This window comes from Podarcis melisellensis (assembly GCF_964234715.1).
Source record: "Podarcis melisellensis genome assembly, chromosome: 9".
NCBI classification, from domain to species: Eukaryota; Metazoa; Chordata; class Lepidosauria; order Squamata; family Lacertidae; genus Podarcis; species Podarcis melisellensis.
The window spans coordinates 77,866,560-77,968,116 of NC_138541.1; the positions used below are offsets into that span (position 1 = coordinate 77,866,560).

The 101,557-nt window shown below is 44.7% G+C and overlaps 1 protein-coding gene across 5 annotated transcripts; it reads right to left on the minus strand.

Moving 5' to 3' along the window:
• Positions 1 to 27,286: 27,286 nt before the first annotated feature.
• On the minus strand, positions 27,287 to 99,039 carry PEAK1 (pseudopodium enriched atypical kinase 1). Of its 5 annotated transcripts, none has more exons than XM_081925532.1 (6): positions 98,923 to 99,039; positions 55,415 to 58,636; positions 38,755 to 38,951; positions 37,243 to 37,991; positions 36,300 to 36,389; positions 27,287 to 28,873 (listed from the first exon to the last, which is right to left on the minus strand). In XM_081925532.1, exons 2-6 carry the CDS (start codon positions 58,525 to 58,527, stop codon positions 27,743 to 27,745), a joined length of 5,280 nt encoding a protein of 1,759 aa, XP_081781658.1. In that variant the 5' UTR covers positions 58,528 to 58,636; positions 98,923 to 99,039; the 3' UTR covers positions 27,287 to 27,742. The 5 variants fall into 5 exon arrangements, with proteins under 5 accessions (XP_081781658.1, XP_081781657.1, XP_081781659.1 ...); XM_081925531.1 differs by lacking the exon at positions 98,923 to 99,039 and adding an exon at positions 77,596 to 77,667; XM_081925533.1 differs by lacking the exons at positions 36,300 to 36,389; positions 98,923 to 99,039 and adding an exon at positions 77,596 to 77,665.
• Between the last annotated feature and the right edge of the window lie 2,518 nt (positions 99,040 to 101,557).

Consider the following 101,557-nt stretch of genomic DNA (forward strand, 5'->3'; position numbering starts at 1 on the left):
CCCTAGGTGTACAGAAGAACAAAAAAGCTTTAGGCAAGATGCTGAGGCCACAGGAGCTGCAGGGGAGAAAATGGTATTTCTGTGCAATGGAGTATCCTGGAAAAGGGTATGACTGGCTGGCTGCCCTATACAGGAGTGGTCCATACTGCAACATTTTGATGTAGGTAGGCACCACTTGTATTTCCTGAACACACGTCTACCAATTTGTGCCTAAAGCAAGGGTGAAATCGTAATGTCTGCAACTAATGCATGTAGTTTGTGATGAGCCTTTTTGCTCATTGTCTAGCAAGGGTTAGCAAACATTTTCAGCAGGTGGCCGGTCCACTGTCCATCAGACCTTGTGGGGGTCTGGACTATATTTTTTTTGGGGGGGGGAATGAACAAATTCCTATGCCCCACATATAACCCAGAAATGATTTTACCGTAAATAAAAGCACACATTCTACTCATAAAAACACACTAATTCCCGGACCATCCGCGGGCTGGATTTAGAAGGCGATTGCGCCGGATCCGGCCCCCGGGCCTTAGTTTGCCAACCCATGGTCTAGCATCTCTGAGCCCCAAGAGTATCCCCAACCCGCTTTTGGATTAGCTGACCTGGTGGGGTTTACCATCTTAGAACTTCTTATCCCATCGTCTCACTTCCCATTAATCTAAACTAGCCCCAAATGAACAGGGCTAGAAATACCTAAAAATTCCCCCATCTCAATCAAGTTTGCTGTTTCTGGTTAGCTATGTCCCAGATTATCTTGGGCAGACTAAATATAGGCACAGTCAGGAACTGATTTGGTCTTCTGCTGCTCTGCCTCATTTTTCTTGGCTTAAAGGTAAAGGTACCCCTGCCCGTACGGGCCAGTCTTGCCAGACTCTGGGGTTGTGCGCCCATCTCACTCAAGAGGCCAGGGGCCAGCGCTGTCCGAAGACACTTCCGGGTCACGTGGCCAGCGTGACATTGCTGCTCTGGCGAGCCAGAGCTGCACACGGAAACGCCGTTTACCTTCCCGCTAGAAAGCGGTCCCTATTTATCTACTTGCACCCGAGGGTGCTTTCGAACTGCTAGGTTGGCAGGCGCTGGGACCGAGCAGCGGGAGCGCACCCCGCCGCGGGGATTCGAACCGCGACCTTTCAATCGGCAAGCCCTAGGCGCTGAGGCTTTTACCCACAGCGCCACCCGCGTCCCTTTTTTTCTTGGCTTAGAAGGGTTCAAACTCGTACTGTGGTTCACCACAAAAACAAGGTCAATTAAAAAGGGGAACAGCAGGATGATAAATAGTGCTTGTGAAGTTCATTTTAAAAAGGAAGTTGTTCAAGTTTCTCCGGCCCATAAAGGAACTAACTCCAGTTTTTCTTTTTTACAAAACTAGCTAGTTCAGCTGGGGTTCATCCTTAGCCATCCCTCCCCCTCTCCCCCCGGGTTCAGAATGTTATAAGCTGTTGTGCCAAAGTACAGGATCCAAGTGTTATTCAGGGCCACACAAGTAATGCAGTGTAAGATGTCTGACAGAGAGTGACAATTTCCCCATAATTGTATTCTACTAAAAAAAAGTTTTGCCCTCCTTAATTTGTGCTAGCCCCACAGCTGTTAAAGGTGTAAGGCATCACATCCTTTCTCGTACCTGTTTTCACTGCAAGCTGCTTCTGTTGGAAGAGAGTCAGTCTCTTCAGCAAGGAAGATAAAGGAAATGCCTCAGATTCCCTCCGATTGCTTAGCAATAGTGATTAAATGACTGAGCAGCCTCAGCAACAGCGGTGTCTCTGTATCTGCTTAATAAGACTTGGAATGCTGTCTTCATATTTTGCTTTCTAATTTTCTTTATAGGTGTCCAACTGACATTAAAAAAGAAAGAAGATGAAACACGAAAGTGCAGGAATGAACGTGAAGATGAATTCATTCAAAGTTCTACCCCAAAATGAACTTAATTCACCTTCAGTTTGCCTGGCAACTCTGGGAACTACTCTCAGAAGTAGTTCAAGAGTTTTGAACTGGTTCAGTTAGGTGCCACAATGGAGCAGGCTCTCTGATTCTTGGGGATCGCAATGTGTCCATTCTGTTATAAGCTGATGACCTAGTTTTGTTTTCTGTGAACAAAATTGGACTTTGCGGGTCCCAATAATATCAGTAGCCTGCTCCTGAGTAACTTGGAGCAGAGTTTTCAGGGAGGAGGTCCCTGTTTTGTGGAACAGCAGTATTCTTGTTGAGATACGGTGGTCAGGCACTCTTTGTGCTTACTGGAAACTGGACCATGACGCCAGCCAAGAACAAGTGTCAGGGGTTCAGGAGGAGAGACACAGGAGGGGGAGCAAATGGAGAGCGAGGAGGAGGAATCCGAGGGGGGTGTAGGCAGTGACAGTGGCCAGAGTCATTCCACAAGCCTCTCCAGCGAATCGGAGGACTCGCAGAAGGGAGCGCCGATGGCCAGGGCAAGGGGGGTTCCAGGGGGAAAAACCCAGGAAGAAGGGGCCAGCGGGGACTCCCTGAGCAGCAGTTGGAAATCAGGACCAGCTTCCCCACCAGAGCGCAGGAATCGGGACCAGTGGTCTCACCACCAGCGAGAGGAGATGAGTCAGGCTTGGCCACGCCCACATCGGGCAGCGAGGAAACGGTCAGGGGGAAGGTTACCGGCTGGGCGCGCGCGCCAAGTTCAAATGTACAGGCGAGCGGCACAGCAGGGAGCCCGGATAGGGAGCCAGGTCCTAAAGCCCGCCGAAAGGAGGGACAAGACTCAGAGGGGTCAGCGTCAGAAGAGTCCAGAAAGGAGGAAACCACAGGGGGCAGAAGGACCCAGAGGAGGAAAGAACAGCGGAGGAGGTGGAGGCCAGGATCTTAAACTGGTGCGGAAGGAGTAGTGAGTCAGAGGGGACTTAGCCGCTCTAGGGACAAGACGTAGGGCTGCGCGCCCTGGGGTTTGAAATGGAAACTAAACTTCAATAAAGACTTTTGTACATTACATCAACCGGGCGTTGGTCCTCTGTGAGCTGGGACCTAGAGGCAGTCCTGACAACAAGCATCCATTAACACAGCCTGCTATTCTATTTCATCCCCTCAAATCAAGGACAACAATTCAGGGCTTCACTACCTTGAGATGCTGGCTTTTCTGCACTTACGTTGAGCCCTTGTTGAACTTAGGTTTCAACACATGCCCTCAGCATACTTGGTTGGAATAGCACACATGGAATGGCATTTTTGGATGTAATCAGGTTGCAGGTGCACTGCTTGTAGATTTGCCCTTTACATATGGTGTCCAGAGAAATTTTTAAATCCTCTATTGGTTCTCAAATTGATCCTCCCAGGAAGTGATAGTTGAATTCTTAGCCAGTAAATACACATCTGGTAGCCATATTTGCTCTGGCACCTAAGAAGCTTCATTCCAGTTATGTTAATGCTTTGTAATTTTCAATTTTTATGCTGTAAATGTGTGATTTTAGAGGAATGTTTTGCTTTTGATCCTCTTTGTTCATTGTGAAGGCCTTTGGTGATATACAATAAATTGAAATGAATGATATTGTTACCTGTGAAATATTGCTCTACACAGCTTTCTGTGAAATATATAATGTGTTTTTGGATGCTTTCAGAAATGCTTCCTTGTTGGGAAATAATCGCTTGACTATTTTAGGATGCAATGGTTTGTAAACAGATAAAGAACGATGCTAGGAAAGTTACACAACAGAGGCTTGTGTGGCTGTTTCTTGCCTGTGGATTTGAAGACTGATTCATTGAATAGCTGCCTCGTGACCTACTTTTCTAAGAGAGCCTGCAAATACTGAGCCTAGGAATGGCGACTCTGGTGCCTGCCAGGAACATTATTCATAGGATCAAAATGGAATTTTGGACTGGTGACTCAGGGCTTCAGTAGGAAGCATGGGAGCCAACTGCTAGGGGCTGAGGTCCCTCCCCCCATAATATATTGGAGGGGGCCAGCATCCCACCCCCACGTTGATGGGCATTGCCATTAAAATGGTGTAGGTGGGTGCTGTCATGTGATCAATTATGTAGGCTGGAACTCACCTGCCCCCTCCATTTTAGTCAAGGTGGAACCCCTGGTTGGAAGGGGTTACAGCCGAGGTTTGCTACTATTTGTGTAACTGGAGAAGTACATTTCTTTTGAGAGTTCCTCATCTTGTTTTATATTGTGTCTGGTTAGTGAGCCAGGATTTGGGGATAGCCCATTCACTTACAGCCCTGGGATGTTGGGCTCTCATGAGCGTGGCCAGTGGTCAGGGATGGCATGTGAGAATGCATTTCCTTAATGTGTCTGATGCTAAATGAATCTTCGCTCCAGTGAAGAACAAACTATGCTTTTCTCCCCTAAAAAAAGCTATTGGTTTGGTCATGCACTGTCTTAATCAATTGATTGAAAGTTAATCAAAGGAGAACTGACATTTTAAAAATCAGATGGCAGTCCTAGTAATAAGTAAAACGTGGGTAGCTCATTTGGGAACAAACGTGAAGTAAATAGCAGTAATTTCTTAAATTTCTCTCTCTGATCTCCTGCATCACCAGTGATTTTTGACCAGATGTAATTTACATTCATTTCCAGCTTTCTGATTTTATTTATTTAAAGTATTTTTACCCTAATCTTCAGCCAAAAAAAGAGGCTCCCAGAGCAGCTTACAAAGATCAGTAAAAAGGTAGGCCCTGTCTCAGGCTTACAATCCAGAAGACACCCCAGAAAAGAAATCCGGAAGGGGATAAAAGCAAACTCAAGCATCCGTTGTAAATGGTCTTTCTGTCACACTACAAAACTGCACAAGTTCTACAGCGCTTTGCTTCCTTGGAAATAAAAAATGTGTAGCAGCCGTATTTGTATCCAAAGGTCAAAAGTGCCCATTTAATTGGGCAACTTTGCAACAGGACTTCCAAGCCCAGACTCACATTCCAAATTCGTAAATTCAGGATTCAGGCATTACTTTCAAGTAAACGGCATTCCACAAATTTGATGCTAGCTGCAGGCTATGAGAAAACAAGGACCATCGGCTGGGTGAGGACTGCAGGGCCTGCTCCCTTCCAGGGCCTTTTCCAACTGGCCCAGGGGGCAAGGCCCAAGCCCTCTCTCCCAGCTATAAAGGGACTCCTGCTGCTGGGAAGCCTCGGACCATCGGCTGGGTGAGGATTGCAGGGCCTGCAATTGCTTCCCTGTTCCAAGTGGTTAATGTGTTTAAAATGTCCTCAAGCAGTCGGTGGCAATTTAAATTTGTATTTCTCTTTTTCCTTTTTTCCTCTGTTGGGGGTGGGTGGGTGGGATGGATATTTGGTTGGGGATTAATTTTAGTATAATTGTTCTGTTTTTGTTTTCTGTTGTTTTATTGGTTCTGTATAGTTTGTATTTTGTTTTTAAGGGGCGGGATCAGGGCTGCCTGGGAGTGGGGCCCCAGCCAACACGATGGCTGGGACAAGTTCCACAGGGGCGGAAGCACTGGGACATCCGATCTCGGTGATCATGGGCAGGAGGCGGAGTTACGCTAAGACCAGACCGTGTCATTACCGAGGAGGCAGGTTTAGTCGTTGTTTGAAGACTATCCCTGCCTCCGGGTCTGGCCTTGACCGGATGGATACTGGAATCAACAGGGGAAACCCACATGACCTGAAGGTGTTGCTGTGTAATGCCAGGTCAATGATGAATAAAACCACTGCCATCCACGACCTGATTGTGGATGGAGGATTTGACCTGGCATGTGTGACAGAGACCTGGTTGGAGGAAGCAGATGGGCCTGTCCTTGCTGCCGTTTGCCCACCGGGTTTCTCTTACGCACAGCAACCCAGGTCATGTGGGCGGGGAGGGGGGGTTGCAGTGATTTTTAGGAAGTCATTAGTTTGCATCAGGCGTCCTACTGGGAAGACCCAGTTTTCTGAGTGCATGTTCTGGAAGTTGGGCAATAGGGGCAGTACAGGATTCCTTTTGGTGTACCGACCTCCCCGCTGCACCAAGGATTCCCTGTCCGAGCTGCTTCAGGTCGTGGCGGATGTTCTCCTGGAGACACCTAGCTTGGTTGTCCTAGGGGATTTTAACATCCATGCCGACACGACCTTACAAGGGGCCGTTCGGGACTTCGTGGAAAGCATGGCCTCCATGGGGCTGTCCCTGAATAAGTTGGGCCCAACTCATAGTCATGGACATGCCTTAGACCTGGTATTCACCTCTAGTGACGTGGGTGATCTGACACTAAGTAAAAGTGAAACCAAAGAAGTGCCATGGTCAGATCACTTCCTGGTGCAACTGGACTTCTCCGCGACCCTTCCCCTCTGCAGGGAGGTAGGACCAATTCGGATGGTCCGCCCCCGCCACCTAATGGATCCAAATGGTTTCCAGAGAGTGGTAAGGGATGCTTTATCCCATGTTGATGGCCTTTCAGCTGATTCCCTGGTGGCCCGCTGGAATGCGGAGTTAACCAGGGCTATTGACTGTCTGGCTCCGAAGCGCCCTCTCCGATTGCATGGAGCCCGGACAGCCCCGTGGTTTTCTTCGGAGCTGAGGGCGATGAAACAATCGCTGAGACGGCTAGAGCGTCGGTGGCAGAAAACTCACTCCGAATCTGACCGGACACAGGTTAGAGCTCAACGTCGAGCCTACCAAGTGGCGATAGCGACGGCGAAGAAGACTTTCTTCACCGCCTCTATTGCATCTGCAGAAAATAGTAGCAGGAGACTCTTTCAGGTGGTCTGCAATTTAACGGAACCACCTTTACCACCGGGGCCTTGTAAAGACCCCAGGATCTCCTGCAACGATTTTGCAAAGTTTTTTGCAGATAAAATCACTCATATTCGGAAGGAGCTAGACACCACCGTGGGAGCAGGGCTGGGGCGGGAGAGTGCTAGAGCCCTGTCTGGTCAAGTTGCATGGAATCAGTTTCAATCCGTTACCCCCGAGGATGTGGACAGGCTGCTTGGACGCGTGAAACCAACCACCTGTCTCCTTGATCCTTGCCCATCCTGGCTAATAAAAGCAAGCCGGGAAGGACTGGGCGATGGGCTCTGCGGGGTGGTGAATGCTTCCCTCTGTGAGGGAACATTCCCAGATCCGCTGAAAGAGGCGGTGATTAAACCGCTTCTTAAAAAACCATCTTTAGACCCAGCCAGTATGGCCAACTATCGCCCAGTCTCAAATCTTCCATTCTTGGGCAAGGTGATTGAGCGTGTGGTTGCTGAACAACTCCAGGCACGCCTGGAGGATGCGGACCATTTGGATCCCTTCCAATCGGGGTTCAGGCCTCATCATGGGACTGAAACTGCCTTGGTCGCACTGGTTGATGATCTCCGGCGAGCTAGGGACAAAGGTGAGAGTTGTTTCCTAGTTCTGCTGGATCTCTCAGCGGCCTTTGATACAATCGACCATAACATCCTTCTGGACCGTCTAGAGGGGCTGGGAGCTGGGGGCACTGTTATACAGTGGTTTCGCTCCTTCCTCCTGGGCCGTGTTCAGAAAGTGGTGGTGGGGGATGAGTGTTCAGACCCTTGGGCCCTCACTTGTGGGGTACCTCAGGATTCCGTCCTCTCCCCCATGCTTTTTAACATCTATATGAAGCCGCTGGGAGAGATCATCAGGGGGTTTGGACTGGGTGTCCATCAATATGCAGATGATACCCAGCTCTACCTCTCATTCAAATCAGAACCAGTGAAGGCGGTGAAGGTCCTGTGTGAGTGCCTGGAGGCGGTTGGAGGTTGGATGGCGGCTAATGGATTGAAGCTGAATCCTGACAAGACAGAAGTACTGTTTTTGGGGGACAGGGGGCGGGCTGGTGTGGAGGACTCCCTGGTCCTGAATAGGGTAACTGTGCCCCTGAAGGACCAGGTGCGTAGCCTGGGAGTCATTTTGGACTCACAGCTGTCCATGGAGGCGCAGGTCAATTCTGTATCCAGGGCAGCTGTCTACCAACTCCACCTGGTACGCAGGCTGAGACCCTACCTCCCCGCGGACTGTCTCGCCAGAGTGGTGCAGGCTCTAGTTATCTCCCGCTTGGACTACTGCAATGCGCTCTACGTGGGGCTACCTTTGAAGGTGACTCGGAAACTACAGCTAATCCAGAATGCGGCAGCTAGACTGGTGACTGGGGGCGGCCGCCGAGACCACATAACACCGGTCTTGAAAGACCTACATTGGCTCCCAGTATGTTTCCGAGCACAATTCAAAGTGTTGGTGTTGACCTTTAAAGCCCTAAACGGCCTCGGCCCAGTATACCTGAAGGATCGTCTCCACCCCCATTGTTCTGCCCGGACGCTGAGGTCCAGTGCCGAGGGCCTTCTGGCAGTTCCCTCATTGCGAGAAGCAAAGTTACAGGGAACCAGGCAGAGGGCCTTTTCGGTAGTGGCGCCCGCCCTGTGGAACGCCCTCCCATCAGATGTCAAAACGATAAACAACTACTTGACATTCAGAAGACATCTTAAGGCAGCCCTGTTCAGGGAAGTTTTTAATGTATGATATTTTAGTGTTTTCTGGTTTCTATGGAAGCCGCCCAGAGTGGCTGGGGAAACCCAGCCAGATGGGCGGGGTACAAATAATAAATTATTATTATTATTATTATTATTATTATTATTATTATCTGTATGTTGTGATGCACAGATCCAGACACAACAGGACAAAAAGGAGCATCGTACTCCTGGAATCTGTTTCTGAGTCATTTTCAGTGAGAGACACTGACTAAATACTTCTTGACACCTGGTGACCCAGGTGATCCCCTGGTGCACTGGAGGTCTGTTCTTAACCTGAAACTGTTCTTAACCTGAAGCACCACTTTAGCTAATGGGGCCTCCCGCTGCTGCCACGCCATGATTTCTGTTCTCATCCTGAAGCAAAGTTCTTAACCCGAGGTACTATTTCTGGGTTAGCGGAGTCTGTAACCTGCAGCGTATGTAACCTGAAGTGTATGTAACCCGAGGTACCACTGTACTACCAGAAAAATGCCCATGAACTCTCCCCTTCTTATCTCTGTACATTAATTTTGCACCACCCTGTGCCCCACAGTCCCCAGGATGCACATAAAATAAGTACATCCTTGTGTTGCCCCAAAGCACCACACGTCACATGCTCCCCAGGGAAAGCCCCCCCCCTTGTTTGCCTGGTTCTAATGGAGGCATGTTCCCCAATCTTCCTTCATCCTTCATGCTAGCATGTTAAAACAAGGAAAACGTATTTCCCTATGAAACAGTGTATAAAATTGTTTATAAATGTATATAATTCTTGCTTTTGAAACTTTTGGTTGTTATAAGAATTTTAAGGTCATACACATAAAAAATATGTTCATAACTGTATATATAAACCACATGTCTGAAACCCCTCAGATTAGGTCCTGAACAAATTGACCTCAAAAATTTCTCTGCAAGGTCAAAGTGGAAACCTCCCCATTGTCTCTTTCCTCACAAATCCTCTCTTAAGGGCACATTCGAGATATGAAGAGGGTGTAAGCCTGTGACCTGTGACCTAGATTCAGGAATTAAGTAGTTATAATAACCAAAGAGCAGCCAAAACCCAGATAATGCAATCAGGTAACTTGCCAGACAGGAGATAAATAACGCATTCAGATTTCTGTTGTAGACCGCCTTTTCTGTGATGTATGTATGATGTTTCTGGTGGTGGTTTTGGACTCCAGGGCGGGCAATGTAAAATGTCTATATAAGGGCTTGCATGCATGGATCGGGGTCCTCCTCGTCTCTCCTGCATGTGAAGGGGGCACCCTGTTGCAACGGTTAATAAAGATCAGGCTTACTAGCTGCTTTGCTTCTCAATATTCTCTGGTTGGTCTCTGTTATTTTCTCCTACCAATAGAGAACCTACAAAAGGACTCTATATGGGCTCTTGGGTACCCCTTAAGGGAAAAGGAGCAGTTTTTTTATCTTATATCATTGGTCATGTGTGCCTCTTTGTGCTGTTCACCCCCCCACAATCCCCCTTTCCTGAGATCATGGAGGCTGCTTCCTGACAGAGTTTCCCCAGGTGTGTCGCCTGAAAGGATCTCCAGGTTCTTCCAGATGTTCTGATTCCCATATCAATGAATTCTTAGGAGAACCTATTCCCAGCTCTGCCTAACCTCTGTCTGGAACTATGTAAATTTTACTAACCCTGAGGAATGTGACACCTTGACCTGCACCTGAGCCACTATACTCCCACCTTATGTGTGATGTATTTCTGACGCTCTACCTTGTGCCACTGACGTTTGCAAAGGGGATGTCCACGCCAAAATGCTAACCTTTAAAAGATGTGACCAAATTTGTTCTTGGTGCCTGCCTCCTTTCATATGGTTACCAGATTTTTTCCAATGAATCCAGGTACACTTTGAAGCTGAGTAGCAACGGGGAGTCAGTAGTGGGGATGGTGAGGCAAAAGGCCCTGTCCTCTCAGACATAAGTGGTACCATAGCTCAGCAGTACAGCACATACTTTCATGCAGAAAGTCCCAAGTTCAATCTTAGATCCTCTACTTAAATTAAAAATATCTCAGATAGCCCAAGCTGTGCTTGTTATTTTTGGTAAATATTTTTTATTAATTTTCAATTATTAAAATCTAATAATAGCCACATTTTATCAATATCAAATTACCATTCCCATCCAAATATAGATAAATTATACAGCCAATTATAAATTTTGAGTGACTTCCTGTGTGCTGGGTTTTGGGATGCAAAGTTCTTATTTCCTCCTGCTTCCAAAATCTTAGTTAATCCAGTTGCATTAAGTCCTGATCTTAGTCCTTTATCCATAGCTACAGAGTTCTTGACTTCCATTCGTGTTGAGATATTTAATAAAAAAAAATTTTCCCCGCCAGGAGAGTTCTGTATCCTGTAAATTCTCTGTGTGAGATGTTTATTTTCCCATTTGCTTCTTCATTCTTCTAATCATGTCCTGCAGCAGCATCTCTTCTTCCACTTTTCCAATCTTTCTCTTCTTCTGCTGAAATTCAAGCGGCATCATTACGCCATCTTTGTTGTTTGTGTCTGAGTAAGGGAGTAATCTGGTTTCCCGCCATAGCTCTGGGCGAAATTCCAGTTCTCCTTCCAATTCTTAGATCTCTTAACAATCTGGCGCCGCGCCAGGTCCGAATTGCCGTCCAGTGGAAGTTAGATGCTTTAAATCATTTCAGTGTTCTCACACAGTTCTATTTTTATATTAATAAAGTAAAGGTACCCCTGCCCGTACGGGCCAGTCTTGACAGACTCTGGGGCTGTGCGCCCATCTCACTCAAGAGGCCAGGGGCCAGCGCTGTCTGGAGACACTTCCGGGTCACGTGGCCAGCGTGACAAAGCTGCATCTGGCGAGCCAGCACCAGCGCAGCACACGGAAACGCCGTTTACCTTCCCGCTATAAAGCGGTACCTATTTATCTACTTGCACTTAAGGATGCTTTCGAACTGCTAGGTGGGCAGGAGCTGGGACTGAAAGACAGGAGCTCACCCCACCGCGGGGATTCGAACCGCCGACCTTTCGATCGGCAAGCCCTAGGCACTGAGGCTTTTACCCACAGCGCCACCCGCGTCCCGTATTTTATATATTAATTTATATTAATACATAAATATAATTCCGTTCTCTTTTTTCTCTTCTTGCTTTTTATCAATTTGTTATCGTTTAGGGGAGGTTTGCCAAATCATTTATGTAGCAAATATAGTATATATAAAAAAGGGTAAAAACTCCCCTCCTCCCTCATGTACCGTATTTTTCAGTGAAGGAAATCTTTCCAGTTCAAAATGTTGCAATCCAGTAATGGGATTCACTTGCCAGGTTATAATCTTGTCCCCTTCATTCTGCACCTGTCTGTAAATTAGAGCCAATTTCATCCTAATAAACAGAAGCACCTCTGCTCTTCACGGCTGCGTTGGGGGGGGGGGTTACCGATATGCGAAGCGCTTTTACACTCAGCTTCTACTGCCTCTCGGGTTCCATACCAGAGCGAGAGCCACTTATCAAGACAATCTACGAGTGAAGCTCACCCCCCCCCCAGGCCCTGGGGGAGCTTGCAAGGACAATTACTCCCAAATCATCCTTGCTTTCTTCCGCAAATGATCTCCACTAGCATGGGAGCTACATCCATTAAGGAAGTAAGCACCAGAAGTGCCCAAGCTGTGTTTTTAGCAGTGTTCCCCAGTGTGGGGCTGGGAGGAAAAGTGAGAAAATGAATAGAAACACGTTGCTCTGTGGAAGCTTTTGGGTCCCATTTTGTGGGTGGCAACTTGCAGCAGCCTGGCTGGGTCTGCCCTCTGGCACCAGGCCCACCTTTGTGGCAGCCATCCTCAGGAACACCCAGCACAATCCAAATTCAGTCCCGTAGAGCTACTGTGAGCACGTGTCTCTGGAAGTTCACATGCGCACACACTTAACACTGCCTCAAACAGGTGACTGGGGAGAATTAGCTGGAAGTTGATCTGCTGGCACACCAGGAGGGGACACAACAGAAACCTTGAGGATCACAAACTATTATATCTGGGGCTGAATGTGTTGTTGTTGTGGTTGTTTTAAACTCTGGAAAAATCCACTGCCACACCTCTAATAATGGATTGATGCAAGAAAATTTGGCTCAGTATGATAATGGCCAAGATGGTTAAACTATTAAACTGACTCCCCCAAGAGGGAGGGGTGGCCACCAACCTGGATAACTTTAAAAGAGAATTACACAAATTCATGGGGGCGGAAGAGGCTATCGGTGGCTACTAGCCATGAGGACTGACGTGGGTGGTGCTGTGGTCTAAACCACTGAGCCTCTTGGGCTTGCCAATCAGAAGGTCGGCGGTTCGAATCCCCACAATGGAGTGAGCTCCCATTGCTCTGTTCCAGCTCCTGCCAATCCAGCAGTTCGAAAGCACACCAGCACGAGTAGATAAATAGGTACCACTGCGGTGGGAAAGTAAACAGCGTTTCCATGTGCTCTGGCTTCCATCACAGTGTTCTGTTGCACCAGAAGCGGTTTAGTCCTGGAAAGCTGTCTGTGGACAAACACCTGCTCCCTCGGCCTGAAAAGTGAGATGAGCACTGCAACCCCATCGTTGCCTTTGACTGGACTTAACTGTCCAGGGGTTCTTTACCTTTACCTTGCCTCCACAGTTGGAAGCAGCAATGCTTTGGGATACCAGTTGCAGGAGGGAAGAGTGTTGCTTTTGTACTCAGATCCAGGCTCTGGATCCAAAATGGACAAAAGAGCACAGTGGCTTCTTTTATGATACATTGGGGAATAGTTGTTGGGTGCTGGAACAATAACCTTTTCACAGGGGACACTGCCCAGATATTATGCCCAAACAGGAAATATCTCGCAGTGTTGGGGTGTTGTGGTCATATCTGCCAGCAGCCCTGACTCCTCTGAACTTGATGTTTCCACTCCCAGCAAGGAGATTGAAAGGGGGTTATTTTATTATTTTGTATTTATTAATTTTGTATACCACCCTTCATCCAAAGATCTCAGGGCAGTTCATAGCATATCTACTTTGTGCTTGTTTGACGGTCTCTGCGCAATTGGTGACCCTGACAAAGCAACACTACAGACCTGTGATTCTAAGGCAATTGGTGCTGCCAAGATGCCAGGAACTGATGAGGCTTACACCAGGCGCCATGTTCCAGTTGCGCCTTCCAGTTGAGGAGCAACGGAGCTCTGGCATGACCCTGTCTCTTTGGCTTGCTCTTTGATCCTGCCTCCCAGTTTGTCTGTGGTCCTGGATTGATCTTTATTACGGCCATTGGCCCGTTACACGACAGTTTCCCATACCAACATATTATACTTAAACCTCCAAATTTAAAATCGCCATGTCTGTGGTCCTGATTTGCTTCTCAGTCCTCTTTTGGCAGCTTTGCTCCACGACTCCTGGCTTCCCAGTTCACATCAGACCACTGCCCCAAATCTCACCCAGACACAATGCAACAACAGTCTCCCTCCTGGGATGAATAGCAGCTTGGAGGATGGGGAGGGGGGAAGAGTGGGGTTCTGACAGGACTCAGCTCCTATTGTGAAAGGAAAATGCTCAAGTGAAATGCACGGATGCCTTCAATGCCCACATCTGTCTTGGCCCGAAGGTGCAGACAGGAAAGAAATAAAATGCCGAGGGGGTGGGGGTGGGGGCTCAACTTCTCTCTGCCCTTGCCTAGGATCAGGTTGAAAAAACTGACCCACAATTTCCCTCTCCCTGTTGCCACTCTGATTTGCCCAATAATGGATTTTGCTTTTGCTTTCCCAAAGTCATCTGAGCAGAGGAGGATTTGTGTTCTAGGACGATACAATTTCCCCTCGCCTGCTTTGTTCTTGCAGCATCCATCAGATCAGAAATAAATGAATGAAGACTGTTCCCCCTGCTGGGAGAATTCTCTCTTGCTGGAGAGGGGATGAGGCATCAAGTTAGAGCAGCAAAGGAGAAAATCAGGTCACACTGTGCTGCAGTGCCAAGATTTCCCTCTTGCTTTGCTTACTGCTTTTTAAGGGCACTTGACTGAATTTGAAATGTCCCAAAGGGAATAATCCACTCCCTGCACTTTGCTGAATTATTCTTCAAGCACAAAGCAATATTTTTAAATGCAATTTTTATGCATGTTGGGAAGCAGCCAGATAGCTATAAGGAAAGAAGGGAGGGTGCGAGGAACCAATCTGCCTTGTTATGTAATTAACATCTATCACAAAGAGGAAACACACAAAACAGCCAAACAGGCCAGCCTGCCAAGCGCTCAAACAACCCAAACCCCTTAAATTTGGGCCTGCAAATTAATGAGGGTTTTTGCTTTTAAAGGAGCAGGTTCTATCCTACATGGTTAAAACAAAACGAATGAAACCAAATCAGAATTTCCAAGTGAATGAGAAAGGGCTCGTCTCCAGCCATGCTAGCTAAATATCACCTCCCTGTCCAAAGGCAGTGTATCTCTGAATGCCAGTTGCTAGAGGGGCCAAATTATTTATTTATTGTATTTATAAATTGCCCTGTACCCAGAGGTCTCAGTAATGGTTCCGGAAACAGGATGGTGGAGCTCAGCTGATCTGACGTGGCTAATGGCCAGGAAAAAATGGGAAGTGTAGTCCAGCCATGTCTAACTCCAAAATTTGGGACCCTCTGCAAACCTGTGTCAAAGTTTTGCAGGTTTTTTGCAGCAGTTTTGCAGCAACACCCCCCCCCCGTGTTTTGCAGTGCCCCACAAACCGAGTAACTGATACATCAACTCTGGATTAGTACTTAACATTAACTACAAACCCAAACATTTAGTATCCCCTCTAAACCGATGCCAAATTGTTGCAGTCATTTTGCAGCATTTGGCAGTGAAAACCCCACATTTTGAAGCACCCTACCAACTGAGCAATCCTACTCAAACCTGAGGTGATAGCTATCACCCCCAAAATCCAACGTTGTCTGCTTCACTCCAAACCAGTGCCAAAGTGTCGCAACAGTTTAGCAGCATTTTGCAGGGCCCCACCAACTGGGCAACTGCTGCCCAAACTGGGTTCATAGTTATCACCCCCAAACCCAAAGTTTTGCAGTGAAAATACTAACGTAGGTTTGAGTAGCAATTGCTCAGTTGCTGGGACATTGCAAAATGTGGGTTTTTTATTTTTGCTGCAAAACACTGCTAAATTGTTGCCACACTTTGGCACTGGTTTGGAGTGAAGCAGACAACGTTGGGTTCATAGTTAATTTAACTTCCATGGAGCATAATGTGGGCTGCAGCTGGACTTGGTGGACCCTTAGTCTGATCTCAGAGGGCTTGTCTTTCAGCTGCTCTTTGGGTGGGTTTTACAAAGTGGAGCCTGGCATGTTGCAACACGCAGCCTTCTGTGCACCATGCTCTTATCATCATTACAAGACCCCTGCTCAGTCGTCTTTTATCACAATGGCACGTGATTTGGCACTTGTTTTATCCATCTTTTAGGGACTTTCCATTTCACATGCAGAAGAATGATTTCATGCAACAATTTGATCTCCAATTTATTTCAATCCAAGCCTCAGGAATCAAATGATTCATAGTGAAAAGGAATCATATGGTGGCCAGACTTAATTTTCTGACTTATTTGAGCAGGTATTATTGGATAATCTGATTACAGGCAACAGGAAGTTGACATTTAATTAAGGGGCATAGCCTTATTCAAAGGATGTGGGGAGGGGGAACACTCTGAGCTTAGCAAAGGTGCAAAGCATCCCAGGAAGAGCCTGGGGCTTGTGGTGCCATCAGGACAGGACTTTGGGGCAGAGACCCCGGGCCCCACCCAGCAGAGTGAGCCTGAAGGTCTGCTTGTCACATTTCAAAATTTCTAATGATGGGGTCTTCAGCCCCTCTGGGGCCTGGAGGCAGATTTGGGAATCTAATAAACTGCCGTGGGTGCTACAAAACAAGCATTTCAAAGAAGAAAATGCACACCCTCCAAAGCAACAGGCAAACCAGCTATTCCCTCATACAAAAAAGCAGGCAGTGCCCCCACTGCACCCCCTCAATTATTATTATGTTAAATCAACTGGGAGGGGCAGAAGGCCTTGGCTGGTGCCCAAAGTGCTGCCTGAGGGCACCCTGCCCACAGACACTGTCTTGGGAACCCCAGAGGGAAATATTGACAGCTGATGGTTGGGGCAGGCTGATTTATTTTAGTTGCATTCACCCCCCACTTTTGTCTCCAGAGAGCTCAAGGAGGCACCCATGGTTCTCTCCCTCCTCATTTAACCCCAACAACCCTGTGAGGTAGGTGAGGCTGAGGGGCAGTGGCTGGCCCAAGCTCACCCAAAGAGCTTCAAGGCTGAGTGGGGATTTGAACCCTGGTCTGACACTCTAACCACTACACCCCACTGGCTCTGCCAGGGACATGCTGGTGAAACAGAACCCCGCAGGGAGCAGGATTGGCTCCTCACTCGTCTGCTGGATATGCTGGCAGCTGGGCCCTGGGATTTCTGCAAGAGACACAGATGCTCTGCTGACCTCCTGCCTGACTTGAAGGATGCTAGCTGAGAAGAACAGAGGAACTACACTTTGCCATTACAAAAAATGGAAAGGGCTCTGCACCTCCCCTGGACTCCGTAATATCCTGCCTCTGATCCATCCAAATGATGACCTGTCGTGTTGCTGGTCTGCCCCTCCCAGGACGACTTCAAGTCTGAGATGATTCCAACTCTACAATTCTGTGATTCTATGAACGGTGGAAGAAAAAAATAGCAGACAAAATCCCTCTACTGCTTGAGGAAAAGAACAAGCTGAAAGCCTTGGTGCTTAGAGATTCTCCTACCATGAAGCAGTGCATTCATTTTGTTAGAACTAATAAGGTCAGGCTCCCATTGTTATTTATCCTCATGCAAAGATCCTGTCTTTTCTTAAAGTGTCCTCTAGATGGCAAGCTAATGATGCATTTGGAATGGAAGGTATTTATTTTTTTGGAAAAAAATACCCACAATGGGTACAATACAAAACAGTTGGAGCCTGCAATCAGCTTAAGCCTGTCTATGTTTGTGTTGGATTGTGGCCACGAGGACCTTCATCCTCTATGATGTGGAGAAAATGGATAGCATGTTCTCTCCCCCTCTCTCTTAATGCTAGAATTTGGGGCCACACATTCAAGTATCTGGTCAGCTGCAAGAGAGGATGCTGGACTCAATGGGCCACTTGCCTGATCAAGCCAGGCTCTTCTTGAGCTCCTTTCCAGAAAGGCAGGATAGAACTGTCATAACCTAAGCGGGAAATGTATATCTCAATTGCTGTGGACCACATTTCCTAAACAAAGCCTCTCTGTGTGGTGGCAGTATACCACTCCAAGCTGGTTCTTGAGGCCAGCAGCATGGAAGGGGGGCTGTCTTCGTCTTGCCTGTGGCTGGCTCCCTACCAGAAAGAGGCTGCTGGACTACATGGACCTTTGTTCTCATCCAGCAAGGCTGCTCTTCAGGCCAGATGCACACAGATGCCTGGAATGCTGTCAGTTCCTAGAGAAATAGCACACCAGACCGCATCACAGAGCAAATAAGTGTTGGTAGTCCATTTTTGGTCCTGTCATTAGTCAAAAACATATGTTGCCTTCATTGAGAACTGACACGCCTCTTGCTCTATGAGTGGGGTTTTCCTCCCCTTGTGTGTGTAATTGAGTAAGCATCACTTCTAAAGAACCAGACCACCGTGGATCAAAAGTGGGCACAACCTATTTATGTCAGGAGGAAAAGAGATGTTGTTCTGTCTCGGGAACAGGAGATCCTGCACCCTTTCTTTTGATCTGCTTGGCTAGTTTCTCATTCAGCCCCTCTCATCACTTTTCAGTGCTGTTTTATAGTTTAGAGGCGCCAGCGACATCATCCGGAAGCAAAGGACTCAAATTTGGTGCGTTAGAATTTGGATGAGGACATGCATCTTCCACAACTCGTGTTCTAAAGCAAAATAGCATTTGGGCTTCTGCCAGCTAAGCTATCAGGTGGCTGTTGCAACATCTTGTGGTACTGAGTTCCACATGCATGCGTGCATGTAGAATGCGTGCTCCGTAATCCTGGGAGACTCTCGGAGCAACTGACAAAAAATATTCTCATAAGAAGGGGGGCGGGGCGCGCTTCTCTTGCACTTGATCCAAAAGCTGCAGTGAGTACAGAATGCTGTAGCACACTTGCATAGAACACCTGTGCCCAGAGTACCAGTAGCTGGCAGCCACAGGAGGAGGAGCGTGCTCCTGAGCTCAAACCCTGCTTACAGGTTTCCCAACGATGTTTGAAATGCATGTGCAGGCTCCAGGGAAGGCATGTCTAATGTTGGGAGGGGTGTGTGCCCTTTTTCAATACAGGAGCAGAAAATACCTGAACAGAGCTAAACCTGCTTCTCCCTCTATGAAACTGGTGCCTCTCCTGTGAGTAACAAAGCTCGAGCGTTTGCCTGTTATTTCTCCTGCATGGAATGCTCTGGGCATCACTGCCAGGCTGCATGATCCCACGCAGCAGCCCCCTGCATGGTGCCTAATAGTTTATTTTCTTAGTGTCATAGAATGATATAATTGTAGATTTGAAAGGGACTCCAAGGGTTATCTAGTCCATCCCCGCAATGCAGGAATCTCAACTAAAACATTCATTTCCCCCAGGATGACAAGGAACCATTAATGAGTACTCTTCGATCAGTCAACCAGCTACAAAGCCGCTTAACAGCAACCTTGTTCAACCCCAATTTCATCAAGTTACCTCATTTCCTATTTTATCTATGTTAACTGCCTTGAGTCCTAGAATGGGAAAATGGTGGGATATTAATAAATTTATAAGTAAGTAAGTAAGTAAGTAATAATAATAATAATGCTTTTGTATGGTAGAAGTCATGAAGTGAGACTTGCACTATCCCCCTGGACAGCAGCCAAGGAATGCTGGACTCCTTCCCTACCCAAAGTGCCTCCACTAGCAAGTATTTCTCTTGGCTGCAGAAGGGGAAAGGGGAGGCTGCCTCTTCACCCCCCCCCCCACTCTCCTGGGACCAAGGACAAGTTGGCTCCTCTCCTCCCAGCGTCAATGAAAGTCCGTGAAGTGTTGCACAATAATTTTTCCCGTCTGCCCATTACTTTCCCCTTGTTTTGTGTCTTTCAGACTGCATGCTATCACTTAAAGTGTTTTCATACTTAACAAGGGTGCATAAAGGTCTCTGCTTTCCATTCATGGAGTCCTTTTTACAGGTCAGTTCCATCTGGTGTGAGATCTTCCGCAGGGGAGGCACCACAGATGTTGGCATCCAGAATGCAGTAGGGACATTGGCCTTAAAAGCTGCTATCCATTTCTGCCAGGTATCCTCAAGAAAGATCCTTCCTTCCTTGCTTGCTACCTTCCTTCCCCTAAGCTGCACCTGTTTGCATCTGTCACAAAAGAGCCACACTCAGGCCACTTTATTGTCAGCGACACTCCCAGTAGGGGAAGAAGTGAAGGCAAGGGCACACCTGGATTCTCAGTGTAATAAAACTAGTTTATTTACACAGTAACATGTATGCCACAGCGTATACAGCAAAGTACCACAGCAAACCAGAGTGTTATTGCCCTCTGATCACAAAGGTAGCCTAGGAGTTATATCTATAAAAATGTGTAAATATAGATATGAAACAACGGATACAGCAATTCTGTGAACTCCAAACACAGATTGCCCAGGAGAATGGAGTCTTTCAACAGAGAAGATTATTTCCCACCTGGAGGCATTTGCAAAGAAATACCACTGCCTTTGTGTAGAACTTTTTATTTTTTTTAAATTAGCTTTTTAATAAAAACATAGGGATTGTTCTTTAATATTTTACATGCTCTGCATAATTCAATTTAAAAGAAAATATCCCTCAGGGCAAAAGCTATAAACTTTCTAAGCCTGAGCAAGTTCAGGTTAACTACTTGTATCCTGAAAATGGTATTTTGAAGGGAAAAAAAGAATTTTTAAAATTCAAGCACATTGTGTGCATATAAGCTATGTATATAATATATAGACAGGGCACAGAAAAACAAAAGGGCAAAGTGGGTTGTTCTTGTAGTTAGTAAAATTCATTTATAAAAATATGGATAGATGCATTTCTTCCTTGTTAAAAAATATTTCAATCTTTTCTGAATTAAAGGGATAATCAAGGAGTTGGAAGCAAGGTATTGGTGGGAGTAAAGGGAAGCACTTCCATACAAGTGAGCGGGCAATTTTGTGAACTACCATCTGTTTCCCCCTCCCTTCTAGGCTCAATTGTCTGCTTTGCAGCCAAGAGCTTTCCCACAAGAAATAGGAAGGTGTAGCAACTTCTGTGGAGGTTTTCTCGGGTGTTGAGTGCTTTCAATTGATCTCCCAAGTATAAAGGCTGCAGTTAAGGGGAGCCAAACCCACTGAAACCAAGAGTTAGGTGCCGTTAACTCAGTGCAGGGCTGGCACTGTGCATCTAGGCCCTTTCTATTTTGTTGGCTGTCATTTTCAAATTACGCATTCCTCTCATCAGAATTCCAAAAACAGCTGGAAAGGGCTACTTTAGCAGTTGCAGCAATTTTACAGAGTGAATATTCTTCAATATGCCCTTTGTAAAATTGATTTGGATTGGATGAATAGGTTTCAAAATGCTTGTCATGATGCTGGACCCAGGGCTGCATGTCTAAGCTTGTGAATGGCAACAAAACCCCACAGTGCAATTCTGCAGGGTCCTTCCTAGAGAGAGCCAGGGAGACTTTGCCTCCGCTGCAGTATTGTCACCAACTACCTGAGTATTCCCTGGGGTTTGTGAAGGATGCTCCTGTTTAAGTCCTAATACTATGAAGCAGCAAGAGTCAGTAAAACTTCAGGAGCTGTATTTATTTGTGAACAAAAGATGAGCAGTTCAGTGCAGCACCAAAGACTTGCCACACAGGTAAGACTAAGGTTCCAAGTACTTCCAAGCTATGGAGGGATCCCACACCAACCAGCGCAGGGAGGTCTGTTACAAACCAAGCATGGAGGTCACACACAAGTGCAACTCTTTCCTTCCTGCCCCGATTAAATGACAACCATTCATTTATATGGAAGGCGGCGAAAGGCGTACTTGGGGACTGTGGCCTGAGTCACACCTGACGGTAAGCCAGAGAATGACTTGCAAACATGTGGCTCCTAGAGCGACACTTGCACCCACTTGTTTCCCCCCTGGGGTCTTGAGTTCAATGAAAATTTGGCTTAGTGCATTTTCCAAACTTGGAATCATGTGTTATCATCCTTCGCCACAAACTGTCACCACAGGGCAAACCTTGGCTACAGAGTGTGGTTTTAAGGCGAGACCTTAACCATCATCCTGGGCTTGGACAGCAGTCTAAACCAAACCTAGTTGGTAATGGAACAGGGGCCAGACTGGATCAAAGCTACAGTGGTGCCTCGTAAGACGAAATTAATTCGTTCCGCAAGTCTTTTCGTCTTGCGAGTTTTTCGTCTTGCGAAGCACGGTTTCCCATAGGAATGCATTAAAAATCAATTAATGCGTTCCTATGGAAACCGCCTTCAGACCAGGTCCGGGGACAGTCTGTCCCCCACCTCTTCTGAAGGCCGGCGGGGGGGGGGCGAAAGTCTTTGCTCCCCCCCCCGCCTGCCTTCCCGGGAGAGCGGGAAGGCAGCGCTGCGTTTTCCGTTCTCCCGGGAAGGCAGGCAGGGGGGAGCAAAGACTTTTGCCCCCCGCCAGCCTTCAGAAGAGGTCCTGGACCTCTTATGAAGGCTGGCGGGGGGCAAAAGTCTTTGCTCCCCCCCTGCCTGCCTTCAAAAGCCATCCGGGATAGCGGGAAGCGCTTCCCTGCTATCCCGGACCGCTTTTAAAATGCTGGCGGTGGGGAGCAAAGCCTTTCGGCCCCCGCCGGCCTTCCTGGACCTCTTCTGAAGGCCGGGGGGGGGGAAGGCTTTGCTCCCCACCGCTAGCATTTAAAAGAGGTCCCCGGAGATTTCCCTATGGGCTTTCTTCTTGCGAAGCAAGCCCATAGGGAAATTCGTTTTGCGAAGCGCCTCCAAAACGGAAAACCCTTTCGTCTAGCAGGTTTTTCGTCTTGCGAGGCGTTCGTCTTGCGGGGCACCACTGTACATCGGAAGGCTGCCTGGTGTTCCTTCATCCATCTTATATGTTACCTCAGTTCTCTCTCCATGAAGAATCTCATTTATGGGGTACTTCCGATTCCTACTTTGGTGGTTTAGGATTCAATTAATGTACAAAACAGGAGAATACATACAGTGGTGCCCCGCAAGACGAACGCCTCACAAGACGAAAAACCCGCTAGACGAAAGGGTTTTCCGTTTTGGAGGCGCTTCGCAAAACGAATTCCCCTATGGGGTTGCTTTGCAAGACGAAAAAAATCTTGCATCCCCCCGCGGGTTTTTTTTCGCTTTTTTCGCCCTTTTCTTAAGCCGCTAAGCCGCTTATCAGCTGTTCCGCTGATAAGCCGCTTAACAGCTGATCGCTGGAAGCCGCTTGACAGCTGTAGTGCTAATCCGCTAAGCTGTCAATGGGCTTGCTTCGCAAGACGAAAAAACCGCTATACGAAGAGCCTCACGGAACGGATTAATTTCGTCTTGCGAGGCACCACTTTATTCACAAAACAGGAACATTGAGCCATTATCAGTGGAATGTGGGCACTCCCTCCCATTAGAGGTACATTGATCTCCCTCTCTGATGGCTTTCTGACACCTGCTAAAGGCACCTGTTTTGTCTGGCTTTTGAGGACCAAATAGGTGGTTAGTCAGTTCCTGTTCACTTCTGCATTGAATAGACTTTGTAATTCAATTATTAACTAAATTTCTATACTGCCCTTCACACAAGGATTACAGGTAAAAAACAAAACAATACCAGCTCCAGTTTAATTAAATAATAATTAATAATTTTATTGTTGGGTTTATGTTTAATTTACTGAAAATTTTGGTTGAAGGGTAGTATAAAATACAAGAACATAAAATGGTAACAACAAGTGAAAAGTTTGAGGATGCTTTGATGGGTTCTAGATGTTCCCTAATAAAAACCTGTCCCAAAGGCAGAATTCCTCTTAACTTTATTGGATAGTTGACCAGATCCTATTTGAATAGTTGTAAAACAGAGTTCAAAAGGGAACAATGTATCACGGTGCTTCCTGGCTTGAATTTGCAGAAAGGAGAGAGGGAGTAAGTTGTAAACTTAGGTACTGTCCCATTTAGCTCCTGTTATACCAGTTCCCTTAGCAACATTTCTGTTTCTTTTCTAGCCAAATTCAACATGCAGGATGGTCCTGTAAGAAGTCTGCCACTTTCCCCTTTCTCGTTTTCCATGTGCTCCGAGTTCCACACTAACGGACAGGTTGGGTATAGTCTTCCTTGATATTACTAACTTATATTAGATTTTGTAACAAGAGTTGCAGGTGGTTTATGTGTACAATTTTGTTGCTGGAGTCTGAAAAAGATTGTCAGAGCAACAGGTTTTCCAATTCTACATTGTCTAAGCAGCTATTTCAAAAGGTTCTTTTTAAAATACCCTATACAAGTTGCAGATTTGAATAATATGTTTGACTTTTAGTTTGGTTTTTCAATAGTATCAAACGAGTCTGAATCCAAGCCACCAGATAGAGTTCCCTTCTGGTTGAATTGCCAACTAAGCTTTCTTAGACTCCACCCCCTTCAAAATATGGGCAATATGGTTTTTTTAAGCTGGTAGGTAGCAGTGGGCGATTCCCACTGCAAAATTCTCTCCCTGTTAGCTTTAATTCTGTGACAAGGCACTGTTGTTAGTGTAATTAATCATTGACTCAGGTTGCCATCCCAGAAGAGATTAATGACACCAAAAGCTCTGAGAAGTACACATTCAAATTCTTTTAACCCACAATTAATTTCCCAGAACTTTTTTGTGGTTAGGTTTATTGTGCTAAAATAAGCCTGAGTGTCAGCTTTCTAAATGTATATATATTTACAATAAGTAAATATATACATTTATGGTCAATATGGCTATTTTGAGAATCACAATCCTATGAATTGTGGTGAGCTCAACTAAAAAGGCTCTAAAATGCAAACCCTACAAATATGTGTCTGTGTATTTAAGGTTTCATTCTTGATGCTTGCAGAAGCGAATTGTGAGGGCAACAAGGGCTTTTGTTTAAATGCTGTGCTGTAACAATATTTTGTTCTAGTGTCTTGGTTTGAAATCTGCTTGGTTTGGGCCCAACTCTTAAATGGCAAACCCTCAACAAATCAATGAGACTTCAATAGGATGCTTGCAAAGGTAGCTCCAGGCACTACCAAGAATGGAAATGCTTGCCTGGTTGTACCTCCCTCTCCCTCATGCACCCTCTCTTACACAGAATTCCTATTACCATCCTTCATTACCAAATTTACTCAGTGCTACAAAATAAAGAGACGGCAGTGAGTGTATACCCCATGCTCACCTAGAGTACACAATGCTAATACTGGTTGAAATCTGCTATCAAAATGCAAAATGAAATCACAAAGCTACTAAAAGACAAGATACAAAATTTTGGGATCTGCTGCATAAAACACACAAGGTCATGTAACATTCAATAGTCTACTCTGCACATCCACATGAAACTGACACAAAGCACGTATCTCTCTGCACAAAAGTAGAGCAGTGGTCTAAAGGAATGTGCCCTGCTGAATGGTCAGTAGTCCATGTTCCACTAGGATGAGCATGCTGGTTAAGTGAGAACTTATGTGCACACAGATATCAGCTAGAAGCATATATAAAACTTGGGAAGGAGGTGTTCTCTACCTTTCCAGCACATAGCTGTGAGCAACGTGGACTCATACAGGCAAGAATTGTGTCAAGCAATCACACAATTACCTGTGTGATATAGGGCTGCATGGGATATTTGTGCAAGACTCTCCAAAGAATCTGGCCAGAGGTCTGTACCAAATGCCCCATTCAGGGGGCTTCATGGAGCAAAACCACCTCTTACATTCTGGGCTGCATTACATTACATTTGGCTCTTTGGCCTTCCAGGTGTCCTTTTGACTGTGCCTCCATGATCTGTGCTCATGATGAAATTGTGGTGGTTATGCAAAACCCCACTTTCAATACTGTTTGCAAACATTTTGTGGTCAGCACTGCTTCATTTCCAATCAGTGCATAGCCCGCAACCTCTTGCTGAAATCCTGTAACCTTTTACACCATGGATGTTCATGTTTATTTTTTGTCTGGCTTTTGTTGTGCTATCGTACAAGAGTGCCCTTCCAGGTGGCAATCATGCAATAACAGGGAATCATTGCAGAACAGCCATTAAAGTGGAATGAGGTGTGGACAGTGCAGAATAACTCTACCACTAATGCACTATTATTGTGTCAGTGACATGCTGCAGAATACACTCGCCATTCCCCTCACACCACCCAGTCTGGAGGGGCCTTTTGTGTGCCAGGACAGCTGCCTGCCTACAAATTTTGCACTTTTATTTTAAAGCAATACAGGACACATTCACACACTTCTTAGCTTTGTCTGGTCTTTTTCTGATAATCAATAAGTACTGAAGCAAGAAGATTCAAAGCATTTAAAGAGGCCACCACATATTTTATGCTGGGGTCAGATTTTCATGAACTACAGGGTTGGCATCAGTGAGGAATCCACACCCTGCTCCAAGACCACAGAGCTGACTTTGCTGACATAATTTCTGCAGGTCTGCTTTTCAGTTTCTGGTCCAAACATGCAAGAACTGTTCAAAGTGGCTATTTGTCTCTAAGGCTGAAGTAAACAGGTTAGTCACAGTTTAACAATAAAGAAAGGAAACATCAATCTGGAGAAAGATGACACATAAGTTTGTGCATCTATGTGCCATGAAAAGGAAAGGGGGAAGATCTAACATATGGTTAAGCAACGTAAACACTAACACAGCTTTCTCATATAATACATCAAAAAATTGCACATATATCCATAGGAGGAGGAGCAGCAGCAGCAGCAGCATGGGCTCAACACAAGAGCTGTCCACATTTCAAAAACCACCCCAACTGTGGGAATTAAATACTGGGCTGCAGTTCCATCAGTTCAGAGCTACTCAAACAAGTCCAACCAATACTGAGCAGAGAGATCAGGCGCAGCAGGACTGTACTGTAATGGATCCACAGGAAAAGGCCAGTGTGTCAGGGAAGGAGCGCAAACATTTTTACAGGCCACTGGACTTCGTAGGCAGCAATTCCCTCTGAGCCAATGATGCTTAAACAGCTAAAATGTCCAAAAACTAGATAATGACAGCAATTGGATAGCCAGCTTCTACATAAACTAAAACTGCTAAACGTAACTGTTTTGTGATAGCTGCACAACATCTTTTGCCCCCAAGAGAACCACACCTGTAGAAAACTCATCTCTATTTACATAGCTTATTTGATGAGCTCTGAGCAACTTTAATACCCTGCTTCCTTGTTGCTTTACAAAGAAGACATGGAAGCCTGGCATTTTTACCCTTGGTTTTGGGGTAAAACACCAGCCAGATAGCAGAAGGGGAAAAGCTGCTCCTATTTGCTTCAAACCATCCCTTTGCTCTTGGCATTGCTCTGCTAACATTATAATTAACAGGCCATCAATAATCTCTAGCAGAACTACTGTGTCAAATGTGCTGGCAAAAAGAGAAAAACACATCTGCTGCTGCTATTGGAAATATTCTAGATTGATACATCAGAGTTAAGAAGACAAAGGCACGAAAAAGCAACACACAAGAAGGGTAAACTTGCGCCTGGAACTCTGTGGGGTGAGGGGAAGCAGTGCAGGCAAGAAATCTGAATGGGAAAATGACCTGTAAGGAGAAGGGATGAGCCCATCTTTCCTGCCACACTTCTACTCAAAATCACTAGGTTGTGTTTTTGTTTTTTAAAAACACACCGCAAATATTGGGGCTTTCCATGTAATGTGTCCTTTGACCCCAGCAAGGATAAAAGAAACAAGGAAACTTGTTCAGTCTGCACCCTGTGGTCCAGGGTTGTCTCATGGGGAAGGAACAATCAAATAAAAGACTGCACCTGCAGGAAGTATGACTGATATGGCCAAGTCACCCCTGAGATGGGGCCAGAATGACAAAGGCATGGAGCAGAGGCCATGTCTTTGTGAAGAGTGGTGTGCATTCTGGTGACTCATTCACAGCTGACTCAATTCTGCTTGCAGTTATCACTGGATGTTGCCATTTGCAGCACTCACTCCACACTCTTACACCTCCAAACAGCAATGTAATAAATAGTGGTTTCCTTAATAAATTTACACACCTCCTTGTCCAAACAAACCACCAGCTAAACTAGGCTTCAGGCCTCTCCCTGGCACCTACGACAGGAAACAGAGCTTCCTGGCAAGATCAGTTTGCTCACTATTGGTGACCTTGAGTTCTAGGTTATAATTTTAAAACTTGCACACATAGATGAGGCTGGGGATGAAGAGAGGATTGTGGTGCATCCAAGTGAAAGCAGCGGCTACAAACTAATGTTGCTGCATGATTTTCACTATGCGGCTGAGGGAGTCTGTAGTGGCAAAAGCCAGATACTGGCAACAAAGCCAGTCTTCAAGGCTGACTTTGCATTCCCTGTCCAAAGACTTCTCTGCAAACTTGATCATCATCAGCGTCCGTTTGATGTCCAGCCAGTTTTGGAGCACAGTATCTCTTTGTGCTGGTCTGGAAGAGGCATTGAGAGTCTGAAACAAATCATCCCGGGGCCCCCACAGCAAACACTGAAGGACTCCCTTGGCCTCAGATATAAGGATTCTCTCCGATGGATTAGGGTTTAGCAGGCAGTTAGCAAGCTGCTGAAGCCCCAGGGAATAAAGGGAACGACAAGGGATACTGGGCAGGTCAGCACAAGTATACTCTTTTTCCTTCAGCTCTGGATTTTCATCAAAGGGATTGCGCAGGTGTAACATTTCATAGATGAGGATGCCGGTTTGGAACTCATCACATTTCTTATACTGTGTTGCTGTGATGATCTCTGGGGCAAGGCGGGACTGGTCTCTTAGGACTTCAGGGTCCACCAGATGGCTCTTTTGTTTTGCTTGAGAGAAATTGCTCACTATAAGCCTGGCAGGGCAAGCAGCACTGGGAGAGGGCTCCACGCTCTCATTGTTCAGAAGGCTTCCCCCTGCCCTATAGTCCACCAGCAAAAGGTTCTCCAAACGCAGATCACAATGAGTGATGTGATACGGTTTCAGGTGTTCTAGACCAGAACACAACTGTAAGAGGAGGAGGCATACCTGCCTTTCATACAAGTCTGGGCTGCTGGCATGGCAGTCTGAAGACTCCAGCACAAAATCTGCCACAGTTAGGTAGGGAACTTCTCGAGTGATGACTACAACTCTGCTGCGCTGCTTGCTTGTGGCTCCTGGCAGATTTGAGCTGTCTTTCTGTGAAACGTCCACGGTGTTCTTCTGCTTGTCATCCTCCTGCTCTTCCTCATCCTCTTCTGGTGAATGGAGATCTTCCCATGGAAGCAGACGAACAGGCACATCAGCTAGGAAATGGCCACAGTCCTGCTGGATGTTGAAGTGGATGGCCAAGCTCTGGCGGATGGCCAGGCTGTGGTAATACTGTTGCGATTCTTTAGCTTTGCTCTTGCAGATCTGAAGGGATGAAAGAAAAATAGATCACTTATCACCCTTGACCACACCCTCCCATTCCAGATACAGAGCAAGGGTTAGAGCATGCCTGGAATACCTCACATTCTGATGGCAGAAAACTCATTTGGTAATCTGGAATGTTACTATTCCCCTTACAATGAAATTTTATGAGTTTTATATTTGCTTGTTGTCATTCACAGGGACTCTAGGACTGGCCTGACCACTCAAAATGAAGGGTTTTAGAATTGTTTTTAGAAAGTTTTGCATTATATTGCTGAAATGTGTTTATGTAGTTCAATCCCTTTTCTGTAGTGTGATGTGCCCAGCCTAAAAATGACTGAAAACAATTTAGTCAGCACAAAGTCATCATGCAAAGATGAAAAATTATAATTAGTTCAGTGGAACAACTGATGTATTATTAGTATACAAGTGTTTGAAAACCAAAATTGGATGCCAAAAGCAAAGCCTTTTCTCTCAAATGCTGCTTATGGTTTCAGCTGATTTTCAGATGGAAATATAAGCAGACTGTAAACAGATCTAGTCTATTAGCGACTATTCTTCAGAGTAAGAAATGTGGTGACAGCAGAACTACTATATTATTTGCATATGTGGGACTTCCCTTGGAAGTTAGTACAGAATGCTGCAGCACGATTGCTGGAGGGACTGAGGCCTTGTCTGCATATCACACCTGTGCTCAGAGATTAGCTCCACACAGGTAACTTCTGAACCGTGAAGAAGACCCTGTTAGAATCCCATCAATGTTTATAACCTTTTCCCTGTTCCCCATAAAAACATACAAAGAAATCAAATTATCTATAACAAGATGGAAGACAGACTGAATCTGAATCCAAATTCCCATTTCAAGTCTGCATTCAAGACGGAGTCTGGTTCTGCTTTCAATCTAAGAAGCAAGATTTAAGAAATAGTGTGCTTTCAGTGCAAAATAAAATAGATGGGGTGCAGCCGAGGACATGCATTATTACAGACTCCACCCATGCTTTGCTCCAGATGGAAGAGAAGCACCGCTCGCCTACTTTTCCAGGACGCTATCTCTGACTGAACGGAATTACAGCCAGCTCGACAAGGAGGCACTGGCACTTGTGGCTGGAGTGAAGAGGTTCCATGAATACCTCTACGGCAGGACTTTCGACCTCATCACCGACTACAAGCTGCTCCTGGGCCTCCTCACCATGCATGCTGCGATGGACTGTTTTCCTGGCTGCCTACCACTACCAGCTCGTCCATCGCCCAGGGAAATCGATGGGCCATACCAACGCCCTCAGCCGTTGCCCTCTTCCAGCGTTTGTGGAAGACCCAGCTCCTGCTTCATCGCTCCTCCTGATTGAGGATTGAGGATCTTCTGGCAGCATCTGTATCAGCTGCCACTGTGGCCTCCGCATCTGCCCAGGATCGCACCATCAGCCATGTGCTCAACTGGGTGTGGAGGGGGTGGCCACAAGGGCCTTTTGCATCGGAGTTCCAGCCCTTCACAACCAGACAACACGAACTCTCAGCTCATCGCAGCTGTCTGCTGTGGGGAGACCACGTCGTGATTCCCCAAAGACTCCGTCAACGTGTCCTTGAGGCTCTGCACGTTGGCCACCTGGGAATCGTCAAAATGAAGGTGTTGGCTCAGTGTTACGTCTGGTGGCCTAACATGGATGATTCCATCACTGCCTGGGTTTCCGCCTGTCAAGCATGCCAAGAATTGAGGCCTGCGCCATCGGCAGCTAAGGGACACACCTGGGAGACGCCCAAGACACCCTGGTCGAGGGTGCACATCGATCTGGCCGGCCCCTTTCATGGCCGGACCTTTATGGTAGTGGTGGACACCAATTCCAAATGGCTGGAGGTGGCCCTGATGCCCTCCACCACTACTGAGGCCGTCATCCGGGTGCTGCGAGGCCTCTTTGCAACGCATGGGTGTCCTGAACTGTGGTCCTTGTCTCTGACAACGGACCACAGTTCATGTCAGGCACTTTTGAGCGGTACCTTTTGGGACTGGGCATCCGCCATGCCCTAAAGGCACCATTTCATCCATCCAGCAACGGGCAAGCAGAGAGAATGGTGCACTCAGCAAAAGAGGCACTTGGTGCACCTGGACCAGGGAGACTGGCACGAGCGGGTCGCCGAATACTTGTTTGTACAACACATCACCCCTCATGCGGCCACAGGGCGGAGTCCTGCCAAACTGCTTATGGGCTGCCGCCTCAGGTCCCCAATCGACCGGCTGCACCCAGACTTTGCCGTGGCCGAACCCCCAGGCTATGCCAACGCGCCAGGAAACCATGTCTTTGCCCGGACCTTTGTGGGGGACATTCCTTGGGTGCCAGCCACAGTAGTGGGAGTCACTGGACCTCGCTCGTACCAGGTGGCACTCACAAGACGGACACTTGTGTCACCGGCACATAGACCAGCTTAGGAGCAGGGTTGGGGACTTGGACACTACCGTGGTGCCCCCAACTGTGCTCGTGGCTCCGGAACAGACACTTACAGATGGCGAGGCTCCACCTACACCTCTCTCGCAAACTGCGGGCATGGAGCCGAACCAAGCCACTTCAGAGGGTCTGCTGAACTTCCCACAGACTCAGACCACTGCCGTGCCTGACATTCCACCAACTCCACTTGCGGAGGTTCCACCCACAGCAGCGGATCCAGGGGACTTGGTTTCAACGCCACCTAGGGTCGCACCACAGCCTCAGCAAGAATTGTGTGGCCCCCCCGGACTTGGCTACCAGTCCCCGGAGGTCTGGCAGAGTTTCCAAGTGCCCAACTTATTTAAGGGACTATGTTGTTGGACATGTATCACTGTTGGTCTAAGTATGTGAAATGTAACAGATACGGTTTTGTGCCTAATTGAACCATTACGTGTAGTGCTGTATATAAAGAAACCATTACGATTGTAACTAATGCCTTATCTCGCTGGGGAGGGGTGTTATGTACTGAAGTTCTCACCCTGGGCCAGCAGGGGGATACTGTAGATAGTTATGCAAATGAAGGATTGAAAGTGATGTTCAGTGATTGGATAGTTTTAGAAAGTTGCTACAGTTACGTTGTTCTGGAGCTCTATATAAGCAGGCTGACTGAGCTCTTCAGTTCAGTTCTGTTCCAGCTTACAAATAAAGAGCGGCTTTGGAAGAATCGCTGTGTCGTCTGATATGTTCACCCACAACTTAACACTTCTCAACCAGAGAAAGAGGAGCTTTGCACTGAAGAGGCAAAAATGGAATGCTCCATTAAAATAAAAAAGATTCTAGTCCTCATGGTTCTGAACAGAGGGCTGATTTCAATAGGAAGCTATCTTATGCAGACCAGTATAAGATAAAAACATGCAAATAAAATAAAGCACATAAAACTTGAAGAGGAAAGGGATAAAAGCTAACAGTAAAAGTGATTATAACTCACATCAACCTAAAACAAAAACAAAAGACAAGCAGTTAAAAGTGACCATAAGGGAGGGAATGTGAAGCAGCACAGGTCTTGCATCATGGGCCTCCAGTTTAGGCCTGGTTTGTGCCACAAACCATCCTTTGATGGATGTCCATCATGGCAGCGCAAAATCTCGCAACTGCATATGTGACATTTGGCTTTGGGATGTCTTCTGTTGAGTCTTTCTAGCTCAGTATTATCTAGACTAACTGGAAGTGGCTCTCTAGGGTTTCAGGAAAGGGGCAATTCCCAGCCCTACATGGAGATGGAACCTGGAACCTTCCGCATGCCAAGCTGGTGTTCCACCACTGAGTTATGACCCTTGTCAAAATAGTTATTGGAAGGAGAGAAAACACCCAATACTACAGCAGCAGTAAAGGATGTCTGTTTATCTGATATTTTGATCATTTTAATGGATTGTATCCAGTGTTACTCAAACTCACAGTAGACTATTGAAATGAACAGGGTGGTAGCCAAGTAAGTTCCACTCAAAGTAAGCCATGCATCCATTCATTTCAATGGGTCTGCCCCAAGCATGGCTCAACTTGGATGCAAATTCATGGTTCAGCTCTGAGTAACAACTTAGTTGGATTCAGCCCATTATATTTACTGTTTTTATTGCTTTTAAAAATTGAACATGCACACTGCTTAGAAATTTATTATTATTATTATTATTATTATTATTATTATTATTATTATTAAGTATGTCAATCTTGTTGAATAAAAATAAGTAAATATTAGCTCCTGCTCCAAAGCAAATACACAATTGAGCTCAAAGGACACAAAAAGTCAAATATTTGCAGGTTCAGAGCAGTGAGATTTTGATACTGCAACCTGCTTTTTATTTTAATGGGACGGACACCCATGAGAGGTGGTGGACTCTCCTTCCTTGGAGGTTTTTGGCAGAGTTTGGCTGGCCATCTGTCATGGATGCTTTAGCTGAGATTCCTGCATTGGAAGGGGTTGGATTAGATGACTCCCAGGGTCCCTTCCAACTCCAAGATTCTATGATTCAACGATATGCAGTTTGGCTCCTTCTTGAGCCAAGGCAAACTATCCGGGTAAAATCTCTCATTCAGAAGTTAACTGTCTATATAATCCTTCAAAGCGCAGGTGCAGAAGTGGTCAAATTGGTTGCCTATATTCTCTCTGTATCTGAAAATAGGGCACCATTAATTGAAACAGCTACTGTTTAGTTATTCTTACATCCATAGGGAATTTCTGTCATCATAATTGATAAACTGAGGTTCAGAACGGGTTGTCAGAGGATGGACTGTCTGGGCAATAAAGGAAACATCTTACAGCACCCCTATCTTTTGTATTCCAACTCCCCCTCATCATTATAGGATGCAGATTATCATGATGGGGTGAGCACAGGTCTGTGTTATGTATAACACAGCAGTGTAGGTTTTTAATAACAACAAATTTTATTATGCAAGTCAGAAGCTTTATGAGAAAAGGATGCTGACTTTGAGAGTACAGTGGTACCTCTGGTTATGAACTTAATTCGTTCTGGAGGTCCGTTCTTATCCTGAAGCTGTTCTTAACATGAGGCGCCATTAGTGAAAGTGCGTCTTCAGCTGCATGCGTGCCTCTGGCGCGTAATTTCTGCTTGCATCCCAAAGCAAAGTTCGCATGCAGGAGCAACTGCTTCCAGGTTAGCACAGCTTGTAACCTGACACTTGCGCAACCAGAGGTGTTTGTATCCAGAGGTACCACTGTAGTACAGTGGAACCTCGGGTTGCAAACATGATCCGTGCAGGAGGCACGTTTGCAACCCACAGCGCCGTGTCTGCACACACGCAGGTCGCGATTTGGTGCTTCTGCACATGCACAAAGCGTGATTTAGCGCTTCTGCACATGTGCAAGCACCGAACCTGGAAGTAACCCATTCCGATGCTTCCGGGTTTAGCACGGTGCACAACCCGAAAACGCGTAACCTGAAGCGTCTGTAACATGAGGTACCACTGTATTTTAAAGTTTCACATTGTCTTACAGAGTATTACAGTAATTCCTGTGTTTTTGTTGCTGAAAGGAGCTAGGATGTGAGCAATTATAGTTAATCTATACCACCCTACAACTTGACCTACTTAGCAAAAAGAGGGTAAGATGCTGTGGAGCTTTATTTCTGCCATACCTGAGAAAAGCTTTGTTATTGTACTTAATCAGAATAAAAGGCACACTCACGAACAAGTCTGGGTGTATTTTGACAGGACATCAATGTGTAATATTTAGGCATGGTTTTAAAACTAATCCATGGTTCATTTTATTTCTACAAAATAATCATGGTAAGTTAAATAAAAATCACACTATCAGTTTCTCAAGGAAATCAATTAAATTTGTTCTTATCAAGATGAAATGAGAACCATGCCTCCAATTAGTTGAGCTGGGCTCCATGCCATAGAAATAACTCAATACGGCTGCACCTGCTGAATGTGTGGCCTATAGGGCATAATTTCTTTATCTTAATGGGATCCTTTGTACATGTTTTGCCACTTGTGAATATTTTTAAATCTAGTAGACAGCCCTGTGTTATGGGTTCACAGCAAGATTGGGTAATTTTTGACCTCAGTGAATTGGACAATTTAAATATCTGTTTTCAATACAAGTACATTGAATGTGATTTTATATTACAGTTGTATGTAACAGAACCTACAGAATAAAATTAACACTTGAGCTAAACTAAAGGTCTGTGCTAAACAGATTTTATTCCCTTTATAAAGTTTATGACAAACCCAATTAACATCTTGTAAAACAGCACTTGGCATGGAACCAAGTATTATGGAACATTTATATGGTATAGTCCTTTCTGTATGACTGGCAACTGCTGAACCTTACAGGGTGGTGGTTGGCTTGAACAGAGACTTGGGCTCAACTACACGTCTGCTTGTCCCATGCTTTTAGGCGTGCGTGCGAGAGGTTCATCTTTGGTCCCAGGAAAACCTGCTGTGTACTGCTGAATTGGAACAAAGGTAAATCGGGTTTTCTGTGGATTGGTGCTTGTTCTGAATCAACAGTAAACTACAGATTTTCCTGGGGAAAGCGGTGATACAAAAGAAAAACCTCTTGAGCCCATGCCTAGAAATCACGGGACAAATGGAAGTGTGGATGAGCCCACAGATAAGAAACTGTATTGGGTCATATGACCTTGCATCTCCCTTGGCACCAAGTCATCTTAGGCTGCTGCCCAGTTCAGAGCATTTTGGTGCACTAGTCTTTGGTATACTGATATCTTACCCCCACCTCACCCCTGGAACACTGGCAAACATTTGGTAGATGACTTCAAGAGATCTAGCTCACACTGTAATCTGGAGACAAACTCCACAGCCAATGCCTTGTTTCTAAACTTCTGTTTCTGGCAAAGGCTGTTGAGCAGGAGTACAATTTCTCAATTTAGTTTGGTTTTGAATTCCTGTCAGTCTAGATTTTAGCTTGGGCATAGTACTGAAACCATGGTTGCAGCTTTGTTTGACAGTTATCTTTCAAAGAACAAAGGGTGCCTTTGAAAAGCACTGTCAAAGTCACCTCCATTGGTGAGATCTGCATAATTATTTTGGACAATACTCTTCAACATGTCAGATCCAATTCCCAGCTTCAACATCTGTAATTCTGCAATGCTTTCTCTTTCTCTCATCCCTCCCCTTCCTGCTGGTCGCCACATCCTGCAGACCCTCTGCAACCAAAACTGCTAATGTGAAAGTACTCAGCTGCAGTCATGTTGGGTACTCTCTCCCACAGTGCACTGTTCCAGAATGTGTATCTGATTAGAGTCTTGCACATGTTTTGTACTGAAAACCGTCCCCACCTGGCTGCTTTTCATTCCTGAAAGTGTTGTTTACTGCAAACAGTAGTATCAGGGGAAACAAAAACCAAGCAGGCAGTGATTTTCAGCAGAAAACCTGTGCAGGATCCCAACTGAGAGCACATTTCAGACTGGGACCCTGCAGCTAACTTTTCTTCAAATTAAAAGTGACCAGGAGAAGCACAATTGTTTAAATACCTGACTAATATCAAATGCAATTTGGTCCTTAGGTGGTGAAATCATAGTTCTGTAAGTCCTTGCCATAAAAAGTCTGCATCCAATTGCATTCTGTAATGTATTTTTAAAAATGTTATATTTTTCTGTAAAATTATGTATTGTATTATCCTAATTTCTACATTGTAAACCACTTTAACTTTAATAAAATAATGTACACTTTTGAATATAAATAGAAACAAAATAATTTAAGTTGCTCCTCTGTATAAATAATGGAAAAGTGTAGCTCCTCATATACAGTAACTCATTATAACAGCAGTATGCTAAATAGGCAAGAATAGTTTTTTTGTTTTAAAAGTCAGAAGGGTAAAAAAACAAACAAAGGGAGGCCAAAAAATTCACTTTAAAGAAAGAAGGAATTTGGGGCACTAACATCCTCAGGTTTTGTTTACTCAATGCATTTCTGAAGGGTCACTGGAGGGCACTTTCCCAGGACCATCCTGGAAACATATGGAATGGAATGTATGAGAAAGGGCTTAAAGAATGATCCTAAAAATTGCTGCTCTAGCAAATAAAAGTTTATAACAGGATATACAAGCATGTAAACCCAAATATGGCCCTAAGCTAATAATAAAATCCTGTTATTCTGCTGCAATTATTTATTTATTGGATTTATATACAACACTCCATCCAGAGATCTCAGGGTGGTTCACAAGATAAAAATACAATGATTTAGGATCAGGATGAAATTACTGTTTTAAGGTTGTAGGTATTGTTGTTTATTGTTTTAACTGTACTGCATTTTTATATGATGCCATAAATGTAATATTTCATTAATTAAAAATTCACTAGCTCTCACAAAAGAACATGTTTCTTTGTAACCACTAAGCACAAAGTCAATAGTAATGAAGTGCAATGGACACTAAGTACAGTTCTGGAATATGATTAGTGGAGCGACTCTTCTTACCTTGACTGCATAGTTGTTGAGTGGATCTTTTGCATAAGAAGCTGGGTAGTAGACAGCATCACCAGCCTCACAGCATGGCTTGTCACTGGTTAATCTGAAGTCTGACCAGCTGTCTAGCCCAAATCGAAGCTGATCTTTCTGCCCAGACATGAAAAGGTCTTCACATTTGGCAGACAGTTTTTTCAGGGAATCAGTGTGAAGGCTTCTAATTCTGCTCACCACCTCCCCTCGGTTTTCGATTCCTCTATAAAGTGTTTGTCTCTGTGGTTTCTGGACAGTCTTGCCATGTTTGCTGTGGGTAGCAGGTCTACCTGACAGAAACTCCATACTACTGGAACACCTGTCTTTCACACCAATAGCAGTTAGATTGGAAAAACCATTGGCTGCTGATGAGATTGCCAGTCCCTTTTCTGGAGGCCTGTCCAAGGAATCTCCAGACTCATGGTCCATTGCCTTGAATTCGGAGCTGACAGAAGAGCAGGCGCTGTTTGCTTCCCAGTTGGTGTCAATGTCATAAGTTGGATTGGCCATCACACACAGGACACTTTCAAGGGCCTGATTCTGGTGTTCATTTGGAAGTGGTTCCGTGTGAGCTCTTATAATGGTTTTCTTCGGCAATGGAGGTGGTGTGGGATGTAAGGTAGCTGTCATGTCAGGGTCAGATATTCCCCCAAAAGCAATGGCATCGTCCAAAGCCCCCTTTGGTTGCCGCGGTTGCTTTGGAGGTATCATAGCTGCTCTGGATTGCCCTATGTGACAATAGAAAACAGTCATTGTATCTTTTTTACTTAGAAAGATACATATGCACAAGACATTTTCATTGAGAGAGTGAAGAGGAGCATGAGTATCTCAGTTTAAGGCTGGACAGGAAGTAATTCTTTAGTGGGAAGACTGAAACTTCAGAACCTAAACCAGTATCACTATAACAGAGAATATACAGAGAGACTGCAATTATTTGTTAGGTGTTAGTCATTGCCTTGAAGACGTAAATAAAAATCTGTATTTATAAAAACATAGTTGGAATACAGTATATACAAGGCAAATGTTATCTTCAGTTAGAACTATGTTCAGTTGAACATTTGAAGCCCCATAGCATTGTAGCATTGACTTCCTTAAACCTTTCACATCTCCTTCTACATATACTCATTTAGCACCTATCAAACATGTTCTTAAAGTCATCTACATTTCTTATGGTATAACTATTGCTGAGGTCATTGCACATGGGGTGCTGGAGTTTTCATTAAAATGGATTTCAAATAAAATTTAACTCCAAGAGTACATAGAACATTTAAAAATTAAATCTTTACTTCAAAAGTTTGGGAGGCACAAAAAGTTAAGCAACAATATTTATTTTTATGAGTTCTGAACACATATAAAGGTCTGTTTGTTCCCATAAGAACATTAAACTAATGCATATTCTCAGAACCAGTTTTTCAAGTGAACGTGAAAAACTCAGACAACACATAAAGAAATAAGAAACAATATATTTCTGTGCTGATGCAAGGTGCTTACCTAAGTTACTATATGTAGCGCTGCAGGCACTCACATCAGAAGAATCTGACATTTCCTCCCTTTCCTCTTGTCCTTGTGGTATTTCGGGAGGGGACAGTAGAACAAGGGACGCATTACTGCCACTTTCCTGCTTTTCAACTGCAGATCTTGGAATCCGAGGGGAACCATTTTCCAGAGTTTGTTCATCAGGCACTTGACTAAAACAAAAGCAAAAGTTCCAAATGGACACCAGCAATGTAAATTCTTTAGAGGACTGCAGTCTCAGTTTTACTGAACTGACTCATGGTGCTGCAAAAAGCTGTTGTTTTGATTTTTTCAGAGTTTCTAGCTTGAAAGCTCCTGAATATTCAAAGATGTATCCATGTTCACTACCACATTAATGGTAGATAGTATTTAAAAGTATACAGTGGTACCTCGGGATGCGAACGGGATCCGTTCCGGAGCCCCATTCACATCCTGAAGTGAACACAACCCACGCCTGCGCGTGTCGCCACTTCCGCAGATGATGTCATTTTGACCGTCTGCACATGCATGCGTGGCAAAACCTGGAAGTAACACGCTCCATTACTTCTGGATTGCCGCAGAGCGCAACCCGAAAATACTTAACTTGAAGAACATTTATCCCGAGGCATGACTGTATATTGCTACCATTAACCAGTTTTTTTTTTTAAAAAAAGGTTAGGCCCAGTATTTAACACTGGAGAGGTAAGCATTCAAAACTCCATAAAATGCATCCTATCACTCAAGGAGAAAAGATAAAACAGTTTCAGATCTCAGTCAAGAAAACTGAATACACTGGCTCATTGTCACTTAGTATATCTGTAGTATTCAGCACAATGTATTAAACTAAACTAATCATGCAAAACAATAACATCATTTATTCCAATCAGAGAAAGGCTGCAATCTTATTTAAAAATCTATATATACCAATGGTTCTAAATTATTGTCCAAAACAGTGCAAAACAGGACATGGAAGTATACAGGGTTTATGCTGTATCTATGTGAAGGAATGATTTCCCATATGACTGGAAGGCAAGGTTTTATCATTAGAGAGTTGTCAATGTCAACATAAAATTGCAGCCTAAAAGTGGTTGATCGAAGTACAAAATGCAGCTCACAAGCAATCAACAAATTAGGGCAACCAATGTTTACATATTACTGAAACCACCTGTACATGCTGGCATAAACCATCCACAAAAGTTAGCAAACCTAGACAGAAAAGTGTTCCCCAAAAACTTGTCATGTTACTGAGCCTTTCATTACTGATGTCTGTTTTATCAACATGTGAAAACCAGTGTAAACCACAACATATTAAGTGTAAAACAGTGCATACAGCAAAGGGTTAGTCTATGTAATTTTCCACATATTAGGACACATTCAAAAATCAAATCTGAGAAGTTGTAAATTCACTTTGGGAACAGAGGCATGGAGGAGACAGTGTTCATCAAACCTTATAACACCCCCCCTTTTACTCACCAAAAGATAGAGCTAGGTCTTTCAAAACAGCCTTCCTCTGATAGTTGTGCTATTTTGAAACAAGGGTTCCTGTTACAGGATAGTGTCTCTAAAAACATTTTATTGATTGGTGAAGTACAGAACAGGCTCCTTTCTAGCCCCCCAGATATGTGAAAAGTTTCTACATATACTTTTGAGAAACATGCTGCCAAAGTAAATCAACAACTAGTAAGGAAGGAAATTAAAAAAGAAAGAAGAGGAACTCACCCACTATATTCACTCACACAGTTCCCCATTAAAGGCAATTCTCTCAGAGCCTTCTTGAGCCTTTGAATCATGTCTCGAAACTCTGGTGAAGCATTTATTCCACTGGGGTCGGGTGAGCTACAAGTTGTGCAAAGCTGTGAGCAACCAGGACTGAACTCTGCATCGGAATGATCTCACCTAGTGCACCTTGATGTTTACCTCCAGGGGATGGTCTGGGGAATGTGCCAGAACACCTCAGGAAAACCAGCAGAAGCCAAGCCAAAGCCGTGCCCTCTTAACCCTCTCCTGACTACAGCACACAGCTGACATTGTTTCAGAATGGTTTCTTTGGCCAAGTCACTTAAGAAGCTGACAAAGTCCAAAGAGCAGTTGCTATCTCCTTGGCAAAAAGAATACATATGAATCTGCTTTAAAAACATGGTCACAGAAACAGGGACACACATCGATTTTAGAACTGCAATCATGTGGCAACAGTCTTGATGGAAGGAGGAAACGTCTTCCATTCCCTGGTCAAAGTTGTGAAAAAAGGGGAGGGGTTCTGGGAGAGCCTCTGTGGGAAAACGTACAGAATGTGAGATTTTCAGTTCACCACTCAGCTATATACACTATACCATGGGTAGGCAAACTAAGGCCCGTGGGTCGGATGCAGCCCAATCACTTTCTAAATCCAACCTGCGGACGGCCTGGGAATCAGCGTGTTTTTACATGAGTAGAATGTGTGCTTTTATTTAAAATGCATCTCTGGGTTATTAGTGGGGCATAGGAATTCATTTATTTATTTTTTCAAAATATAGTCCGGCCCCCCACAAGGTCTGAGGGACAGTGGACCGGCCCCCTGCTGAAAAGGTTTGCTGACCCCTGGACTATACCCTTCAAACTAACGTACCTAGTCCAACCCCCTGGCATGCCTGTTATGAGCATGTGTGTGTCTGAGGGAGAGAGAAATTATGGTTCAAGCCCCACATTGGGCAAAAAATGCCTGCATTGCAGGGGGTTGGACTAAATGATCCTGGGGGTCCTTTCCAACTCCAATTCTATGCATATTACCTTGAGCTCCTAAGATAAAAGTTAGCATAAAGATGCAGCAAACAAACAATAGTTATTTAATTTAATATCTCTTTACTACAAATCCTGATCGAAACTGGACTGGTCCCTCTGCAAGGGCAAATACGAGCATCCCAACACCCACTGAAGTAAAGGAATATCAATCCCAAAATAGGAACACAGGAAGCTGCTTTAGCTTAGGGGGGTGGGGCAAGCCAGGTTTCTTTGCCCCAGGTAAAGCCTCCAGAGGGGTGCCAGCCTGTGTGTGTGTGTGTGTGTTTGTGTGTGTATATTTCTTAAATCCACCTAGAGATGCCAGAAATTGAACCTAAGCTCTTTGCATGCAAAGCTGGGATGTGGGAAGCAGCAGGGACTGAAGAAGGAAGGAAGAGCCTCCTCTTTCTTTCTTTCTTTCTTTCTTTCTTTCTTTCTTTCAAAACCAAAAAAACCCCACAAGTCTTTATTATTTTTCAGCAACTCAGGACCAACAGTCCAGAACAACAAAGTTTAAGGGCCTCTCATTTATATTCTCTTTCAAACTATAAGAAATGTCAATCTGACATGCAAACTTCTCTCACTAGAAGTAGCAAAGACCTGCATCTACTAAACCTAAACTCAACATAAGACAATGACAATTTCTGATTCAGGCACAAGAATCAAGCGAAGAGGCTAGAGTTCCAAACCGAGGAATGAAGTTTTACAGGTGATATTAATTTTACTGAAAGCTTTAATCTCTTAGCAATTAAATGAGAGAAGTATGACAACATTTTGACTTAGAATCATAGAACTGTAGAGTTGGAAGGGACTACAAAAGTAATCTAGTCCAGCCCCCTGCAATGCAAGAATCTTTTGCCCAACACTGAGCTTGAACCTACAACCCTGAGATTAACAGTCTCATTATCTACTGACTGAGCTATCCCTTCTGGTAGCATCACATTTATCTTCCCTCACCCCCCTGCTTCTTCATCAAGTTTCTTGCAGGTGACAAATAGATCTGTGGATAGACTCCTCCAATGAAGTCTAACCTTAAAAAATCTGATCCAGCCAAAATATACAAGAAACTGGATAAAACCTGAGAAACAGCCCAACCTCAAAGTTCCACTGCCTCCACAAATATGCAGCACGGTGCATATCCCCTTTCTTTATAAACAAACATTATTTATAACACATATCCCCTTTTATATAATCCACCATTGCAATGATGGGCAATATCTTCAATTTATTGCTAGCCAAAGTGTCTTATGGCCATTTGAAAAAATACCGAATGCTATGAATCACTCAAAGTCCATCTTGACAAAGGCATATTCTAAGCCCAACATTGATGTAAATTTTAAAGTTACTATCGTAAACCCTAAGCCTTGGATCAAGTGGTAAGAGCAAGCGTTTTACAGTGAATAAGGTATTGGTTGTGGACTCAATACTTGGATTCAAACTTTTGTTCATCATGAGCTTATTGAACAGTCTTGGGAAAATAACTCTCTGTTAATGTAACTATCTCACAGGGTTCCTGTTAGGACAAAAAGGAATAACATCATGCACCCCTCCATTATCTCTATAGAAAAAAGGAGAGATACATTTATATTATAATATTGTTCTTGATGTTTGTTGACTATTCCTCCTGAAACCACGTATGCAAGAGAAGCACTGATTGACTGAGAGGAGGGGGAGGTAGTTAGTTCTCCTTAGTGGAATAGATGATCTCAGACAGACCTCAAATGCTCAGTCTTCCTAGAAACAGTAGTAAAAAAAAGGTTCTTGGTACAGAACTAAGATCATTGTGTCATCAGCAACCGACAGACTTCTCTCTTCATTTGCATGTTTGAAAGTGACAAGATAAGGCTTCAATGAAGACTTCAGAATGCGCAATGGCAAAACTTCTGCCTGCCAGAGTCCTAAATACATAAAGTAGCTGCAGGGGTGACAGCAGAAAAAAGCAGATGCCAAGGAAGAGGTGGGGCGAGGACCTTTGCTTTATTGCATTTGTTGCCAAACTTGCTACCCCAACTGAAGTGCTAGCTGGAGGGAAGGGCACTTGCTTGGCACCTTGCACATGTTTGCCACACTTGCTTCTTGTTAGGCAGTTTTCCAGTCATCTGTGCTCTCTCCCTCCCCACATCCTACAAGATCATGAGATCTATTGAGAGTTTGGGCAGGCATCTCCATTGCCAAGTCCTGCAGGAGCAATCCGCCCAATACCAGGGAAGTGCATGTCACATCATACGGCCCCAAAGATTGTATGCGATGGGCCCAATCACTGAACCAGTGAACCAGTTACCATTTTCCTTCCTACATTCCACCTCAAACCAGCTGACAGTGGCTTGATAAACCACAACCAATGTTCTATCCTGATCCAGAGTGATTTCCCCCAAATCTGCTACAATGTACAAAGGTTTTGTGACAATTGTCACAGGTTTCTAAGCACACTAAGCAAAAGGATTTCCAGAAGGTAGAAAGTTTTAAAAGATCTTTTACAGTCTCAGTTCTGCATCACTCCAGCCACCCCTGGTCCCAAGTCAAGGACTCTCTTACTATCTGACGGCTAAATTGTAATATTTCTAGTTCTTGTGCTAATTAAGCCATATGGGTTACATAGGCACAGATTTTGCTTAAAACAGGATGGCAAATCCTAAATCACAGTCTAAAACAGAACACGAACGCCATCTAAATCTGCATTTTGTTTCTACAAAATGTAAACATGATTAAAAGGGCACTTTGGGGTTTGTGTGTGGATTCTGAGTTCATGGACAAAGGGAGGATTCAAGAGAGATGCAGGGAATTTCTCTTCCAATTGCTAAGAGGAGGGTAGTTACAAAAACCCTTGAGAAGGAAATAATACATGGAAGCTGTCTACTCTGCTCTTTAAAAATCCAATCGCAGCAGAAATTAGCATCTTTCCAAACCTTCAATTAACAGTTGAATAGTCTCCAACTACAGATGGTGACAGCAGTCATGAAATTAAAAGACGCCTGCTTCTGGGGAGAAAAGCAATGACAAACCTAGCAATGACAAACCTAGACAGCATCTTAAAAAGCAGACATCACCTTGCCAACAAAGGTCCGTATAGTAAAAGCTATGGTTTTCCCAGTAGTGATGTATGGAAGTGAGAGTTGGACCATAAAGAAGTTTGATCGCTGAATAATTGATGCTTTTGAATTCTGGTACTGGAGGAGACTCTTGAGAGTCCCATGGACTGCAAGAAGATCCAACCTCTCCATTCTGAAGGAAATCAGCCCTGAGTGCTCACTGGAAGGACAGATCGTGAAGCTGAGACTCCAATACTTTGGTCACCTCATGAGAAGAGAAGACTCCCTGGAAAAGACCCTGATGTTGGTAAAGATGGAGGGCACAAGGAGAAGGGACGACAGAGGATGAGATGGTTGGACAGTGTTCTCGAAGCTACCAGCATGAGTTTGACCAAACTGCGGAAGGCAGTGGAAGACAGAAGCGCCTGGCATGCTCTGGTCCATGGGGTCATGAAGAGTCGGATACGACTAAACAACAACAGTCTCCAACAGCTTTTGTTGACATCATGTCAGTTGGGGCGCCTTTTCACTTTGGCCCAACTGTCTGAAATCAAAGGAGATCCACAGCAAACATGGTTGTTGACTGAGGCTTTCTCAAGAATGGAGTCCCAATAAAATCCAGCATCCTGCCTCCCCTTTCCTGGCAAAGTATTCCGTGTACTTAGTACTCCGCCTAAGACCAAAGCAGACATTTAAAGATGTCTGTGGGTTCACATCACACCCTCCAACTTCATCAGAGGTTTTAAGGGGAATGCTAGCCCCCAACTGTCCCTCCATTTCTCCAGAGAGCCCAGGGGAATGACTTTCTGTGCTCGCTACCAGAAACAGAAGCCCAATTTGATATGCTACCTAATGAATTGTCAGTTATTTCTAAAACAGTAACTTATGCACACAATCTTGCTCTAACCAACCTGTCTGAGATCCAGGTTTTATAAATGACTGAAGATTTACCTATGAAGCTGGAGGAACAATCAGAAAGGGATAGGAGGCAAAGATTTTGGTCTACGAGGCCTACCGGAGAATCAGGAAGAGGGGGACATGGTTCAATTCATTATTGACTGGCTATTCTCCCTGAATTTTAACATACCACTGTCGCCAAGATGGCGATGAGGTAAGACGCTTTTGCCGGAGCTCTTCTCGAATCCTCCTTAAATTTGTGTTGTGGCTCCCAGCCTTTCAAGTTCTTGCTGAAGATTGTACCAGGGTGTTGGAGTCTATGCTAGGAGTTAACATTGCCGATAACTGTGAAGCCTGCATCGTAAATCAGCTTTAATGAGCAGATAATTGTATTCTCCGGCAGCCTTGGAAGCAGCCTTCGACTCACTGTTTTCTCGCCACCTCACATTCAGCTGTATTGCTATTTCTACTACTTTTTATTACCTTTTAACCACTGTTATTTTAAAAGACTCATTTTAAACGACTCATTTTAGACGACTTATTTTAAACAACTCATAACGATGGGTCAAGGCAAACGCCTAAGAGACTGTGACGAGGCTTTGCCCTCCCCAAGAGCCAAACAATCAAAAACCGACCCCCCCCGTGTCTGGCAAATGGAGTGACCCCACAGAACACTGCTATAGGGTGAAAACCCAGAACCGTTTCTATCCTTTAATGTCCCCAGAAACAACGTCAACACCAGAGGAATTATTTTCACCTCAGATTAAGGCTGCGGACGGCAAGCTTGGAGGAGGAGGGAGTGTCCCACCGGGGGTGGTACGGGACGCCGGAACTGAGGACTGCGCAAGACAAGAACAACATGAACATCTCCATCTTGTGGTCAGAACCCTTAATTGCATATTCAAGAAGATTGATGTGCTATCCTCCCAGCTATGTAACCTCAAACAGAAAATTGATAACCTCAGGTTAAAGCCTAAGCCATCAGTGGATACGGGGGAACTGAAGTTCCGGAGAACCTTACCCTCAACCAAAAAAGGAAGTGTGACTCCTAAATATAGACCAAACCCTGCACTGAAACATCAAGCATTGTCCCTGCAACCTAAGAAAATCTGCCTAAACATTGGGGCAGGGTCAGCAAGGTGGCTCACTCTGGATGGGGTCAAAAAGCATCTAAGTAATCTCCTAAACATAGAAACCACACAATGTGATCTCATCGCAGTATTACCTTTGAACCAGCACTTCAGGCCACAGAAAGTGATACTTGCGTTTTACTCTCCAAGGATCCCTTCAGCTATCATCAGGCAGAAATCACTCTTGGCTAGGTACGATATCACCCCAACAAGAGTTTTTATGGATAGTAAGATCCACCCCCTTCTACTCGCCGGTCACGACAAGGAGCGGACTCTGTCGGAGAGGTCGGGAGCACCTCAGGACATCGAGCCTCCTCTTCCGGAGGTTATCCATCCGCACCGAAACTGGACCTACTCTACGCCCCCACGAGCTCTAAAGAAACCCACTGGCGCAAGTAATCTTCTGACCCCACCGGAGGAAAGAGAGCTTTTAGCCACCTTTGGCGACCTCCCATCGAGGGAACAACAAGAAATAATTGATAGACTAGAAATACTTAATCATCAGCTCATACATGTCCAGAAGAACGGAAAAGTCCTGCTCACTTCTCAGGATAATCCTGCCAGCTCTTCGGAGCCGTGTTATAAGGAAGCAGGAAGTCTTCCTTACTTTAGTCCAGTTCCTAAACCCATGCCTCCCCCACTTGAGGACAAAGCCCAACGATGCTTGGCAGACCCAGGTTTTGTCTCACAAGCAGGCCCCTCATCTCTACTCTTGATAAATTTTGACTCGCCCTCCAGGAGTTCCCCGCTGAAGAGGGCAGCCCAGAGTTCCTTCCACCAAAACAATTCCTTACCAACTAATCCATCAATGCCGGAACTGGAGTCCTCATATTCCCCTGAGCGGCATAGACCCGACATACAAACAGTACCAGTACGCCAAGCATCCCCAGTATCCTCGCTAGCACCAGGCCAGGGGAGTGTTCCACCTACATCCAAAAATGGCCCGGATTTGATTGAAGACCCAGCCGGACATATAAATCAAATGGTTTCATCGGCGATCTTTAGACCTCGCGGTGGGGCAGTCTCAGCAAATCCTGTGGAGTTTCCCACTGAAGTGTCCGCCCTTGGGCCAGCCAGCAGGAGACCCGTCCTGTTACACCAGTCAGAACACCTCACTACCAACTTCAAGACTAGGTACCCTCAGCAGGTGCCAGCCATGCAAAGTAAAATAACTGACTTTTTTGTGGGGTCTGCCCTGCCCCCTAAGGATACACATCTCTCCCTGAAATGACAGCGAATTGGACACAACAGGAACTCCCCCCTATCAGTCCTCAGCTGGAACATTGCGGGCTGGAGAGGAAAAAAACTTGATCCAGAATTCTTGGAGTATATTAACCAGTTTCATATCATCTTGTTTCAAGAATCGTGGGAAGTAGAGAAAACTGTCCTAAATGGCTTTGAGCTTCTAGAACTCCCTGCCTGCCCCTCCCTGAAAGGAGGCCGCCCTAAAGGGGGCCTAATAATAGGCATCTCCCTCAACCTACATTCTAAACTTACCCTAGTACAGGCCTTGCCTCCTTACGCCCTTACCGGGCTGATTGTGGGGGAAAAGATCTCACTTCTAGTTACAAATGTCTACTTACCACCTGGGGGTTCTTCCCCCGAACTTGGCTCTAAATGGGGCTCGCTAGAAGAGCATCTGCTCTCATGCTATGTTAAGTTTCCTAATACCCCGGCCATAATAGGTGGCGATTTTAACGCCCGCACAGCAGCAAACTGGGACGCTCTGACCAAAGCCAAATGGTGGGTTACTCCAAACCTTGATAATTATGATCTGGATCATATCATGAGGATAACTTCTAAAGACCACAGAGCAAATGAGGCTGGAGTACTCCTCTATCAAATGGCCATCCGTTTAAATCTGGTCCCCTTAAATGGCACATGTCTCCCTGACATTCCTGGGGATTTTACCCACCTGAGCGTTAAATCAAACAGCGTCCTCGATTACCTGTTGGTCTCCAGGGATCTACTTAAGTGCATTTCCACCTTTAAGATCGAGAATATACAATCTAGTGATCATCTTCCCCTTGTAGCCAAGCTCTCCCTGAACTGGCAGTCGAAGGCCCATAGACATGCGACCCAGATGGTAACCAACGAATCTCTCCAAGTAAGAGGAATCAAATGGTCGGAGACCCAGGCTCAAAGGTACCAAGAATTCTTTCAAAAAGTAATCCTCGGGCCCCATCCTAACATAGGCTCTGCCTCAGACGAGCATAGCATAGTGCTGAAACGCTTCCACCATCATACGACTGATCTTACGTCCTTCTTCAGGTTACCACCCAAAATATTAAATCGAAATGAATATACTTACGGTGCCCCCTGGTATAATTCTCAGTGTAAACAAGCAAGACAGCGCCTCCGTGCTATATATAATGTATATAAGACCTCCGATGCAGCTACTCTGCCAGCTAGTTATGCACAAGCCAAGCTAGTTTACAAACGCACGCAGAAAACTGCCAAACGTGAGTGGCAACACAATCGCTGGCAGGCTTTGATTACTGCTTCAAAATCACACAGATCCAGGGAATTCTGGTCTTTGATCAACAGAAGGGTGAGGAAATACCCAAGGACAGTCATCCCTGCACCGACATGGGAATTGTTCCTGAAGAAATGCTTCTCACAGGCAGATGCTCCCTCCGACCACCTGACGCAACTGTTTACCCACCTACCTATTTGGCCTCCCACCGATCCGGACGAAATAGCCAAGCTAATAGCGCAGCTGAAACCGGGTAAAGCCCCAGGGCCCGATCTGATCCCTGCTGAAGCCATTAAACTACACCCAAAATGGTGGGCTGGCATCTTGGCCAAAACCTTTGATGCAATCAACGCTTCTGGCCTCATCCCCAAAATATGGAAGGAGGCCATTATAGTACCAATTCACAAAAAAGGTTCTCCAATGGAGCCGGAAAACTACCGTAACATCAGCCTCCTTTCGATCATAGGGAAAATTTATGCCAGCTTTTTGCTGACTAAACTATTGCGATGGGTAGATGAGACTAATCAGATTGGCCACGAACAAGCAGGGTTCAGAATTAAACGCTCTACAACCGATCATGCGATAGTTCTTTACCATCTGGCACGAAAGTACTCTTCTCCCCCCCGGGGCTACCTCTGTGCTGCCTTCTTAGACCTAAAGGCAGCCTTTGACAGCGTTCCTAGAAATATTCTATGGGAGAAACTTGCGAAACAGGGCATCGATAGAAGACTCCTATGGCTTATAAGTCAGCTCCATGAAGGCACCCTTGCTAGAGTGAGACTTACCCCTGCGGGCGATCTCACAAATTCGATACCAATAAACAAGGGAGTGCGCCAAGGATGCATATTGGCTCCCTGTCTATTCAACCTATTCATCAGCGACATGCGAGCACCCCTAGTTAACTCATCTCCAAGTACACACGCGCCTAGACTTGCGGACTATCGCTGCCCACTCCTTTTATATGCGGACGACGCGGTAATTCTATCCTATACACGTGTTGGACTAACCAGAGCTTTGAAGATCTTTGCCACGTATTGTCAACTCAACCAATTAACCATCAACCATGCTAAATCCAAGATTCTGATTTTCTCCAGAAGCCGGAGATTATACGAATGGAAGCTTGGTGGAGCAAAAATAGAGCAAGTCCTAAAATTTCAATACCTAGGAGTTATTTTTCAACACAACTTGGGGTGGAAAGCTCAAATTCAACACCTACTTAACAAGGCCAAAACTTTGTCATATGCGCTCCTCCGATTCTTTTTTTCGGATGGAGCTTTGCATGTTCCCTCGGCCCTAAAGGTGTTCAAGGCAAAAGTGGTCGCCGTGCTAGCGTATGCTGCCCCGCTTTGGGCCGTGATGACAGATCTTGCTCCTCTTGAGACACTGCAAAATCAATTCCTGCGGCGGCTCCTAATGCTCCCCCTGTGCGTAAGCAACGCAGCCATGCGACTAGAACTGAAGATCGCATCCTTAGAAACTTGCCTGTGGAAGCAAGTCTTCAATTATTGGTTATCATTGTGGCATAGATTACCAAACCACTACCTTGTCCAGTGCTTATGGCGAGATGAATTCGCTAGCCTTTGGACTAGTAGAATTCATGCCAAACTCCTGAGCTATGGAATCTCTCCTTCAGATTCCCTAAAACTAGACCAAATTACTGCTCAAAGACTGATCCGCCAAAGACTGGATGACATCGATCTACAGCGAAATTATATGCTGGGGGGAGGTGTTTGTTCGCCCCAGAACATTGGTATCACTTTAACTTACTGCGTTCCATCATACCTCTCCTCCCTCTCGACTGTTGCCCATAGACTGGCCTTCACCAAAGCGAGGTTCAACGTTTTCCCCTCCAACGTCCTGAGACATAGATTCTCAAAGGGCCAAGCCCCCGCCACGTGTGAATGTGATAAGGAGACGCCGGAGTCGCTCCAGCACATCATGTTCACTTGCCCCCTGTTCAATGTGCCACGGGTAAATCTGTTGGGATCAATCATACAGAAACTAGAGGGTACCCCACCAAAATTCCACCTTGCTCAAATTTTGCAGGATAAGGATACCCATACGACCCTGAATGTGGCTAGGTTCCTGGTCGCTGTCCTTACCCAAAAGCGACGCCAAGGAGCACTACAAACTAACTAAGGTGTAGTATGCCATTCCATTTTATAGTATTTTATTGTTACTGTGGTGTTTTGGCGACTGTTTTTTTTTGTTTTTTTTCCCATGTGCACAAGCTGTTATTTATGTGTTGTTTTTACCTGTATGGGCCTATGGCTGTAATAAATATTGTTGTTGTTGTTATACCACTGTCCTCCAATGACACAGAGAGAGGACATGGGGGAGGCAGAAGCAGAACTATGCTAATTTGCTTTGAACACTATAGGCTCAAAGGCTCAATTTTCAGAGCACTACAAAATGTCAGAAACCTAAAATATGGCGAAGTTACCACTGAAATATTCCAGGATATCAGCCTGGCCACAGCTCTCCACCCTTACACATCAGCACTAAAAGAAGTGGGCAAAGTATATCGACGGGGCTTCCTTTTAAAGTTGATAGTCCAGCACAAAGGCAAAACATGGCTTGTGGGTGATAACCAGCAGCCTGACAACATGCTGAAGGAGCTCCAGTCCCAAGCAGCAGATGGCACTTGCCCCCCCCCCCCAGCACCTCTCCTCAGCTCAAGTCTGCAAGAGCACCGTCTCAGGCTGGACAATCAAGAAATGCAGAAAGAAGGAAGGCAACTCCAAGGACAAAGTAAGAAATTTGTTTTGTTTTATTTCCTTATGTGTGAAAAGGATCTGGACTCTGCTCTAACAAGTGCAACAGTAAATGGTAAGAGCCCTTGTCCCAGGCTGGGAAGAGAAGATGTGAAGATTAGCAAGAAGCCCCTGCCTGTTCCGCTAACTGATCCTCGGTATCAAGCGAGGGATCGCCACCACTCCTATGTTCCTCATGGCATGCAGGAAAGCCACCTGAAGATTTGTGTGCATAGCTTTCAGTTTATGTCGTTTGATTTTCAAGTTAGAAGTGATGTATATGATATTTACCTCTTGTTTTGATGTATTCCTTTTTTATGTGGTAGACCAATATTGTTTGTTATTGGTTCTGCTTTGTTTACTCAGGGGTGTAATGCTATGAAAACTCAATAAAAACTGCCATGATTGCCTCAAAGCTAATCCAAGTACAGTCAAACCTTGGTTTTGGAACAGCTTAGTTCCCAAACGTTTTGGCTCCTGAATGCCGCAAACCCAGAAATGACTGTTCTGGTTTGCGAACTATTTTTGGAAGCCGAACATCTGATGGGGCTTCTGATTGGCTGCAGCTGCTTCCTGCAGCAAATCAAAGCTGTGCTTTGGTTTCCGAACGTTTTGGAAATCAAACAGACTTCCCGAATGGTTTCTGTTTGACTTCCAAGGTACAACTGTAAGACAGAATTGTGAAGGCTGCAAATGTTAAAGATTTGCAGTTTACATTTCACATAATTTTTTTCCCTTCCCCTAAAGTAGCAATGAATGAAAAAAAAAATCTGACAACTCAAAGTATAACAAATATAGCATACACAGGTAACAAAACTATATGGCAAGAATATACACCCCATAAATATAAGTACAGTATCATGAGGTTATTCAGTTCTGATTCTATTTGCACAGATAATAATTTCTAGAAATAAGTTACTTCAAACACTAAGGGTGCAATACTATATACATTTACTCTACTAGGTTCATCCAACTTAGGATGGAAAATGCTCAAGCATATCTCAGTGTTTGTAATAAATCAGAGGTACTGATATTTTAAGGTTAAAAATCAGTTTTAAGGTTAAAAACCAGTTTCTGTGATGTCTTATTTCAGTAAAACATGGTAATTTAAATTACCATTTCCAGCGGGTCTGTTAGTCTGTTGCAGCAAAACATAACAAAGAGTATTGTGACATTATAATGACTAACAAATTTACTATGCCACAAGCTTTTGGGGACCAGAGCCTGTTGGGAGTGTTGCGGGTATCAATGAGTTAACACTGTGTGAAGTGGAAATGCTGACTCTGGCGGTATGAGTCAGCATCATGAGTGGTGGAGCATTGCCTAACTGATCTACAGCCAGTTAGGATAAATACAGTGGTATCTTGGTTCTAAAACTTAATCCGTTCCTGAAGTCTGTTCTAAAATCAAAGCATTCTAAAACCAAGGCACGCTTTCCCATAGAAAGTAACGCAAAATGGATTTCCAGACTTTTAAAAACACACACCCTTAAAATAGCAATTTAACATGAATTTCACTATTTAACAAGACCATTTCTGGGTTAGGGTTAATTTTAGGATTGGGTTGGTGTTAGGGTAAGGATTAGAATTAGGGTTAGGGTCAGTGTTGTTTTATGTTTTCTTGCGATTTTGATTCACTTGTGGTTGGTTTGCTTTTTTCAGTTTGTGGTGTTGCTGCTTTTTCATGAGTTGCAAGTTTGTTGGCTTTGTGGTTTTCTGGATAGTTTCAGTTTTAATTTTGAATGCCAGCTAGGGAGCACAAAGCCTCCACTTCCCAGCGGAGAGATCCCTGCCCCCACTCCTGCTTGCACGGGAGTAGGAGCTGGATGGGGCCAGCGGCAGAGGAAGCCACTCGGGTGCCTGGGGTGGCGCGCCCAGGGGTGTGGTGCACTGCGGGGCCTCTGGAGTCTACCTGCCTCCTCCCACTCAACCGCCCTACAGCTGGGGGGGGAGGCAGTGGATGGACCATTTGGGCAGCGCGGAGCCTGTGTGCGCTCAAGCCACCATGTCTCTCCAAGGAGAGACCCCCTGCAGGCCTCGCGGTGAGTGCCGCCTGGCATTTTGTCACCCCCCTCAGTGGTGACACCCAGGGCAGCCTGCACCTACCGCATCCCCTTCCTCTGCCCCTGAATGGGGCAGCTCAGCTGAGGAGCGCCTCCGTTTCCCAGCTGAGAGATCTCCGCCCCTGCTCCTGCTTGCACGGGAGTAGGAGTTGGATTGGGGCTGCTAAGCTGGCGAGGCGCAGGCTCCATCACTTTTCCATCACTGGCTGCGTTCACCTCAATAGAGAAGTTTAAAGGAGCATCGTGTGGCAATGTGGAGACAGCCTGACAACTGTCTCAGCAGAAGTTTAGGGGCTCTCAGATGCAGCTGCTAGGCTACCTCCGCCTTCGCCGCCCCAGCAACTATTCCGCCTGGCTGCCTTCAGGTGGTGCATGGGCTCTGATGCTGAGGTGGGGGCAGCCGAGAACCCCTCATTGGAAAGTGTGACGGAGCCTGCACCTCCCCATCTGAGCAGTCCGATCCAGCTTCTACTGGATCTCTCAGCTGGGAAATGGAGGCTTTGTGCTCCCCAGCTGAGCTACCCCATCCAGCTCCTACTCCCATGCAAGCAGGAGGGGGGCACTCAAAACGGAAGTGTGGCACTGAAAAAGAAAGTGTAACACTCAAAACGGAACAGTTTGGATTCCGAAAAAAGTTTGCAAACCGGAACACCTACTTCCGGGTTTGCAGCATTCAATTTCCAAGTTGTTCATGAACTAAGCTGTTCGAAAACCGAGGTACCACTGCAGGTATGGCTGACTCCCCCTGCTGGCTTCTCCCGTGCATGTGATCCCTCCTGTGTATGATGATTCCTGGATGTAAGAAGATTGCTTTATGATGATGCAAGACTGCAACTTGAAGAAAGTCTACTTGAAATACAGCTTGACTCCTGAGTGCTTCATGGGGTACTTTCCATCAGTCTGAATAGTAATAATAATTTAACAATAATTTTAGGCCACTCTGGGTGGCTTCCAGTACATATAAAAACATAATAAAATGTGAGACATTAAAAACTACCAGGAACAGGGCTGCCTTCCGATGTCTTCGCAACAGAGCCCACTTCATCAGATGCAAAGCCTCTTTATACATTTGATGAAGTGAACACTAATCATGGAAGCTTATAACATAATAAATTAGTCTGCAAGGTGCCAAAACTCATGGTTCCCTCCCCTCCCCAGCAAGTTAGGCCACGGTTCTGCTCCCTGTGTACAGACAAGAAAGAGGCTCTATATACTGATGCATATACCCCTGCCATTTAATCCTTCATCATAATCATCATCATCATCTTGCTGAGAAAATTAACTGAAACACTCTTCTCCATCTTCCTACCCATGTTGGGCCACTACTGCTAGCTCTCTTATGAGCACCGTGTGTGCTGGGGTGCTTCTCATAAATAGCTCCACATGCTGCACTGCACCTGATGTGAGGCTGGCATGAAAGGGGGGGTTAGGGTTCAGTTCCATGTGGAGTCTCTCTGCACTTTATTCTCCATACACAAATGGAGTTTGTGTATATTTTGGAAATATATAGCAAGGTGCATAAATTGTCAAGTGAAACCTTTATCTATTTTTACCTGAGAATTTCCTTTGGAATATTAGGTGGTGAAGAATGGCTCTTTTCTTCCAATACCTCTGAAGACTTCTCCCTCTCGTCTCTTTCGGATACCACAACTTCAACTGCTGGCTCTACTTCAGTCTTGTTTCGATCAGATTTTGCCTCCATCTTTGCTTGTTCACATTTAAACATAAACACAATTGAGGGTTTCTCACTTGAATCTGATTTTGACTCACTGAACCAATTATGCCGTTGAACAGGAGGAGGTGGAAGCATATGAATGACAGTTCCATCAAGACCCACCAGTTTCCCCTTTTCTCTTTCTCTCTCTTCCTCATCATCAGTTTTTCTGCGACGAAAGAAGCTCTTAAATGATATCCAACGCTTGGGCTTTGCATCAACAGCTCGCCTACCTTCGGAATGCAATACTGATTCAGCCTCTGTTGATCTTATGGGGCTCGTGGGTTTGGTCCAATTGCTGAAATGTCTTTGCAACACTTTGCTGGCATGATATGGTGAAGACGTGGAACGAGGAGGAGGAAATGGGGGAGTCTGTTCAGTTTTGGGATTTGTGGTATTCTGGGAGGCAGCCACTGGCTTTGAGGAATAGGCAACTAGTGACTTGGACAGGGTTTCCTTAGGCACCATTTCTGTGGAATTTCCTGCCTCACTCTCAGGACTCGACTGTGTGGTAAAGAGAGATTTGGGCCGCACTGGGACACTTTCACCTGTGTCTGCATCAGGAGGCAGAGAATACAATTCTTCCGCACTGCAAGACTTGGGTCCAGTCTGAGATACTTCTGGGGGAGACTGTGGAGGCTGGATAGAAGCCACAATTTGTGATAGTACTGTACAGGCATTTTCCCTACTTCCACTACATATCTCCTGTGTCTCTTCTGTTTTGGCCACAGGATCATGAAGAGTTCTTGGTATTTTTGTTGGGGAGCTGTGATCAGAGCTTTTGGATGAAGTCAGACCTTTGCCAAGACAGCTGTTGAACTCCTGAACCTTCTGAGCCACAGAGCCCAGTCTTCTCTCAGAGCTATTAGTTAACCCTTTAGCCTGGGAGAGTTCAGTAGATTTGCTAGTTATGTTTTTCAGAGCGGCATTTTCTGTTTCTATTTCTTCATATGTGTGGCTGATGACACTTGTGGTTTTATCTTTTACAGAGAGCTCTCCACTAGTCCCTAGAAAACTTTTATAGATTGCTAAATTGTCATATGCATTGGGATTGATTACAATAGGAACTTTGATTGCATTCTTACAACTTCTAGCATACGTTGGCTCATCATGAATAATGATTGGGAAGGGTGGCATGCCAGCATTATTGTAACTATTGAATTTTATTTCAGACAGGTTAGGAGATTTAACAGGGATTGTTTTTGTAGAAATATTGGTTGATGTAGGTGAAGCAGGAGCAGATTTGTGAATGTTCTTCCTTAAAGGTACAGAAGGTCCTGGTGTGTTGGGAATTAGTTCCACTTTAGGAATCTTTTGCCGTGGGCTTGTACTGGAAGTCCAAACTTCCTGGTATCTGACTGCACTAGATTTTTTAAGATTGGTGTTCACTTGCCCAGATGATACAGAATGAGGCGCAACCTTTGTACTTAGAGTATCGTGTGAATTTGGATTAGATAGGGTACTTTTTGAATCACAGCTTCTCGTTCGATTCTCTATACATTCATGGGTCATGGCTGCTGATACATCCACAATAGTGTATGGCTTGCATATGGGTTGTTCCATGTTTACTACCCTATAAGGTTTTGCTTGTTCTTCAACGGGGAGTAAACTTGCAGCTGATGCTTGACTTGGCACACCTGAAGGACTACAGCATTCCTGCTTATCACTTTGAACAGCAATCTTGCCATCCTTTTCTTCCAACCTAAGGGCAAGGACAGCCTTATGAGTCTCCAAAGTTTTGGTAGCAATTTGAGGGTTTTTAGTTACAACTGTCAATTGCTGATCATCACAAAAGCTTTTATATTCTTCCTCAATTAATTTGATATCTTTAGGAGTGCTAGGAGATAATCCACCATTGCAGAGCTTTTGAGAAGAACTGCTTGCTGTCCCAGAGCGAGACTCTTCAGTCAAAGAAGAGTCAGGAGACATGGAATCAGATGACACCATGCTTTGCATGCTTGCTTGCCCATAAAGAATCACAGCATCATCTCCATAACCATTCAAAATTTCATCATAGCTATCATCATAGTCCACAGCACAAATCCTCTGGAGAGACTTGTTCCTTAAAGGCACTGTGTTCCATTTTTTGTCAACACAAAATCGGACAGGTGATAGAGTATTAGCCCTAAAGTTAGCAAAGCGTGGCTGTCCCCTCATGCGAATTTCCATTGCCAGCAGCTCTTCATCACTTTCATCCCAGCTCTCATGGTCTTCATGCATATTGCCAAAAAGCAGATCATCCTCACTCTCATCCTCACTGGAGAATTCTGGGTAACAGAAACGACCACCTTCATTACTTATTACATCAGTGCTTCCACTCAGAACCACATGCTTATTTTGCGAATCCTTCATGGCACCCAACATGCAACTTGGAGGGACCTTTCTTTCTAATGACTTTTTATAACAATTGTTTATTCTTCCCAAGAATGCTTCCCTTGAATTAATTTCATTTCCTGTTAGAGAAGACGATGTGTCCAAGCCTGCAATTTCCTTCAACATTTCTGTCAGTCCATTATTGTTGCTTGGAGCTTTACCTACACCATCACTATTCCCATAAGGCCTATGAACATGACCATAACCTTCAATTTCTTCTTCATTATTATTATTGTTATGTGGTTTTTTTTCCAAGACAGTCCTATTTTGGTTCCAGCCTGCAATTGGCTTGTTCTCGCAAAGATCCTGTGGGCTGACCTCACCACATATACCCTGTCCATCTACTGTCATCATGGTGGGTTTCACAGCTATAGTGGGTTTTTTTGCCACAGGAGGTCGAAAATTTCCTGTATTTTTAGTACGTTGGTTGTTGCTGTGACTTGCATTGATTTTCAGATTTGTAGAGACGGGAGGTTTTTCAGAAGCTGGAGGCAGTTGGTGCAAGTTTTTTGGCTTGAAGCAGTTTTTACATTCACCAGGTTTCCAGACATGTTCAGTGAATGCATTGCAAGCAGACATTTTTCCAGGGCTAAGCACCTGACTCTCAGAAGTTGTTCAATGCATGGTAAGATCCTTTATTTGTTATCTTGCTTGTTCATCTTGTCTGTGTAATCAAATCCTGGTCATCCTAAAAAAGAAGAAAAAATGGTCAAATGATCAATGAGAAGTTAGTTCCTACTCAAGAGGTTATGTCTCCCAACCTGTAGAAGAAGGAACTTCAGAAGTTCTATTTACCCTTCCATCTTTCACCCAAACTTACTTCAGAGGGTTATTGTGATATGAAACAGGTATACAGAGAACCCAGAGAAAGGGCAGGATAAAAAAATGTGTTTTAATATAGGAACAAACCAACACTTTATCAGCCTTCCCTAACCTGACATGACCATGGAATACATAATCCCAGCAAGAAGTATGATTTGATTAACTAACACTAGTTAGTTAGTTAGCCTATAGTGCAGATGGTACTTTAAAGTAGTCACTACTTTAAAGTAGTTACTGGTAGTTACTGTACCACTTTAAACAGTTATGGCTTTCCACAAAGAATCCTGGGAGCTGTGGTTTGTTAAGGCTTCTGAGAGTTGTTAGGAAACATCTACTCCCCTCTAGGAGCTATAATATTCAGAGTTGCATAAGTCAGTCCCTCCTTCCTAGAACTCTGAGATTTGTAGCTAAGCGACATTGTGTGTGTTGTGTGCTTGCTTCAAATGCAACCACATGGAGGCTGTTCCATGTGTCAACTATCTGTATGAGGGACACCCATGTAGTACCAGTGATTTTCAACCAAATCATTGTCTCCTCTCATTTTGCTTCTGATCACATGATTAAAAATGCTGAAACCACATAAGAAGCTGTTTATACAAATATATATTGGATGGAGCAGCCTACAAGCAAGTTGTCTTTTAAGCAGCTGCTCACAAAGCAAGCTGCCTTAGAGAATAGTCAATCTGAAAATTAACTGCAATTTGTTTTTGTAATGACTAACCTCAAAGGAAAAAACCAAACATCAACTTATTTACGTCTAGAATTGTGTGGAAAAATAGAAATCTGTTTGACTGATTTGAATGAATATCACTTGAGCAGAGAAACTTTATTTATTTAGTGAAAAAACTATTCTGATGTTGATTTAGTGGCTGTCTCCTTGTGTGTGGATGTTATGGAATGCACACAAATTTACTGTAAATTGACAACTACATTACTAAATTGGATTTCACAAAATACAATACTGTTCAGAATATAATGGCGATTGGCCTTTATCGCACTGTGGTATGCAGCAAGTACAGGTAATGAAATCAGGTACTTATCTGTCACTCTGCATAAATACTAGATTGCTTTATAGTAAATGATACTGTTAATTTTTATACTTCATAGGTAACCACTCCTACCAAACACCAGATGGAGCTGCAGTATAACACAAGATGAATGTGGTGGTTCCCTCACTGCAAGAAGTGAAGCTACAGAGAACCAGGCAGAGGGCGTTCCTGGCAGTGGCACCCTCCCTGTGGAACGCCCTCCCACCAGATGTCAGGGAGATAAAGAACTACCCAACTTTTAGAAGATATCTGAAGGCAGCCCTGTATCAGGAAGCCCTTTAATGTGTAATGTTTTATTATGTTTTCACATGTGTTGGAAGCCACCCAGAGTGGCTGGGGCAACCCAGCCAGATGGGCAGAGTAATAATAATAATAATAATAATAATAATAATAATAATAATAATAAATAATAGTAATGGTAGTAGTCCCCTTCATGGATCACTGCCTTGCCGTGGCGAAGGGGCTTGAAGAACTCAGAGAAGCTATGAACTATGCCGAGCAGGGTACCCAAGACGAACAGGTCATAGTGGAGAGTTTTGACCAAACGTGATCCACCTGGAGGAGGAACCGGCAAGCCACTCCAGTATCCCTGCCAAGAAAACTCCATGGACAAAGACAACTGGCATATAAAAGTTATGACGCTGGAAGATGAGCCCCTCAGGTCGGAAGGCGTCCAACATGCTACTGGGGAAGAGCGGAGGGCAAGTAGAAGTAGATCCAGAGCTGATGAAGCGGCTGGGCCAAAGCCGAAAGGACACTCAGTTGCGGATATGCCTGGAAGCGAAAGGAAAGTCCAATGCTGTAAAGAAAAATATTGCATAGGAACCTGGAATGTAAGACCCATGAACCTGGGTAAGTTGGAGGTGGTAAAAAATGAGATGGCAAGAATAAATATTGACATCCTGGGCATCAGTGAACTAAAATGGACGGGAATGGGCGAATTCAGTTCAGATGACCATCATATCTACTACTGTGGGCAAGAAACCCGTAAAAGAAATGGAGTGGCCCTCATAGTCAACAAAAGAGTGGTGAAAGCTGTACTGGGATGCAATCTCAAAAATGATAGAATGATCTCGATACGAATCCAAGGCAGACCTTTTAACATCACAGTAATCCAAGTTTATGCACCAACTACTGGTGCTGAAGAAACTGAAATTGACCAATTCTATGAAGACTTACAACACCTTATAGAAGTGACACCAAAGAAGGATGTTCTTCTCATTATAGGGGATTGGAATGCTAAAGTAGGGAGTCAAGAGATAAAAGGAACAACTGGCAAGTTTGGCCTTGGAGATCAAAACGAAGCAGGGCAAAGGCTAATAGAGTTCTGTCAAGAGAACAAGCTGGTCATCACAAACACGCCTTTCCAACAACATAAGAGACGACTCTACACATGGACATCACCAGATGGGCAGCATCGAAATCAGATTGATTATATTCTCTGCAGCCAAAGATGGAGAAGCTCTATACAGTCAGCAAGTCAGCAAAAACAAGACCTGGAGCTGACTGTGGCTCAGATCATCAGCTTCTTATAGCAAAATTCAAGCTTAAACTGAAGAAAGCAGGAAAAACCACTGGGCCGGTAAGATAAAATCTAAGTCAAATCCCTTATGAATACACAGTGGAAGTGAGGAACAGGTTTAAGGATTTAGATTTGGTGGACAGAGTGCCTGAAGAACTATGGATGGAGGCTCATAACATTATACAGGAGGCAGCAACTAAAACCATCCCTATGAAAAGGAAATGCAAGAAAGCAAAGTGGCTGTCCAATGAGGCCTTACAAATAGTGGGGGAGAGAAGGCAAGCAAAATGTGAGGGAGATAGTGAAAGATACAGGAAATCGAATGCAGATTTCCAAAGAATAGCAAGGAGAGACAAGAAGACCTTCTTAAACGAGCAATGCAAAGAAATAGAGGAAAGCAATAGAATGGGAAGAGCCAGAGATCTGTTCAAGAAAATTGGAGATATGAAAGGAACATTTCGTACAAAGATTTCCATAATAAAGGACAAAAGTGGAAAGGACCTAACAGAAGCAGAAGACATCAAGAAGAGGTGGCAAGAATACACAGAGGAATTATACCAGAAAGAAATGGATGTCTCGTACACCCCAGGTAGTGTGGTTGCTGACCTTGAGCCAGACATCCTGGAGAGTGAAGTCAAATGGGCCTTAGAAAGCACTGCAAATAACAAGGCCAGTGGAAGTGATGGTATTCCAGCTGAACTATTTAAAATTTTAAAAGATGATGCTGCCCAGGAGGACTCCCCTGAGTGAGTGCTTGAGGGCCCTGCTCTGGCCACTTACCATCTGGCCTGGGGCGGGGCCTGAAGCCTCATAAGGACTGCGCGGTGCTTGCTGCCTGCTGCCCAGGAGGACTCCCCTGAGTGAGTGCTTGAGGGCCCTGCTCTTGTCACTTACCATCTGGCCTGGGGCGGGGCCTGAAGCATCATAAGGACTGCGTGGTGCTTGCTGCCTGCTGCCCAGGAAGACTCCCCTGAGTGAGTGCCGAGGGCCCTGCTCCTTTCTGCCACTTACCATCTGGCCTGGGGTGGGGCCTGAAGCCTCATAAGGACTGCGTGGTGCTTGCTGCCTGCTGCCCAGGAGGACTCCCCTGAGTGAGTGCCTGAGGGCCCTGCTCTTGCCAATCCCAATCCCAAAGAAGGGCAGTGCCAAAGAATGCTCCAACTACCGCACAATTGCACTCATTTCACACGCTAGCAAGGTTATGCTTAAAATTCTACAAGGAAGGCTCAAGCAGTATGTGAACCGAGAACTCCCAGAAGTGCAAACTGGATTTAGAAGAGGCAGAGGAACCAGAGACCAAATTGCAAGCATGCGCTGGATTATGGAGAAAGCTAGAGAGTTCCAGAAAGACATCTACTTCTGCTTCATTGACTATGCAAAAGCCTTTGACTGTGTCGACCACAGCAAACTATGGCAAGTTCTTAAACAAATGGGAGTGCCTGATCACCTCATCTGTCTCCTGAGAAATCTCTATGTGGGACAAGAAGCTACAGTTAGAACTGGATATGGAACAACTGATTGGTTCAAAATTGGGAAAGGAGTATGACAAGGCTGTATTTTGTCTCCCTGCTTATTTAACTTATATGCAGAGTTCATCATGCGAAAGGCTGGGCTGGATGAATCCCTAGCCGGAATTAAGATTGCCGGAAGAAATATCAACAACCTCAGATATGCAGATGACACAACCTTGATGGCAGAAAGTGAGGAGGAATTAAAGAACCTTTTAATGAGGGTGAAAGAGGAGAGCGCAAAATATGGTCTGAAGCTCAACATAAAAAAAATGAAGATCATGGCCACTGGTCCCATCACCTCCTGGCAAATAGAAGGGGAAGAAATGGAGGCAGTGAGAGATTTTACTTTCTTGGGCTCCATGATCACTGCAGATGGTGACAGCAGCCACGAAATTAAAAGACGCCTGCTTCTTGGGAGAAGGGCAATGACAGGCCTAGAAAGCATCTTGAGAAGTAGAGACATCACCTTGCCAACAAAGGTTCGTATAGTTAAAGCTATGGTTTTCCCAGTAGTGATGTATGGAAGTGAGAGTTGGACCATAAAGAAGGCTGATCGCCGAAGAATGGATGCATTTGAATTATGGTGCTGGAGGAGACTCTTGAGAGTCCCATGGACTGCAAGAAGATCAAACCTCTCCATTCTGAAGGAAATCAGCCCTGAGTGCTCACTGGAAGGACAGATTGTGAAGCTGAGGCTCCAGTACTTTGGCCACCTCATGAGAAGAGAAGACTCCCTGGAAAAGACCCTGATGTTGGGAAAGATGGAGGGCACAAGGAGAAGGGGGCGACAGAGGATGAGATGGTTGGATAGTGTTTTTGAGGTTACCAGCATGAGTTTGACCAAACTAAGGGAGGCAGTGGAGGACAGAGGTGCCTGGCGTTCTCTGGTCCATGGGGTTACGAAGAGTCGGACATGACTAAACGACTAAACAACAACAATGGTAGTAGTAGTAGTAGTAGTAATAATAATAATAATAATAATAATAATAATAATATCACATGCAAGCCTTGGTTCACTATCTCATAAACAATCTTATAGGACAGTAGAACATGCATACTACTTTTAGCTGTTGCATACAAGATAATATTGCACATAATTACTGTATAATTGTGCTAGGACCCTCGTACCTATGGGACCGCCTCTCCTGGTATGCCCCACGGAGAGCCTCAAGGTCCATAAATAGCAACACCCTAGTGGTCCCAGGCCCTAAGGAAGTTAGATTGGCTTCAACCAGAGCCGGGGCCTTTTCAACTCTGGCTCCGGCCTGGTGGAACGCTCTGCCTCATGAGACCAGGGCCCTGCAGGATCGGATTTCTTTCCGCAGGGCCTGTAAGACAGAGTTGTTCCGCCTGGCCTTTGGCTTGGAGCCAATTTGATTCCCTCCCTCTCTTTTTTTTCCTTTCTTTCTTTTCCTTCTCCTCCTGCGATGAGGCTACATTTTAATATTTTAATGTTCCATTATTTTAATGTTGTATTTTATTTTGTTTTTAATTTGTAATCATTCATCTTGTTTTTATTATTGCTTGTAAGCCGCTCTGAGCCCGGCCTTGGCTGGGGAGGGCGGGGTATAAATAAAAAAAATATTATTATTATTATAAAACAATATGAATATAAGGTAGGCAAGTATGTTCTATATATTCTTGCTTCAAAAGTTTAAATTTAAGAAATTGCTTCCCAAAATATTGAAGAGAATTAGGAAGATAGTTGAGAGAAATATTACTTTGGCTATCACCTGCTTTCAAGTAGCCATTGAAAAGCTTTTATCTGTTTAAAGCAGTGTCAGGAGACTAAAATGTCTTAGAAAATACACTAGCATAACCACCAAAGAATTTGAGTTCACAATGTTTTAAAGGACTGGTTGGCTTATATGTATGTGTTCTTTGCCTTGATAAAGCAGCCTTTGCTTCAACATCTTTAGAACCACTGTTTTCTACTAATCAGACTGTGGCAAAATGATGCCTTCCATTGGACTTCAAATTTTAAGACAGGTGCAAAAACTTAAGTCTTTTATGACCACCACGTTAAAATAGACAAAATATGTGTATTATGAGCAATGGGGTGTGGAGAGAGTATAGGATTATTTTATTATTAGGCTTTCTGTCAGTATGCCTTTTACCATGTTTTTACTATGTTTTTATCATTGATGTTCTGTAATGTTTTTAATGTTGTACACTGCCCTGGGATTTTTTGTAAAGGGTGGTATATAAATTGAATAAATCATAATAAATATTAATTAGTTTATTTTTGGGTTGCTGTTTTGTTAATGTTACAATTGTTTTATAGATTATAGGTGCTGCATTGATTTGTTAATCATAAGACTTTTGCTTTAATTGTGATGTTTAACTTATTTTATAGTTGTTGCTTTGTTAACAGTGTTTTTATACATTGTAATTGTTTCACTGATAATTTGTTAATTACTCTCTATGATTTATGTTGTATTGGTGATGTTCTATTATGTTCTGTCATGTTACTGTTATTTATTATTTGTAAATTGCTTTGGGATTCATTTGAATGAAAAGCGGCTTAGAAATATAATAAATCGGATCAAACTGCTTTCTCATGTCTAAGTGCCAAACAGTACTAAATGAATTGAGACAGACAGGAGAGAGGACTTAAAATCAGAGTCAGTTTGTGGGATGAATACTTTTCATGAACACCCTTTGTTATTCATTAGGTGCCCTAATTTCAGTGGTGCTGATAGAATATTTCAAAGTGCTTTAGTTTTATAGCATTAAAAAAGCCTATCGGTATTATAGACAAAAGAAGACACTAATGAATTAAATAACCTGAAGGCTGGCAGAGACAGCAAAAGAAATCCCTTGACAGTCCCCTTTGATGACAAACTTCCCTGTTGCTCAAAAGGGTAAAAAGAGTTACAAGCAAGCAAGCAAGCAAGCATACAGCAAAATAAGAAATAACCTATTTGCAAACAATATCAACATGAATGTGGTCAAATTGTAATAATGCACTGCACAAAGTATAAGGATAGGTGTGTAGAGAACAAAAATTTAAAATTCTTTCATTGGGTTATTGGACCTTTCAGTGCATTAATTTGTGAAAGTTTTTTGTGTAGATTTTATTAACTCTAATGTTGGAAAATGTAGTCTTCCGAGACAAGAGTGAGCTATGGTTTTGAATACCAAAAAAAAAGTAAGATTGAGGAAAAAGTGAATACTGATATTTTAACTTCTTCCTATGATACTAAAGACATCAAGGCAAAAGCTAGGGGGGAAATAGCTACATTATATCCAGGACACACACACACACACACACACACAGAGAGAGAGAGAGAGAGAGAGAGAGAGAGAGAGAGAGAGAGAGAGAGAAAGACAGACAGACAGACAGACAGACAGACAGAGGAAGCCTGAAATCTCCACTTGCTTACAAGCAATTTCTTATGTTCACTTCTCTTGGTGTTAACAATTTGTCTAATGAAAGAGATACATGTAGTCTCTTTTTTCTTCTATGTATTTCAGGCACTATTTTTTTGTTCTGGCAGGTCCTCTTCAGATGTGTGCTGTCTGAATCACAATGAAGACCTCCTGCACTAATACTTTATACCAACATAATCCAGTTAAAAGGAACTTAATTGTTGTGCACTATTCCCTGCAATTTCAGCATTCTAAAAATGAATAGTCTCCATAAGTACCAGATGGTGACATGCACTAATTAATCAGGCCAGCTCAATGAATGAGCCTATTAAAATGAATGTACCTATTAGGCATGTGTTTTCGATGCTCTCTGCTGCAAAAGCCTCCCTTTAAATGAATGCCTGATTCATTTAGTGAGCAATATAGACAAGCGTGTGCTATAGTCATCTGAGTGTGCAATGGCGCCAGCCTATCAACTGCCTTTATATCATTAGATGCTTCGTGTCAAGGCATGGTTCATGTTGTTTTTCTTCTACTGGGAATGTTGAATACTTATCGTTTCACCTGTTTGGGAGGAGTTTGCCCACTATCAGCATACGCCAGAATGTGCTGCAGGCACCACAGCTCAACCCTGACAGCTCTTCATAGAGCTAAGCTAATCATTATTTCAAAGCAATAGGAGGCAATTGTGAGAGTTTTGCCTTTCATCAGCACTTCTAAGAAAAAGAGAAACCAAACTATGTTTCACCATACTGCATTCAGGCCATTACAAAATAATCAATTAAGATTTGCCCATAGAAAAAAGCAAATATTGTAAGAATGTATAAATCACAAAAGGGTGCATAAATGTAAACGTCCTTGACAAATCTTCTCAATGCCTAATTTATACTACATGCATTTCATTCTATGATCCACTTGCCTTCTATCAACAAACACTTTGGGTGTTACCTACAGAAGCTTTGTGAAAATTGTTTTCCATGCTTGCAGATGTTGTTGAAACCAAAGGGTACTTGTGTTTCCAAAAATGACCACATTCAGGAGCTCTCCAGATTGACTGAGAACAATGTGCCTTGATATGCTCAGGTGTTTTAATAAAGAATAAATGATTGCATGGGCCACAAATCACTCCAGAAAATCACTGACATGAATATAAATATAGAATATGCGATGGTGAAGGGAATATACCGTATTTTTCGCTCTATAACACGCACCCAACCATAACACGCACATAGTTTTTAGAGGAGGAAAATCCGTAGGCATGCCACCCGTAGGCATTCCCTCCATAACACGCACAGACATTTCCCCTTACTTTCTAGGAGGAAAAAAGTGAGTGTTATGGTGCAAAAAATACGGTAACTCATGTTGATCCCTCTGAAGTAAGCTACTACATTTACTCCTATGCAGTGTTCCAAGTGGGGAAAATGTCTAAATGCATCTCATAGGAGCCTTCTCTTTATAAAATTCATTGAATAATTTCTACATTCCTATGGCTAGAGAAGGCAGTACTTTGGGTGATATCCAACTTAACTGGTCTACTCTGAGTATGACTGTTAGGTATCACCCTTTGTATTTAAATGCTATTTACACACATCAGTAAGTGTCATACTAAGTTGTTATATATTGTTAACTAAACTAACATACAGTACATAAACTATTACAATTTATTCCATGGCTTTTGTTATAAAACTGAGCTATAAATAGTTATAACTATTGCAGAGAGCATGAAGAACCAGTGAATTACTTCTTTTTAGATTATTAATAAAGGCTAACATCAAGTGAATGGACACGAGTGGCACTGTGGTCTATACCAGAGAGCCTAGGGCTTGCCGATCAGAAGGTCGGCGGTTCATAGAATCATAGAATTATAGAGTTGGAAGAGACCACAAGGGCCATCGAGTCCAACCCCCTGCCAAGCAGGAAACACCATCAGATCACTCCTGACATATGGCTGTCAAGCCTCTGCTTAAAGACCTCCAAAGAAGGAGACTCCACCACACTCCTTGGCAGCAAATTCCACTGTCGAACAGCTCTTACTGTCAGGAAGTTCTTCCTAATGTTTAGGTGGAATCTTCTTTCTTGTAGTTTGGATCCATTGCTCCGTGTCCGCTTCTCTGGAGCAGTAGAAAACAACCTTTCTCCCTCCTCTATGTGACATCCTTTTATATATTTGAACATGGCTATCATATCACCCCTTAACCTCCTCTTCTCCAGGCTAAACATGCCCAGCTCCCTTAGCCGTTCCTCATAGTGTATCGTTTCCAGGCCTTTGACCATTTTGGTTGCCCTCCTCTGGACACGTTCCAGTTTGTCAGTGTCCTTCTTGAACTGTGGTGCCCAGAATTGGACACAGTACTCCAGGTGAGGTCTGACCAGAGTCGGAACTCCCGCAGGGCTCCCTAGGCTGCGGATATCTGCCAGAAGCGCGGGGCGCTCTGCTTCTGAGCGCCCGGCACTCCGGGCAGCAGACTGCTATCCGCAGCCTAGGGAGCCTTGCGGGAACTCCCACAGGGCTCCCTAGGCTGCGGATATCTGCCCGAAGTGCGGGGCGCTCTACTTCAGAGCGCCCAGCGCTCCAGGCGGCAGGCAGCCTAGGGAGCCCTGCGGGAACTCCTGCGGGCTCCCCAGGCTTGCTAATAGCTTCCTGAAGCCTGGAGAGCGAGAGGGGTCGGTGCGCACCACGGGGGAAGCCCGAGCTTTTAAAAATGCACCTACCTAGTTTTTAGAGGAGAAAAGGATATCTGCCCGAAGCGCAGGGCGCTCTGCTTCAATGCGCCCCGCGCTCCGGGCAGCAGGCTGCTATCTGCAGCCTAGGGAGCCCTGAGGGAACTCCCGCTGGCTACCCAGGCTTGCTGATAGCTTCCTGAAGCCTGGAGAGTGAGAGGGGTCGGTGCGCACCGACCCCTCTTGCTCTCCAAGCTTCAGCGAAAGCCTGCATTCGCCCCATAGGACGCACACAGATTTCCCCTTCATTTTGGGAGGGGAAAAAGTGTGTCCTATAGGGCGAAAAATACGGTATATACAAAGCCTCTTCTAAACAAAAAAGATTGCACAATTATTCCTCATCTACTTTCAAAATGTATCCCTGATGAGGCTATCACCTGATACTGGTGGTATAATGGATGTAGCATTAGGTTTGGACGTAGGGGAACCCAAATTCAAACCCGCTTTTTGTTAAATGCACAGTGGGGCTCTTTTATAAGAGACGTTTAAGAAAGCTGCTTCTCCAAAGCAGCCTTCCCCAAGCTGTTCTACAACTCCCAGCATCACTGGCTTAGCTGGCTGAGGGTGATAGGACTTTTACAAAACATCTGCAGGGTATCAAGTCTGGGAAGGCTGCCTCCCATTGTTTATAAACAGGAAAGAAATAAAGGTATTGTCATGACCCCAAAGGCCAGCAGTGATCTGGACCCAGGCCCAGAGGCTAAGGGATCAGTGGTGCCAAGGAAGGTAGAAAAGGCCCAAGAACCACAACTGAAAGAAAAATGCCCAATACCAAGATGGCAGTAACATCTGGACTGAGACACCTCAATCCAGGTCTAGCAAAAGGCTAGCATACTTACTTCCAAAAGCCTCTCACACCACAGAGCTGGTGCAGTAATATAGGCAGAGTGCTCCCAGGATGAGCTCTTGGAGAGAAGGAGTGCTGGGAATCCGAGCCAGATGCCTGCCCCACAAGGTCTAGTACCTTTCCAAGGAGGGGGAGGCAGGATATCAAGGCATTAAAGGCTACAGTCTGGTCTCAAGAATAGTTGGAGCAACTTGCTTACTAGGAGCGCTTGGTGATATGATGACCAGCTTACCTTGCCCTATGGTGCTCTATGAACTTCTTCTCAGAAGCAGAATGGTATATACGTACATTAGAGGAAGATAGAAACAATTACTCCTCTTCATAATAAATTCAGCTCTAGATGTTTTGCTAGTTGGCCAACTTTGCAAGACTCAAAAACCACAGAGAGGGAATGTGTCTCACTCTTAGTTATAACTTAGTTAAAACTCTTAGAAAAAAACAATTGGTATTTTACTGAAAATTGCTAAACTGAAGATGGGAAGAGAGAAACTGGCCTGAGTTTATTCCCTGTTCAGTAAAGCAATAACTTCCGTAATATTAGTCCTGATTTGTAGTCATAACAACATTATCAGAGAAGAGGCTGTTCCAGCAGAGTAATATATAGTATTTGTATTACAATTCACTTGTTTATTTTTGGCTTTGATAGAAAAGATTATTTTTGTTATGAATAATCACAGAATGATTTACTTTTAGATGATTCTAACTTGCTTCACTTAGTTATGGCAGCTCCGAATGATTAGAAAATCTTATTCACATGCCAGTCACACATATGTACTTGATAGTTTTGGCTGGGAGAGGGAGAAGAAAATGGAAAAGGTACTTTAATTTAAAATGCTGATTTACTATTAGAATTTCACAGCAAATGGCCCGTATGAGTGCATCTATAATAACTTGTGCAGGCAAAAATTCAAAGATTCTCAAACATGCTAGCTTCTAATTACTACGACCCATTGAGTATCAAGAAAGAAATATTCAGCTATTCCTACATAGAGTTTTCTGTTAGAATGCTTAGGAGAAATACCACTTCATGCTTATGGATGAATTCATTTCATGTTGTTTTTAATGGTGGGATAAGTAAATGCAGGTTAGCCAGAGTATTTCCCAATACTTCATAATCTCAGGGCTACTTCAAACACTAACAACTTTACTTCACAGAAATTCACATCAAGTACTACTTCTCAGGGTTGCTTCAAATACGATTCTGAGTACTACTTCAAATGCACTTCTATGAAGGCGGAGCAACAGAGGCATGGGACAGAGGGAGTGAACTCTTGGGCGAATGGAGCAAAATTGAAGCCCCAGCAGTGTCCAGGGAAGGCAGCACCTGGGCCAGGCCCTTCCTGCTGTCCCAATCTTTTCCTTTCTCTCAGCCCCTACCTGTCCTGCTACACGCAGCATGTCCTCTCCGGCTGCTGCAGCCAGAAGTTTTGAATGGGGAGGAATTTCTCCTCTCACACCCTCAGCACCATCAGTGACAATTTTAATCTAAAATCTTAGGTGCAGTATACTGCACCCAGAATTCATAAACTGCTCACGCTAATGAAATTCCCTTTTGCAAAACGTGCCCAGTTCTATGTGAGTTTTGAACATTCTTTTCTTGTTGGATTTGTCTGGGTTATTTGTGGGGCATAGGAATTCTTTCATATATTTTTTTCAAAATATAGTCTGGCCCCCCACAAGGTCAGAGGGACAGTCAACTAACCCTCTTTTGCTGACTCCTGGTGTAGCAACTTCTTGAAGCATCCCTGCCTTTAGCACAAGCCCTGAGGATTCTATTATCAAATGCAATCAAATTTGGCAATTGGTGGCTGTCCTAGAAGTTATTTTTCTTTTCTTTTTGCACAGGCGTGGATAGTTTACAGAGGTGCCTGTTCTGTCAGTTCACAATCTAAATCAATCTTACAATATACAGTAATAGGTCATTCCTGAAGTTTCCCTGGGTTTCAAGAGCTTTTTGTTGCATGGCACAGTAAACTATTACAGCAGAGAGCTGCTGCCAATGTAGAAACTCTCTTTGGATCCTGGTGATGTCTTAATGCTTGCAAACAGACTCCTATTACATTCATTCAATAATTCCATTCAGTTCAAAGCTTATGGTTATGCAAATTTAAGCCTGAACATTAATGCAGGAATACTTTCACTCCAGTGAAAAGAGCAGTTCAGTCATTTTGAATTTTTCTCACTATCATGAAAATTACTTTAGAAATGAAAATTACTTTTAGCAACATATGGACTGAACTCATGGTTTTATAGTAATATTATTATTATTTATAGATCAAAGCTAACCCCGCTGCCCCTGCCTCACAGTCACGCACAACGGAAGAAAGGGCGGAAGCGAGGAAACAAGAAAACAGCAGAGAGAAATATTTTTTACTATTTTTTATCTTTATATAGAAAACAGACCAGAAAAGAAGTGGGAACAACACAAAATGGTGATTGGGAGGCAGAGATGATGGAGAACGGGGAAGAGCACAAAATGGCAATCAGAACCAGAGGGAGAGAGAGGGAGAGAAGGAGAGCAACAGAACAGCCAATGAACAGCAACTGACACTCAAGAGTGATCGGAATGAGAAAAAAAGGCAAAACTAAAATCATGAAAAAGAGATGAATGAATTGCCTGAGAGAAAGCTGCAAGAATGGGAGTGTAAATAAATGGGGGTGTGTGAGTCTTTGATGGAGGCAGAACAGACTCGGGTGCCACAGTGAAACACGGGGGTTGTTCCTGCCTCCCATGACACACTATGTACTTGCCTTTACTGCTTGACAGGCCCTAAAGCCCAAACCAGCAGGTTCAGATCTCATGGTTTTATACACCGAATAAGATTTTTATTGAAGTTTTTCATAATACACTAAGATAACAGCTACAAAAAATATAAATAAGTAGCATACACAGTTCTCTCTTAAGTAGCTCCTCCCAGTATTCACCTGGGATCTTTCCTTTCTCCTCCCAGCCTCTTACCCTGGGATGCCAACACTTCCCTGTTCTCCCATCCAGAGTCCTCCATCAACCACCTACCACCCCACGAGCATGCATTCCCTGGACCCTAATAAAGACCCCAGACATAGGACTCCAAAGAAAAAGGAAAAATAGGAAAACAAAGGAGACAAAAAAGGGGGGGGGGAAATGAAAAGAAACAATAAGAAGAAAAGAAAGAGAAAGGGAGAGAGAAAAAATAAAGGAGAAAACACAAAAGGGGGAAAACATTATTATTCTTATAGATCAAAGCTAACAGGTTATATAGATAGTAAATACCATGTGGTTATTTATTTATTTATTGCATTTATACCCCACCTTGTTCCCCATGATTCTCCTCCTCCCCATTTCATCCTCACAAGAACCCTGTGAGGTAGGTTAGGCCAAGAGAGAGAATGACTGACCCAAGGTCACCCAGTGAGCTTCATGGCTGAGTGATGACTTGAACCCGTGTTCCAGGTCCTAGTTTGACACCCTAACTGCTATACCACACTGGGTCTTGTAGAACACAATATTCCAATATGCAACAAAACCCCCTCAAATACTGGACTAAAACAGGACAATGTAAATATTAATAGTATCCATTAAATTTCCCCATACCTGGCCATAACTAAGTACAGTGGTACCTCGGGTTACAGACGCTTCAGGTTACATATGCTTCAGGTTACAGACTCTGCTAACCCAGAAATAGTACCTCAGGTTAAGAACTTTGCTTCAGAATGAGAACAGAAATCACGCAGCGGCGGTGCAGCAGCAGTGGGAGGCCCCATTAGCTAAAGTGGTACTTCAGGTTAAGAACAGTTTCAGGTTAAGAACGGACCTCCGGAACGAATTAAGTACGTAACCAGAGGTACCAATGTAGAAGCAAAATTTTACACTGTTAGAAAATGCACACAACTAAATTGTTTTATTATTGAAATTCTAAGGCTCTTGTACTTTCCCCCACTATTACATAAACACCACCAGCATTCAGTGTCCAATTATTACCATTTAGTTTCTGAAATAATAAACTAATTATTATGGGAAGATGTTAAAGTTTTGGACGATTTATCGATATATCACCCAGCCCTATTTCTGAGTACAGTTGTTGTGGCATGAATCCACATTAGCAATTGTGACAGCCTTTCTAAGCCAAGGTAAGAATATTTGGTGTTAAGCATTGATAAAACTGAAATGTTTAAGTATTCAGTATTTATTTGCGAAGGAGAAGGACAGGAAGAAGACAGGTGCTACACAACATTTATCCTAGAAGAGAAGCAACTGTGACAGCACAAAGCCCATTTGAATCAGAGTAAGACACTTTTCAGCATAGCTTGGTGCTGTTAGTAAAACTACAGTGCTTATGAGGCATTTGAATCTCCAATCCTATTAGCTTTGGTCTTCTTTTAGCTACTAGCTATTGACTTTGGTCTCCTCTTACACAACTCTGGTCACTTTTCCTTATGACTGGAATTCCTCCTCCCTTTTCATTTCTATTTTTACCTACCATATTGTTTCACTCCTACAACCCAATTGCCACCAATGTGTCATAAGAAATATGTTGTATATAATAATCAATGTAACATTTCATAATTGGGAAAAAGGAGTCAATATAACTTCTGATTTATGGTATTGTCAGTAAACAGCAAGCATTGCAGGCTAGAATTTTTGCTTTGAATGTGTGTCTGGCTAGTTTCTATAGCAACTGCACACATCATTTTTCTCCTTAAAACAATTTTTACTGCTTCCATTTATACTTAGTTTTATTGATCATTATAGGGCTGAGAATGAGGGTTGTGCCTTTGTCAGTCCTGAATACAATATCAGTGGTTTTCTTCATTAGCCTCACTAGAAATAGTGCTGTTGCTGTTTTCAGAAGAACTAACTAGAATTACATTATAATGAATGTCAAACTGTATATAAGACACTGACGGGAAGACAATAAGATCATAGAATTGTAGAGTTGGAAGGGGCCCAAAGGAACATCTAGTCCACCCTCCTGCAATGCAGGAATGTGCAGCTGGCCCATACTTTTGGCCCATAGGGGGATCAAATCCACAAACATGCCAGTAACTGAATCCCTGAGGCAGGTCTTCCAGATGAACCTTGGAATTTTCAACACACTCTTCTGTCAGGATTTCTGCTGCAGATTTAATTGGACAGTCCATCAAAATTCAGGAAAAATACTTTTCTTCATCCCCCCATTTAAAAGGAATAAAAACAAGATTTTTAACTGAGATGCCCAGAAAGCTTTCTGTTTTATATTTTAAGCTATCATATGATGAAATTGCCAATCAACAGGGATTTCACAACAACTTTAACTGGCCAAGCTACACACAAAAATTATGTGGTGCCACTCTAGTTTGCACCATTTAGAACCATTGTACCATTTGTACCATTTAGAACAGGAACTGCATATCTGAAAGCCAAGAATGGTAAGATAACTCATTTAGGTTCCCAGCTTTTATTGTTACTGATGAAACCAGAAAAGCATTCGAGTCAAATGGCTCAGAAATTGTTAAGAGAAGTGATCTTTCTGTTTTGTTTTGGTCTACAATATGTTTCTATGTTTAATATTTATTCTGAACAAGATGTTTTCTGAACAAGTAACATCCCCCCCTTGATAAAGTTGTTTTTTGTAACAGAGAGAGTATGCTCAAAAAGTTGTACTTAATTTCTGAGTAAGCCTTTACAGCTAGATATCAACAACTAGATATCAAAAATTAGCATGCAAACTTGATTTTGTAAAAATCTTTTAATAATTATTTGTTGACATTTAGATTATCCCCAATAGGTTTTAAAAGTACCAAGGAAAATGTATCAGGGGAGAAGCATTTCCACATTATTCACTCAAAAGATACACAATTTCCATCTCAGCACATTACCTTCTGTCTTTATAAAGGACATTGGCAGTGCACTAGAGAAGTAGATTAGATAAAGGAACAAGCAGCCTTGACGCCTCAGAAAAAAAATCCTGGGATAACAAAGATTACATCTTTTTAATATCCATGCTAGATGTCCTCTGAATACAGAAACGAATAAAGGGGACTCATTAGCGCACACTTTTCTCACAGTCAAAATTGGAACAGATTACAGTATTATTATTATTATTATTATTATTATTATTATTATTAAAATCTGGAAACAAAATTATCCAATTTAACACAATGGCGTAGTTCTCATATAGCACTAAGGCTAACCTTAACACAATGAGCAGATGTGCAGGTTCCTGGAGAGAAAATCAGGACTACAGTGCTTTATGCCTGGTGCTGCTGGCTTGGCTTAGCATTATGCCCAAACCTGGGTTCATGGGTTGCCTCATTTCAGGCAAACCACAAACCTGTGTTTGGATGCAGTTCTAAGCTAAACAATGAGAACTGCAACTGCAACCCCATATGTTGGCTAATTCACACTAAGCAATGGCTGTGCTGGGTCAGTGTTTCATATTCCTCACACTTCTTTTAATTCTGATTTGACAGGAGGTGTAAACCATGGTTTGCCATTCAGATGTAATAAATAATGATCTGCACTAAAGAATAAGCAACTAAATAAATTGAGTGCAAGGGGCTGAGGAAAGAACTACAATCCTATGTATTGGGAGACTAGGAATGTTGCATCTGAATTAACTGTATCTTCCCAATGGAGGTTGTCTGAACTTCAATATGTTTCTGAAATGCAAACTAAACCTTGCTAAAATCCATCAATATAGGAGTAAAATAATGTAATCAAACATTGTTAAGCAGGTCAGGACATACTTTGCTTAAAAGGGATTATAAACACATGTTGTAATGTTCATTTAGATTTCACCCAGTGAGTCAAGGGAAAAAATTGTGTTCACCAGCAGAAAACCAACTGAAAAACATGTATCCAAAGGACACACACTCTTTCCCATTCCACAACCTTCAGTTGTTGAAGAGGGAAAATATAATCTAAATAGTAGCCTTTTTATTTCCTGTCCAAATTATACAATGCATCAATGCAGCTGAGATAGTTCTGTTCAGAGAGCACTACTCAACCCTTCCCAAACCCTAGAGGAATTCCTCCCACACAGAAACATCTAGCACTTCATAAGCCAGAACAATCAACTACTTTTATTTAAATCTTAATCCAGGGCTACTGATAAATGGATAGAAAGGGTAGGGTTTTAGGGAGCCCAAAGCCAGTACCGGGCTCACTCTCAGCTTTTCTTTTCTTTGAAGTAAGTTCCTATGTGCTCTAGAAGCAAAGTTTTCTAAGCCAACTTGTACTTTTTGTGAAATGAGCTAGCCTGACTTCAAGTCCCTACCTTGCAGGGTTTTACACAATGAATGGAGACAATGCATTATTGGCAAATGACATTTCAGTTACCACCCAATACCCAGACTTGTGTGAAGTGAACTCATAGCTTTCAGCAGCAGCATTGTGTCTGCTTGCTACCCTCTGTCCTCTCTCTACGCGCATCTAGCACTAGGTCAAGAAGATCAAAAAAGCACACACACCAAAGTTACAACAGGATTTTGATAAACCATCATCATCATCATCATCAATTGAATTTGTTAAGTCACTTTGCCCAGGGTCAGTTCATATGGCTGATAATTTCAGAACTGTCTTCAGAGGCAGCCCCACATCTAATGCATTGCAGTGATCTAATCTAGAGGTTACCAGAGGATAGAAAACATTAGGCTATCCCTGTCCAGCTAAGAGCACAGCTGGGCCATCAGCTGAAGGTGATAGAAGGCACTCCAGGCCACCGAGTCCACCTGAGCCTCAAGCAACAGTAATGGATCCAGGAGCTATGTATCTACTCCTTCAGAAGGAGGGCAACCTCCCATCCATCTGATCTAGGGAACCACCCACTAGCAGCACCTTACTCTTATCTGGACAGAACTTCAGTTTGTTGGCTTTCATCCAGTCCATTACTGAGGCAAGACAACATTCCAGCACACCCACAGTCACACCTGCAGAAAGGAAAAGTTGTCATCAGCATATTGCTGACAACCTATTCTGAATCAGAGCTCTCTCAAGTGTAATGGAGCCCCCACCTCGTGCAAGTCAGAGGCAAGATGGGGGCTCCATTACACTTCTCCGTTATGGTGCAGGAAACTGCACACCCCTAAACTGAGATGTTAAAAGGAGGCTTCCATCACAATATATAGAAATTCTTTATATCCTAATTTAAGGAATTTGCCACACCGTCATTCCTACCACGTCAAAGAGCCAATCTGTTCCATATGCTATTCCCCATCCATGCATTTCCTCATGGTTGTGATTGTATTATGGGGATATTATATTTTCCAGGAAATATTTTTATCTCCCTCTAGCAAATGTGTTCAGTTGTGATTTTTCTGTACAACATGCTTGCACAAGTGTCAACAAGCCCCACTGGCTATTATTTATGATAAGCATTGTAACGCTTCCACACCCTTTCAATCATTATGACTATGATTTTTTTTTTTTAAAAAAAGCTGTATCGTTTGAAGACATTCATTCATGAAGAAAGGACACATATTTACTGAAAATGCACATTAATAATGTACCTATAGTAATGAAGGTACTCACAGTTGGCTTTTTGGGTGGGGGAATGGGTATAAAATAATCTAGTACATTGACCCCATACGTTTAGATAATGAGGTCTGCCATGTGACTGCATGGGCTCTTGGGAGTGAATCCCATGGTGCAGGTAGGCACCCAAGTGGAAGTGGGCCCCAGTTATTGACAAGTGGAAGATCATGAACGTAAGGGTGTGCATTATGCTTTGTAAATATCCTTACTGGCTCACTGAGGAAGCTGTAGCAGATACTATTTCAGAAATGACTTCCCAGAATGGTCTAAGATCATGATGGCAGTTAGCAACAAACTGGGATCTAAATGTCCAAATAATGAAGTAATTTTAAAATACAATTTGCACATTATTTTATATCACAAGTATAAACAATTACAAACCAAAATAAGTTGAAATTACTCAACTCAACATAAGAAACCCAAACATGTAAATTGAAACAACCGGAAGAAACAATAAACAAGTATGTATACATAAACAAAAAATAACACCACCAAATAAGAATACAGTGGTACCTCGGGTTACAGACGCTTCAGGTTACAGACTCAGCTAACCCAGAAATAGTACCTCGGCTTAAGAACCTTGCTTCAGGATGAGAACAGAAATTGTGCAGTGGCAGCGCAGCAGGAGGCCCCATTAGCTAAAGTGGTACCTCAAGTTAAGAACAGTTTCAGGTTAATAACGGACCTCCAGAACAAATTAAGTTCTTAACCCAAGGTACCACTGTACTTGGCATAGTCCTTATAGAGCACCATGTTTGTAAAATGAAACTGGCACTCAAGCCAAGCCATACACTGCCTTTCAAACTGAAACACGTATCTAACAGTGATTCAGCTAATGCAGTGTTTCCCAACCGGTGTTCCGCGGCACACTGGTGTGCCGTGAGACCTTGCCTGGTGTGCCGTGGGAGGGAGGCGGGAGAGGCGGGGCGGCGGCGGCATCTCCTGCTGGATGCAAATCCAAACATGGCGGGCGCCTCCCTCGCTCCTTTGTAGGCGGACCATCGAGAGAGAAAGAAAAGGAGGCGAAAGAGCGAGAGAAGGCGCCTGCGCGGAAAGAGGAGCGAGCAGTGCGCCTGCACGCCGCGGCGCCCGAGATCGCTTCTCCCCACCGCCCCTTGCTTCAAAAGAGGTCCAGGGACAGCGGGAAGCGCAGCACTTCTTCCCCGCTGCCCCCGGACCTCTTTTGAAGCAAGGGGCTGCGGGGAGATCGCTTCTCCCGGTGCTCCGAAGCGGGGCGGTGGGGCGGGAACCTCGCACCCCGCCGCCGGGCATCGGAACGATGCCCCGATGCCGGGCGGTGGGGCGGAAACCTCTCCCCCCGCCGCCGGGCATCGGAACGATGCCCCGATGCCGGGCGGTGGGGCGGGAACCTCGCACCCCGCCGCCAGGCATCGGAACGATGCCCCGATGCCGGGCGGTGGGGCGGGAACCTCTCCCCCCGCCGCCGGGCATCGGAACGATGCCCCGATGCCGGGCGGTGGGGCGGGAACCTCTCCCCCCGCCGCCGGGCATCGGAACGATGCCCCGATGCCGGGCGGTGGGGCGGGAACCTCTCCCCCCGCCGCCGGGCATCGGAACGATGCCCCGATGCCGGGCGGTGGGGCGGGAACCTCTCCCCCCGCCGCCGGGCATCGGAACGATGCCCCGATGCCGGGCGGTGGGGCGGGAACCTCTCCCCCCGCCGCCGGGCATCGGAACGATGCCCCGATGCCGGGCGGTGGGGCGGGAACCTCTCCCCCCGCCGCCGGGCATCGGAACGATGCCCCGATGCCGGGCGGTGGGGCGGGAACCTCTCCCCCCGCCGCCGGGCATCGGAACGATGCCCCGATGCCGGGCGGTGGGGCGGGAACCTCTCCCCCCGCCGCCGGGCATCGGAACGATGCCCCGATGCCGGGCGGTGGGGCGGGAACCTCGCACCCCGCCGCCAGGCATCGGAACGATGCCCCGATGCCGGGCGGTGGGGCGGGAACCTCTCCCCCCGCCGCCAGGCATCGGAACGAGGTCCTGGACCTCTTCTGAAGGCAGGCGGGGGCAAAAGTCTTTGCTCCCCCCGCCTGCCTTCCCGGGACAGCGGAGACTTCTCCGCTGCCCCGGGCGATCTTAAAATGCTGGCGGGCGGGAGCGAAGCGTTCGCTGCCGACCCCCAGCATTTTAAAATCTCCTCGGGGCAGCGGAGACTTCGCTCCGCCCGCCAGCATTTTAAAATCGCCCCGGGACAGCAGGGGCTTTTAAAATGCTGGCGGTCGGCAGCACAGCCCTCCTGTCCCCGGAGCTTGCGGGGCGGGAGGTGGGAAGAAGGGCTTTTCTTCCCACCGCCAGCCTTCAGAACAGCCTTCTGAAGGCTGGCAGTGGGAAGAAAAGCCCTTGTCCCCGTCCCCCCCAGCCTTCAGAAGAGGTCGGGGGACAGACTGTCCCCGGACCTGGTCTGAAGGCGGTTTCCCTAGGAACGCATTAATTGATTTTCAATGCATTCCTATGGGAAACCGTGCATTGCAAGACGAAAAACTCGCAAGACGAAGAGACTTGCGGAACGAATTAATTTCGTCTTGCGAGGCACCACTGTACTTTTTATATAGTCAATATAGGCACAGAGTTAAATTTTTTAACATTTTCTAATGGTGGTGTGCCTCGAGATTTTTTTCATGAAAGAAGTGTGCCTTTGCCCAAAAAAGGTTGGGAAACACTGAGCTAATGAACCAACAGGAAGTACAGTACAGCACTTTCCCCAAATCAGTACTGATTAAGATCATGATGACATCTGAGTTCCACAGGGACTTACAGGGGGTAACTTCCAACTTTTATTCTACAGTTTTGTTTTTGAATGCATGAACAGCAACGTTATTTAAATCAATATTGAAATCAATCTAATAGGGAAATAAAAAGTTGAGAAATGACTTAAAATTTCTTAACCTTAGCTTCTGTACCAAAAACATTTCATTCATTTCATTTCATAACATCACTGTTATAGATGAAGAGGAAAAGAATATTGGAACAAAACAACAACCTAGAACATTTTCAGAGAGTCTAAGCGTTCTGGTCCTGCTGTTGAGTCAAATGAGATAACACAGAGCCCAGCCAGGAGCTCAGCTCCACCTACCCGCTGGAGTGTTTGTCAGTGAACTGACTGAACTGCCTTAGGAACTTAACGATTTTCCTACTGACTTTAAAAAAAAAGTTTAATAGAATCCTGACAACTGCCTAATGCTTCCCCGCTTCAAGTAGTGAAGTGGCTTACACAGTACATTACACCACAGCAAAGCATGGCAGCCTTGTCAGCAACTTTTTCTGGAAAGCCTCAAGGCTCCTCCAAGTACATAGACTGTCTGCATATCAACCTCCTTCTAGACATATCTTTTGTCTACAAATGGAGAGGGCAGCTGGATTTCACAGGAGACTGGATCCATTCCTAGGGCCTCATGCTACTAATCTGTACATAGAGGATGATGATTTTCATCAACAGGCAAGTAACACCTCATCTCTAACTAATATCAGCACTTATGATTAAGCAAAAGGGAAAACTTGCAACATTTTGAAATTGTATGAATTAAAAAATCCTCTTTTTGCTGCTTCTGCTATTTGGGGGTGGGGACATTCACCTCAGAATATCTCTGTGCTTGATCAATGATGAGCTATTCAAAATTAGTAACCAATGGGTTAATGCATATATTTTGCATGAGAAAAATGGTACTGCAGTCAGAGAGAATTGATATACTGTACACCAGGGGTAGCCAACCTTTTTATACCTACCGCTCACTAAGGTATCTTTCTTGATGGTACAATTTCCTTACCGCCCACCAGTGCTCAATGGAAGGAGGATTCAGCTTGTGCCGTAGAACCCCCTACCGCCCACCTAGAATCCTGAAAAGCCCACTGGTGGGTGGTAGGGACCAGGTTGACTACACCTGTGTGTACACAAAAAACATGAATGCTAAACAATATGTTAATCCTCTTTATGTTGCTGTATCTAGATTTCAGTAAAGCTTAAGTCTCTCATGATATTATTAGGAGAAAGCTGGTGAAATCTAGGCTGAACTAGGTTAACTGTTAGGTGGCTTTGTAGCTGGTTGACTGATTCTTCGTCATCCTGGAAAAAAGTGACAAGTGGGGTGCCACAGGGTTCTGTCCTGGGTCCGTTGTTGTTGAATGTCCTTATAAACAACTTGGATGAAGGAATTGAGGGGATGCTCATCTAATATGCAGGTGACACCAATCTGGGAGGGGTAGCTAATGCTGCAGAAGACAGAATTAGGATTCAAAATGACCTTAACAGATTGGGGAACTGGACCCAAACGAACAAAATTAATTTCAGATAGGACAAATGTAAGGTACTGCAATTAGGCAGGAAGAACCAGATACACAAATATAAGAGGGGGGGGACACCTGTCTTGCCAGCAGTACATGTGAAAAGGATCTAGGGGTCTTAGTGGACCACAAGCTTAATATGAGTCAACAATATGATGCAATAGCAAAAAAAAAGCTAACACTCTTCTAGGTTGCAACTACAGATGTATACTATCCAGATCATGGGAAGTAATAATAGTACCACTCTATTCTGTCACACCTGGAATACTGTGTCCAGTTTTGGGCATCACCATTTAAGAAGGATGTTGACAAGCTGGAATGTATGCAAAGGAGGGAAACCAAGATGATCAAGGGTCTGGAAAACAAGCCTTATGAGGCACGGTTGAAGTAGTTGGGTATGTTTAGCCTGGAAAAGAGAAAACTGAGAGGAGATCTCATAGTCATCTTCAAATATCGGAAGGGCTGTCGCATGGAAAATGGAGCAAGGTGGTTTTCTTCTGCGCTGGAGGGTAGGACACAAACCAACGGCTTCAAGTTACAAAAATGAGGATTCCAACTAAACATTAGGAAAATATTTCTGACAGTAAGAGCTGTTCAACAGTGGAACAGACTCCTTCGGGAGATTGTGGACTCTCCTTCTTTGGAGGATTTTAAGCAGAGGTTGGATGGCCATATGTCATGAATGCTTTAGTTGAGATTCCTGCATTGCAGGGAGTTGGACTAGATGACCCTTGAGGTCCCTTCCAACACTCTATTATTCCATAAATTACACCTTATGCTTTAGTTAATTAAAACACAACAAAAATCAAAATGAATCAAACAAGGTTATATGTATGATCAATTTATACTTTACATAACCTTATATAAATTTTTGTAAATATTTGCATATTTTTGATTCCTTATCAGATGTGTTATATACCCAATGTCCTAATCATTCAGTCAATGATCACTGGACCATTAACTTTTTTCCCCATTTGTGATCAGTATTCGAAACTCCCATTGTTCTCCACACATTTTACAACAGGAAATTTCATTAGTGCGAGCAGTTTCTGAGCTCTGGGTACTACACCTAAGATTTCAGATTCAAACTGCAGAGTGGAACAATAGGAGGAACATTTCCTGCCTCCCCACTTCCAGCTATTCTCTGAAGACTGGAGAAGAGACCTTCTTAGAATATTAGGGGGTGGGCAGGGGAAGGACTAGAGCAGGCATAGGCAACCCAAGACCAGGGGGATGGATGTAGCCCAATCGCCTTCTCATCCCGGCCTGTGGATGGTCCGGGAATCAGTGTGTTTTTACATGAGTAGAATGGGTGCTTTTATTTAAAATGAATCTCTGGGTTATTTGTGGGGCATAGGAATTCGTTCACCCCCCCCCCCAAAATACAGTCCAGCCCACCACATGGTCTGAGGGACGGTGGACCGACCCATGGCTAAAAAAGGTTGCCGACCCCTGGACTAGACCATGTGAAAAATGAACAATATTTTAGCTGCAGTTCATTCATTTTCAGCTTTGTATTCTTGTTATTAAAAAAACGTGCCTAGACAGTCTGTTGTTACACCCATAACCTAGCTCCTAGCTTTCATATCTCAATTTCTAACACTGTTTGTGATCAACTTCTTTCCTAGCAGAAGATAGCTACAATTACCAGTATATGATGTTTAATAGGAGCAGTATTATTTATAAAATCTAATAATAAAATTGTCAGGATTATGGAATCATTATTTGTCTTATTATAAACAATTATTTCCAAAAAATCATTTGGAGAATGACATCTCTAGCTGCTGGTCAGGTTCCTATTATACTTCCATAACAGTTGAGGCATTGGATGCCAATTATATAAAACCATGGCATGATTTTCATGCAAATTAGTAAATACAGGATTTTGAAACTCATTTTCAAAGACATTTCCACATTTGCTTTATATTATTATGACTCAATTTGTCTTTCATTTTTTTGAATTTTGTTGGTGTCCCCCGCCTGTTCAATTGTGTTTATAGTAGTAAGCAACCAGTAGTTCATTGACGTGCAGTAACAAGGGATTAAATCTGCCACAGAAATTTCTATATAAGTGCTCAGTCTTTAGAAACAGAATCCAAAATACAAAAGACAACATGCTTAAAGTAGTAAGAAACAACTCACCAATTTACATTTAGTTTTAGATCTATAGCCCAATGAGTGACTGGAATGATAGACAGACAGACAGACAGACAGACAGACAAACAGGAAGATATTCATGTATTAAGTCCATCTATACAGACACCTGCAACTTTTGAAAATTCTCTGATCCCTTGCAAACCAGAATCTTAAGACTGGAGATGACTGTGAACATATAAGGGGATTAAGTTAAGCTATTTATACTATTCTGCAATAACAGCATTGAACACGGCTTAAGCAGCCTCTGGGCCAACTGCCAAGTATGTGGAGTAAAAGTTGCCTCAAATGCCAGGGTTTCTGGATGAATTAAAGAAGTAAACTATGTTTACCATAACATATTTACCATAACAGAAGGTGTGCTTGGACATTAAATTTGATATGTTGCTCTAAGAAATGCATTTAGAACGCTTTTAAAGAACGTATTTTCTATTATATCTGTGGAATTATAAAGTACTTCTAAATTAGCCCTACAATTCACATTGATGAAATGAAATAAAACATTAACAAATGAAAGCACTGGTTGTCAGCTAGGAGCACAATAAATAATTTTAAAAGCCGATTATGAAAAAGAAAATATTCACAAGAATAAAGTCATATCTGAACTGTCTTGTGCTTCCTGACTTGGAATATTTGAATAATAAAACCATGCTTAAAACTTTTTTTAACACAACAAAATGTAATGGCAAAGCACAACAGTGAGCACAAAGCATTATTTTATGAGTCAAGGAAACTGGAATGAACTCCATGTTTTGTAGAAGCTTTAGTATCCGAGTAGAGTTCTAACTCATATTTTACTAATTGCTTAAGACTAAACCTGATATGGCACAGTTGTCATTCATGTATTCTCTCCATAAACATATAAAGTTTCTGGTGGTTAATAAAATAAGCAATAGGGAGAGAGACACTGAACTTTCCCTCCTTCTACACGTCATCTCTTTGCTCCCACCACTTAGGGAATAAAGAATTCATGTTTGAGCAAATGACTGACGGGAAAAATCCTCCTTCTTGCACATGCTATTTTTTTCTGTTCAAGTAAGATCTGCCACTTTATTTGTGAATGAAACAGAAACGCAAAAAGGAATGTGTGCCAACCACTGTCACATCTACTTTGACCACAAGTGTCTCCCATAGGCTGGACCTGCAACGCAGCTATGGAATATTCTAGTAGGCCAAATCTATATTTCTATTAGTCCCATAATTATAATAAAAACATACACTGTTTGCCCTGTACACCTTCCAGCATCTACGAAGCATCTTACATTAGTGATGTACTTGGGCCTCAAGCAGAACACAGAAAGGACTTCTGAAAAATAGCCTATTGCTCCGCCTCAGAGGAATGAGCGTCTACTCACAGGCCAGCACTGAATATAGGTAAGAGATTTCCTTCACTTTATCTTCTTGTTTGCACACAAAGTAAGGCTAGCTCTCAAGTGCAGTGGTACTTTGCACACAAAGTAAGGGGGGCTCTCAAGTGCAGTGGTAAAATGCTTTGGCGAGGTGCTTGTAAAGCTCTGAAAGGAAAATGCAGCAGAGGGGAGAGGCTCTCTTGCATTTGTCTTGTGTAGAATATTGGTTCAAAGACAGCAACACAAGCTGTTCACTCATACACCCTTCTGGAATCCTGAAGGCTGCTGCATAAGATGTCAATAATTCAAATAACTGAGGAAGGAAGTGCTTATTGTACACTGAGCACAAATTACTTTTTCAACACATACCCACACTTCCAGAAAACAATGGCACACACACTTAGCAACAATATGCATATGAGACAGGACAGAACAGTTGCCTGATCATAAGATGGTCAATAGTGGAGGAACAAAAGCATGACTGTGGAAAGGTGCAGCGGATATAGATGAGCAGAATATTATAATAAAAGGAATTTTGCATGCATGTTTCCACAAAAAATTAATGTTTTGGTATTCATTCTCCCATATGTGTCCTTGGGAAGCCAAGTACAAAAATTACAGTGAATTGTTTGCCATCAAGACTAGGATGGAAAAAAATAATATTGAGGTGCACCTATTAAAAACCATGAAACATTTAAATAATTTAAATTGTGTGGGATTAGCTCTCTAATCTATATGACACATCTATCCTTACTATCTGCAATGACACAGAAATCATGTTCTGCTCAAGCTTTTATAACCATTTAATCTCACGTCAGAGTGCAGAACTCAAATCACCAAATCCTACAAACCATGAACAAATTAATAGTTTTTCCTTTCAGTGGATCAGATTCTTATATAAGTGTCATTTCCTCAGCTGAAATCTTCAAGTCAAATCCTTAATCTTAAATGATACTATATAAAGCTTTGCAGATCACATTCTATTTGGGTGATTTATATTTGCATCCTTTAATGGGGGCTCACCACTGCCTTTGCTATGCAATTCAATGGTGAAGTAGTGAGAGACAGACGGACGCCAACAACACACAAATGTTTAGTACACAAAAGAAACCATTTTTGCAAAATGAGGGCTTTGGTTGGTTAGCATCCATCTGTCTTGAGAGACTGTGGAGTGAGTGTCCAGGAGAGAAATCAAATTGCTGCATTAGCAGCACCAAGGTAACCTCTCCAGGATGCAAACCTGGGCAGTGTGTCTGGAGGTCCTGGGCTGCCCAGACGACAAAACTCCCCTCTCAGCCTCACTAATGGGGTCCAAAAGGAAGCAGAGCAAGATGTTGGGCACCAGCTTGGCTGCAGGAGTTGCAGGAAGGAAGCATACATGGTGCTATCCAACTGCCTTAGGAACTCCACTCTGGATTTGTTCAGGGTTTACTCTTTATCATTTTCTTCTCCCAAAGGTATTCCATAAGGCAGTAGAGGTTTAAATGAAATAGAAATTACACAGGCGTAACCATATTAATCTGTTGCATCAAAAACAGAGTCTAGTGGCACCTGAAATACTAACAAATTTATTATGGCATAAGCTTTTGTGTACCACAGTCCACTTCATTAGAAATGAATGATAGAAGAAAGCGAATGATTCTAAAACAATACACAGTGGAACGGGTCGCTGGTAGAAGCGCTGTTGTGCACAGGCGCATTCGGAGGCAGCCCGCTTCTGCGCATGTGCAGACCGTGGCAGCCGCTTCTGTGTGTATCGTGGCAAATCTGGTGTTTACTTCCAGATTTGCCGCGGACGCGACTGGAACGAGCCTAAGTAGAACGGGACGTAAATAGAGGTTCTACCGTATTGCCACTCCTTCAATGGTAGTTTATTAGAATCATAGAGTTGGAAGAGACCACAAGGGCCATCGAGTCCAACCCCCTGCCAAGCAGGAAACACCATCAGGGCACTCCTGACATATGGTTGTCAAGCCTCTGCTTAAAGGCCTCCAAAGAAGGAGACTCCACCACACTCCTTGGCAGCAAATTCCACTGTCCAACAGCTCTTACTGTCAGGAAGTTCTTCCTAATGTTTAGGTGGAATCTTCTTTCTTGTAGTTTGGATCCATTGCTCCGTGTCCGCTTCTCTGGAGCAGCAGAAAACAACCTTTCTCCCTCCTCTATGTGACATCCTTTTATATATTTGAACATGGCTATCATATCACCCCTTAACCTCCTCTTCTCCAGGCTAAACATGCCCAGCTCCCTTAGCCGTTCCTCATAAGGCATCGTTTCCAGGCCTCTGACCATTTTGGTTGACCTCCTCTGGACACGTTCCAGTTTGTCAGTGTCCTTCTTGAACCGTGGTGCCCAGAACTGGACACAGTACTCCAAGTGAGGTCTGACCAGAGCAGAATACAGTGGCACTATTACTTCCCTTGATCTAGATGCTATAATCCTATTGATGCAGCCCAGAATTGCATTGGCTATTTTAGCTGCCGCGTCACACTGTTGGCTCATGTCAAGTTTGTGGTCAACCAAGACTCCTAGATCCTTTTCACATGTACTGCTCTTAAGCCAGGTGTCACCCATCTTGTATTTGTGCCTCTCATTTTTTTTTGCCCAAGTGCAATACTTTATATTTCTCCCTGTTAAAATTCATCTTGTTTTGGCCCAGTTCTCTAATCTGTCAAGGTCGTTTTGAAGTGTGATCCTGTCCTCTGGGGTGTTAGCCACCCCTCCCAGTTTGGTGTCATCTGCAAATTTGATCAGGATGCCCTTGAGTCCATCATCCAAGTCGTTGATAAAGATGTTGAATAAGACTGGGCCCAAGACAGAACCCTGTGGCACCCCACTAGTCACTCTTCTCCAGGATGAAGAGGAACCATTGATGAGCACCCTTTGGGTTCGATCAATCAGCCAGTTACAAATCCACTGAGTGGTAGCATAGTCAAGACCGCATTTTACCAGCTTCTTTACAAGAATATCATGGGGCACCTTGTCAAATGCCCCATTGACAAATATTAACCTTAATATTAAAAGCATGACTGAAGTTTTATTTACTTAATATTTCTAATGCTCTCAACAAAACAGCTTCCAGGCAGTGCCAATAAGATTTATTAATTGATTTCACAGTTCATTGGTCCTGACACTGTGCGCAATCACTGATCTGAACGTATAAATAGATACTTAAGGCCTCTTTTATAGGCTGGAGAGACAGAGCATTATGCAATATTGATTGATTTTGAAAAAGAAAAAAGGGGGGGGGAAAGGATGATCAAATGTTTTTAGATAAAGCCTTCAGGTAACAACATCACCAATGACCCAATGTAAGCTAATTAGGTCAACAATGGGCAAAACAGTATCAAGTTAGTCAGTCTATTTATTTCTTTAAAATATTATGCAACCTTTTATCACATCTCATAAACTGTCCAATACTCTCTCATTCCGCATAAATTTAAATTACTGCCCTATCTCGCATGCTAAAAAACCCCCCAAGGTACCAAATTTGGGTACCTCAGTACAAGAGTTTACATGCCTGTAGACAAGCAGAAGCCAGTATTTCAGGTATTGCAAATGTAGGTTCTTTACTTCCAAGAACACAGCATGCGTACATGCATCAGTGATATCCCAGGCCAGTCAAAGACCAAATTATTCTCTAAAGGCAATAAAGGACAGAGTGTAGGACTAGCAACATAAAGGGATACATTCACAGGCAATGCTAAGCCATGACAACACAGTTTTATACTGTTAACATGAAAATAAGAAAACAGCCTTGTATTTACAGTGGCACCTCTGGTTACGAACTTAATTCATTACGGAGGTCCATTCTTTTTGTTTGATCTTGTGGTGTTTAGTGTCACTGGCTTTTGCCGCAATAAAACTTGAACTTGGAGGTCCATTCTTAACCTGAAATCATTCTTAACCTGAGGTACCAACTTTAGCTAATGGGGTCTCCCACTGCTGCCACCACACGATTTCTGTTCTCATCCTGGGGCAAAGTTCTTAACCCAAGGTTAGCGGATTCTGTAACCCGAGGTGTTCGTAACCTGAGGTACCACTGTATACACAAACTCAGAGTGGAAACCACTGGAGGGGAGAGTGCTTGAATCCTGCTTGTGAGGTTCCCATTGAGGATGCTTCACTAGATGGGTGATTGGGCTGATCCAGCAGGCTCTTACTATGTTGTGCAGCGTAGAATAATAGAATTGTAGAGTTGTAAGCGACCTTGAGGGTCCTCTAGTCCAGGGGTCAGCAAACTTTTTTAGGAGAGGACCGGTTCACCGCCCCTCAGATCTTGTGGTGGGCCAGACTATCATCAGCTAAACATCACAATATTTTTTTAAAAAAACTCTTTATTGCAGTCCAAAGACACATAGAACAATTTCAGAACAAAATACAGTTAATACAGAGAGAGAAACCGAGGTGGTGATTTTGTTTTGTCTCAAGCTTGATGATGTTTGTTTCTTTTGACTTCCGAAAGAAACTTTGCCACGGCCAGTGTAATATCACTAGACCTTGTCATCCAAAAGATATTTAATATGGGAGGCTTCAGATTTTCCCAGCAGATTTGCCAGTAGGGGTTTGATCAGTTGAACAATATACTGATATATCAGAATGGCTGGAATATGGATGGAGCTATGTAGAGGCACTGGCTGGCTTCACAGTTTTTCCCACGTTGTGCTTTTTGCATAGTGTGCTGTCAGGGGTTCAGGAGCAGAGGCACAGGGGAAAGAGGAAGCGGAGAGCGAAGGGGAACAATCCGAGGGCAGCGTAGGTGAGGATGACAATGGGGCAAGAGATTCCATGAGCCTGTCCAGTGATTCGGAAGATTCCCAGAATGGGGCACCGATAGCCAGAGCAAGGGGGGTCCCGGGAGGGACGCACCAGAAGCAAGGGACCAGCGGTGACTCCCAAAGCAGCAGCTGGAGATCGGGACCAGTTTCCCCACCAGAGCGTAGCGGGGGGGGAAGAGTCCCATGTGTCAGGACCGGCTTCCCCTCCAGGGGAAAGAGAAGATGAGTCAGGGCTGACCACGCCCCTATCGCTGAGTGAGGGAACAGAGGGGAAGTCAGATCCATCTAGCCCCCCCGAAGGGGGAAGCAGTGGCAGGAGCAGTGTAACGGTCAGGAGGAAGGTTGCCGGCTGGGCGTGCGTGCCAAGTTCAAATGCACAGGCGCGCGGGACAGCCGGGAGCATGGATTGGGAGCCAGGTCCTAAAGCACGCCGGAGGGAGGGGGAAGAATCCGGGGACTCTTCAGCATCAGAAGAGTCCAGAAAGGGCAACACCCCGGCGGGCAGGCGGACCCAGAGGAGAAAGGAGCAAAGGAGGAGGTGGAGCAAGGCTAGGGTCTTGAACTGGTGTCTGGGGGGAGGAGATTCAGACGGAACTTCAGCGGTCTAGGGTTGAAGCGTAGAGCTGCGCGCCGCGGCTTTGGAATCGAAACTGAACCTTAATAAAGACTTTTGTATGTAACAAGAAGTGGCGTTGGTCCTCTGTGAGCTGGGACCTTGGGCAGCTCTGACAGTAAGTTCCGTCTCCCTAAAACCTTCGCAGCGTGAGTTGGCGCAGCGAGGGGCAAAACTTGGCGTTTTGCGAGCTCACGTAGATCGGCAAGGATGGCTACAGAGGAAAAAGTGACAGCCCTGCAAGAAGCAGTCACGAGGCTTTCCATGGAGGTAGCAGCATCCAGAAAGAGAGAGGAAGAAACAGCAGCGTTCTGCCAGGATCTGCAAACCAGGTGGGAAATTTTGAAGAAAGAGGGGCTGCCAGGACCCAAGCCGGAGGGAGTTGGCCTCGGAAAGAGGGGGGGCAGCATCATATCCCATTTCGACGGGAATCTGCAGCAGTATCCTAACTTCAGGGCAGACATAGTTTTCGCGCTCAATTTGCTTCGGAAAGACTTTAGAGATGAGGAGGAGAAAGTGGGGTTCATAATAACTCATCTGCATGGGGAAGCTAAATCGTGGCTGCGCAATTTGTGGCGCGAAAATGACCCCGCCCTCAAAGATTCAACAGCTTTTATCAAGGCGATGGATGCTTGTTTTCAATCAACAGTTGATGTGGATGTGGCCAGAAGGGAAATGCATGGGTTAAAGCAGGGGAAAGCCACTGTGAGACAATATCACTCCCGCTTTTTTGCGTTGGTAAATGCGCTGGGCTGGGAAAGGGACTCAGCAGCCGTCCGAGACCTGTTCTGGGAGGGGCTGAATGGGGCTGTGAAGGATCAAATTGCAAGGGGGACAGACCCAGCAGCACCACGGAGGTAGTCCACAGAGCGCTGGCGATAGGAGTGCGTCTGGAAGAACGCCCTTGGAGCAAAGATGATGGATGTTTGGGATGCACACCAGCGAGATCAGCTCCTTTCCTACCCAGAGAGCCAGCGCGCGCCCAGTCCACGCCTCCACTGGGAGGGGGAGAAGAGCCAATGGAGATAGGTGGTGCCAGGGCTCAGACAGCAACCAGAGCCCAAACACCAGGAGCAGTCAAGGCGAAGCCTCCTAGAGGAAGCAGGAAGTGCTACATCTGCGACAGTGCACAGTGCACAAAGAGTGTCCCCAGAGGCTCCAAAAGCACACTGCAGCCTCAGCAACAGTAAAAGGAGCAGTGCAGCAAGAGGAACAGCTACAGGGAAACGACGAAGCCTGGCTGGAGGCGGAAGCCCTGGGGTCCAGCCAGGCGAGTCAGTGAAGCAGTCCCCAGAGATTTTACAGCCCACAGACCCACTCCCGCCCAAACCAGTGGTGCAACTCACTGCATCGCTCCAGCTACCCAATGGATTCACTATGGAAGTGCCCATTACCATTGACTCTGGTAGTAATGCAGACTTTATAGGAGTGGATTTCATCAAGCAACATCACATAGCGCCACGATGCCCCTGAAAGTCGTCACGGTCGATGGAAGAGAATTGCTGGGGGGACAAGTGGTCAAGCAAACGCCGCCGATGGTGATGCAAATTGGAAATCACTGGGAAGTCATCAGCTTCAATGTCACCCACCTGTCGGACACGCCCGTAGTATTGGGCATGAGTTGGCTGCACAGGCACAGCCCAGCATTGGCATGGTACCAGCGTCAATTAACTTTCTGCTCCTCCTACTGCGCAGAACACTGCATCCTGACTAGCCTGGAGGAAGAGGGGCAAGAGGATGACCCGCAGCTACACTTAGGCACGCTGCAAGCGGTACCCCACAAGTACACGGCGTTTTTGGAGGTTTTCTGCGAGAAGGAAGCGGACAAGCTGCCTCCCCACAGGCCCTACAATTGCAAGATTGACCTCCTGCCGGGGGCGACGCTGCCGACCGGGAAACTGTATTCCATGTCGGAAGACGAACTGCAAGAACTCGGGTTGTTCATAGATCACAACTTGAAGCGAGGTTTCATCCAGGAGTCCAAAGCAGTGGGGGGCAGTCCCGTGTTTTTCGTGAAGAAAAAGGACACGCCCCAAAAGAGGCTTGTAGTTGATTACAGGGTCATAAATTCGAGGACGAAGCCTACGGCATTCCCCATGCCCAAGATCGACGACCTACTCGCGACGGTGAGGAAGGGACGCATCTTCACCAAGTTGGATCTTCGAGGGGCGTACAACCTCATACGTGTGCGAGAGGGCGATGAGTGGAAGACGGCCATGTTTACGCCTTTGGGCACCTATGAATACAGAGTATGCCATTTGGTTTACAAAATGGCTCCCATTGTTTTCAAGCCTTCATGCACCACGTGTTAGCGGGACTCCTTTACAAGAAGTGCGTCTGCTTCCTGGACGACATCCTGATTTTTTCGGAATCGCAGGAGGCTCACGAGAGGGACGTCAAGGAAGTCCTGCAGGGACTACGGGAGCACAGACTTTACGCCAAACTGGAGAAGTGCCAGTTCGACATGACGGAGGTGGATTTCCTGGGCTACAAGCTGTCCGACAAGGGACTCGCCATGGACAGCACCAAGGTCCGCTCGGTGTTGGACTGGAAGAGCCCGCGCAATCGGAAGGAGGTCCAGAAATTCGTCGGCTTCGCCAACTTTTATCGCAAGTTCATCAAGGGGTCCGCGATGGAGACGGCAGCCATCACGGACACCCTCAGCTCCAATAAGAAGTTCACCTGGACGGACCAGGCGGAACAGTCCTCTCAGAGACTTAAGCGTCTCTTCGCGTCCGAAGAACAGCTGCTACACGTCAACCCCAGCAAACCAATGAGGGTTGAGACAGACGCCTCAGACAGAGCGGTGGGGGCGGTCCTGTTGCAACAAGATCCGCAAGGGGACTGGAGGCCGTGCGCATTCTACTCCCGAAAACTCAGCAAGTCGGAACAGAACTACACCATCTGGGACAGGGAGTGGCTGGCCATTCATGCAGCCTTCAAAGCGTGGCGGCACTTCCTCGTTGGAGCCAAACACACGGTGCAGGTACGCACGGACCATAAGAACCTGGAGTACTGGCGCACGGCGCGGTTCCTGAACCAGAGACACATCTGCTGGGCGGAGTTCTTCGCGGATTTCGATTTCAGGATAGAATACATCCCGGGAGGCAACAACGTCATGGCGGATGCGCTATCCAGGAAGCCGCAGTATCTCGAGGAAGCGGCACCGGTGGCAGCCAAACACATTTTCGCACCGGAAGCGTGGGCGTGCGCTTCGGCCACCGTGGACCTGGACGCCGCACGTCGCGCGCTGCAGACGGATTCCTTCGCACGATCCAAGATGGAGGAGGTGCGGAGAGGCACAGCGAAGGACGACGAGTTCCAGATACTCGACGGACTGCTCATCCGCAAGGGGGCCCTCTACATGTCGGGGGACGACCTCCGCGCGAAAGTGCTGCAGCAGTTACACGACGCACCCAGCGCCGGGCACTTTGGCAAGGACAAGACGGTGGAATTAGTAGCCAGAGACTTTTGGTGGTCCAAGATGAGGGGAGAAGTCGCGGATTACGTCACAAGGTGTGACACATGCCAAAGGGCCAAACCAGTACACAGGCCACCAGCGGGATTGTTGGAACCGCTACAGACGCCTCTCGAGCCGTGGGAGAAAGTGGCCCTGGACTTTGTCACAGATCTGCCCAGCTCGCGAGGCAAGACAGCGGTACTAGTGGTCGTAGACCTGTTCACCAAGATGGCGCACTTCATTCCTTGCGCGAAGGTAGCCACAGCGGAACAGACAGCCAAGCTGTTCATAGACCACGTATTCAAGGTTCACGGCTTACCGCGGTCCATCTTGTCCGACCGGGGTCGCCAATTCATCTCGAGCTTCTGGCAGAAGCTGCTAGGCATCCTGAACGTCAAGATCAACTTAGCGTCGGCAAGACATCCGCAAACCAACGGACAAGCGGAGAGGGTCAACGCCATCATGCAGCAGTACCTGTGATGCTACGCGAATCAACAGCCCTCGACCTGGGTGGACTACCTACCGCTAGCCAAGTTTGCCTACAACAACACGAAGCACGTATCCACAGGGGTGACACCGTTCTTCGCCAACAATGGACGGCATCCCAGAACCTTCCCGGGATTAGAGAAAGTGGGGGAGGGGGAGACACGGGGAGCAGAGGCTTGGGCAGAGGAATTGCGGGAGGTCCACGAGCAGCTCCGAAGGCATTTAGAACGGGCAAAGCAAGCATACAAGGTGCAGGCAGACAGGCACAGGAGAGTCGGGGAAGACATACGGGTGGGGGACTGGGTCTGGTTAGCAGCCCAGGCAGTGCCGGCCAGGACGTTAGCTAAGAAGAAGCTCAGACACAAACAGCTAGGACCTTACCAAGTTGAGGCACAAATCAATCCGGTAGCCTTCCGGTTGACACTCCCGGAGGGTTCCAGAATGCACCCGGTCTTTCATAGATCAGTGCTTACACCCTACAAGGAACCCCACAGGTTCCAGGCGCCAGGGAACGTACCAGATCCACCCCGCAGATCGCCAACAGGAGGAGGATCGCCGAGAGCAGGGCCACTCAACGAGGTCACGGAGATTTTGGACTCGAGGTGGGGAGAAGAGGGGGTTGAGTATCTCCTCGCCAGTGAAGGTACCCCGGCCAGCGCCAACAGCTGGGTACCGTACTATGCGGTGGAGGAGCACTACCTCAAAGACGAGTTCCATGCACTCTTCCCACACAGACCTATGCCGGCAGATTATTTCGACGAATATCTTTTCACACCCACACTTTCAGCCAGCACGTTCCAGGGGTTCTCATCAGACGAGGAACCAGCACCCGACACACGTTCCCCGGAGGGATCACTCTCGGGGTCTGTTACGGACCGCTCTTATTGGTGGGACGATCAACCGGAGGGGGGCTGGAGCAGGGAGCTGCTGAAGGGGCCTTGGCAGGCAGCATCCCCCGAGGCGACCGGGGGGGAGACGGACATGGATGTGTTGGGGGAGGGTCCTGGGTTCGAGCACAGCTGCAGAGAGATGGAAGCAGAGGAGATCGACGTCGATGAGCCCATTCCGGACTGGCCGGACCCAACCAGCCGGCTGCACATCAGAGGGGAGCAACTGTATCCCGCACTCACCCCCACAACACTGGAGCACCTGGAACCCGCACCCAAAGAGGAAGAGGGGGGATGGATGTCAGGGGTTCAGGAGCAGAGGCACAGGGGAAAGAGGAAGCGGAGAGCGAAGGGGAACAATCTGAGGGCAGCGTAGGTGAGGATGACAGTGGGGCAAGAGATTCCATGAGCCTGTCCAGCGATTCGGAAGATTCCCAGAAGGGGGCACCGATAGCCAGAGCAAGGGGGGTCCCGGGAGGGACGCACCAGAAGCAAGGGACCAGCGGTGACTCCCAAAGCAGCAGCTGGAGATCGGGACCAGTTTCCCCACCAGAGCGTAGCGGGGGGGAAGAGTCCCATGTGTCAGGACCGGCTTCCCCTCCAGGGGAAAGAGAAGATGAGTCAGGGCTGACCACGCCCCTATCGCTGAGTGAGGGAACAGAGGGGAAGTCAGATCCATCTAGCCCCCCCGAAGGGGGAAGCAGTGGCAGGAGCAGTGTAACGGTCAGGAGGAAGGTTGCCGGCTGGGCACGCGCGCCAAGTTCAAATGCACAGGCGCGCGGGACAGCCGGGAGCACGGATTGGGAGCCAGGTCCTAAAGCACGCCGGAGGGAGGGGGAAGAATCCGGGGACTCTTCAGCATCAGAAGAGTCCAGAAAGGGCAACACCCCGGCGGGCAGGCGGACCCAGAGGAGAAAGGAGCAAAGGAGGAGGTGGAGCAAGGCTAGGGTCTTGAACTGGTGTCTGGGGGGAGGAGATTCAGACGGAACTTCAGCGGTCTAGGGTTGAAGCGTAGAGCTGCGCGCCGCGGCTTTGGAATCGAAACTGAACCTTAATAAAGACTTTTGTATATAACAAGAAGTGGCGTTGGTCCTCTGTGAGCTGGGACCTTGGGCAGCTCTGACATGTGCACACCCAACCATGATTTGCAATATATTGCCAGGTAAAAAAAATATGAAACTGATATCACAAAATGAACTTCAAAGTAGTTTTGGACTATATATCGCCCAGCCCTAATGCAATGTTCTGAAAAACTTGAAAGCTTCCCACTATTTGGAGACATTTTGATCAGTCATAGAAAAATAGAATTGTAGAGTTGGAAGGCTCTACCAAATTTTATCTTGTCCAGCTCCCTTCAATGCAAGCCTAACCAAGGGGAATCCCAACTGCAGTTTTGGACCTTGTTTTAAGATACTGACATTGAAAAATTTGATATTAGCTTTCATTTAAAATAATGCTATTACCCTACCACCATGAAAAAGTTGCATTTAATCACATCACATAGAACTTTATCATGTACACTATTTCTAATTTGAATGCCTAAAAATACAACTGTTATGTAACTTTGAGAAGTGCAGGCTGCTGCTTATCTGTCAATACTTATTTCTAATCATTACAGTAGCACAATAAATCATTCATCCATGACTCAGCCATTCGAGTTTGTGCTGCCTCTGCTCCCCTACCATCAGCTCCACTGTCTTATTTTTTAATAGTTTCCCCCCCTTTGTGCTAGCAATTTAATCTAAATAAAAAGGCAAATTGCAACATACCAGTCACATATTGGTGAAATTATAATACCCCAATTCAACTATCCCATAGTGGGAAGAATATAACTCAACATATTTTTGTTGAATGCCTTAGAATGTATCTATGTATCATATACTTTACACGTAGACATGATATCTGTTAAGATGCCCACTGCAGAATTTAACGCAGAGAAAGGTAGCATTGAAATTAGTTTTCTGATTTTCAATTTAACACATTGTTCCCTTATTTTAAAATGAAGCTACATTGCATTTTTCTTTTTTTTATTTATTGTTGTAATATTAACATCTCAATGCTTTATCATGGCTGTACATTTCTATACTGGCTAAAGTATCTGAGAAAGAGATGTGATGGTAGTTATTCAGCAACAGACCTACACTGTTTCAATGTACAACCAGCACATAAAATACAGGATATTCTGACCATAGATCTTTTTCTGTTTATCTGCAGAAACACACTTCACTACAGTGTTTCCCTAGTTAGTCTAATTAGCATCAATTCTCGTCATACCTGTTATTCTGCAATGACATTTGCATCATTTTAATCAACGAAAGCCAGCAAAAGCCATCTTATAAAATACAAAGAAAAATGCAGCACTACCATATTGCAAAATTAAGAGGGAATAAATACATAAATCTTGCTGTTTCACAATTACACCATCAACTGCATTTTGCAATATATTATTTGATTCACTGCCATGCAAATACCAACACTAATAAGAAAGACAACTAAGCATCCATGTCTTTGATGAAAACAGCACCAGAGAAATGATCAAATTATGTCTGGTATTATATAAAACAGAACAAACCCAACCACACTGACATGGATGCAGTACAAACTTACCTTAACTAAAGATCATTTAAGGGTGGAGAGTCTGCATCTAATTGTTTGGCATTTTCACCTTAAACCACTTAAGCTGTTGCAGAACATTTTGCATGGCAACTGTAACCAACAGTATCTAAGGGTAAGAACAGGTACTTTAAATGCTAGAGAACAACATTCCATATGGTGGTGCACCTTAAGTCCTCATAGTAGGAAAAACACTCAAAGCTTAAAAGATACACAGACGCAGTATTTATAAAATTCTGGCCATCACACCATAAAAACAGGCACAAATAGTATTTATTATTTGTAAAGCTACACATGTAGATGAAGTACAGAAAATGTAATGCTTTATGTTTCCTGCAATCTGTTCTGATGGTTTTGAAGGTAGGATTTTACTTGCATTTTACATTAAAAGCTTGCTGATAGGAAAGCTCACTTCAAGGAGGGAGTCAATCTAGCTACTTTAGGAAGGGAGTTCCAGTGTTTGCGAGCAGCCACCAAGAATGCACTCCCCACATCTAAACCAAGCGTGCCTGTGAAAATGGCAGGACTGAGAGGTGGTTCCCCAAAGATCTCAGAGCCTGGGCGAATTCATAGGGATGCACAGAGTCCTTCAGATACCCTGGGCCTAAGCTGTATAGGTCATAATCAGCAGTTTGAATTGTGCCTGGAAACAGACCAGTGGAGCTGCTGTAGCAAGAGACCCTACTCCATAGAATCAGCCCTGGTCAACAGTGGCTGCAGCTCTGTAAGCCAGCTGAAGTCTCTGAACTTTTCACATAGAGTACACTAAGCCGTCCAAATACCAGGTAACTAAGGTATGGGTCACTGTGGCAGGATCAGATGATGTTTCCCATCTCTGTATATAAAGATTCCATTTCCCTACTGTATCTAAGAGTGGCGGATAATACCTTACAAAACACATACAATCATATCCTTTAAAAATATTTTCTTAGCATGTAAGATATTGCTGAATATGTATTAAGCAAAAAGAAAATGACTATTTATTCCCATTAGTGCCTTAATATTGCATAGACACTACTGTGTCACTGATGCGATGTATGACTTTTCAATGTACACTGTGATTTACCATCTATAAGAATATGTACTAACCTTTTAATTAGCAACAACTTACTTCATCCTGAATGCCAAACCATTCTTTGTTATGAAAGATTTTCCACCCACTTTTTTGTTAGAATCTGGTTTTAAGGAAGTCTGTCATTTCTTTGCTAATTTCACTGGATTAGGTTACTGTAGTGTTGACCTGCATAATCAGCACTAAGGCAACAGTGTTTTGCACAAATTGACATTGGTGAACATTTCCCTCCATGTTTGTTATAACTGATACAAAACCCAATAAAGAAACCACAGCTAGCTGTTCCTCTATCATATTCTACACAACTATGTTTTCCATTTCATTGGTAGTTATAGTTAAATAATGTAGACCAGGGGTCAGCAAACTTTTTCAGCAAGTTGCCAGTCCACTGTCCCTCAGACCTTGTGGGGGGGGGGCGGACTATATATTTTGGGGGAAATGAACAAATTCCTATGCCCCACAAATAACCCAGAGATGCATTTTAAATAAAATGACACATTCTACACATGTAAAAACACACTGATTTCTGGACCATCCGCAGGCCGGATTTAGAAGGTGATTGGGCCAGATCCGTCCCCTGGGCCTTAGTTTGCCTACCCATGATGTAGACAATTCCTTTTCATTTTGCAATCGTGAAAGCTTTTAAGTTATCATTATTACCTCCTCCTATCGCTCTTAGTTTCAGACAACAACACATCAGCCAGCTATAAACAAAATACAATGGTATCTCGGGTTACAGATGCTTCAGGTTACAGACTCCGCTAACCCAGAAATAGTACCTCGGGTTAAGAACTTTGCTTCAGGTTGAGAATAGAAATTGTGTGGCAGCAGCGGAGCGGCAGGCCCCATTAGCTAAAGTGGTATCTCAGGTTAAGAACAGCTTCCAGGTTAAGAACGGACCTCCAGAACAAATTAAGTTCTTAACCCAAAGTACCACTGTAAAAAAGAGAGAAGCTACATGAGATGTTTACAACAGAGTAAAAACAAAGGATATATGTGAGGTTTAACTTTTACATCATTATTCCAAATTACTTGTATGATACTAAGAGTGGACACTGCAACTATAAAAGCAATATGTTACAAAAGATGGAGGGGACTGCAATAAATCCTCTAGATTGGGGTGGATTCAGTATGTTGGGCGACTTTTGACTAGGGATGGCTGATATCTGCTTTCCATCATTGTTAATATATAGCCAGCTAAACCTTGTGATATGGGACGCGGGTGGCGCTGTGAGTAAAACCTCAGTGCCTAGGACTTGCCGATCGCATGGTCGGCGGTTCGAATCCCCGCGGTGGGGTGCGCTCCCGTCGTTCGGTCCCAGCGCCTGCCAACCTAGCAGTTCGAAAACACCCCCGGGTGCAAGTAGATAAATAGGGACCGCTTACCAGCGGGAAGGTAAACGGCGTTCCATGTGCTGCGCTGGCTCGCCAGATGCACCTTGTCACGCTGGCCATGTGACCCGGAAGTGTCTGCGGACAGTGCTGGCTCCCGGCCTCTAGAGTGAGATGAGCGTACAACCCTAGAGTCTGTCAAGACTGGCCCGTACGGGCAGGGGT

What these genes read in the sequence shown, in the direction of transcription:
- PEAK1 (XM_081925532.1), bottom strand. Translation starts at nt 58,527, where the DNA reads ATGTCTGCTTGCAATGCATTCACTGAACATGTCTGGAAACCTGGTGAA. An exon ending in CGCTACATATAGTAACTTAG is followed by an intron (nt 37,992 to 38,754) that starts GTAAGCACCTTG and finishes ATTGTCACATAG; the next exon opens with GGCAATCCAGAGCAGCTATG. An exon ending in TTGCATTTGATATTAGTCAG is followed by an intron (nt 28,874 to 36,299) that starts GTATTTAAACAA and finishes TCATCCCTTCAG; the next exon opens with ATCTGCAAGAGCAAAGCTAA.